General features: G+C 44.3%; 1 protein-coding gene across 2 annotated transcripts; it reads left to right on the top strand.

Moving 5' to 3' along the window:
- The first annotated feature begins 31,995 nt into the window (after positions 1 to 31,995).
- Positions 31,996 to 124,595, top strand: KCNK9 (potassium two pore domain channel subfamily K member 9). Of its 2 annotated transcripts, none has more exons than XM_083622149.1 (4): positions 31,996 to 34,050; positions 113,671 to 117,482; positions 117,626 to 118,274; positions 118,772 to 124,595. In XM_083622149.1, the coding sequence occupies exons 1-2, from the start codon at positions 33,408 to 33,410 to the stop codon at positions 114,507 to 114,509; spliced, it is 1,482 nt and encodes a 493-aa protein (XP_083478275.1). In that variant the 5' UTR covers positions 31,996 to 33,407; the 3' UTR covers positions 114,510 to 117,482; positions 117,626 to 118,274; positions 118,772 to 124,595. The 2 variants fall into 2 exon arrangements, with proteins under 2 accessions (XP_083478275.1, XP_083478276.1); XM_083622150.1 differs by having other exon boundaries at positions 33,405 to 34,050; positions 117,626 to 118,434; positions 119,491 to 124,595.
- Positions 124,596 to 144,179: the final 19,584 nt, after the last annotated feature.

The raw sequence follows: 144,179 nt of genomic DNA, 5'->3' as shown, positions 1-144,179 counted from the left end.
ATTGCAGTAGTCCAAGCGGGAGATAACTAGAGCATGCACCACTCTGGCAAGACAGTCTAGCTGTACAGTTCTCATATCTTAGCTCCAAAAAGATGCCATCACATTCACTCTCTCTTTTGCTAGCTGAGTATACAAAGGCATTTTACATAGTGATCATTTCCAACTGACATCAACATAACAGCAGAGTTATTTTCCAGTCTGTTCTTTGCTGGTCCAGTTCCTGGGGAATAGATCTTCCTTGCTATTCACAGAGCGGAGATTCTTAATAAATTAACATTCGTGCTGACAAATTTAATACGCTTTGGTCAGATGAAGATGGCAGGGAATGACATGGAGCAAAAGCATGAAGGTTCTCTACTTACACACACTCTCTCTCTCTCTCTCTCTCTCTCTCTCTCTCTCTCTCTCTCTCTCAATTTTCTACTTATTCCTAGATGCATCTTAGGCAGAATGAGGGTGGTGAATATGGGACAGGAAGAATTTCAGGTGACAGTTAATTGGAAGGAAGGGTAATTAAGGAAGATAGGTGCACTTGGACACCTAAAAGGTCTTAGATCATTTTAAGTAATTGGGCAAAAAGATGACAAATGGAATGCAGCTTAGATAAATGCAGGATAATGAGCTCTGGGCTTGGACTAGAAAGAAATATGCAAACCAGCCCAGTTTCCACTGCCTGCTGGACAGCAAGGAGATCTGGTAAGTGGAACCTGTGTACAATTGCTTTTGAATGATTGGTGTTGGGCATGGAAAAAATGATGAGGGTTGGAGTTGTGGTTTCCTTCTTCTCTTAGGATGGCTTTGGGTGTCGTAAGAACATACAAAGAGCCTGCTGATCAGACTAGTGGTGCATCTAGTTCAGTAACCTGTTTGCAGAGTGGCCAACCAGGTATCTGTGGGAAACCCTCAAACAGGATTCAAGGCAAGAACAACCTCTCTGTTCTGGTAGCTTCCAACAGCTGGTATTCAGAAACTACTGCCTCCAACCATGGAGGGAAAGAACAGTCATCATGGCTAGTTGTCATTGATAGCCTTTTTCTACATGAAGTGTCACATGCAAGAAGGGAGAGAGAATATCTGAATCTCTGGAACTGCTGCTGAGCACAGCAGATCATCAAATACAGTCATACCTCATGTTATGTCTGCTTCATGTTACGTTCTTTCAGGATACGTCCTGCAGCGGCCAGGAAGTACGGGGAAGGGTTACTTCCGGGTTTCGCTGCTCACGCATGCGCAGACACGCAAAATAATGTCACGCGCATGCGCAGAAGTGGCGAATCGCAACCCGCACGTGCGCAGATGCGCAGATGCGGGTTGCGTTCTTTTCATGTTGTGAATGGGCCTCCGGAATGGATCCCGTTCGCAACCAGAGGTACCACTGTACATCTCTGTTGGGTGCAGAATTAGACAAGTTTCCCAGGCAGAATTTGGATTCCTGGAAAGCTCACATGTCCTGAGCTGTTCAGTCAAGGAAATTTGCCCACTCCCATTTCCTAATGGAGTGTTTCTCTTCCCAATGTAGGAACAGGGCCTAAATTAAGGGCAGTTCTCTGACTTCCCCTATCAGAATGGAATAGCAACCAATCCCTCTGGGAATTGTGGCATTGTGAGGGGAAGAAGGGTTGGGGTCTCCTAGCAACTCTAAGCACCCTTAACAAACTACAGTTCCCAGATCTCGTTGAGGAAAGCCATAACTGTTTAAATTGGTGTTGTAGTGCTTTAAATAATGTCAGCTTCCCTAGCCTGGCAGTGCACTGATTGTAGCTTTGAATATTTGGCCCTAAAACATGATTAAAAGGGAGTATACTTACAGCTCGATTTGGGTTTCAGATGGATGGTGTTTTCCTCCATGGGGGCGGGGGAGGAACATCCCCTCCCCTTTTTAGAATGAAACTTCTGGGACAGAAAATCCCTTGAGGCATCTTGACTAATCATGTTATGAGTGTGTGTTCTCCCTTCGCAGGAGGTGTTCCCTGCCTCCAGTCAAGCTTCTAAGCATAATCTCTATAGCTCTCCTTTATAAACTGCCTTTTATATTTCTGCAGTGTTGTAGCTTGAGTTCCCTCTGAATAAAAGCACCTTTTCATGCCCTCTGTGTAATATGAATCCATCGCAAATGATGTGAGCGAGGAATGAATGTTTTGCTTAGAAAAGAACACTCTGCTCTCCAGGCCGGAGGGGGGGGGGGAGGAGAGAGAACCAACGGTGCTGCTTTCTTGGATGCAGAGTGTTCTCCTGAAATCTAAACATTAAGAGCAGAAGAATAGGTTGCTGGATCAGGCCAATGGCCCATCTAGTTCTCACAATCACAAGCCAGATACCTACTGGAAACCAATGAGCAGAACATAAGTCAAGGAACACACAATAGCCCAACCCCAGTTCACTCTGGGGCCCTGATCCACCTGCCCTGGGTGGATCCTCCATCTTGAGGACCAACCATCTTGGATGTGGTTCCAAATTAAGTAGTGTTTAATTAGGTGGTGGGTTTTTTTTGTTTGTTTACTTTGTTTAACCCCCCTAGTTAATAATACAGCCAGGATGGGGGAGGAGGGAGAAGACATTGTGTATTTTCCCCCTGCCAACCAACAGCAATGGGGTTCAGTGCTGTGGAGTGCTCCATCACAAGCAACTTTGTGGGGTGTGAAGCACAAGAGCTGTCAAGTACAACATCCCTAGAGTGGACATAAAAGGGGATGTCTGGACCAGCCAGTCGGAACTTCCTGCTTCTCCTAAGCTGGGACAGACTTCCTCTGCATGTGACTAGAGGTGGGTGTGGCCTCACCTGTGCAGGTAACAAAAGCATAGGACTAGCCGCCATCTCTCTCTCTCTGACCACATTCGCCGAAGAAGCAACATCTGCTTAGCCTAAGATGCTCTCTTGGCGAGGACAAAGGAACTGTCTCCTTATGGGATAGTTTCCAGGTGTATATTACTTTTCTAACTTAAGTCTGCCTTCTGGGATCCATTTGTGAACAGAATGTAAGTGAGAAAACTCTTTTTATACTTTTATAGAAGACTGTGTTGTGTCTATCTTTTTATGAGGGACTAGATGTGGAATTACCTTTAAAACGTATTACAGAGGCTTTAGTGAGCCTGAGTAAATGCATCCGCTGTACAAGTTTAAAAAGGGAAATGTTACTCTGCTAAATTGTGGAACTTGTTAACACAAGTTGGAAAGGATATAATCAAACAATATACCCTATTCTACATCCCGAACATTCCCACAAACTTCTCTGCAGGGAAGGTGTGCTTGCAAAGGAACCACTTGCACCCTACAGAAGCATATTGGAGGTAGAATACAGCAATCAAGTTTAGTAGCCATTGATAGCCTTTACCTCCAAGGATTTGTCCAGACCTCTTTTAAAGCCAGAGGGATGTGGGTGGCGCTGTGGGTTAAACCACAGAGCCTAGGGCTTGCTGATCAGAAGGTACGCGGTTCGAATCCCCACAACAGGGTGAACTCCCGTTGCTTGGTCCCTGCTCCTTCCAACCTAGCAGTTTGAAAGCATGTCAAAGTGCAAGTAGATAAATAGGTACCACTCCAGCAGGAAGGTAAATGACATTTCCGTGCACTGCTCTGGTTTGCCAGAAGTGGCTTAGTCATGCTGGCCACATGACCTGGAAAAACTGTCTGCAGACAAATGCCGGCTCCCTCGGCCAGTAAAGCAAGATGAGTGTCGCAACCCCAGAGTTGTCCGCGACTGGACCTAATGGTCAGGGGTCCCTTTACCTTTTAAAACCATTCAAGTTGGTGGCCATAACTGCCTCTTGAGGGAGGGAGTTCCACAGTTTAACTGTGTGACGTCCTTTATTTTATCTGTCCTGAACTTTCCAACATTTTGCTTCATCAGAGATCCATGGGTTCTACTTTGATGAGAGAGGTGGAAAATGTTCCTCTATCCACTCTTGGCATGCCATGCATGATTTCCACACTGCTTCTTGCTTCTTACTTGCTTTTCTCTTAGCTAAACAGCCCCAAATACAGTGGTACCTCGGGTTAAGAACTTAATTCGTTCTGGAGGTCTGTTCTTAACCTGAAACTGCTCTTAACCTGAAGCACCACTTTAGCTAATGGGGCCTCCCGCTGTCACTGCACCACTGCTGTTCTCATCCTGAAGCAAAGTTCTTAACCCGAGGTACTATTTCTGGGTTAGCGGAGTCTGTAACCTGAAGCATCTGTAACCTGAGGTACCACTGTATTGCAACCCTTCCTTATTGGGGAGTTGCTCCCCCCCTTAATAATTTGCTTGCCCTTTTCAGGGTACTCATAGAATTGTAGAGTTGGAAGGGACCCTTAGGATAAACTAATCCCACCTCCTGCAATGCAGGAATATGCCGTTGTCCCATATGAGGATCGAACCTGCAACCTTGGCGTTATCAGCACCGTGCTCTAACCAACTGAGCTATCCACGCACTAAACAGTCATTAATCTTTTAATGCAGTTGCAAGTTACTACTACCTGATAGCTCTCCGCACCTAAGCAGGTGTCTGCCTCTTCTCCATTAGTGGTACAGTACTTAATAACAAACTCTCTGTTTAATAAAACACTTTGGGTAAGTGAACCTTATTCCCGCTTCCTTGAGGGTATCTCTTATCGGGGCTCTCATAATTCTTTGTTCCCAATTAGTGCCTATTTAGTTGAGCCTTCTGCCTTCCTGTTTGTTTTAAGAGCTGGGATGATTAGTTTCTATCCTTCTAATCAAGCTGTTAACGAGCTTCTGTGGCTGTTCGTTCCCTGATGGCACGTTGATAGGATTCTCCTTGAAGTCCTGTCCCCTCCCCTACTTCTGAATTCGCTTTCAACACAGAAATTAGCCATTTCCCCCAGGCTTTGATATACTACACACGAAACATAAACCGCTGCTTTGATAATACATAAATGCCAATACTCAATTAAACGATTGCCAAACATTCATTTACTTCTTAAAGCGGTGGCTTTAAAAGGAAGAAAGAAAAGAATACACACTCACACAGCTATCAACTTTTCCCTTTTCTTGCGAGGAATCCTATTCGGAATAAGGGAATTTCTCTTAAAAAAAAGGGAAACGTTGAAGCTATGAGTAACTGCTGTCCTTAACTCATAGTTATCAGAGGCTTAATGATGGAACGTCTACTCACATTCTTATTGGAATGTGTATAGATGCTAGAAGAGGAAATATTGATTAGATATTACCCCTCCTTCCTCACATTTGTGAGTTCAGTAGAGTGCATCCCTTTGCAGCTTAGATAGGCTCGTTTACTTTACTTTTAGTTTAAGTAATCCAGGATGCTTTATGGCAGACTGGATTCTTCTGGTATATCCCCCTTAAAAAACAACAATCATACAAATAGTCTTGTAAAAGTTAAAAAATATCATTTACTCACTCAGAATACTTGTTGAAGAGTAACAGATAGCTTTGTTCAGTCAGGCTTAAAATGGTAATTCAGTTACAAAGACATTGGTCTAGTTTAAAATGGAGTCTGAGACTGAGCATATGTTCTCACATGGCTGGAATGAGGTCAAAGAGCAAAGGGGAAGTGCTTGGTTAGGTGAGGAGATTATATGTATGGATAAGCCCTCCACCGGTCAGGGCACAGAGGGAGTGTCTCTCAGAGCTCCTTCTAGGAAACTTACAGGAAGAACTCTGAGCTTCTATCACACAAGTGCCTATCTAGCAAACATGCATTGTTGGTTTGACTGCATTGTAAAGGTAAAGGTACCCCTGCCTGTACGGGCCAGTCTTGACAGACTCTAGGGTTGTGCGCTCATCTCACTCTATAGGCCGGGAGCCAGCGCTGTCCACAGACACTTCCAGGTCACGTGGCCAGCGTGACAAGCTGCATCTGGCGAGCCAGTGCAGCGCACGGAACGCCGTTTACCTTCCCGCTGGTAAGCGGTCTCTATTTATCTACTTGCACCCGGGGGTGCTTTCGAACTGCTAGGTTGGCAGGCGCTGGGACTGAATGACGGGAGCGCGCCCCGCCGCGGGGATTCGAACCACCGACCAAGCGATCGGCAAGTCCTAGGCGCTGAGGCTTTTACCCACAGCGCCACCCGCGTCCCTGACTGCATTGTAAATAGCCCACAATTCTAGCATGAAGTGTTGCATTTGTTTATTTAAAATATGTGCACTTTGCCATTTGTCCAGAAGAAGGGCAGCTTCACAAGAAACTGCAACCGCAAAATGTAAAGCTTCAAGAAAAAATGCAAGCAATCCAGAGACCAGACCAGGTGTGGGGTCAAGATGCAGCTGAAGAACAACTCCCATTAGCTCTGGCCTTTGGCTGTGCTTGTTCAGGCTGAGGGCAGTTGTAGCTCAGCAACATCCGGGGAGTCAAAGGTTCCCCACACATGGGCTAGGCATAATAATTAAAACAGGTGTTACGCCACAATTTTGTGGGAATGTTCAGGGATGCAGGGGAGGATATATTGTCTGATTATATCCTTTTCCAACTTGTGTTAACAAGTTCCACAATTTAGCAGAGTAACATTCCCCTTTTTAAACTTGCAGTGGATGCGTTTGTTCAGGCTCGCTAAAGCCTCTATAATAACTGTTCTGGCATTTTCCCCTCATTCCCTCATAAAAGATAAGACAGGACACAGTCTTCTCTAAAAAAGTTTTACTCACACATTCTGTTCACAATCGGATCCCAGAAAGCAGACTTAGCTTAGAAAAATAACATATACTTGGAAACTATTCCATCAGAAGACAGCCCCTTTGTCCTCTCTTGGCTGGAACCCAAGAGGGCATCTTTGGCTAAGCAGATGTTGCTTCTTTGATGAATGTAGTCAGAGAGAGAGAGATGGCTGCCCTGCCCTGTGCTTTTGTCGTTACCTGCACAGGTGAGGCCACACCCACCTCTAGTCACATGAAGAGGAAGTCTGTCCCAGCCCAGAAGGAAACAGGAAGTTTACCTGCTGGCTGGACAAACATTCCTCCCCATGTGTAAACATGTTCACTCTAGGAATGTTCTACTTGACTGCTCTTGTGTTTCACATCCCACAAATTTTCTCCTGTGTGGGTTTCTGAGGTTCTTTTATTTCATTCCAAAAGTATTCTCCTCAGTGGTCTGCCCTCTGCAGCCTTCCTGGCTGCCCATTCTCCCTGAAGGCTCCATGATGGCCTTGCCTGGACTTTCTTCTTAGCTCAGGGAGGCTGCCAGTGGCACACCTGGCAGAATGTTCATCATTCTTAAAATGTGAAACTTAATTATTATTATTGGCTATTCTTGCAATAAAAAAGGCACTCTGTGGAGAATTAAAGAAGACAAGTCCCTGCCCAAAGGCTCCCAATCAAATTAGGCACTTATTGAAGCAGGAGAAACACAAAACATCTGATTAACTCTTTTGCTGAAACCAGTGGAACTTAATATCGCCTAATTTTGGTTGGATCATGCCTACATAAAAACAAGGATACAACGATAAAACCCAACCAAGTCCAATGCTCCACTGATTTCAGCAGGAGAGCTTTCAACAGGGGCTAAACTCTTCTCTGAGACTTAAAACTGCTGAACTGTACAGCTTGGTTATGCCTGATTTTTTTTTAAAGAATGCAATAAATAAGGATCTGTACTGATATGAATGAGAAGAAGGTATTCTATACTGAATTATCCCATTCATAGACCTACAATTCTGTCTAGAGGAGGCATAACATGTGATGCCCTCCAGATGTCACTGGACTACAACACGCATTTGGCAGTCATCACATTGGCTACCCCGGTCTGTGGTTTTCCAAGGTGTCAAGTTGATACCTTTATCATCATCTGTTACACATGACTGAAGATGCTGGGATGGAACTTGGTACCTTAAGCATGGAAAGAGAGACTCCTTGCGGGGTCCTTGCTGCAGGATCACATTCACCTGGTGCTATACCAGCTGCACTGGCTCTCGGTGGAGTACACGATCAGGTTTAAGGCGCTGGTTTTAACCTTTAAAGCCCTATACGGCCTAGGACCCTCGTACCTACGTGACCGCCTCTCCTGGTATGTCCCATGGAGGACCTTACGGTCTTCAAACAAAAACACCTTGGAGGTCCCGGGCCACAGGGAGGTTAGGCTGGCCTCAACCAGAGCCAGGACCTTTTCGGCTATGGCTCCAATCTGGTGGAACGCTCTGTCACAGGAGACTAGGGTCCTGCGGGAGTTGACATCTTTCCGCAGGGCCTGCAAGACAGAGCTGTTCCACCAAACCTTTGGCCAGGGCACAACCTGGCCCCCTCCTTTGGCAATCCTCACAGAACTCTAGCCCAATGGTTGCCATTAATCTGATTTGAACTGATTTTATAATGAAATGATTTTAGAATGTTGTATCATTTTACTGTTGTTAGCCGCTCTGAGCCCGGCTTTGGCTGGGGAGGGTGGGATATAAATAAAATATTATTATTATTATTATTGGGAAGTGCTATAGCTCACTGGTTGGAGCACGTGCTTTGCATGCAGAAGGTCCTAGTAGGTTCGGTTTCTGACATCTTCAGGCAGGACTGGGAGATAACTCTGAGAGCTGCTGCCAGTCAGTGTAGACCAGGCATGTCCTGTTGGATAAACGCCCCCGGGAAGGGTGCCACCTTCCCAAGACACCGAGGCTTCTCTCCGGTGGTCACTCTCTGGCTGGATATTGCCCTCAGTCCAGAGAGACCGGTAATAAGCGCCCCTCCATCCTGAGAGGAGCACACTCGTCTTCTGGTATCCCATCACAGAAGAAAGAGACAGTCAGTAGTCTACACACTACTTTATTTACAGACTGTACCCGGAGCTCTCATCCGACATGTCTGCTCTCCTGAGCAGCAAGTACAGAAGTACGTCTCGACACTGACTTCACTTAGAAGTGAAAGTAACTCTCCAGTTACATGAGAACAAGCAGAGACTTCCTGTCTCACGCTCACAGACATCACATGATGTCAACAACCATTGTGCTGCTCCTCGCAGCTGGTGAGAAATAAAAATCCCAACATGTCCAACTCCCAAGAGACTGCGATCTACTCCCAGTATAAAAAAACCTGGCAGTGATCTACCCATTGTCACTGGAGGGGTGGGTGGGTGCAAGGGGTGGATTGCCCACAGTTGTTGAGCTTCATGTAGGGTGGGAGGACTGATTTCCTGAGCTTCTTTGGGGGAAACGACATTAATTGCTCACAATAAAATACGCCACGAACAAGTGCACTTTTCCACAATTGTCAGCAACAGACAACAAAGAAACGCCCATTTCACACAATGGAGTGACATAGTGAGGGAAGTGGGGGGCGGATACCTTCATTATACATTTTTTTTAAATCCAGCCTTTGATAAGGAGCCCGCGATCGACCACAATCAAGCGTGATCACCAGGGGATCTACTATTGGGCATCGCTGGTGTAGACAATACTGACTTGATGGACCAATGGTTTGACTTGGTAGAAGCCAACTTCCCATGTGCTTTCCCATTGAACTATTGTCATTCTCTATTAAGCGTGACTAATGTATGCCGAAGAATTGATGCTTTTGAATTATGGTGCTGGAGGAGACTCTTGAGAGCCCCATGGACTGCAAGAAGATCAAACCTATCAATTCTGAAGGAAATCAGCCCTGAGTGCTCACTGGAAGGACAAATCCTGAAGCTGAGGCTCCAAGACTTTGGCCACCTCATGAGAAGAGAAGACTCCCTAGAAAAGACTCCGATGTTGGGAAAGATGGAGGGCACAAGGAGAAGGGGACGACATAGGATGATATGGTTGGATAGCGTTCTCGAAGCTACCAGCATGAGTTTGACCAAACTGCGGGAGGCAGTGGAAGACAGGAGTGCCTGGCATGCTCATGTTCATGGGGTCACGAAGAGTCAGACACGACTAAACGACTAAACAACAACAACAACAAATTATGTCCATCTCATGTTTAGGAAGGTGTTTATTCAATATTAAGGACTCCTTTACTAACTAACATCCATTCATGGGACTGGTGTACGTGAGGGACACTGTAGGCAGCTGACCCATGACCTTTGTTCAATTATATAACAAATACTCGTTGGACACAAATAATTTGTAATGATTCATAGATTCGACCTTTATGATGGAAGGAAGATAAATGAGTCTTCTGAGTTTATGCACACTGAGGGGGGAAAAACATAACCCTCGAAGAAATGTTAATCAGACTCATTGTAAAATGGATGCTAGCACACTCTGGTTGAGCTGGAGAAAGTATACCTGAGTGAGAAACAGACAAGTAATCAAATATAAGGAATAAAAACAGCCTGGATTATATATTGCATATTACAGCTTTCTAGTAATTTTATATTCATAAACTTGGTAATCCTGGCAACAGACCTGTAAGCTGTGGTGGCAGAGACTGGTAGAATCCAGAGGGAAAAGCTATCAAGCCTTGGATGCTTCTCTTGGGAAAAGAATGGAAGAAGCAGAAATGGAAGGTAATTTTTAAAAATTAGAATGAAAAATCACGGCAAATATAAGAGGAAATCGGATTGGAAGATATGGAACTGGATGTGAATTAATGAATATACAATAAGTAAATAACTATGGAATAGTATTTTAATATGTGGCCACAGTGGAGAGGGGATGCAGGTGGCGCTGTGGGTTAAACCACAGAGGCCTAGGACTTGCCGATCAGAAGGTTGGTGGTTCGAATCCCCGTGACGGGGTGAGCTCCCGTTGCTTGGTCCCTGCTCCTGCCAACCTAGCAGTTCGAAAGCACGTCAAAGTGCAAGTAGATAAATAGGTACCACTCCGGCGGGAAGGTAAACGGTGTTTCCGTGCGCTGCTCTGGTTGGCCAGAAGCGGCTTAGTCATGCTGGCCACATGACCCGGAAGCTGTACACCAGCTCCCTCGGCCAATAAAGCGAGATGAGCGCCGCAACCCCAGAGTCGGTCACAACTGGACCTAATGGTCAGGGGTCCCTTTACATTTACAGTGGAGAGAGACATGTGTGAACAAAGATAAATAATTAAAGAATCCCTTTTAGACTTTTTCTGTGGAATGGAAAATGAATGAATAGGAGAAATTTGGGTCAGAATATCAGGAAAATATTCCTTAGCAGAAGGAAAAACATCTTGATGTCACCCTAATAGTAAATACTTTGAATAATCTTTTTGTAACTGACAAATGGAAAATCAGAAGTCCCTTTTCTTTCTCTTTTCTTTCTTTCTTTTCCTTCTATTATTTTTATTTTCCTTATTCTCCCCTCTCTCGTTTCTCTTTTCTTTTCTTTTTGTGTGTGTCCCCTACTCTGGGCTACTACTGCGATTATACATACAGTTGCAATTAAAATTATTCTCTCTCTCACACACACACATACCCCAATTGCAAATCAGGTTGATTATCAAAATTTATAGACTTTTGGCTGTTTGCAATGAGCAAATCAACCAAAAGCAATTGAAATAGCTCAACACGACAGATGCTTCAAGTGGTTCCCTCTAATTCAGCTGAAATTGCAACTTATACTGGATGGTTTATGAAGGACCCTGTATGAGAGGCAGGACAGGGAAGATATCCCAGGGTGGGAGTCTGGGAGAAGAAAGGGAAGCTCTCATGTAAGAACTGGGAGGGTCAACCAGTTTCTTGTGTGGTGTAGTGGTTAAGAGCGGTAGTCTCGTAATCTGGGGAACCGGGTTCGCGTCTCCGCTCCTCCACATGCAGCTGCTGGGTGACCTTGGGCTAGTCACACTTCTCTGAAGTCTCTCAGCCCCACTCACCTCACAGAGTGTTTGTTGTGGGGGAGGAAGGGAAAGGAGAGTGTTAGCCGCTTTGAGACTCCTTAAAGGGAGTGAAAGGCGGGATATCAAATCCAAACTCTTCTTCTTCTTTTCTTCTTTTCTGTTTGTGTTTTCATTTAGATTAGTTTGTTTTTTATAGCATTGCATTATGAAAAAGTCTTAATAAAATTTTAGGTGGGGGGCAGAGAAGCAACAGCAGCAGAAATAGAGGGCTATATTTCTTAACTCCTCTTTCCTGGGCGTATTAGGAGGAAGGCATAGGATGCAAATCTAATAAGCGATGTTCTCATTAAGTAAGTGATAAAAAGTTAATTCCAAGTACAAGTAGCTAGGATCACTGCATAATCTGGATTGAACCAGACTGTGCATCTGATTTTCTCTGAAATACCCAGCCATCAGCACTTACTTGCGAAAACTAGTAAACTTTTAAAAAGCATTGTTCATAACTTACAAAAAATGCATATTTTAATTTCCATTAATTTAACTGGTTGATCATGACAGAGAATCTATTTATAATAGTGTAACCCTACTGAATTCAGAGGAAGGCTCTAGTGTAAGTAGGAAGTGAACTCTTTAAATAAATTTGATTTCAACTAATTAAACGAGGCAGGCTTCTGTAAAATGCTTTATTCTGTCTCTGCCTCAAATCCCAAGAGTAATCATCGGTATAGATATTCGGCAGTAAAGCTGTTGGTTTTTTTTTTTAACCATGGGAAATACAATAAACTGGACTAGATCTTTCTGTTTACTTGTCTGCTCCAGCTGGGCATCCTATTGGCTGGAATCCCTGGCTTGAGAGATCATGAGGTTTCAGGGATTGCCATGGGAACCAGGAATGATCACAAAAAGAGCTGGAATCATCCGATTCAAAGATTATTTGGTATTCAGTGGTTACTATGGAGACTGAAAATGGTATCCAAAACAGGGATGTGCATTTTGTGTATCAATCTGAGTTTAGCATGCACACACAGACATTTTTTTTCTTTTAAAATACTTAAATATTAAAAGTTAAACAAAGGCCCTCAGCGGAATTGCTATTTTATGCTAGTTTTGGGTGGAGAGTTTCACGTATCTGCATTGTTGAAATTCTGATAACCTTCCCAAATATTTCTCCCAAGGGAAAGAAAAACAAACAAACAAACAACAAGCGGAGATACAAAATGTGATGTAATTCTTATTCAAACATACTTTTAGATCAAAAGTTTTCCTTCCTTAAGTGGAAGAAATCTTTGCCAATGAGAGAATTTATTTATTTTTAGTAGAACAGTTCATTTTCACTGGAGAAAGTCTTTCTTTATTGGAGAAAGCTTCTGCCATTGGATGAAGGAAACCCTTGGGCTCAAAGTCACTATTTATTTTTTTACTTGCTTGGATATTCTAAGAAACGATATATATATATATATATATATATATATATATAGAGAGAGAGAGAGAGAGAGAGAGAGAGAGGTTCAGTTTTGAAATCAGTGGGTGAAATCAGTTCATTTTTGAAAGGTTCAGTCTACCATCTTGACGTAATTTTGTCCAATTGTATCAAAACATGGACAAAAACCTGCTCCTTGATGTTAGGAACCAACACACAAAATTTAGTTATAATATCTTTAAAAGTGTCTAAGTACATAGTGAAGAATCAACTTTCCAAAATATAGAGCAGACTAGTGGAGGAATGCCTGGCACTGCCTAGGAATTTTTAGAAACAAAAAATACTGTGTTTTAAATGGATAGTGCAATTTGTGAGCTTGGACCCATCATATAAAAAATTGGTTGCAGTAATGCCAAGGTCATATTTCAGTCCACCACCTTAATTCAAAATGAAAGACTCCCCAGTCCCACTTCTGGAACCTTCATGCCAAGCTTGGTGACGATCTCTTGAGTGGTGGTCAATCCTGTGGCAAAAAATGGGTGAACTCATGCCAACCTCATGTTTCAGCCTGCCATCTTGGTTCAAAATAGTGCCCAGCATCCAAATATTGATAAGGATTGCCCCACACACCCTCACGTCAAGTTTGGCAACAATATCTCAAGGGGCAGCCAAACCTATGCCAAAAACCGTGTGAAGTCAGGCCAAAGTGATGTTTTGGGCTACTATCTTGATACTGTGGGGTGTAACATCACAAAAGCAGTCAAATACAACATTTCCTGTTTGCCCAGAGTGGATATACAGGGGAATGTTGCTCCAGCCAGGAGGACTTATTGTCACACCTGGTCTGGAGCATCCTCCCCTTTGTGTGACAAGGTAGATGGGCATGACCCTGGGAGACCCCATCAAAGGGCTAGTCACACAACCATCTTCCCTTCCCCCCCCCTTGATGTTCCTTCTCTTGTACTAACTTGATGCTTTTTTGCTGTGTGCTGGCTCTCAGCCAGCAGCACACGGGCTCATTCCTCACGAGAGGATGAATCCACACTTTTCTCTGTATCTGCAACTACAAGCTAAAGTCTGCCTTCAGGATCACACTATGGACTGAATGTGAGTCAACCTTATCATCCTCCTGGAACTGCCCAACATTCTTTAAGCAATCTTAAAAGAAGATTAAAGGTAAAGGTAAAGGGACCCCTGACCATTAGGTCCAGTCGTGACCGACTCTGGGGTTGCGGCGCTCATCTCACTTTATTGGCCGAGGGAGCCGGCGTACAGTTTCCGGGTCATGTGGCCAGCATGAATAAGCTGCTTCTGGCAAACCAGAGCAGCGCACGGAAATGCCGTTTACCTTCCCACCTGAGAGGTACCTATTTATCTACTTGTACTTTGACGTGCTTTCGAACTGCTAGCTTGGCAGGAGCTGGGATCAAGCAACGAGAGCTCACCCCGTCGCGGGGATTCGAACCGCCGACCTTCTGATCGGCAAGTCCTAGGCTCTGTGGTTTAGACCACAGTGCCACCTGCGTCCCTTATCATTACTTTAAAAGAAGATTACTGTGTCATTATTGTTTTAGGAGGGAACAAAAGGGGATTTACCAGGAACAAATCCAATCTGGACAAGCCAGACTGGAATGCTTAACTCAAGTGATTCTCACGAATCCAGTCAACTAGATTCCTGCTATGTACATGGGAATGCGCTCAACTACAAGCTCACTAGCGTGGGTGAGGAAGGATAATATTAATCAATATATCCTCTCCTATTGTCCTCAACATTCCCGCATATTCAAAATCTATCGCAGGAAACCTAGTGCCAAATTTGATGGCAGTGGGTCAAGAGGCATCCAAATGCGTAGGGAAGAGCCCATTCTGAACCATTTGCTCAGCATTTGGCTGGAAAAGTTGCTTGGATCCGCTGAATTCAATGGAATTTGTTTGCAGGGAAGTGGTTAGGATTGCAGCCTTAACGTGTCTGGGTTTTTGTCCGGTATTGATTGCTATATAACTAATTCTGTAAGTTCAAAGCAATTTTAATGTATTTTTTTACACCACCTTGTGATGAAAGGTGGTATAGTACTAGTTCTAGTAAATAACAATCTTATCGGCTGCTAAAATGTTTGCAAAGCATTTTTAATGCAACGTGGCTTACTGAAGTGACTCGCCAGCAGGGAGCAAAATCGCCACCCAATACTGCTGGAGGTTATAGAAAGAGTGATTGGTCATATGAATCTGAGAAAGTGGCAAGTACATAAAGGTGGGAATACCTGGAGATGAGGAAAAAGGAGAAGGAAGAGAGAGACATGCTGCAAGGTTTCACATGGGAAGCATATATGAGTTCCCCTTACATGGAAAACCAGGCCCAGTTTCAAGTCAGGTCCTGTCTCCTTCAGCCTAGGCTAAATTCAAACTTGGCTTATGCCCCACCCTTGTTCTTCATGCTACTCCAACTTTCCATAAGCAAAAAAAGAAAACAGAAAAAGAAAACAAAAACAGAAAGAAGCTTTACTTGTGGAAGGAGGAGACGGTAACATTTCCAAGCACAATTCAAAGTGTTGGTGCCGACCTTTAAAGCCCTAAATGGCCTCGGTCCAGTATATCTGAAGGAGCGTCTCCACCCCCATCATTCTACCTGGACACTGAGGTCTAGTGCCGAGGGCCTTCTGGCAGTTCCCTCACTGTGAGAAGCCAAGTTACAGGGAACCAGGCAGAGGGCCATCTTGGTGGTGGCGCCTGCCCTGTGGAACGCCCTCCCACCAGATGTCAAAGAGAAAAACAACTACCAAACTTTTAAAAGACACCTGAAGGCAGCCCTGTTTAGGGAAGCTTTTAATGTTTGATGCATTACTGTATTTTAATATTTTGTTGGAAGCTGCCCAGAGTGGCTGGGGAAGCCCAGTCAGATGGGCGGGGTATAAATAATAAATTGTTGTTGTTGTTGTTGTTGTTGTAACAGTCAGTGGCCAGGACTCACTACCAGACAATCAACCACCACAAGAAAATGCTGCTGCTGTGGATCATGGGGCTTGTAGTTTTCAAACTTTAAGCAGTATGATCTCTACCAAGAGGCAACACTCTGAGCATCATTTCTAGCCTACAGCGTCTACTATGTGGTAGTGATCCTTACAAGGAACATAGGAAGTTGCCTTATACTGAGTCAGGCTATTGGTCTAATCGGCTCAGTATTGTCTACACTGACTGAAAGTGGCTCTCCAAAGTATCTGACAGGGATTTCTCCAGCCCAACAGGATGATACAAGTGATTGGACTTGGGTATGCAAGGCAGATGTTCTCCTGATGAGCCAGGGCCCTCCCCCAAAGCCTTCCGCCTTCCCCAAAAGGCACTTCCCCTCTTTGGCTTGCAGGAGACGAGACACACCTGAAAATGTTGACAATGCTTCGCCTATTCAGAATCTTTGAGGGCCCCTTTTCAAAACACAAGCACCCATGAGTTATTTCAAGTGTTCAGAAATCACAATCTTTGGATGACTAGAGCATCCTCTCACCATGTTCTGCTATGCCACTGAATCGATCGAAATCCCTACAGATCATCCCGTTTATAATTACGTTCTACTTTAAGTGAATGTTAGTGTTAATATTGCAGATATGGAATAATCCCCGGCAGATGTTGCTAATCTTACTGATTCTCCGAATTCGTAACATTCAGCAGGGAGAGGAGCAGGAAGAGGCAGCCAGCAAGAAAAAATAAACCATGGAAGGAAATGCCCGTGTAGCTGGCCGAGGTGCTGAAATGTATTTAGTGTTCCACACTGTCGATATTTACTGATCCATTGGCGACACTGTGACATTTGCAGTTTTAAAAGGGAACATGAGTCTAAGACAAAGACAGCAAGTGTTATTTATTTGTCTGCTGAGTCAGCCAGAGGTTGATTTTGTTGCTGTTTTATCATGTTTCTGGCAAGCAAAATAACTTCAGGGTAGATTGCAAAAGCTACATTAAAGGAACACACACAAACTCAAGTTCCACAGAGGAGGCCATCTGATCGGCTAATAGGGCAAGTTGCTATCAATCTTCCAGATTTAGCTGCTATATTTTTAAAATGTGATTGAGTGTTTTCCATATACAGTCATGGGATAAGTGGGGCGACATGCAGTTCTTTCTGTTCTTCTGACAGACTTACTCTCCTGCCGATGACTCAGACTTGAGGTCTTCCACTTGACCTGGACCTCATGAACACATCAGCAAACAGTCCTCTTTTTGCAAAGATGGAAGGCCATATTCTGCCATCACATCCCCCATGTTTTAAATATATATATATATATTACTGCCATTTTAAACTAACAGAATGATCAGTTTATAACAATGTCACCCTTTACAATAGCAAAAGAAATGAAATAAAAATGTCTAGGGCACTACTAGTGCTGCTGGGATGACAGAGGAGGGAATAGTTGAGGTGGGGGCAGAACCTCATACCAAAAAGAGAGAGAGAAGCTGGGAGAGGGCGCTTTCAATCCAATCACTTTTGTTAACAAACTGAATAAAAGGATACTGAATTGCTGTAACTTTATCAGTTTTGATTCCTTCCACATGCCCTCCCCATCTCTTAGGTCAGCTTTTCCTCCAAGGCTAGCTGCCAAACTCTACTGCACCAGGATTTAAAGGAGAGATGTTTTGCTTCTCTCCAGTTCCTGGCAATTTCCAGTCGTGTTTCTAAAAGGTCCCATGTTTTGTAAATTAAAATTATCAATATCCCTCTGCCAAGGAGGAACTGAAGATTAGACAACTTCATGGATAAGACCAGGGGTCAGCAACCTTTTTCAGCCTTGGGCCGGTCCACCATCCCTCAGACCATGTGGTGGGCCAGACTATATTTTGAAAAATAAATAAATGAATGAATTCCTATGCCCCACAAATAACCCAGAGATGCATTTTAAATAAAAGCACACATTCTACTCATGTAAAAACATGGTGATTCCCAGACCGTCTGCGGGCCGGATTGAGAAGGTGATCGGGCCGGATCCGGCCCCTGGGCCTTAGGTTGCTGAAGTGAAGGACATGAGGCAGGAGTTGGTAATGCAGGTGAGCTGTGCATAAGCAAGCTGCCAGCTAGCTCTGCTGAGGCTCTTTTTATTAGCACAATATGCAAAACCAGTCAGATACATTTTGGACTCTGACCTTTACATCTTCCAATCACGAGATCATGGGGTGGTGCAAAGTTATTTTGGCACCTGTTTCCACCGTGTCATTTCCCCCTTGAACGATGTATAGCGAAGGAGACAAAGGTCACAGACAGGGCACGGCAGACCACTAAGAGAGCAAAGGTTAGACAGAGGGCATGATGTTCAGACAGCTGTGGCTTGTCTGTGGGTGGAAATGTGCTCCACACCCAGCAGGTGGAAGTGTGCGCCACACCCGGCAATCATTCCTTCAGTTGCCTACCCCTGGATAAGACTATCAGTTGCTACTAGCCATGATTGCTATGATTTGTATCCACAGTTGGAGAAAGCAGTGCTGGGAATGCCAGTTGATGGAAACCACAGGAGATAAGAATGCTCTTATGCTCAGATGCCAGTTTATGGCTGGCCATGGTGGGAGAGGGATGCTGAACTAGATGCGCCAATGGACTGATCTAGCAGGTGGTTCTTATGCTCTTAACACATCACTTGTGAGTATTCGGGGGCAAGAAATTCTATGCAATGCGGCATAGCTTTATTTTATTTTTGCATTACATCAAACATTTCATCAATACAAAACTCAATTTCGGTGTCAAGCTGAATGGCTTTTGAAAAATGGACACATGAAACTTTTCTGAAGGATAGCCACTCCTTGTTTCTGGGGGGGGGGGGTAGATCTGGAAGGGAGAGATATTGAATTATGGAGCTGGGGACTCAAAGTCTTTATTTGATTCTATGGGAAATGGATGCATTATATATGCATTGCACAGGTACTGGGGATTTTATGTTGTGTTAGGTTTGTCCATTATTTTCTTTCATCAACACTCAATAAAAACAGGCACTGAACCAGTGTAGCATAGCATGAGTATGAGATGGAAGTTCTCATTTAAAATCACACCTTTAATACGCTATTATAATATGTGAGAAATAATACTTAACAAGCTTGTTGTGAGATTAGAGAATAAATATGTGCAAAGCACTTTATGCAGTTCGGGGGAAGCATCATATATATATTAAGCCTTAAAGCCAGTGTAGGTAGATATTGCCGTGTTGGACTTAAAGGCTCCCACACACTTCCGCTTTCCCAACCGCTTTCCTGTGGGGAAAATCTGCTATTTACTGCAGAATCAGAGCAAATGCCAATTGGACTTTCCATGGATTGATGTCTGCTTCAATTCAGAAGAACAAGTTTTCCTGGGGAAAGAGGTGGGGCAAATGGACAACTGCTTTCTAGGCATGGGGCAAGTCAAGTGTGGACAAGTCCTTAGACTGGGAAGAACTGGATTCAAATCTCCACTTGGCCATGAAGGCTAGGGGTGGGGAACTCCACTGAGGAGCAAAAAGTAATAATAAATAAAATTAAATCCACGGTACATTTTGGAAAGTGGTTTGTCTATCTGCTTGCCTGCCAGCGTACCTGCCTATCTGCCTGTCTGTTGCACAAAGCATAGTATCCGTAGCATCTTGTACACCTCCTTCTGGCAACTCCTGCAGCCAAACCTGTGCCCAGTGCATTGCTCTGCTTTCCTTTGGACCATATGATGGAGGTAGAGAGGGGAGGTCTTGTCACCTGGGCAGCCCAGGACCTCCATACACACTGTCCATGTTAGGACCCAGGGGAGGTCACTTTGTTGCTGCAAATGCAGCAGTTTGGCTTCACCCCTGGAGGCACGTTCCATTAAGCATCCTTGGGCAATTGATACTGTTCCACCGACTTCTCTTTTTCATGGAAAATCCTCCCTTTCTTCATCTGAGCAGCCAGCCGGCTACAAAGGAAAGTACTTAATGCTGCAACCTCCTACTTGTCCCTGAAAATATAACCTAGTTGTTTTTAAAGGCTTTCTTTTTGTATCCAACAATAGGAGACCATGCTCCTCAGATTCACTCAAGCACCTGTCCTTTTTATAACATCCTGTGTGTTTACAAGCTGTCTCCAGCATTAGAAAATTGACTGTTCTATGGCCAAGCTGTTCCTAGAATGGTGTGTTTATTAAATCATATTGAAGTCTGAGTCTCCTCCCCACCACACTGCAGCGCCAATTGCGGAATCAGCTTTATAGACAGTGGAGCTGCAGCAGGCATAGGCAACCTCAGCCCTCCAGATGTTTTGGGGCTACAGTTCCCTTCATCCCTGACCACAGGTCCTGTTAGCTAGGGATCATGGGAGTTGTAGTCCCAAAACATCTGGAGGGCTGAGGTTGCCTATGCCTGGTCTGCAGTCTAGCCAAGATAATAATTATACTCTTCAATTACTGCAGCAATATATTATTATTATTATTATTATTATTATTATTATTATTATTAATACCACCCTTCAACCATAGATCACAGGGCGGTTCACAACATAAAATTGCAAAAGAAGAACACAAAATACATAACATAAAAACCCCAAACATCTTTTGCACCTTGATCCCAAATCAGGGGGGATGCTTAGTGGTGGAGCATCTGCCTGGCTTGCTGAACATTTAATCCAAGGTTAAATCCCCAGCATTTTCAGATACGGCTTGGAGAGATCACCCTGTCTGAAACCCTGGAGAACCACAGTCAACCGGTGTAGTGAAAACTGTGCTAGGTGGACGAACGGCAGCTTCCACTGATTTTATGGGGACAGTTTCCAAGTTAGCAGAGAACTCTGGACTTATGAGAAAATTAAACACGCCTTGGACAGCAGTCACATAAAATTAAATTATGCAGTAATGCTAATGCTATAACACTGCTGCTGCTGCTGCTATTAATAATAACAGAGATGATTAGGCCATTGTAGTCCATGCTCTACTAACTTGCAGACTGGATTATTCCAATGCTCTCTACGTGGAGCTGCCCTTGAATGCTACTCAGAAACTTCACTTGGTCCCAATTACGACAGGGGTTCTATTTGCACATCATACAATCAGTTTTAAAAGAGTTGCACTCATTGCCAGTTTGTTACCAGGTCCAATTCAAAGTGCTCACAATTCCAGGCTCCAAATGACTCAGGGTCCAAATAGCTGAAAGACCACCACCTTCACTTCTGGGTGCTGAGATTGGCAGAGCCAACTACCCTTTGCCCCCAGAGGCTCATGGTGTTGCAGGAAAACCAGCCATATCACACGAGTGAACAAAGAAACACATGAGACGGAGGCGAAAAAGAAGTCCAAAGTTTATTTCTGCACAGAAGTTTGATCCCGTGGGATTGCTCCACAAAGACTGGACCCAGAACATTAGATCACACATGTTTTCATATATGATTGCATACGTTCCAATACATTTCAAATCCTTACATCCAATCAGAATGTTTAGTTCCCCTCTTCCCATTTCCTTATAAGGCACTTAAATGTAGACAATGCTACCACCGTGTGATTGGTCTGATTTTACTGCAGTGCCGAGCATGCGTACTGCTTCCTTAGGTGTGTGCTTCCTTATGATTGGTTAGAGTTTGCTGTAATGCTTAGCATGCTCAGAATGCCCAAACCTTATTTGGTGTGATTCCCTGTGATTCATTTCATCAGTGGGTGGGTGGCCTGGGAGAGGGCCTTCTCTGTGGTGGCCCCTGTGCTGTTGGACTCTCTCCCCACAGAGATGCGTCTGGAACTTTCATTATTCCAAAGAATGCTGATGATGCCCCTCTTTACCCTCTTTACCTCTTTACCCTCTTTACCTCCCACTCACCTCACAGAGTGTTTGTTGTGGGGGAGGAAGGGAAAGGAGAATGTTAGCCACTTTGAGACTCCTTCAGGTAGTGATAAAGCGGGATATCAAATCCAAACTCCTCCTCCTCCTCCTCCTCCTCCTCCTCCTCTTCTTCTTCGGATGAAGGACAGGAAACAAACAAATAAAATGATCTGAAACAAAAGGGTCTGAGTTCTCCTTTACAACCGTAGTGGTGTTTCAAGACAGGGTTATTGACAATCTTACTTTGTGTGTTTATATTTATTTATATGTGTGTGTTTGTGTGGTTCTTTCACAAAACAACAAGTGCTGACACCTGCAGTTCCTTTCACAAGAGGGCAGTTCAGGAAAGCTGAGTGAGGACCTCTATGGCTCAAATCTTTTCCCTTTGGCAGATTTACTGGGTTTCCCAAGGAAGGCCACTGTTTTCTCAGGCTAAACTCCACCTACCACTACAGTGATAGTAATACTGGGCTACTATATAGGGCTGTGGCAAAAACTGCTGAGAGAGTGCAAAATACAGCTTTCTAAGTTGCAAGGTCTACATTGCTTTCCTACTCTTGCTTCATCATCCTCAGATATTATTGTTATTATTACAATGGTGCTTTATAAGGAATGAGAAGGCACAGGTCCCTGCCCCAATGGGCATACAATTGAGACACCAGAGAAATAACAGAGGAAGGGAAAGGAGAAGTGGCAGCAGTAAACAGGGGAAGAATATGGAATTATTTTTGTTACATGCAGTTAAACTTAGTTAGAGAAAGGTATCAGGTCTATGGGTGGTGAAATCTGAACGGGGAGGAATAATTAACTACATGGTGTTCTTTAGCACCTAAATTTATTTCTCTCTCTTTTCCAAATGGGCTCAATGTACTGTGTTAAAGTACCCGCCCAACAACAGAATGCACACATTTCTACTTCCCACCTTAACACAGAAGTCTTAATTTTTATTTGGCCAGTTGGATTTTCTGGTAAATGTGGAGAGAGCAGTCATGCGAAGTTTGCACATGCTGTATTATTACACACACAGGATGTAGAACTGTGTGCCTCTGGAACAGCTCCCCGCCTCCTTACACACTTTTCAATTTCTCAGTCAAGTCTTTCAACCTCTTACATGCTGCCTCTCATGGAGACCTTTGGCTCAAATGCAGAGGAGTGATGTCACTCTTGCCTGCCACAATCCGGTTCTGCAGTATTTATTTTTTTTAATGAAGAAGGAATTTAAAAATAGAACAGGAGAGACAATTCAAGCTAGACCAGATGCTCAATTTGCTGCCACCTAGAGTGTTTTAACAGTAGCATGTTATATCGAGAAAAAGCATGAGAAAGGGGCTTCCGAAGTGGTTTGGAGACCCTGCAGCTTTGATCAGGAAGAAACGGTTCTTCAGTTTTGGTCTTGTGTCTGTGTGCTTTTGCAAAAAGCTTGGGGAATATCAGCTGCTACCTCTTTATTTGAATCTCTGAGCTTATTAACGCTTTGTGACAGCAAAGTCAAATTGTGCTTGTTGTGCTTGTTTATTTATTTATTTCATGAAATTTGTATATCACTTGATTGTGTAAAAAAACCAAAAAGCCCCCGATGTGGTTTACAAAAAGAACCCCCCCCAATACAATTATGAGTAAAGACAATCAAGCATTCAGAAAACTGAAGCCACCAATAAACTAAAAACACATCAGCAGTCAACAGTAAATGTTTGTTTTTATTTGAATCTACTGTAGATCAAACACAGGAATTTCTATTATACCCACCACATAAAAAATAGCATTACTTTTCCATTGACGGGTTCCTCTGGTCTTTATTTGGTGGGAATCAGAGCGGATTAAAGAGCTCTGTCACCCTAGCACTAAAAAAATCCATTTTGGGGGGAAAAGCAGCAGAACTTTGTGGTTAGGAAATAGATGAGGAAATGCTCTGTAAAGTGTGGGATGAACAAATTATTAATGGGGAGAGGTATAGGCACTCCACAAGCAAATCAGGATGAATAATAGAATCATAGAATTGTAGAGTTGAAAAGGACCCCAAGAGAAATCTATTCCAATATCCTGCAATACAGGAATGCAGGAATACTCAATGTCATAACAATGCCCCACAAACAGATCAGATTTAATACTCAATAAAGACTGGGCATAGTTTAACTTCTGTTCTAATTTGTGCAAGCAGATTAGAACCAATGCTGAATAAACATGTCCTTTGGAGGCACTTGAAGTTAGTTCACACACTCACAGTCAAGTCATCAATTGTTGCATAAACTGAGTGATGCGCAAGCATGTGTGAATTAGCCTGCAGAATGCAGGTATTCCTTCCCCACTCCTTTAACACAGATTTTTTAAAAAATATTTATTTGCCCAGTAGAATACAACTGGTGTGATTAATTTGTTGGTGAACACGGAGAGAGCAGTCATGCAAAATTTGCATGGAATGTGTTATGCACACAAATCAGTGCAGTGTAATGGTTAGAGCGTTGGAGACTAGGGTTCAAATCTGCACACAATTCATGAAGCTCTCTGGGCGACCAGGGACCAGCCACTACCTCTCAGCCTAACCAAGCTCACGGGATTTTTGTGGAGATCCAATTTGGGGGTGGGGTACCACGTACACCATCTTGATCTCCTTGGAGGAGAGGTAGGATATGGATGTAATGATGAAGATGGTGATGATGATGATAATCAGGCACCTATTAAGAAAGCTCCCCTCCTAGTGGACTTTCCATACGCTTATAATTTAAGTTTCTGTGTCTGTTTCCTGCTTTATACATACAGACATAATAGGAGCTTTTGAGAAGTTTGCAAGCAAGGCATGAGAGCAACAGCTCTTTCTGATTATTTTCCAACTGGCAATTGATGTTACAAAAGATGCAGGAAGATCCTCAGCATTTTAAGACCCAAAGGTTGCCTGAGATCATTAGGCACGATGCTAGCTGCTGGTGCAATTAATGTGCATTTCTGGTGCACAAATCCAGGTGGAAAGGACTTAAAATGGACCCCTGACCATTAGGTCCAGTTGTGGCTGACTCTGGGGTTGCGGCGCTCATCTCGCTTTATTGGCCAAGGGAGCCGGCGTACAGCTTCTGGGTCATGTGGCCAGCATGACTAAGCCGCTTCTGGCCAACCAGAGCAGCACATGGAAACGCTGTTTACCTTAATGCCAGAGTGGTACCTATTTATCTACTTGCACTTTGATGTGCTTTCGAACTGCTAGGTTGGCAGGAGCTGGGACCGAACAATAGGACCTCACCCTGTGGTGGGAATTCAAACCGCTGACCTTCTGATCGGCAAGTCCTAGGCTCTGTGGTTTAACCCACAGCGCCACCCGCATCCCATCAGGAAATGACTTATGGGGTCTTTATTTCTCCCACCACTCACAATGCAGTAATGACCAATAGCATTTTCTCCACTGGTTCATTGTTTGTTTAAACCAGCTCTTCCTCTTACTCCAGGGAGCCAAAGGGCAATGCATCCTGTATAATGATAGGAGGTTAGCAGAGCAGAGAAATGTGTTTGTCTCTGAACTTTGCATTCCCTTTGGAAAGGAGGAAAGTGGGTCTGGGAGGCTTCCAGAGCAGGGGTAGAGAACTTCAGGGGCTGTTGCCCAATGGGTTCCTCCAAGCCTCTCTATCTGGTGCTTGTGACTCATCTCAGGTCACACATCCTCCTCAACCACATCCTTCAGCATCCCTGCTCTGCACCCTTGCTGTTTCTGCCTGGCAAGAATGTGTCCTTGAACTCTTGTTTGCTGGATGGAGGATATAAGGTAGATATACAAAAACTTCCTGGCAATAAGAGCTGTTTGACGGTGGAACAGTCTCCCTTGGAAGGCTGTGGGTTCTCCATCCTTGGAGCTTTTTAAGCAGAGGTTGGATGGCCATCTGCCATGGATGCTTTAGCTGAGATTCCTGCAGGGGGTTGGACTGGATGACCCTCAGGATCACTTCCAACTCTACAGATCTATGATTCTATATAGACTACCCATACGGATGTAACATTTGCATTTGTTGTTCTGCCCTCTTTTAACTCTGTCTCTGCCCACCTGTGGCCCCTGGAAGCTTGCAGAGGAGGGGATGTGGCCCTTGGCTTGACTTCTTAGGGCCTCTGGGGTGGACCTCTAATCCAAAATGACAGAGAACAGAGCAGATAGGAGGATTGCTACTGGTATACTGACCTGCCCGTGCCAAGAACTCTAGAGGCTCACGCCATCTGTCTTAGGCTTCACCAGTTACACTGATCAACTGATCGATGCATTTTGCTCCAGAGAAAGCTGCGCGGAGAGCTTTGTAATCCGAAAGAGCAAAGAAAGGGGGAGAGATGTCAGATTTCTGAGTGTTTCTCCCTGCAAAGGAGGAGACTATCTTTCCCCTTTTCCTTTTGGAAGTGAACATACTGTGCCGGTATCATATTATTGCGTGATGATGATCCTCCTTCCTCTTAGGGATGATCTGCAGGACGTGTCTCCTCCTGGCATTCAGCACCCACTCCCAGCAGAAAAGAAAAGGAAATCTGGTGTTGGGGGAAGGTAATATTTCAGGGGGACATTTTCATGCGAGGCTGCTGCCAGCAGGTTGAGTTCCTGGCCTGAGTTCTATTTTTAGCTCTGCTCCTTCGTTGCTATTGATCCCAGTCACCCTTTGTTAATTAGATACACACACAACACACACAGCATTTGCAACTCATTTATCAATTCTCTTCAGCACCTCCATCCCTGGAGATGTAATTTGGAGCCCTCCTCAAGACAGGCTATTGATCTGCACTGCAACTCTGCTCTGTGTTGCAATCTATTTATAGAAAGGCTCTTTGAACCCCCCCTTGACTGCCCCCCTGCACTCTCTGCTTTTCTATGGGGGAATCAGAAGTGGCCGACATAAATCAGATTTTGATGGAAGGACAGAGATGCTTGAGGCATAGATGGGTGGAGCATGGAGCCTCACTCTTAGGGTGAGGCTGAACAAGATCCTGAAGGAAGCTGGGTGTGAGCAACAGTGGTCAGTTAGAGCAGAAGACTTACAGGAATGCAGGAATACCAAATCAGAGCAATGGTCCTTGTAGCACAATATTGTCTGCACCAGCCTTTCCCAACCCATTACCCTTCAGATGTTCTGGACTATGACTCCGACAACCCCTGACCATCAGCAATGCTGGTTTGGGGTGCTGGCTTGGGGTGATGTATTCCAAAGCACAATGTGTAGGACCCCAGTTTCAATCTTGGCACCTCTTGTCTGAGAAAACAATACTAGGCTAGGTTGGACCAGTGGTCTGAGCTGATACAAGCCAGGAGTGGGGAAACTCTGGTTCTAAGATGCTGCTACACTACAACTTCCACCAACTCTGACCATTGACCGTGTTGGCTGGAGCTGATGGGAAACCAGCTACACATGGAAGGCCTGTTATAAGGCAACTTCACAGGTTCATGAGTTGCTCAGGAGGAGTGGGAAACCACTGAGGCCAGTTAGCTCCCAGCAACTCCTGCTCCACACCTTTGTATAGCTTGAAGCAGTGCAGTCTGGGGAAACCATCCAAGAGTCATGTGAAACCTTAGAAACAAGGGGAAGCTGCCTTATACCAAGTCAACCCATCGGTCTATCTAGCTCACTATTCTCTACAATCTCTGACAATGGATATCAAGAGTTTCACAGTGACTTTTCTCAACTGTATCTGGAGATGCAACACATCTGGTCCACCACAAGCTATTGTCCCACTCCACAATACCTTAAAGACTGGTTCAGTTATTGTGGTCTAAGCTTTCATAGGCTAGAGCCTACTTGTTCAGATGCATAAAAATCAGGAGGGGGGAAAATCCACCAGAAAAGAAAAGAAAAGAAAAGAAAAGAAGAGGAGAGAAGAGAAGAGAAGAGAAGAAAAGAGAAGAAAAGAGAAGAAAAGAAAAGAAAAGAAAAGAAAAGAAAAGAAAAGAAAAGAAAAGAAAAGAAAACTGGTCCAGGAATGTCACCCAATTGTGCTGACTTTATAAACTGGCCCTTCCTGGCTGCAATTAAAAGGTTACTGTATAAATTATAAGCCTGGAAACAATAATGACCTCTGAGCTTCTAAAAATGCTTCTGAGCTGAGGACATGGCAGCTCTCTCCCGTGGGATTTGCCTCTCCAGCAGCTTGCTGCAGAAATCTGATGATGAATGGAGGCTCTGTGCTCAGCAAAGCAATCACCTGCTGAATACACCTGTAACTTCCCAATGGCTGTTGCTCCTCTCTCTAACTCTCCCTCAATGATGTCAGCCACACAAAGCTGGAGAAGTTCGCCCATGCACTATTGACACTCTAGAAAGATGCCTCTCCTCTAAGGCCCTGAATGTAGTCTAGATCCCCCTTTCAGTCCATTATCAGTAGCTCTCTGTGAGATTTACCTCTATTTCCCAGGGCAACGTGTCTGCCTTGTTTCCAAACTGCCTTTATTTCTCAAAGAGAGAAATTGTGTAGAGGTACCTCCTCCATTACCCCAGGAAAACGTCTCCTACAATTAAGCAGAAGGGCGGTGGGGGGGGGGGAAAGAGCCCCCTCAGTAGCATTTCGCCTTTGTGCCATTCCACAGCTTCTCAGCAGTGGGGTTACCGAACACAGCTATTAAGTGGTGCAATAATTGCACAGCCACCTTGAAATTTCAGGCTCCGCATACATAAAAAGAGAAAATAGAGAGGCGGGAAACCTGCGCTCCATTATTTGCCAGGGAAAGCTAGGAAAGGAAAGCAAGATCACTGCCAAGCAGAGGAGGCTGGGGCAGGGGAGAGCTGCAAGTTGGAGGGTGCTCTCACCAAAGGGTCCTCCGCCGATCCCCCTCCTATTGGCTTGCATAGAGTGGCTTACATCACAGTGGCAAGTACCGTAATTGCCCTCTGATCAGCACCAAGTGTTCAGTCATCCTTTTAATTCCTTACAATGCCCCAAGAGTGCTGCTTTGTGGAAAGCTAAGAGTGCTGATTTTGCTGCTGGGCCCTGCCAGAGTGTTGCCAAAGGATTATTGCCTGCTGTTGACCCCAGCTCTGAAATGAGCCAGGACTCTAAGACTGTGTTTGCCCAACCTCCTGAGACCGGTTTCACTTCTACAGCAACAAAGGGCTTGTTTTGGAAGTCCAGATGATTCGCCGTCCCTACAGTCCTGCATGGGCCACTGATCTGAGCATGCTCCCTTGCAGACCTGGAGATAATGGGAACCGTAAACCAAAACGTCTGGGTGGCAGGTGTGGATAGCCATGTGGCTATGCCTATTCAAAACCAAGAGCCAATGTGGTTCGAGTCTGCCTGGAGGTCATCTTTTGGACATGGGAGCCCAGCACACCAAGGCTTTCATCCATGAAGGTTGGTTGTATGACTCACTGTTAAGAGGAAATAATTCCACATATGTAGCAACTTTGGTTTATAATTTGTCCCAAGACTGAGACTTGCACTGATGTCAAGCAGTGAGCCTGTGTCCTTGTGTCCTTTGTTCATTTTCACCTCTGAGCTGCAAGTTGCATCATCTGTGATTCAAATGCACTGCAATCTCTGCATTAGCCTATGGTATATGGGCGTGTTATGTGGTTTATTATGTTTCTATGTGGTAAGCCGCTCTGCAGCCTTTTGACAAAGGACAGTGATTTATGGAATAATAATTATAATAAAAATGTGACCTTTGATTGCAAAATGTGGCTCTCATCTGCTTTCTAGCTTGCATCATTTATACCCCACCCATTTGTCTGGGTTTCCCCAGCCACTCTGGGCAGCTCCCAGCAGAACAGTAAAAACACGATAAAACATCAAAAATTAAAAACTTCCCTAAGCAGGGCTGCTTTCAGATGTCTTCTAAAAGTCAGATACGTGTTTATCTTCTTGACATCTGGTGGGAGGGCGTTCCACAGGGAGGGCGCCACTACTGAGAAGGCCCTCTGCCTGGTTCCCTGTAACTTCGCTTCTCGCAGTGAGGGAACCAGCAGAAGACCCTCTGAGGAGTACCTCAGTGTCTGGGCTGAACGATTGGTGGTGGTGGTGGTGGTGGGGCAAACGCTCCTTCAGGCTGTTTAGAACAGGCATCCCCAAACTCAGCTCTCCATATGTTTTGGAACTACAGTTCCCATCATCCTTGACTACTGGTCCTGTTAGCCAGGGATGATGGGAGTTGTAGTCCCAAAACATCTGGAGGGCCGAGTTTGGGGATGCCTGGTTTAGAGCTTTAAAGGTCAGCACCAACACTTTGAATTGTGCAGTGTGGGATGGGCTCAGTGGTGCTTTTAGCAATGTATGAATATGCACTCAAGTTGTTATCTTTTCCTGGGCTCTGGTCCTTTTGCCTTTAACAACCTGGGGACTGTCTCACAGATGGCACAACTGCAGAGTCCTTACTACGTATAGCCTTCACACCCTGCAGCTGCAGTCTATCTCCACGTCCCAATAAGTGTATTTGCACAAGGCATGCACTTGCAGAAGGGTGTTGGCCACATTCAGAAGTTAAGGATTGCTCATTCACTTTATTAAGAGCTGAATACTTTTACTTTTGCTGCATGCAGTGCCTTTTTTGTTTGCTGCCTGCTTATTTTAAAGTATGACTTGCTTTATATTTTGATCACATCTTATTATTAGCATCGGGTTTAGAGAGAGGGAGGGAGAGATAGATAGATGATAGATGATAGATAGATAGATAGATAGATGGATGATAGATAGAGAGTGCTAAGAAGAAGGGATATGAAGCTTGTTAAGCAATCAACCAACCAACCAACCCACATAGGGTTGGGTCTGGACAAAGTCAGTTATACCTAAGTAACTTTGAAAGAAGTGTCATGACTGACAAGTCCCGTTACTTTCAGTGGGGGATAAAACACCCAGTCCTATACACGTCTACTTAGACATACACCCCATGGGGCTGTATCCAGTACTAGCCCTACTCAGAGCTCTTGCAATTCATGAGCATGACTGTTTTCCGCCCATTTATTTCAGTGGGTCTGAGTGAAACGTCATTGGCTACAGCCCATTTTCAATGGGACTTAGTCCCAGGAAAGTGGAACTAGGATCGCAGTCCCATTGAGCTAAAAGGGGCTTACTTCTGAGGAGGCATGGGTATGTCTGCACGATCACAGTGCAACTGGCCAAGTCTGGATCCAAGCCCAGAATGTGTGAAGGTGGCTCAGAATTTTGAAAAGAAAGCAGGTGACATTCTCTCCAACTTGCCCCAATTACTTAGCTTCCAGGCCACGGAAAGTTTCCCTTGCTTAGTTTCTGTCTGCTAAGAGACACAGCAGCAGTCCCAGAATTAAATGGTGGCAACCTTAGCTACATCTTTGTCCAGTGGCTTCATTCCCAAAGACCAGAAGACTGCTACGCCTTGGCAAAGCGAGGGAAGGGAGTCCCCGGTGCCTGGATTTTTGCACATCATCTGTCTCCCCCTCCCTCCAAATCCCCTTCCTCCAGCTCGCAGCTTATTTAAAGAAGAGGAGCAGAATGGGCGGGGCCACATCTGGGGTGGGCGGGGCCAGAGGATGTAGAGAATGAGTGAGTGAGACCGCGGACACCAAGAGAGCAGGTCGGGACACGGCAGCCGACGAGTTCCAGTTTTTTCCAGACAAGGTGGGTGGATGAGAAGAGGGAGAGGGCGGGCGGGCGCTTCTCCGTCTGCGCTCAGAGGCAAGCGCTGGGAAGGGCGCTGAGCAATTGAGGCAGGCGCGCGGTTGAAGGAGGTGGGAGACTCTCCGCCGGCGACAGCTGGCTCGCACAAACCCCACCGCCAACTCTTCTCTGGGGCTGGAAACATCCCAGGAGATGAAGCCCAGCCCAGCCCGGCTTGGCTTTGCGTTGGGCGAGGAAGGAAGATGGTGATGGAGGAGGAAGGCGCGCACGCCACCCCTCCCACTCCCGGTGATGTCAAGCAGTTAGGACGCTGGGGGGCAGCTTTGTCGTGGGGGAGGCAGCCTTAAAGAGGATACGACCCAGAACCGAAGATATACATAAACACAGAGCCTGGTCCCCCTCACCCCAGGCTCCAAGATCCATAATTTCTCCAATACTTTGAGTCTCATTTTCTGGGGAGTGGGGTTGGGATGGAAGAGTGTCAAGACAAGGGGTCCTGCTCCCCTCCCCCTCCCCCTCCGTGCTCCTCCCCCTTCTGAATCCTGATGGCTGTTAACTCTCTCCTTTAAGGCAGGGAGACTGGCAAGACCAAGTGCCTTCTGTAGCGCTCTCATCTTCGGCTTCAGGCAAGCCCATCTTCCCAGTGTCTGCGAAAAGAGCAAAGGAGCGTGGCGCACTGGCGGGTGCGACCAGTCGGTTCCCAGACGATCCCACGCGCGACCGGGAGATTCCTTTGCATCCTTGGGCCACGCCTCTCTCTCACACACACAATCTTCCCCCTCCCCTCCCCCAATTATTCATTCATTCCACTCCTTCCTCCGGCAAACGGCAGCCTTTCAGATAAAGGATCCAGAGGCAGGCGCGCACCTGTCTCCCCAGAAGACCCAGACTGTCTGCCTTTTACTCCAGCGAGGAGGAGGAGGAGGAAGAGGAGGAGAAGGAGAAAAGAGAGCGAGCGCGCCCCTGCCCTGAGTCCGACTATGAGACCCCAAAGCCGCAAGCTGACGTCTGAGACCGTCTCCTTCTTACCCCGGCTGGTCTTCCAGATCTTCTCCTTCAGCATCGTCTATCTGTTCCAGCGACAATCGCCCTGCCCCCAAACGGTGGGCTCTTCTCCTCCCTCTTCCCCTCCAAAAGCAATCTCCCTTCCGAAACAGTAACAGAAAGGGGCTGGCTGCATTAAGAGACCTCCCCCCCGCGACCCCTCCCCAGCCAAATCGCGACTGACCCTAAAGAAAGCTGGACTTCGCGAACTTCGCCGCCGCCTCCTGCCCCGTCTCCCCGCAGCCACGCTGGTGGCTGCAAAGCAAAGGCTGTGTGCGCTCTGTATGATCCTCGTGGCGACTCCTGGAACGATCTGCCTCAAGATTGCTGCTGATCATACTTGAAGGCTTTGCTCGAAGGAAGCAGCAGCCTGCAGAAGTGTGTGTGTGTGCATGTTCGTGTGTGCCTGTGCGCGTGCCTGGTGAAAATTTGCATCATTTGGGGGTGGGGGAGAGCCGCCGTGGCGCTTGCAAGCTGGTCAGTTTCCTTCCCCACTTACCGGAAGTTCTTTCTCCGTTCCAAAGAGGCAGCGCCCCAAAAAGAAGTCTTCTTGGGCCGTGGCTGATGCTGTGCCGGCATCCTACCGGCGCACACCTGGACCGACCACATCTGGAGACGGGACCAGTTGGCCTCTCCCGGGAGGGACAGCTCAGTCGCACATGGATTGGAAGGGGCGTGCCGCCGTCCCGCCGCCCCTCTGATGGGACCCCTCTTCGCGTCCTTAGCCCGCTCCCCCCGGGGCTCGACAAGTGCGGAATAAACCCCAACCCGAGCGGGGAAGGGCGATTGCGGGGAGACAGGTGGCGGGGCGGGCACGATCCGCTCTCCCCGACGGACTCGACTTCCCTCTTGGCTTTCCCTTGCTAAGAGGGCGGGAAGGGAGTTTTTGGGAGTTTGGGAAAACTGTGGGCGGCGGCGTGGAGGGGGGGACCTGCCTCTGGTCTTCGGGCTGAGCCTCCTTTCGACTCCTCGGGTGGGCAAGATCTGGTTTCCTGAAGAGGTGCCCTTGATGGCCCTGCGCGCCGGGACAGCTTGGTTTGGACAGGTCTTGCGCAGAGTTTGCCGGCTGCAAGGTCCGTGGTCGAGACGCTCCAGCAGCCTTCTGTGCCTGTCCGCCTCACAGGAGCCCGATCCGCGAGGCGGAGAGCAGCAGCAGCCAGAACAGCAGCGGCGGCAGCAGCAGCCGGAGCAGCCGCCGCCACCGCGCTTTCAGCACCAAGGACAGCAGCTTCCCCGAGGAAGCCCACCGAGCCCCGCCAGGCGCCGCTTGCAGCTCGCCTCGCTCGGCGGCTGCCTCTGTTGCACCCTGTCGGATCTCCGGGCGGCCAGGGGGGGACATGGTCCCCTCCGTGGGCCCTTCCTGGCGGCCATGAAGAGGCAGAACGTGCGGACCCTCTCCCTGATCATCTGCACGTTCACTTACCTGCTGGTGGGGGCGGCCGTCTTTGATGCCCTGGAGTCCGACCACGAAATGCGCGAGGACGAGCAGCTGAAAGCCGAGGAGACCCGGCTCAAGGGGAAGTACAACATCACCAACGACGACTACCAGCAGCTGGAGGAGATTATCATGCAGTTGGAGCCCCACCGGGCCGGGGTCCAGTGGAAATTCGCAGGGTCTTTCTACTTTGCCATCACAGTTATCACCACCATAGGTAAGTCCCCCGCGCGATGCCGGGATGGGTGCGAGTGGAAGGTTTGAGGGCGCCAAGAGTTGAGAAGCTGTGAGATGCTAAGGAGAGGGACGTCGGAAGGGAAGCTTCCTAAACTTTGGGTGCTGTTCGGTGCTGAACTGCTAACACGGAAAATGAAATATATCTGTGCGTAAAAGCATGAGTAAATGTGATCAGACTGCTCCAAAGGTTGAGGAGTTATGCAAAATGAAAGCGGGTTACCCAGGGAAAGATGTCTACTGCGAGGTGGGTGAACTGATGATTTGGGGAGCTGGGCAACTGTGGGATTTGCAGGGTAAAACAAAAATGGGTTTAGGAAGCTGTGCAGTGGGGATTGGTTCCAAAAGTTGGAGAGCGAATGACCCTCCCTTTCCTACTCTATTAATTTATTTGAATGTTTCAATTCACACTTGTTGGACATTAGGTCTCTCTGCCCCCATCCCCAGATTCCAGATTAAACCTTAGTAGAATTGGGTGGAGTGACTGAGAACTTCTGAAGGCAGAATTTAGCACCACTAGTAGTTCTTCCCAACTCAAGACAGGGAGACAACAAAATGATGTGCAAGTTTTTGCGCAATGATATTTGGAAGGTGATGCCAATAAATTAAGATTTAAAAGTAATTGAAGCTGCAATCCCAGGCACACATAACTGGGAACAAGTTCCAATGAGCTCAGTTGGACATACTTTTGAGAAAACGTATTGGCTTGGCTTGCAAGTCTCTTTTGAAGCTTGTTTTCACTCTAGGGAGAAAAAACAGCCAAGGTTTGTAAACTGGCATTGCCATTTACTCTGAAATAGTTCAATTGCACTACTCGGGAATCTTCACATTAATAGTTTGAGCACTGTAACCCAAGCCTTGGATTGCCATGATTCAGGGAACTAGTGGACCAGATCTTTCCATCTGATCTTTTGCTTTGGGAAGGGAGAGGCCAATTTGCCCCAGAAGTTTTCTTCTACAACAGTAGGAGTAGTAACAGGTCCTTGTCTGTGTGCCTCTCCTCTTGTCTAGTTGCAATCTCCTCCCCCTCATTTTAGAAGGCGGAGTAGACAGTCCAATGTGCAAAATAGTAGGAATCAGAGAACTTGCCCAGTGCTGAACGTAACATGACTTTTTAGACGACTGTTTTGTTGACAAGGCAGAGTTGTTTTTCTAGCAGTGTACCATACTCTTGGGAAAAGTGCAGAATCACCCAAATAAAGTTTTCCTCTCCTAAAATAAAATAAAATATTGCTTGACAGGATGAAAAAAAAAATCAGTGTATAGCCCATTTCATCCCTCAGGCCCTGATGAGGTATCAAGAGATAGGTCCTGGACCCTGGACTTTATTTTGTACTTGCTTTATTGCTTGCCTATTTGTATATTCAGATGCACGTCATGAGAAAATGAAGATGTTCTCTCAACATACACCACTAGCAGGTCACTTGAACACAATAGTTGGTTAATAATGCATGCACTATGTTCTGTTGGACAGGACACGAAGAACAGAACAACGTTATTAATTGAGACAGACACTATCATTACCGCCAGTGTAAACATTAACACACGAAGGAGCTCTCAGTTTTCAGCAGAATGTCCATTCCACCTTCTTATAAGCTGTCAGGTGGGGAAGGTGTGCAGTTCACTGCAGTAAATTGCTTGCTTGAGAGGTAATCTGACACTGGGAGAGATTTTGTAGATTATGCCTTTCTAACTTTGTTTAAAAAGAACATTTCTTTTGGGGGCCAAAACTGAGACTTATTTTGCTGAGTCTCCCCTTCACTTCAATCTCCCCCCCACCCTGTCATAAAGGGTGGAAATCAAAACCTGAATGCTTTGGAACAATCTTTGTGAAGTTGGGGGTTTTTTTTGGGGGGGGGGAATCAGGGAGGGAAACACAGCAGAGTATTAACCTCCACCCCTCTGCTTTAATTCTGATATTTTTCCACTTGCTGAATTTGTTCTGCTTCTCCAAGTGCTTTTATCGTTCTATACAGTAATTTTTTATCAGTTTTCAATCACAGTGCAATAATAGCCTCATTATAACAATACCAATTTATAATACAATTATTAAGACCAATCATTCAAATACCAAATTATATAATTTAGAAAAAGTGGGGCCCCCAACATGCTAGATTTGATGGTTTTCTTCATTTCTGTGTTCCAAAATTCTCCAAGTGCTTTTAGAGAATTAATTTGACCCAGTGTTAAAAATTAGTTCCATCTTTTATAATGTTATAATGTTTTAATGATTGTATTGAACACTGTCATGATAGTTTGTTGAATGGGTTTAGTTTAGTTTAGCTGGACCCAATGACATAACTTCCTTTCATGAGTTTCGGTACATCTGCTGTCTCTTAACTTGTGTATTTATTTAAAATTGTGAGTATATAATTGAAATACCTTGTAATATGTTGCAGAAGGATGAAAAGATTTTTGTTTTAAAGCTCTCAGTATACATGTTTGCCTGCCTGCATATTACTTAAAAATATTGGATATTTAGATCAAAAGCTTTCTTAAAAGAGCACACGGAATAATTGGAAGAAGCCTGGTGGAAAGAGAACTCTGAATTTAACCATGGGCATGACCTATTCAAAGGCAAACACTTTCTTGTCCCATTGATTTCAATGGGAGAGGTAAATGTTAACTTTGACTAGCTTATACCCCAAATGTGACTCACATCTCCATTGCTTAATTTGTGAAACAACAGGTGTCAAGGTTCAAATCAACTTGGAAGCCATGGGCTAAGCCAATGTGTCTGAATGCGCTCTTATTGTGATTACTTAGGATTGAGAAAAAGCACTCTGTTCATGCTCAAAGGCACTCTCCCCTCCATCCAGCCTGTAGGCATAGATTAAAAAAAATAAGCCAGATAGTTTTGAGTGCTCTTCAAGCTGGGGTATATAGGACCATTATCACTGAAAATCCACTAACAGTGCAATTCTATGCATGCCTGCTCAGAAGTAAGGTCCATTCAGTTCAATGGGACTTATTCCCGGGTAAGTATGTAAAGGGTTGCAGTCTCAGTAAGCTGCTGTCCTGCTGAAATCAATGGGACAAGTTGGCCTTGACTTAATTTCAGACCCATTTATTTCAATGAATATCAAGTTCTACCAACCCATGAGGACAAATTAACAATTTCTCACGTGTGGTTAATTTATACCTTTAAAAAGTGCTTCTGTTTTCTTTATTCCACTTCAGTAGTTTTAGGCCTTTAGAGAAAACACTTTTTTTTTAAAAAAAGTTATTTTAGAATAATCTGCAGTGACATCAAGTGTGCCGCTCGGCTGGGTTTTTTTTTTTTAAGTTTCTATTTTTAAACTAACCTTGAAGACGTCGCTTTGCACACACTTTGTTCTCTCTCTGAAACCACCTAAGTACAACTCAGGAAGAAAAAGCACATTTTATGCATTAATGAGAAGGCACCAAGTGCCTCCGTAGGGTACAGCTAGTGGGCTTTTACTAGCAAATGCAATCTGAAATTTCCATATTTTGCATAATGTCAATAAATACAACAGTTGGTTGTGTTTTCTGGATTGGCTTCTTATCAAAGGCAAGAAAATAAGAGTGTCCCAGAGGTGAGCTTACCCAGGTGCAGAATCTGACATCTGGCACTGAGCAAGTTGGTCGAGGTTTAGCAATTATGGTGTGTCTGTTCAAAATATTTCAACACCGCCGCCCCATTGAAAACAGCAAATATTTAAATCAGGCACAGGCAAACTCGACACTCCAGATGTTTTGGGACTACAACTCCCATCATCCCTGACCACTGGTCCTGTTAGCTAGGGATGATGAGAGTTGTAGTCCCAAAACATCTGGAGGGCCGAGTTTGCCTTATGCCTGTTTAAATTGTTCCAAAGTGCTGCCTATGTTCAGAAATCCTTAGTATGCCACCTTTTAGAGTTTCACTGTCATCATTTTTATTTGCAGAAACCCCGTCAGTGTATATGATGCTCTACAGCATAAACCAGTGTCCGTGCCCCTAGGAACATACAGTTTCAAGTCTGACAGGAAATAGAGGCACATAAGAGAGAGGAAGGGGCAAGGATAACAAAGAGTCAATGTGAGCAAACGGTGTTAACGCCTATCAGCTGTGTACACATCTGAATCACATTTACAACCCCCTCCAAAGAATCATGGGAATTGTAGTTCAAGGGTGCTGGGAACTGTAGCTCTATGAACTACAGTTCCCAGGATTATTGGGAGTGACTGTGTGCTTTGAACGCATAGTGTGTACTCAGCCACTGTGACCTCGCTGTAGTTGAGCACTAAAAGCCTTTGCTGTTGTACCTGGGGACCCAGAAGTGAAGTGATGGTTTCGTGAAAGAGAATCTTCGCCAGCTTTCCCAAGACCATCACACACTAAGGATCATCGCTGGTTCTCCGCATGGACCAATAAGCAGGTTGTATTCTCTCTTCCATCCTTGCTGCCAGCCCAGACCTGGGTTTCCTCAGTGAGGCCCCATCTACAGTATACATTTAAAATACTGTTTTAAACAGTCATGGCTCCCTGCTCCAAGAAACCTGGGAACTGTAGTTTTTTTTTAATGGCATGGAGAGCTTTTAAGAGAACCCTATTCCCTTCACAGAGCTCCCTGGGAAGACAGATTGAGAATTAAACCACTCTGGGAAGAGTAGCCCTGCGAAGCGAATAGGGGTCACCTAACGACTCTCAGCGCCCAACTACAGTTCCCAGGGTTCTTTCAAGGAAGCCACAGTTCTTTAAAGAGATATGATACTGTTTTAAATTGATAGTGCAGATGGGACCCAACAGACCACAAATTGTGACACTGTTTCAATGAAGAGGTTAGGAGGGCTAGGACCCTGTAATTTTTTAAGAGATGCAGCATGAACTACTTTGGTTTTTGACTGGAAAAAGGGCTTTCCGTGGCTACTTTAAATCTGTAGTGGTGTGCTGATGTTGTGATTTCTCCCCTTTTTTTCTTTTTAAGGTGCTTTCAATTAATTAATTTATTTTAAAATGTAAACCACTTGGAACTGCTGGAAAAGCGGTACGGAAGGCTTTTAATAAACAAACCTCAATTAAATAATAAATCAATCATTTCCAAGGAGGGATTTGAAGGAAGAGAGAGCGAGAGAGATGTAAGACCGCATAAAGGTGCTTCCAAATCCTTATTATCATGTCCCTCAAAGGTATTTTCGCATTTCACATATTGGCTTTTTCGCTGAGCGTGCCCTCACTCTTTCACTCTGACTAGTGCATGTATGTTTTTAAAGAAGAGTTTAGTTTGCATTTTGAGGGGTACGTCGAAAAGCAAGTGCAATGTTTGAAGAGGCTCCGCACTCGCTCTCATACCAGTTCTTGAGGCAAGGCATTAATACTCCCAATTTACAGAGAACGGAGGGACGTGGGTGGCGCTGTGGTCTAAACCACTGAGCCTTGGGCTTGCCGATCGGAAGGCCGGCGGTTCGAATCTCCGCAATGCAGTGAGCTCCTGTTGCTTGGTCCCATCTCCTGTCAACCTAGCAGTTTGAAAGCATGTTGAAGTGTAAGTAGATAAATAGGTACCTCTCCAGCGGGAAGGTAAACAGCGTTTCTGTGCGCTGCTCTGGTTCACCAGAAGCGGCTTAGTCATGCTGGCCACATGACCCGGAAGCTGTCTGTGGACAAACACCGGCTCCCTCAGCCAGTAAAGCGAGATGAGCACCACAACCCCAGAGTTGTTCGTGACTAGACTTAACTGTCAGGGGTTCTTTACCTTTACCTTTTACAGAGAATGGAACTGAGGTTCAGACTGGCCAACTTGGGAAACTGCTGTAGGTCAGTGGCTGAGTGACTCCTTTGCATGCATTAAGTCTCAGGTTCATCCCCCAGTCTGGGTAGGGCTGCCTGAAACCTTGGAGAATTGCTGCCAGTCCGTGCAGGCATTCCTAAGTTAGATGGACCAATGGACTGACTCAGTATAAGGCAACTGGCTATGTTCATAATTTGCTCTTCCTCTGTCTGCACATGAGTTGCAAAGATAAAAATAAGTGGGCAATGAAAAGGCTAGATGTCCTTTAGCCCCTCTGCCTCCTCTCCCATCCAAATAATCCCCTCCCATTGCTGCTTTGCCACAGGGAAGCAGCACCTGGGAAATTTGGATTCATGAGTTCACGGCTCACATGCAGTTTTTGACTGAGAGTTAATTGCAGGTTCGAGATACATCCTGGTGCAGCTGGGATTTAAGCCACAAGTTCCTGTCTGGCATGCTGTCCGCACTTCGCTCGCTGACCTTGCTTTGTGTCCCTGACTGGTCTTGAGTCCTTTTGGCTGGCTAGAATGTGTCCTCAGACTCTGATATTGCTTGCCTGGATTATGGATTATGGATAGAGGAGAGAGAGAGAGAGAGAGAGGGAGAGAGAGAGGGAGGGAGGAAGGGAGGGAGGAATACAGTGCACTCTACAAATGCAAATTTGCAACCATGATGAACAAGGGTCTGGACACCAAGCCTTATGAGGAACGGTTGAAGGAGCTGGGTATGTTTAGCCTGAAAAGAGGAGAATGAGAGGAGATTTGATAGCCATCTTCAAAAATCTTAAGGGATGTCTTCCTTGGGGGTTTTTAAGCAGCGGCTGGATGGCCATCTGTCATGGATGCTGTAAGTGAGTTTCCTGCATCGCAGGGGGTTGGACTAGATGACCCTTGGGGTCACTTCCAACTCTACATTTCGACAATTTTACATTTGTGGCTCTGCCTCTTTTTCCTCTGGCTTGATCCATGTATGTATGTATGTGAACTGTGGAAAGCTGTCCAGAAGGGAAGCAAGCCATGGGGCTGTAAATGTTTTCTCTGTCCTTATTTTAACTGGAGATGCCATGGGACCTTCTGTATGGAAGCTGCTGCTTCATCACTAAGTTACGACTTCTCATACGATGCTGCAGTCATGTGCCTTGGGCCCCATTCCATCTTCTGTCAACGGATGGTTTTTCCATCGCATTTATATGCCATCTTTTTCCTACAATGAGCTCATGGTGGCATCCAAGGTTCTCCTCCTCCACCACCTCCCCATTTAAACCTCACAGCAACTCTGTGAGGTAGGTTAGGCTGAGAGGCTGCGACCGGTCTGAAGTCACTGGGTGAGCTTCATGGCCAAGTAGGGATTCGAATCCTGGCCTCCCAGGTCCTAGTCCCAAACTCTAACCACTACACCACACCAGCTCTCCAGTTAGGGAGCATTTGGTTAAGAAACCATGCCAGTGAAATGGAAAGGTTGGAAAGATTACTTTTCTTCCTGGAGACCCATTTTGCACCACCAACGTACAAGAAGTAAAGGTGCTAAACTGGTTGAACTGGTCAGTTGATACAGCTGCTCACTTTTAAGGAAACCAAATGCTTTCCTAAATGCTGAGTGGTCATTGCTAATTACTCACAAATGATGACAAGAGAGGCGGTAGAATTGGGAAGCTTCCAAGCTCCATTGCACTAATAAAACTTGGCCAATTTTTGTTAATTCCGTCCAATGAAGCCCAACCTTCCCTTCATTAACCAGTGATAGATTCCCCCCCCCCCTGGGAGGTGAGAGGTCTAGCTAATTTGTCAGCTCCGGTATTAGCAGAGGCTCAAAATATTTATTCCGTTCCTTGGAGGATATTTTCTGACTCCCAATTGCCATACTCTTTGAATTTTTATTTTTTGGTAAGAAAGTTTTCTACAGGCTGCGATACAATCCTGCCTCCTCACACCCAATCACTGTGCAGAAAATATATCACTGTGTTCCACTGGGAGCATTGAAGTGATTCTCATGAAATTTTCATGACTCGGTGGTTCAAAAAAGTTTCTGCAGGGGATTAAAGGAATTTACTTATTACTGTACAGGTTTCTTAGAGAATGATTTCTGAGCATTGAGAACAATTCGATTGTTTATTTCTGTACCTGAGCAAAATGTCTGCTCCTTCTCTATGTCAACCCCATTCACCTTCATCTAGTTTTCAGATTCTATTTTCTGATTCAAAGTTCAACAGTGCATAAGAATGGTGTTGCTCGGCTAGATAAAAATCTTTTAGCCTAGCATGCTGTTTCCAGCAGTGGCAAGTCCAGTGTTTCTGGGTGCTTACAAACATGAGGACCCCCTATGGGCTGTCGGGAGCTCAAAAGTATATCAACTCTGCATATGCCAGCTCCACTGAAATAACTTTGCTGATAGTCCTTGATGTGTGTTGATTGCTCCCTCCCTCTCTCTCTCTCTCTCTCTCTCTCTCTCTCTCTCTCCTTGAGCTAAACTGAGTTCCTTCAGCCTTTTCTCATTCATTGCATCTTTTGAGCTTTTAAATCCTTTTCAGGATTTAGTGACCATGCCAGGACAGGATCACAGTGAACTCAGATTAGTTATCAGCATCGCCCAGTTTCGTCTGTTCTGACTGGCTCTCTAGGTCCTATGGCAGAGACCTTTCCTATCACCTGGTGTCCTAATAACCCAGGGGTGGAGAGTCACAGATCTGGGGGCCAAAAGTGGTCCTCAGGACTCTCCTCAGGCCACACAACCTCCCCAGCCTCCTTTACCCACTTCCTTCACTGGTCCAGCATTGCACACTCCTTGAGTGTGTTTGTCTGGTTGTCATGTGTTCCTTGCTGCCTGGATGGAAGAGCGAGGTGTGTGTGTGTGTGTGTGTGTGTGTGTGTGTGTGTGTTGGAACCTGCCTACTTAGAAACCTAAATGTTGCATAGGTTGCCTTGCTCATTTTTGCCCCTGGGCCTGCCCACCACTTGCATGGGATTGTCCAGAAGGGAATGAAGTCTTTGGGCAGAAAATTGTCCCATGTCCCTGTTTTAACTGGAGATGCCAGGGATTGGATATGAACCCAAAGTGGGTTAGGCTTCCCCATATGGTGTTGCAATTAGGGTTGGCAGAAGCCTTCGCATCTGCCTCACCCCCTGTAGGTGGCAAGTGGAGGTATTGAATCTCAAGGCGGGCAGCCTTTAACACCACCACCACCACCACCACTTGCAAGCTTCAGCCTGGCAGAGCTGGCTGCAATTTACACCATTGGCATTTGGGGAGAGTCTTCCCCTCTCTGCTCCAATTAACCTCTGTCTCCAGGGCTTACCCCTGCTCTCTGACATCACCAGGGCTCACCCCAAGATCTCAGGTTTGGGCCCTGAAATCTCAGGGTTTGGGATCCTCCTGCAGCCCTGATTGCAACAACATTAGACCATGTGAGGCTGTGCAATGCAGGCAATGCTTTCGAACTGCTAGGTTGGCAGGAGCCGGGTCATGTGGCCAGCATGATTAAACTCTTTCTGGCGCAACCGAACACCGTGACAGAAACCAGCATGCACGGAAACACTGTTTACCTTCATACTGCAGTACCTAACTATCCACTTTCAACAGGAGCTTGCCCCATCTCACAGATTCGAACTGCCTACTTTCTGATCAGCAAGCCCAAGAGGCTTAGTATCATGGGAGTAGAGGGAGTTTCGGGGAATGGGAGGGGAAAGGGGCACATTTCCCCCCTGTTCCTTCCACCTTTTCATGCTGTGCTGCACAGCAGTAGTGACCTTCGCCCCCAAACCTGAGCATCTTTAAAACTAGCCATGATGGTTGTGTTCCATGTCCTCTGGTGGAATCAGTATGCCTCTGAATAAGTGCTGTTGGGAATCATAAGAGGGAATAGTGTGGCTGAGCTCAGATCCTGCTCATGAGTTGCTTCATTGCCCACCCATTAAGAGTTTTTCAAAACACATTTTCCCTTTAATTTACAAACTCATATGTACAACTAGGAAGGTAGAAACCACCCTCTTATTTTGTGTGTGTGTGTGTTTTTTCTTCTTCTTCTTCATTTCCCAGCTGATAGACTACTCAACTCGATGAGTTTGCTTTTAGAGGGATTGACTGTATTCTCCCATTCATAACCCTGAAATAACATGAATGGGCACACAAGCGTTGCTCTTACGTCTCACACAGACTTTTCCAGTAAAAAAAAAAGAAAAGAAAGGAAGGAAGAGGAGAAAAATTGAAGACCTGATGCACACTGGGGTTCAAATTGGCTCCAGGGTCTCCCGAGGGCTGCTGATTTAGACAATTTGCTTAATGTTCTTATTTCCATAATGTATTCTGATTGCAACATCTGTGGGCTTATATAGATGCCCACAAGATTTGGCTTCCTCTGTCGGGGAATCAGAAGTATTTTGGGAATATAGTCTAGAGCAATCCATTTATAGCTGCAAGGAAACTGGGTATTCTCTCTCTCTCTCCCTCCCCCTTTCAAAGTGAGCAAGTTCCCACTATGGATAACACTCGATCATTTCTCAGGCTTTTAGAGGTGATAGCCATACTTGATTTAACGCCACGGAACTGTAGTAAACACTGGCTATTTCTGGAGGCTCGTGTGGGGAATGCAAAGAAAAGAAAGCCATCTTTTCTCTCTCATTCCAAAACTAGCAGAAGCAACCAATGGATGACAGAAACATAGGGCTAACCCGGATCTTTCACCAAAGGTTCATGGCCACAGTGTGCCCAGGGACATAGCTCAGTGTATCTGCTTTTTTATGCAGAAGGTCTTGATTTTAATTCCCCGGCATCTCATGATAGGACTGGGAGAAGTCCCAGACTGAAGCCTTGCAGAACTGCTACCAGGCACTGTAGGCCTTACTGATGCTTTCTCTCCCCCACCACCCCACAAGCTTCATTATTGTTATTTTATTTTTTTATTTTAACAAAGTAATTAAATATAAAATGTGCACCCCACCCCCAAGACCATTCCATTATAACTATCCAACCTCTCAAAATTTCAACACCTCTTCCAATGGTTTGACCCCTTTCCGTTTTAACAGTACAAATTCTCTAAATACCTTCCATATCTCCTAAAAATCATTTCTCCTGCACATTCCCCGTCTTACCTTAACAACACAAGTTAATTCATCATTAATAGCTATACCTGCAACCTCTTTGTTCCATCCTTCCATTTTATATTCAGCTTGCACCTTCCACTTCCTCGCTGTAATAACTCGTGCAGCTGTCAATAAATTTGTGAGCAAGTCCTCCATAGCCTGCAAACCTTCCACCCCGTCGTAAATTGATAACAATGCTACCTCTGGACTTTCGGTCAGCTTTAACCCGGTGATTATCTCCTTAAACACCCTTTGCCAAAAAAATTGTACATATTTACACCCCCACCACATGTGAACGTAAGTCCCAGTTTCCTGGCATCTCCTCCAGCATAACACCAAACATTTCTTGTTCATTTGATTTAGTCTTGCTGGTGTTAAATACAGAGTGAGTGGGATCAAATTGGTAGCACAGGAAGAAGATTCTACTGTCTTCCTGCACCATCAGTTTGTTTGGCTTCCTTGCCGAATGCTGAGAAAGTGGATTGCAAGTCAGCTCACATCATCCCTTTGGATGTTACAGACCCTCCAAGTGTCCCTATTTTCCAGGGACATCCCTGATTTAGAGATGCCATCCCAGTCTCTGATTTGATCCCGGAATGTGTCACTTTTCCTTAGGATGTCCCTATTTTCATTGGAGAAATATTGGAGGGTATGATGTTATCAGACCACTTCAATCCCATAATGAGGTGGGTCTTCTACAAAATGCTTTCCATCTTCCACTTTGTCACAGCCACCTAGGAGCATCGCCAAAGGGCAGAGTCAAATGCCTTTCCTCTGCTTTATGTTCATCCAATCAACTGAGAAAACCATATGTTCCTCTTAACAAAGGTTTGCCTTTTTCGCTGTAATATCACCATCGCCATCATCTCAGTAAAGCAAGCAACCCACCCCTGAGAAAGGATAGTGAGCCAATAGCCCTTTGGCCAATTTAATGTTGCATAACCTTCTTATGGCAAACTTCCAGACATGAATAGAAGTTTATGTAATGGTGGGAAAAGAGAGGGTTAGGAAAAGAAAAATGTCAAGATTCTGGGAGGTGCTTCCTTTGCTTAGGAAATGGATTTGAAGGACTCTTTAAAAATATCTTGTTGTATCTCCCAGTATAATCTAGTCCAACCCTCTGCAATGCAGGAATCTCAATGAAAGCATCCATGATGGCATCCAGTGAAAGCTTTCTCTCCCCCGCCAGCTTCACTATTGTTATTTTATTTTAACAAAGTAATAAAACTAAAAATATAAAATGTGCACCCGATGAAAGCATCCAGATGGAAAGCATTTTGTAGAAGAACCACCTCATTATGGGATTGAAGTGATCTGATAACATCATACCCTTCAATATTTCTCCAATGAAAATAGGGACATCCTAAGGGAAAGTGAGACATTCTGGGATCAAATCAGAAACTGGGATGACCACTCAGCCTCTGCTTTAAAACCTCCAAGGAAGGAGAGTCCACAACCCCCTGAACTGAAGTGGCCGTACTGAAGTGAGCGTCATAAGACAAGACAAAGGAAGGGTGAAATAATATATGGAGTGTTGTTTTTTTTAATGTAATAATAGAGTTGGGGTGCTTTCCGGCTCTAAGTTCTATGATTCTAAGTGACTGTGGTCCTCAGACTGAAAAACGTCCCCACCGTTGTGCTACACATCCACTTTATCATACTGCCGTCTCATCCTCGTTTTTTGTTTTTGTAAAAAAATCATTATCACGCTTAACCTTTACAGAAACAGATTTCTATTCAATGACATAAACATGCACTGCTTATTCCAGTATGTGATAAATGGCGACCGCTTACCTATCACCAAAATTGGCACAGGGGGTCTATTTCTTCTTGGGATAAAGACTTTCAGTGCATCCATTTCTGTATTTTTCCTGTAGTTTGTTAAGGCTGCTGAGAAATGTTCCCCACACTAAGCTACCATTCCCAGAGTTCCTTGGGGAGAGGGGTTGATCGTTAAACCACTCTGTGAACTATAGCTCTGTGAAAGAAGTAGGTAATCTCCTAACACCTTTCAGCACCCTTAACAAACTACAGTGGTACCTTGGGTTACAGACGCTTCAGGTTACAGACTCCACTAACCCAGAAATAGTACCTTGGGTTAAGGACTTTGCTTCAGGATGAGAACAGAAATTGTGCGGCGGCAGCGCAGCGGCAGCGGGAGGCCCCATAAGCTAAAGTGGTGCTTCAGGTTAAGAACAGTTTCAGGTTAAGAATGGAACTCCAGAACAAATTAAGTTCTTAACCAGAGGTACCACTGTACACTTCCCAGGAGTCTTTGGGGGAAGCTGTGAATGTTTAAAGTGGTATGATGCATCCTTAAATGCATAGTGCAGATGCGGCCTCAGTTATAGATGATAGTGGTACCAGTCCAAGGTATTTTGCTTCTTCACTGGCACCTACTTTGTGTGTCCCCACCCCAGCCAAGGGGGCTAGCACTGAAACAAATATTGTTGCATCAGTCAGGCACTAATTGCTGCCTTCCTCTGTCCCTCACCATCAACAAGGCCTTCTGAAGTACATCATGTCACCCTCCAACATGTCGCCATGGAAAACTGGGATGTGCTTCTTCCAGGACATGGTCCCACATGTCACGTGATCTGCATGAGATCCTAGCACCCAAAAAGCATGTTTTGGGGTGTTGTGCTCTTGAGAGAACAGCCCCCCAAAACGGGACATCCCAATTTAATTGGGGCAGTTGAGTGGTATGATGATTCATGGTAGGGACGGGTCCCATATGGCAGACACTGTTTTCTGAACTTTACTTTGGTGTTTGATTCAGGGTTCTGCTAGCTAGGGGATGTTTTGCTGCTCTTGGGGGCTGTCTCCTTGCTTCCAGCTGATGTTGGAGTGCACACAGTGCTGTGACCCTTTCTGCAAATGACAGTGTCCCCACATTATCTCTTTCTCACCATGTGTCGTCTTAAGCTTCCGCACTACTGAGCAGTTGCTATGGTTAAAATGAGATAAATCTAGTTCCAGGCAACAAATAGTTGAAACACAGAGCTCTCTCTCTTTCTGCCTCCCTCCTTCTCCCTCTCCTATTCCATTTTTGCAAGGGACACATTTCAGCTTCAACTTCATGCCCAAGAGCTGCATGCAAACAACTGAGAGTAACAATTTGCTTCTAACACTTGGCTTGACCTTGTTCCACATGGTTGGTTCTTGTATTGGGGAAATTAGAGGACTCTCTGCTGAGACAGGCGGAAGAATTCTGTTCCATTGTGCAGACGGGTGCCCCTGGGCTTGTGGGGTGGTGATAGCCAGTTGTTAAGAACATTTTATGGTCACCTACTGGGGCCTCGGGATGCGGGTGGCGCTGTGGTCTAAACCACTGAACCTCTTGGGCTTGCCGATCAGAAGGTCGGCGGTTCAAATCCCCAGCACGGGGTGAGCTCCCATTGCTTGGTCCCTGCTCCTGCCAACCTAGCAGTTCGAAAGCACGTCAAAGTGCAAGTAGATAAATAGGTACCGCTTCAGTGGGAAGGTAAACAGCGTTTCCGTGTGCTGCTCTAGTTTGCCAGAAGCGGCTTAGTCATGCTGGCCACATGACCCGGAAGCTGTACGCCAGCTCCCTTGGCCAGTAAAGCGAGATGAGCCCCGCAACCCCAGAGTTGTCTGTGACTAGACCTAACGGTCAGGGGTCCCTTTACCTTTACTGGGGCCTCAAGGCTGGGTGACCAACACAAACCCAGTATTAATGGATCTGTGGCTCCAGTCCAGAGTCCCCAATATATGGAGATGATGGGTTGATATGGAGCCTATATCCTCCAAGTGTCTAGATTTTCCAGGCACAGTCTCAGAATTACAAAAGCCTTCCCAGTTTCTGATTTGATCCTAGAATATGTCTATTTCCCCCACCAGTGCAGATGCTGCCAAGCTTGGGGAAGAGGATGAGCCAGGACTTATCCTTGAGATGTGGCAGAAGCTGCGTGGAACCACCCAGTTGCCTCTCCATGGCCTCTCCATGGCCAACGCCTCTGGCCTCCTCCCTTGGGCAGCTCGTAGCTACTGCTGGAGACCAGGCAAGGAGGAGGAGAGGTTGCAGCCGCCGTTGCCCAACCCTGTGTGACACACTGGCTCTGAATGGCAGGCAGAGGGCGGAGCCACCCTGGGGCAGGAGAAAGTGGGAGTGGAGCAGAGCACAAAGGAGTCTTGATTAAAAACAAACACTTTGTACATCCACATCTAATCTTGCCCCTTTCTAAAATGTATTTATTGGTGTATAGGCCTTCTGGCAGTTCCCTCGTTGCGAGAAGCAAAGCTACAGGGAACCAGGCAGAGGGCCTTTTCGGTAGTGGCGCCCGCCCTGTGGAACGCCCTCCCACCAGATGTCAAAGAGAAAAACAACTACCAGATTTTTAGAAGACATCTGAAGGCAGCCCTGTTTACGGAAGCTTTTAATGTTTAATAGGTTATTGTATTTTTGTTTTCTGTTGGAAGCCGCCCAGAGTAGCTAGGGAAACCCAGCCAGATGGGAGGGTTATAAATAATAAATTATTATTATTATTATTATTATTATTATTATTATTATTATTAGTGTTTTTCTTTTTGCAAATCTACTAAAAATAAAATATAATAAAATCAGGGTGGTGGAGGGTGTCTCTCATTGGTGCTGTGGCGATAGCACTTGCCCTTCTTCTGATAGGAAATGCTCTGTTGGAGGGGGGATAAAAATGTGGGGGAGGGGGAGTGAGAAATGTCTGTATTTTCATTTGAGGAATGTTGGAGGGTATGGGAGTCTGATGTGAAGCAGGCTAGGCTTCTGTTATGATGATGATAAGATAAAAACTTTATTCGCATTAGCCAATGGCCATGGCAACAATAAAACATTACAGTATAGGCAGAAAGGGAAATTTGATATAAGAGCACAATTTAAAGTCCTGAATCAGCAGTCAGTTAGGGGCCCTTATTCTGATTGCTCCTGCAACCATTGTTGTTATCTGCTCATTTTGATCTGATAGAAGAAAGGACATTGTGGCAGTGGCTGAGCGCCCTGGGATGGTTAGTACGAGTGGGGTGAGGATCTCGTTCCTCAGATCTTTGTAGAGAGTGCAAGACAGGAGGACGTGTGCCACTGTTTCGGTTCTACCGTCTCCACAGGGGCAAAGACGTTTCTCAGGTGGGATCTTTTGGAATCGACCCTCAAGTACCGCAGATAGCAAAACATCCAGTCTTGCAAGTGTAAAAGCACATCTGTATTCTGGGATAATAAGTTTGTGCAGCTATGGGGCCAGAGAATCAAAATGGAAAGGTGGGAAATGAACATACTAAGGGAAGAATTTCCTTATAGTGGCCAGGTTGCTCTGGTGCTCGATATCTCGATAGCTTCTATTATCAGGCTTGTCGAGAGACTGCCAAACACAAGGGCTGGTGTTGTAGATCTCCATTTTCATCTGCATTCCTGGAGCTCTGAGGGGTTCTACAAACAGTAGTAGGCACTGCTTTGTATACACAGATCAAAAGCTTCGGAGCCCCAGAAAAGGGTTCTCAAACTTTTGTCAGTGCTAAAAGGTACTCCAGTATTTTGGGGGACTGATAAAGAAAGGGTTGGAGGTAGTTTCTTATTCAGAAAGCATTTTTGTTGTTGTTGTTTAGTCGTTTAGTCGTGTTCGACTCTTCGTGACCCCATAGACCAGAGCACGCCAGGCACTCCTGTCTTCCACTGCCTCCCGCAGTTTGGACAGACTCATGCTGGTAGCTTCAAGAACACTGTCCAACCATCTCGTCCTCTGTCATCCCCTTCTCCTTGTGGCCTCCATCTTTCCCAACATCAGGGTCTTTTCCAGGGAGTCTTCTCTTCTCATGAGGTGGCCAAAGTCTTGGAGCCTCAGCTTCAGGATCTGTCCTTCCAGTGAGCACTCAGGGCTGATATCCTTCAGAATGGATACGTTTGATCTTCTTGCAGTCCATGGGACTCTCAAGAGTCTCCTCCAGCACCATAATTCAAAAGCATCAATTATTCGGCGATCAGCCTTCTTTATGGTCCAGCTCTCACTTCCATACATCACTACTGGGAAAACCATGGCTTTAACAGAAAGCATTGCTCTACCTCTAAACCAGCTTGTGACATCAGCACAAAACCAGCCTTCTAATTGGCCATGTCACATCACTATGTGATCCCTGATTAGATAAGATCATGCTAGGAGTGTGCTAGATAGAAAGAAAATAAATGGTGCAAAGCAGCAGTGGGACTGCAGCAGGAGGCCATGAAGGAACTAGCGTAGGCTTATTCAAAGCTGGTATTTTTAGGTGGGGTGTGTGGCTGAATGCCAGGGTCTTCCTGCCTCCTGTTGGTTAAACAGTGGGGCTGAGTGGGAATCTGTTGGCCTCCAAGATAGCAGAAGCAGTTGTTGGCTGGTTGTGCATGGCTATTTATTAGTGGATATCTGGCAATGGATACCTGGTCTCAGTTGGACTGCCACTGTACAGGTCTACACTATAGGCTGCCAGTGTGCAACTGGAGATCTGCATGACATCTTTTAATTGCTCAAAGTTAAGTGGGAAATGCCGGGTGAGGCTCATCCTGCCTGACTATGGTCTTCCTCACCTGGTTCAAGGCACAAAAAAACCACCCTGCTGGATCAAGCCAATGGGAATCGAGTCCAGCATCCTGTTCTCACAGTGGCCAACTGGATGCCTATAGGAGGCCACAAAGCATGACCTCAGCATAATAGCATTCTGTCCACTTGTGATTCCTAGCTACTGGTGTATGCTGCCTTCGACAGTCAAAGTGGAACATTGCTATTGTGTTTAGTAACCACTGATAGAAGCATCCTCTATGAATTTTTCTCACCCTCCTTTATGTAGGGATGTGCATAGATGCTAGGAGATAATACGTTTATTAGATGTTATCCTTCCTTCCACAAGTTTGTGAGTTCAGCAGAGTGCCACCCCCTTGCAGCTTAAAAGGGAAGCTTAGAAAGGCTAGTTTAAGCCTTTTCCTTTTAGTTTAAGTAATCTAGAATGCTTCAAGGAGGAAAGGATTCTACTGGTATTTCCCCTCTTTTCTCCTTTTAAACAACAACCACACAAACAGTCTGGTAAAAGTTAAAAATAACATTTACAGTGGACCCTCTGGATATGAATTAAATTTGTTCCAGGGGTCTGTCCGCAACCTGAAAAGTCTGTGGGCAGAGGCGCCGGTTCTGTACACACACAGGGCATGACTGAGTGCTCCTGCACACGCGTGAAGCATGCAGAGCGCTTCTGCGCATGTGCGTGTGGCAAAACCCAGAAGTATACACTTCCGGGTTTGCTGTGTTCGTAACCCGAAAGTTACGTATCCAGAGCGGTACGTAACTAGATGGTCCACTGAACTCACTCAGAGCTTCTGCTGCAGAATATCAAATACAGTAGCTTTAGTTGAGGCGAGCTTAAAATGGTAATTCAGTTACATAGACCTACTTAAGTCTAATTTAAAATGGTGCCTGAGCAATGGAGCTCAGACATGCAGATTGTTCTTACATTTCTGGCTCGGGGATGAGATGAAAAAGTAAGAGTGAAGAGAGAGCAAAGAGGAAGTGCCCAGCCAGGTGGGGAAATTATATACAATCTCCCCATCAGGAGTTCTCTCTAGAAAATTTACAGGAAAACTCTATGAGCTTCAGCTCCTACCATCTAGCAAACATGCATTGTTAGTTTGATTGCATTATAAATATCTCACACTTTAAAGCTATCCATGTTGGTGGCCATTATTGTTAGGATTCCTGCTTTCTGCAGCAGAGGAGGGTGAGGCTAGAGGAGTCCTGGCTGCCATTTCTCACTGTACTGGAGAATTCAAAGGCTCTGTTGGGGTTGCTACCTGCTGCTTTCCCTGCAGCCAAACAGGAAAATGTTCCACAGGTGAAGCTTTTCCAGATAACTGGCAGGAAAAAGCTTCAGCTGGTGTGCCAGACTGCTGTTAATAAGAAAGGTGGCTATCAGGTTGCAACCTGATAACCCTCTTAGCTAGTTTCTCATTGTGATGCCAGGATGCCTGGGAGCTCTACAGCTTTCCATGCAAGCCCAGGCCTCTGAGTAATTCAGGGTTGCAATGAACCTGGCTTCTAGCCCTGCGTCTTTCCTATCCTGACACCTGGGTGATCTGTGCTGGAGAGATCTTGCCAGTAGCACTCAGAATGAGGAATGGTTTGTTCTTAAGGCAGGCCACAAGTGAGAGTCGAAAGGCTCGCTGAAAGAGCAATTCCAGCAACTGCAGCTCCTGCAACAGCAGGGTATTCCTTTTATTTGTATGAAACCAAAACATATGTCTGTGTCTGTAGGGCAAAAAGAGGCAAATGAACTGCATTGGCAGCAGCTGAACAAAAACCAAATAGCTTTTAAAAACAACCACCACCGAACCAGCTTGATTTCTAATCAGATATGCTTTAGTTCATCTTCTCTGCAAATGGATGCAAACCTCCCCAAGGCCTAGTTCGTGATCTAGAAACTCATTCTTGAAGGCTGCAGCATGCACTAGGGACTTGCATGTATCAATGGCCCATTACACATCAATATAAACAACATGGGCCACCTCTTTTGCAAGGCCTTTCCAGACTAAAGTCTTTTTGAACCTGGCTACTATGATCCTTTTTACAGTAGATGATTGAGCTTGAACCTGATACCTCCCCTGTGCAAAGCAGATGTTTTACCACTGAATTCTGGCTCCTCCTTCTGCTGTTCCATGGTGCTTCAGATTCTAGCCATATATTTCTTGCCCCAGACAAAACTTCAGTAAGCTGAGGGGCTGATATATTGCCCAGTTTGTTATGATTCTTGTAGGTTTGTTTTATTATTAGGTGAGCCAACACAGGCTCAGAACTCGAGTGAGTCCACTTTATAATTCTGATTCGCTGGAATAAATCCAAGACCACCAGCAAATCTATTTATGTTAGCAGTACTTTGGCACTGATTAAGTGGCTCTGTGCATGCGGCCTTGCAAGTGTCAGCGTGTGCCCTGCACCAGGAAGCAGTAGTCTGCAAAATAAATTATTGCAGACTTGAAAAGCAATTGGGGAAACCCTGAATGTAATGTTAGCCAATTTGGAGAAGGGAGTCTATGCATTACTACGGAAGGATTAAAAATAAATAAATGGATAGGCTGGGCTTCCAGGAAGGAGGAGAGGCATGCCAATCATCGAGACATGTAATGAAGAGATGGGGAGCTGAGTTCAGGAGCAGATTATATTGCAGCTGTTCCGGAAGTCCCAGTGCAGTTGTGATAAGCAGGATGACAATGCTGGATGACCACCAGAATCAAGGCTGAGCTGAGATCAGGAGCCTAAGAACCTGGTAGTAGGAACCTGGATGTATGGATGATAGGCTGAGGAATGCAGAGCAGGACCTTGAACTGCAGACCAATTAGAAGCAATCTCAGGCAATGCCTGCAAGCGCTTGCCAGCTGATTCCCTATTTCACAGTCCCAATCACTTTTTTATGAACCAAACGGATTATTTTTCCAGTGCAAATTGAGACACAAGGCTCTCCAGTGCTTCTCCCTTCTCAGCTGATGTGAACAGCTTTGACAGAGTTATTATACAATACAGCTGAGGGTCGGCTCCTGCAAGGGAGAGTGGGAAAGGGAAGGATTTTCCAAACTGTCTGTTGAAGTTCACATTGGAGGAGAGGGGATTAAAGAGCCCTTTGCCCGGCTTGCAGAGGCCTCATGATTTGATGACATACATCCTACTTGGTTGGAGATGTTGTGCCTTCAGCCATTACAGCTGCCAAGGACAGATAGGTGCATAAAACCTTTCATGGAGTGGACAGAAAGGTTTATCTTCTTCTCTATTATACTGAAACTCAGGGCCACCCAAAGAAGCTGAAATTCAGGACAAACAAAATCAAGTACTTTTTCATGCAGTGCTTAGTTAAACTATGGCATTTGCAAGAATGAGTGATGACCATCAACTTGAATGCCTTTAAAAGAAGATTAGAAATTTTCATTGGCTACTAGCCATTATGACTATTTTCTTTCCCCCGTTGGAGTCGGTATATTTCTGAATACTGTTTGCTGAGAATCACAGGTGGGCAGAGTGCTGTTGTGCTCATGTCCTATTCATGAAAAAAGCACACCAAGAACTCAGGCCAATGTAAGTTTCAATAGTGGGAGTGGTCCCTACTCTCAAATCAATAGTCGACAGTCACAAAAACTAATCCATTCAAAAGTATGTTTTCTGACAAGGATTACAAACTCAAATAGAGATTACAAATTCTAACAGAGATTATAAACTCAAACTCATAAAGATATGTATAACACAATAATTCGTTAAAGAATTAGAAATAAGAGTTTATGAGATAAGTTCATGTTAGTCCATAGTCAGATTCAACGTGAAGAGTTTCAATCATTGAGCAGAAGTCAGAAGTCAATTATGGATCAGAGACCAGGACAGGGCCCTCTTTTGATGTATTCACCTTCATCAGCTAGTTTTTAAAGGGTTGTGTAAGTTTGAAGACTTTCGGATAAATATATCCTGTTATTTTCTACATTTCTCAGGGATAACAACTACGTGTGGGTAGATCAACGTGTATCTTGAGCTTTTCTGTGCATTTCCCACATGCGTTTCCCAACCAACTGATCCAGCAGGGCTTTCTGTATGTTCTGTGTCCAAATTTTATTTGTGTTTGCTGAGTCAGCTTACCAAAAGTTTCATAGAAGTCATTATTAGTTCTGGCTCCTTTTGATGGCATAGTTGGGTTGTCTAGGAGAAACTAATCCTGATGAGGAATGGTTGAGGGAGCTGGGTATGTTGAGCCTGGAGAAGAGAAGGCTGAGAGGTGGCATGATAGCTATATTCAAAGATCTGAAGGACTTGTTTTCTCCTGTTCCAGAGGGAAGGACTCACAGTCAAGATGGCTCCTGGGCTCTTTAGCAGCTTCAGCCTTTGTAGTTGGAGTCAGTCATGGACCCGCCCTCCCAGGCCAAGTGGAAAAGGCCTGCAAGGCAAGGAGCAGGTCCCCCAAGACTCACAGCTAAGATGGTCTTACAAGAAAGGAGATTCTGATTAAATATTAGAAATGGCGTTCTGATGGTAAGAACTATTTGACAGTGGAATGGACTAGCTCAGAAGGTGGTGGACTCTCCTTCACTGGAGATTTTTAAACAGATGACCATCTGACAGGGTTTCTTTAGTTGTGATTCCCACATTGCTGAGGGTTGACCTGCATGACCAGTGGGGTCCCTTCCAACTCTACAATTCTATGGACACAGTGCTGATTTTGGGGTGTTTCTGTGCCAGTTCTTGGAGTGGGTTCGGTTCCCAGGGTTGGCAGAAAGGGATAAAACACAGTAACGCACATACATCCACTCAAGTCAAGATCCAAAGGGAATATGTAATAGGCACAAAAATCAGAATGAGAGGGGTTGAATCCCACTGCAGGAGCTCCTAGACTTGGGCTTTCAATTCATCCAGATGTCTGATACATGCTGTACTTCAAAGGTAGCACAGCTTCTCTGCAGGACACCTAAGCTCTACTCAACGATGGTGGCGATTTCTTCCCTAACTTACCCTGTGGTTATTGGCATATGCCCTGAAGCATGGGATTTGATTATCCTTCTCATTATCTTAGCTACAAATGTTATTAGTAGCCATAAAATTGCTCATTAAAGCAAGAGGGATTACTTGCCTGTGCCACCAAGGGAGATAATAGATAATTTACTAAACAGGTTCAGCTGAAATCCTGTCTGGTTTCCCCACCCTCCTGCTCCTCTTCCTTTTTTTGAAAGAGAGGGAGTCAGAGAAAGAGAACCACCCTCGTTGCAGCATCTTGTACTCTCCAAATGAGCTCCAGGGACATCTATATCCTTGATGTACTTCTGATAATTGTAGGGCTATACACTTAAGGCCGGTTAATCTCTCTCCCCCTCCCCTGTTTCCCCAAAGTGATTTCTGTGCCTAGTGATACATGCATTTTGCTTCACAGGATCATAAATACACTTAACATTATTTTTAGATATGCTTTTCAGAGTGCACAGAGCACACTTCACAGACATGTCTGGTTGTAAAGTCTCCTACAGCAAGCCTGGAGGTAGATCAGTATTGTGTGCCCCCCGCCCCCATTTTACAAATGGGAGCAGGAGCTGGTATGTGTGTGTGTGTGTGTGTGTGTGTGTGTGTGTGTGTGCATACCCTCCAACATTTCTCCTATGTAAATAGGAATGTCCCATTCCATAATGGTAATTTAGGGAATACCCCACACATCTTACTGGGTTGCCCCAGCCACTCTGGGAAGCTTCCAACAGATATGAAACCATAATAAACATTTTTAAAAGCTTCCCTATACAGAATTACCTTCCGATGGCTCGGGGGTCGGATAACTCCATACCCTCCAATATTTCTCCAATGAAAACAGGAACATCCTAAGAAAAATTGGGACACTCCAGGATCAGATCAGAAACTGAGATGGCTTCTCTAAATCAGGGATGTCCCTGGAAAATGGGGACACATGGTGCCCTTCAGATGTTGCTGGACTACAACTCCCATAATCTCTGACCATTGCCCATAGTAGCTAGGGCTTATGGGAGTTGTAGTTTAGCAATTTCTGGGGGATGCTACATTGACTATCCCTGACCTAGGGCAATACAGTATCATAAAAAGGCAACATAACTACTCTGCCGTCTCCCATCCAAGTAGGCTTTTCTCTATACCAGTTCAGTGTCTCACACTAATTAGTATTAAGCAACTTTAGGATCTGGTTGGCCGCTGTGAGAACAGGACTAGATGGGCCATTGATCCAGGAGACTCTTCTGATGGATACTCAAAAATGTTGCAACCCAAACTCTCACTCTGGGCAACCTATAAAGGATGGGGTTTGGGGTTTGTAGGAAGCAGGCAGGAATAGGCTGACAGCTGCCTCCTGTCATTGTGCTTCTGTCTTGCTTAATTAAAAATAATGCAAGTGTCAATGACAAGGCTTTAATAAAAGCTCATCCCACACACCTTTATAAGTGTCTGAGCGGAGAGTTGGTGGTTTTCTGAAAAATCGTGTCTCAGACTCAGGTGCAAATATAACCACTAGTTATTTGAAAACCCCGTCCAAGAAACCCAGGTGATAAAAATAACACAATAGGGTGATACTGCTTTCCAAAACAAGGATTCACAATTGCATTTCATGCTTTGTAGTTGCCAAGGAATTCTAACTTGTGCAGGTTTGAATGGTGGTGGTGAGGAGGTAGTGGCTTTATGTATAATCAGGGCGATGGGAAGAGTGTACAGATAACCCCATCACTTTTTTTTTAAGTGTTGGGAAAATTGGGTCAATTAGCTTTTGGTGAACAAAAACAGCCGTTTAAGCGGATCCATAAATGGGGCTCAATTTGTTTACCCCTAGGTGGTCTGAACATCATGCTCAGAATTTGCTGCTGTTGACCTGCCCTTGCATGAACATTTCCCACTGGTGCTATCAGCAAAGTCATTTGGCAGCTTGTAGCGCTGGTTTTAGCTTCCTCCATCTAGCTTGTAAGAGTGCTGTTATTCCCTTGCTAGTGGCAGCTCCTTCTCAGTATTCAGCACCACGGAGAGCTCAGGGTTGATAATGGGTAGTAAGAAATGTGTGAAGAAATTATCAACAGAAGAGCAGACACTCTCATAGGGGATTGATTGAGACCACAAATTCAGAGTAGTTAGCCATTTTGGGTTGCTCCTTCAGGGTCATCATGAGAATGAGAGAGTCCCCTGTCCTTTCGATTTGTTGTTCTTGGGGCATTATTGTTTTTTAAGGGAGATTTTTTTTAAAAAAATTGATTGACTGGGAAGTGATGAGTGGAACTATGCTGGGGACTTCACCTGATTCACCACGGGGCGAGAGTCTTGTTGGTGGGAAAGTGTTTAATCTCCTTAGGTGGGAGATGGAGAGCGGGTTTTCTATTGCCCCAGGTGAGAGATGAGGAGGAAATGACCTCCCCTTCCAATGCTGTTCTTGGATTTTTCTTATTCAGAGTACTCCTTTTTCAGTACACAATGATTAGTTAATTGAATGTTGAGTGTTTTGTTGAAGCAGGAATTAAATGGATGGAGTGACGTGGCCGAGTGATGTGATAGTTGAATGATAGTGTTAAGTAGAGGTTGTGTAATCTGATTGGCTTTGTGTATTGTGAATGTGTATTTCAGGGCTGGGAAACCTGTGTTGTCAAACAACAGCTACCATCATTTCCAGCCAGCAAGCCAATAGTCATGGAGAATGGGAGTTGTAATCTAGCAAACATATGGAAAGCCAAAAATTACTCGCTCCTGGTGTACGTGAATGATTTTACCGATTGTATTATTATGCTATGTGCTTTTGTGCGATATTTATGACATTTTCCAGATGACACTATCATTATGTTGCGTTTCGATGTTGTATTTTGCATTTTGATGTTTCGTATATGATCTGATTTTGCGGTTCTTATTTATTTTACTCGTGCACATTGTTTTGTGACATTTATTGGTTGCTTTATCATGTTGCTTTACTAAACTGTGGAATTATTAGTATGGTTTGGTTTTGAATGTTGATTTTGTATTTTATAGTTTTGTATTGATTATTTTATGCTGGCATGTGTAAACTGCTGAGAAATTTATGATGGAATATTTAGCAGCGTGCAACTTACTTAACTAGGCAACTGAATAGTAAATATATCTTGAAGGGGGAGGTGAATCACCATTATCAGCCGAAGTTCCTAACCCTTCTGTACTTCGTGGCAAGGCAATGGAAATTCTGCATAAATGTGATAAATTGCAGAATATCCTGTTTCTCAGTACTTGGGAACTAACACTGAGATTAAAACAAAACTGCAGAGGGGTGGGTAATACATGTGAGAAAAAATATTTTAAGTGTACTGAACTTTGTTTTGCAGAATTTTCAGACAACACCCGTGGATTTGGATGCCATTCCTGATATTTGAAACACTTGCAGGTTGCATTTGATGTCAAAAAATCATGCCAATTGAATATTGGGAGATCCTGAATATAGCAGTGTAAAGTTTTCTTCCGCTCCTCAGCCATTCTTCCTAGTGTTGACCAGCGAGTCAGTAGTTTGCTGTGAGTGCTGGCCAGATCTAAAGTGGTCTTTAAAGCCTCTTTGGCTAACCATTAAACTGATCCGACCTTATGCGAATTGAAACAGAAGCACTGTAATGTTTATTTTTTTTAAAAAAGAGAGAAAAGTAGAAAATGGTGGGGAAGAAGAGTGAAAGATACAAAATTTATATAATTAATATAAATTTATATTGGTTCAGTACTAGTTTAACTGGCATGGCTCCTTGCTCCCTTGCCCCAAACCTAGGAATGGTAATTTGATTCAGACAAGAAGGATTTTCTGCTAGAAATTGCTACTCCCCCCCCCAAAGAACTACCATCTGCAATAAGCTAGTAAGTCTGCAGTGCAGATATGCCCAGAGGAAGAAAAAGTGGGTGAGCGAAAAGCAGTGAGACAAGAGAAGTGGGATCTCTCTCTCTCTCTCTCTCCTCTCTCTCTCTCTCTCTCTCTCTCTCTCTCTCTCTCTCTCTGTGTGTGTGTGTGTGAGAGAGAGAGAGACACCTGTGGGTTGTATTCAGTGTAGCACTAAGATTAATGGTCTATCAGCACAAGAATTTCTCTTTGTGCAATGACATGTTCTCCACCTCTCCGAACTTCCAAGAGTGCATTTGAGATCATATTGGGGGGAGGAGAAAAGGAAAACCCCATTGTGCTTGTGCTAATCCTTGCACTAGGACGAATATTTTGTTGAACACCCCCCTATGATGCAGGTTGGATTTAAAAGCATGTCTTGGATCTGAAAACTTCAAAGACCTCTGAACTGGCAGAATAGTCCTGAAATAGCGAGAGAGGTGCGCATACCTGTCTTTGAGCCGCATTGTACAGTACACGTGTGTCTATATTGGTTATTAGAAGGCTGGTTCAGATGTTGATAGGCCTGGGGCAAGCTGAGGAGCAGGCAGGAGGTCAGATAGAGGAGGCAGTCAGGCAGAAATGAACAGAAGCTGTGTATCTTCCCCTGGAGACCAGCTGCTCAGATTGCAAAGCAGCGGAGCTTAGAGATGGAAGTGAAAGGTGGCTGGGAAAGTAGCTCAGTGGCAGAACATCTGCTTTGCATGCAGAAGGCCACAGGTTCAACCCCCAGCATCTCCAAGTAGGGCTGGTAGAAACTCCTGCCTTAAGCCCTGGAGACCCACTGCCAATCAGTGTAAGGAATACTGAATTAGATGGACCAGTGGTCTGACTCAAAGGTGGGTGGCTTCTTAGGTTCCTAAAGCCTAAGAAAGCCAATTTTCCATTACAGAGAAAGCTCTCTGCATTTACAAGTGCATGCTCTGTATACTTCTTGCATTAAACAAGAGATAAAGCACAGGGAAGGGTGATGTATAGCTACTTCTGGCTGCATTGTGAGCAAGATCCTCTGCAGTCATCATGCATACAGAAACGTTCTGCGAATGGGCCTTGGACTGCTGTTTTCTTTCTTTCCTTGTTGGGTTGAAATAACGACAGACAGGTAGCGAGTGTCATCTGGGAGGCATCTCCCGAGCAAGTCTTGAGGAGCCTCTTTTATTGAATATTACAGCATTGCCACATATGTGCTTATTGCTGATTGGTTAACACAAGTACAAAGCAAAAGGTTGCATATAGGCATTAATCACCGATAGATTAAAGGCTGGGAAAGGGAGCACAGAACTATACAGGCATGAAAACCTCCTTATTAAACTTTTACTAGTGATTGATATAGCATTCATCCATAGATGTGGTCAACTATGCATTAAGAACAGGTCAGGTACGAACTCAATGTGAACTGAACATTCTAGGAATGTTTCAGCTTAGAACGGTTTGCGCAGCATCATATGCAGAAGCGAAGCTTTCCTTCATTTCCTCTTTCATTACCATGAGTCTGTAGCTTGGAATTAGATACTTCCCACCCGGAATGAACAGCCTCACTTCCATTCCAGGTACAGCTGGGAACATCTCCCAACTGAAACCCCAGTCAATGTAGACGAGACTGAGACAGATGGACCAGTGGTCTCCCTCAGTAGACAGCAGCTTCTTGTGTTCTTATAGAATCATTGGATTGTAGAGTGGGAAGGGACCCATGGGTCATCTAGTCCAACCCCCTGCAATGCAGGGATTTTGACTGTGGTTAGTTCACTCCCACCTAGGAGGATTCTATCATCATCATCAAACCTTTTGTTGGCATCACATCCAAACATCCAAAACAAATCAATACAGAATTACCACTTCCCCAGTGGCACAAAATGTTTGCTAAAAGAAAGGAGGCAGAGCCGTCTATCGTCACATCTCTAGGTCTCCAGGGAGATCAGGCGTCTGCAGTGTATTTCTACGACAAAAAACCAAATAGAGATATTGGTGAGCTCCTGATCATTCCCCATTAATAGAAAATGTATGACCTCCAACTCTAGTTTCCATTTGGGGATGCAGAGTTGATCTATAAATTGCTGATGGAGATCAGCATATAGTTTACAGTCAAGAACAGTATGTGTGAGGGTTTCCACCAGGTGGTCTTAACATGGGCGAGTTCTTTCTCCTCCCACCCTGCCTGAGAACCTTCCCCAAAGGAGGTTTGATGGATTTGAATCAAACCTGGCCAGCGAAAATGCCTTTCTTTCTTGAGGGTTAAGCAGAAATTGAAGGTAATTAGGTAATTGTGGTTAGTTTCATGTGGCCCAAGAAAATTGAAAATAAAGAGGGGGACATGTTTTCTCTGCTGCTACTGTTAGTTCCTGACGCTCAATATGGAGGGTTCTAGAGTGTGCAGTGTCTGCAGTTATCATCTCCACGCAGCTAGCTGTCTCCTAGCAGCTCAGACTAAAAGTGACCCACACTGGGCTCCAAAGTTTGTCTGGCAGTGCCACAGTGCCTTACAATTGACATAAGATGGAGCATCACACACACAGTCAGTGGTTTCCTGATACTGTTGTCCTAAGAAAAGTGAGCTATTGGCTCTGGAAAGCTTTGCAAGTCTGTTCTGTGGTGTTCCTTCTCAGTAATGTTCTCTCCAAAAAAAATATTTATCCGTTCTTCTGGCCTCCACAATTCTGGCTTCCTTCCTTCCTTCATTTCAGTGATTCATTACCCCTGAATCCTCTTGCTTTTGGATGTCTGGAAGTACAATCACAGATATACATTTCCTTTGGATTCGCCTTGCATGCACAAGAGAATTTGGAGGAGTTTCCCCACCCACGCTCTGCTAGGTATAGATCTGGTTGCCAAAAAGGACAGCAAGTAAAAGAACAGTCAGTTCTTCCTCAAGTGTATAATCTAATAAACCAAGAGGATGGAGCAAATTATAGATTAAAATATCTAGCTCTGTTAAGATATCCCCCCTCACTTTACTCATTAAAATGAACAGTTAATGTCAGCCAGGAATAAAGTCGATATCTGGTGTATTTATAGTCACGTACACTAAAAACAGCCCCGGGGTGCCTGATTTTTCATGGAACCTGCATACAGTGATTTGGCCTTTCTCATACAGGCACATAATGATCCTGCTCTTTAAAACCATGTGACAAGTTTGGCCATTTCTCCATTCCACCCAGTTTTTCTTAGTAGGAGACTTTAAAAGAGGATCACACAATTTCACGTGCTTTGTGTTTTGGGGAGGGGCAACAGTCAGGCTGGCAACAGTTGAACAACAAGTATTATTTACATATGCATAAATGAATGCAATGTGTTTCTCTCCCTTGAGCCCAAGAGAGGGTTTAGTAGCCCTTTTTCCCGCCTCCAAAACTCCTTTGCAGCAGAGGAACACTTTTGACTTTTGTGCAATTGGCTTCATTGTTTGGTGAAAGTGAGCATGAAAATTTCAACATGGAAACTGAACATGAAAATTAACCAATTGACTTTAGTGTCTACTACTTCACACAAAAGCACATGTGCAATTGCAGGCAGTTTTGATCAGTCCTCAACACTGTGTATGTGTGTCCATGCTTGCAAGGAGAAATGCAACTTGTTCACGGTCTGATCATGGATAGAGGAACATAGCAAGCTGCTTTATACAGATTCAGACCACTGGTCCACCTAGCTCATCATTGTCCACACTGACTAGTAGCAGATCTCCAGAGTTTCATACCTGCCTTTCTTGGAGATGCCAAGGACTGAAACCAGGATCTTTTGCATGCTAAGCAGTTGCTCTGTTATTGAACCATAGCCCTTCCCAATACACCTCATGGGGCTGTGATGTAGTGGTCAGGGTGTCTGACTAGGACCTGGGAGAACAGGGTTGAAAATTCCCACTCATCTGTGGAGCTCACTGGGTGATGTTGGGCCAATTACTCACTCTTGGCTTAAGCCACCTCACAGAACTGTTGTGGACATTAAACGAGGAGGGGAAGAACTAAGTAGGCATGCCACCTTGAGCTCCTTGGAGAAAATGGTGGGATATAAATGCAATGAATAAATAAATAAATGTAGGTGAATTACTACAACGTATATTTGCAATTCCAGAAGGCGGAGGGGACCTGGGCTTGCTTATGTGTAACTTTTATCCGCAGCTCCTTTAGGTGCTGTTTTTGGAATACTAGAGGGGTCTATGAAATGGGAGAATCAAGGGGTTGGAGACTGTAGATTGCATCAAGCACTACCTCCCTTCTCCAATGAATTTAGCACAAACAGTTGACTCACATTTATATTTCCCCAAGTGAGGGCCTTCCTAGTGCTGGCTGTGCCAAATATTAGGTGTAAACTGTCTCATCAAACGGATCAAAGTGCTTTCTCTTTGCAGGTTAATTAATTATGAAAAAAAAATAACAATCCATGAATTTTCCTGTTAAGGCTGAGCTACTTTATCTTGAATTTCTAAGGGAATAAATATTTCCTTTTGCAAACTGTTCTAAAATAAAAGAAGGGGAGTTATTTATAGTTCACGACCTCTCTTCTGGTGAAGCATCAAAGACTGTGTGCTTGTGTATGAACTACAATTATCCCAGGGGGATGAACAATGATTATAGGGCTCCCCCTAGAGGCTTCAAGGAGTGCAGTCGTAGCTAAAGTAACCTGCAGGAACACCTGATTACAAAGAGGAGTATCTAACCAGGTGTGCGGCACGGTCCTGTTCAATTCAGTTGGTGAATCTGGGCTCGCACCCTCATCTGTATACTTTGGCTTTTTTTGCCATGAACAATGAATGAATGTGGTTCCAGGTACTCAGGCAAGCAGCCAGGATGCTATTTTTAAGAATTTGCAAGAGACTAAGTCACTCTGGGGGGACGGGTGGTGCTGTGGGTTAAACCACAGAGCCTAGGACTTGCCGATCAGAAGGTCGGTGGTTCAAATCCCCATGATGGGGTGAGCTCCTGTTGCTTGGTCCCTGCTCCTGCCAACCTAGTAGTTCGAAAGCACGTCAAAGTGCAAGTAGATAAATAGGTACCGCTCCGGTGGGAAGGTAAACGGCGTATCCGTGCGCTGCTCTGGTTCGCCAGAAGCGGCTTAGCTATGCTGGCCACATGACCTGGAAGCTGTACGCCGGCTCCCTTGGCCAATAAAGCGAGATGAGCACCGCAACCCCAGAGTCATCTGCGACTGGACCTAATGGTCAGGGGTCCCTTTACCTTTAAGTCACTCTGGCCAACTTGCATGTGGGAAAAGGACCAGGTAGAACTCTCATTATCTCCTTAAAGATTTTCAAGACGGTCTGTTTTCACATCCAGCTGACAGTCATCTATAGCAATTAAGTGTGAACAAATCGTGTGATGCAAATCATTGCATGAACTGACGGTTAAGGAATGTGTAAACTGACTACTCTGAAAAATATTATGTAACAGGAGTGGATTTGATAGTTCAATCAGTGCTCTGATAGGCCATTCACTCATGCAAGGAATCTAAGCCTTCCTGTAGGGACAGGGAACCTGTCACCTTCCAGATATTCTGCTCTAACTCCCATCATTGCTGACCATCAGCCATGCTGATTGGGACTAATGGGAGCAGGATTCAAGATTATATGGAGAACCATAGGCTGCCATTGTTGCCTAGTGTATTGTTGTTGTTTTTAAAAGTTGTCACTAGATGGTTTAAGTCCCATCTAGTCCATCATTGTCTCCCAAATACGCCTCCAAGATGCTCACAAACAAGGCAAAGGCAATAATGCTGGTAGCTATCTATCTAGCTTTCCCTTCTTGATTTGTCTCCAGAATCTGTTAATGAAATACGTAGTGCCTTTAAAGATGGAGTTTTAGCTGTTGGAGGAAATTGGATCTGATAACCTTCAAAACCCTCTTTGAAATTTGTCTATACAGAGTCATGAAGGCTTTGGCTATCGATGGCTACTAGTCATTATGCTCCGGTGGTCAGAAGCAGTACCAGTTGCTGAAAAACACAAGTGGTGAGGGCTTCCTATAGGCTTCTGGCTGACTACTGTGATAACAGAACGTTGGACCAGATGGGACTTGGACCTCCTCCAGCAGGACCTGTCTTATGTTCGTAAAAACCACCACCACCTGTAATAGTGGTGAATCTCCCAAGTTCATGTAATATTGGGTTAGATTCAGTCATGCTTAGAGCAGACCCATGGAGACCAAAGAGACTTAGTCATGACTAAGTCCCATTGATTTCAAACGATCTTCTCTAAACCTGACGTAGGGATCAATCCTAAGTTCCAGCTGAGGAGCAGCAGAGTTGCAACTGCTCATCCAAGCTCATTCAACTGCTCATCCAAGCCACAGTGGAAGTAGAGGGTGGAGCCAGGGTGTCTTATATATTTTGCTGAGCCAGCTCCAGGGTGGGGCAGCAGAGAGGCTCAGATCAGGCCAGCTGGTGGATCAGCTTAGGATCTAGTTATTGTCTGCCAAAGTAGATTATATTAACTAAGAAAGAAAGAAAGAGGAATGATGCCTTGCCTTTAGGCTAAAGAAAGACAAACCACACTGTGGAAGGGAAAGGCAGACAAAGGAGATGTTATATTTTGGGAGCATGCAATGACTTTGTGTGTGGTCTGAATAACGAGGCAAATCAGGATGATTCAGGCCATGATCTCACATTCCTGAGTCAGATCAGACCATTAACAAGGTGCCTTGAGGCTGACCAGGAACCCCCTAAGCTTCTGAGTCATTCTGTGGCTGTGATTTCCCCCCAGAAGTTAAATGTACAACCTACCCATCCCATTTCCTGAGAAATAAAACCACACTGACTGGGAAAATTTCTAGAGTTCAGTAAGGAAGGTGGATGAGAGGGTAGGGCGTCTTTGGTTTTGATGGGCAGGTCAAGATTTTCATAGAATCAAAGATTTGAAGTGTTGGAAATCACCCCATGGGGTCCTTCTAGTCCATCTACCTCCAGTGCAGGAATCATAACTAAAGAATCCCTGACAGATGTCCATCCAACCTCTGTTTAGAAACCTCCTTCTGAGGGAGTCCATCCCACTGTTGAGAGTTCTTACCACCAGAAAGTTATTCCTAATGTTTAGTTAGAATCTTGAAACCATTGGTTTCCTGAACTACAAGTTTCATCAATCCTGACTCCACTGAGTTTTGACTCAGGCTGTGTGTGGTTGAGTTAGACTATTGATTGGCCTGCTTCTTTCCCAATCTTCAATTTTTCTAACTACAAATCACAGCTCTCTTCTCCATTGAGGGATTTCTGGAGGGGTGGTGGTGAATAAGAACTGCAACTTTTCCAGGCCTTTTTTTCCCCTCCAAAGAAGAAGGTAAAATCACCCAGCAGAATACCCTTCGGATCTGTTTGTCTGAACATTGGTGGGTTTCTTACCAAGGGACACTTCTCTCAAGTTACAAGTTCTCAAACTGATTTCCTTCAGCAACAAAAAAGAAGAGAGGGAACATGATTTCTATTTCCCCACTCCAAAATGTTTAAGTCTGTGCTTGTGGAAGAGCTGCTTTACCCATCTCCCTGAATTTTGGCTGGTTTCATCCCTACAGGGCAGGTGAGCAATACCTGCAACTTACATGTAATTGTAGCAGCAAATAAAAGGTTAGAGACTAACCCCCCACAAAACCTACATGAAAACCCATGGATGGATTTGCCTGGATTTTGGCAGGTTTAGTCCACTCGGAGGGCCCATAAATTTTATCTGTTTCAATGAAAATGGGGGGGGGAGGGATATTTGTAGATTCACCATTATAGTTAATGGGGGTGGAACATAGCTTCAGATTTTAAAGATCAGATTTGGACCTGAATAACGAAGCAAACTGAATGATACTGAATGCACTGGAAACAGATCAGGAGGCTTACAAATATTACAGATTTGGAAGAGACTCGGGAAAGGGCCACCAAATGAGGATGGAATGACTTTCGTATAACGAAAGCTTGCAGCGTTTGGGACTTTTTAGATTAGAGAAAAGGTGAGGGAAAGGGAACATGATGGAAGTTTTTAATATATATATATATGCACGGCTTGGAGAAAGTAGATAGAACTTATGAATCTCCAATGAAGCTGAATGTTGGAAGACTTAGGACAGCTAAAAGAAGGCCCTTTTTCTTTTTCTTTCTTTTCTTTTACTTTTGCATTTGTACTTTTATTTTTTTAATTAATTTTTTATTAAGTACAAATTAGAAAGCATACATATTTACAACAAAAGAAAATACAAAAGAAAAAGAAAATACATATAACCAAGGAAAAAAAATTAGAGAATACTTTGTCTCTTTTCATATTTACAGTTATTTATACCTCAATAAAGGAGTGAAATGAAAGATAAGATATCAGAAAAAAGAAAAAAAGAACAAAGAAAAATAAATAAGTAAAAGAAAAGGATCATAGGTGAAAATTTTAAAAAGTAGATCAGTATTCACTATACATAGCCATTTCCCATCTATATATTCAATTGTATAATTCTATCTTGTCCTTATCTACTTTAAAAAGTGGGGTTTTTTTTTTAAAAAAAAGACTTCCACCGTTTGCCTCACGCGTTTTTAATAATCCGTTCGTCAGATCCTCTGTTCTTCATATTTTCTCTTTGGATTTCCTTAATGTCTCACTTTGTATTTTTTATATTATGCACAAGATTATTCTAAATACAACCATTTGTACTTTTAGTGTTACATGGCGCCACTGTTTCTCTCTCTTTCTTTTTTGATTTTTTTTTTGATACAGCAAGAAAAGAAAAAAGAGAAAACACAAATACCAAATTACACACAGGAATAACAATAGATACTAAATTTTCTTAACAAACAATAAGACATAAATTGGCCTTAACACTAAAGACCCAACCTCCCCTCTATTCCATATTTCGATTTCATATAACTTATTGCCAGTACACACTTTTATCATTATTAAACTTTTTCTTAATAGATCTTAATTCTTATATCTGCCTTGCAACTATTACTGAAGTTCCTTGAATGCCCTTTTTCACATAGCACAGGGTCAAACTATGGAACTTGCTTCTCTGAGAGGCACTCGTTGCCACCGACTTGAATGGCTTTAAAAAGCAACTAGACAAATTCATGGAGGAGAGGGCTGTCAATGGCTACTAGCCATGATGACTATGTTCTACCTCTACAGTTGGAGGCAGCAGAGCTTCTGAATGCTGGTTGATGGAAACCACAGGAGGGGAGAGGACTCTTGTTCTTGAGGCCTCCTCATGGACTTCCCCATGGGGCATCTGGTTGGCCATTGTGAGAACAGGACGCTGGAATAGATGGGGCATCGGCATGATCCAGCAGGCTATCCTTATCTTCTTACTATGTGCAGTTACAAGGGGAATCTTATGTAGAGTTGCCATATTTCAAGCAGCGAAATTTTTGCAAAACCACATAAAAACGTGACTTTTTTTGAGCTGTTTTTATGGAAAATGGATGTAAACGACACTGCCAACATGCGTTGCCATACACCTGGATTTTCCCAGACTTCTCCCCCCCCCAATAATATTTATTGAATTTCATACAAGCACATTACATACTATAAAATCAATAAAACAAAAATAAGAAAAATAAAAAAATAAAATAAAACAAATATAACAAATAATATCCAAAGATACAACCACAAGCACATATACAATAAAAAATTAATTAATTAGTTAAACTTCCAACTTCATAAACATTTTACTTGACTTCCTTTAATCTCTTCCATCTGAATTTCCTTGTAACTGAATGTAGCAGCTTTCCAATATCATTATTTAAAAAACAATATTCCGGTTACAATCAAATCTCTTAACTTTTCTTATCGTTCTATTTCTCATTTATTTATTTAATCCAGACTTCTTGCCGATTTTCGCCCAGACACTGCAACCAACTACAACAAAGATTTTCAACCTTTTTAAGTTGGCAACTCTCTTGACCAACTACATTCTTTCTGTGGTAACCCTGAGGGGCTCAGGAGCCCAGTTATGTCACCCCTTGCTGGCAACCTCTCCCCGCTTTTCGAAGACCCTCCCTTGTGGAGTCTTCCCTCAGCCTCCTCTCCTCTCCCTTCTCCTTGGGAGTCCTCTGGGCAGCCACTACTTCTGCCGTTGGTCTCTGAACTGCCCCCCCTGCCCCAAAGAGAAGGGCCTCCCTTGCACTGCCCTACAGGGGCCTGGGACTTGTCTGTCCATTTCCAACAGCAAGAGCTGGTGGACTGGCTGGCTGGGCTCCATTGCCCGCTTGCTTGCTTACTCCAAGGCTGCCTCAGCTCCTGGCAACCAGCACCTCCTGGCCACCCCCAGAGGCACCATTCGCCCTCCAGAGCTTGTAGCCAGGGCCACTGCAACAAGCAGTTGTGCAAGCCTTTAGGAGGCAGAGATATGAGAGGGCATCAGAGGACGGAAGGAAGGAAGGAAGGAAGGAAGGACAGAGGACAGTGTTGTCCATGGCACCCCTGACTATCATTCAAGTCACCCCAGGGTGCCATGGCACACTGGTTGAAAACCGCTGAACTACAGTATTCTGGATATGCCCCGGAAATTCCAGATGTATGGAAACCCCATTATAGTTGCATGTAGGTATTTATATCCCGTTTGGGCTAGGTTGATCTTTCCTTGCTATCTGTTTGCTTGGACAGTGTTTTGTGGCTCTCTGCCCCACTTATGCTGATGAAGGGGGTCAGGATGTCATTTCCCCCTTCTTTCTGCAGTCTTAGAACACCCAGAAAATAAAGCAGATCATTAGGTTCAGACTGGCCAGAGGAAAATGTCTGTTGATTTTCTACATTCTTCAATGCACATTAATATTTAAGGCCAAACAAAGAAACGGAAACCCCCCGCTGAGTTGCCATTACTTTTGTTTTTATGGTTAAAATCCAGTTAAGTTAATCTTGTTTGTTGCATATAGCCCACACAAATTCTTAAAGCTCTTTTTCTATGCAACTTTGCAGCTTTCATGATGTCAGCATTTTAATGAGAATTAAGCTTTGTTGCAGTGTATGGAGATTATAGCCATTCATTCATTCATGAGAAGACCTTGCAAAATTAACCTCTCTAATATGCATTTTCAGCTTTTAGGAGGAACATTTTAATACTGAAATGAAACAGACAAGACAGTTTATTATTGTTTATTTTTTAATTTTGCACAAATTAGGTCAGATTCAGCAACAAAAATGCCGATCAGAATTTCCTTCTACTCCTGTTATGCAAATACATGAAATCGTGATGATTCCCGTATTGTAGGTTTTTTAAATATTTTTTTTTAGTAAGCATATCAATTCCCCACTCCCCACATCAGAGATGAATGAAATTATCTCATGTCATGGATCCCCTCATTTGAAGTATTCATGTGTTCATCAACAGACTCCTTCCCTTCCCTTTATGCCTTGATTTGACTATTCAGAGAATGTCACTGCAGAGTCTTAATCATAATGGAGATCATTCTACCGCATGCCTGACAAGTTGAGAGTTTGGCGAGAAAAGATTACACAAATATCAATGACTGGTGTGGCATAAACATCAGGATTCCTCCTCCCATCTGAAGAGGGCCAAGATCTAGCAAAGTGTGATTAAAAGATAAAGGGGAATATATATATGGATTTAATAATGCATATTTATATGATAGCTCTTTCCTTACAGCCTGTATTCCATTTATTTAACAGATGGTCAAACACACACAGTTGCTTTAGACTTGATTTGTGGCCTGATCTAATGAGCTGCTGTGCTGGCAAAAAGTAGGCATGGTTGGGGGAATTTGATATTTGCAAATCCTTATTCATGTTGACCAGATCTGCATCTCCTAGACCTAGACTAATGTGAAGGCTGGAATTTAGCTGTTCACAGAGTTTCACGTTTCCCCAACAGTCTGACAGTTCTCAGTTCAGACTGAAGGATCCCGTGGTCTCTGAAAGAACACTGGGGGAGCTATAAAAGCACTGAACATAAAGGTAAAGGGACCCCTGACCATTAGGTCCAGTCGTGACTGACTCTAGGGTTGCTGCGCTCATCTCGCTTTATTGGCTGAGGGAGCCGGTGTACAGCTTCCGGGTCATGTGGCCAGCAGGACTAAGCCGCTTCTGGCGAACCAGAGCAGTGCACGGAAACGCCGTTTACCTTCCCGCTGGAGCAGTACCTATTTATCTACTTGCACTTTGACATGCTTTCGAACTGCTAGGTTGGCAGGAGCAGGGACTGAGCAACGGAAGCTCACCCCGTTGCAGGGATTCAAACCGCCGACCTTCTGATCGGCAAGTCCTAGGCTCTGTGGTTTAACCCACAGCGCCACCCGCGTCCCAGCACTGAACATAAGAACACAAAAATAGCCTGCTGGATCAGGTCAGTTGCCTATGTAGTCAAGCATCCTGTTCTCACAGTGATCAACCAGGTTCTTGTGGGAAACCAGGGAGCAGAACACTCCCCACCTGTGGTTTACAGTAACTGGCATTTGGAAGCATCACTGGCTCAAACTGAGAGTCAGTGTGGTGTAGTGGTTAAGAGCGATAGACTCGCAATCTGGGGAACCGGGTTCGCGTCTCCGCTCCTCCACATGCAGCTGCTGGGTGACCTTGGGCTAGTCATACTTCTCTGAAGTCTCTCAGCCCCACTCACCTCACAGAGTGTTTGTTGTGGGGGAGGAAGGGAAAGGAGAATGTTGGCCGCTTTGAGTCTCCCTCGGGTAGTGATAAAGCGGGATATCAAATCCAAACTCTTCTTCTTCTTCTTCAAACTGTGAAGGTAGATCATAGTCATCTTGGCTAGCAGTTGTCAATAATCCTCTCCTCTATGAATTTGTCTATTCCCCTCTTAAAACCATCCAACTTGGTGGCCACCACTGCCTCCTGGGGGAGTGATTTCCATAGTTTCATTATGTGCCGCATGAAGAAGTATTTTATTTCATAGAATTGTAGAGTTGTAAGGGACCCTGGAAAAGACCCTGATGCTGGGAAAGATTGAGGGCACAAGGAGAAGGGGAAGACAGAGAATGAGATGGTTGGACAGTGTTCTTGAAGCTACCAACATGAGTTTAACCAAACTGCGGGAGGCAGTGGAAGGCAGGAGTGCCTGGCGTGCTCTGGTCCATGGGGTCACGAAGAGTCAGACATGACTAAACGACTAAACAACAACAAGGGACCCCCAGGGTCATCTAACCCAACCCCTTGCAATGCAGGAATCTCAACTAAACCACCCATGACCTCTGCTTGAAAACCTCCAAGGAAGGAGAGTGCATTACCTTCTGAGGGAGTCCATTCTTACCAGCAGAATGTTCTTCCTGATGTTTAGTTAGAATCTCTGTTCTTGTAACCTGAATCCATTGGTTTAGGTCTACCCTCTGGAGCAGCAAAAAACAGGCTTGCTCCATGTTCCTTGTGACAGCCCTTGAGATATTTGAAGATGATGATCGTATCTCATCTCAGTCTCCTCTTTTCTGGGCTAAACATTCCCAACTCCCTCAACCGTTCCTTATAAGGCTTGGCTTCCAGACCATTGATCATCTTGGTTTCCCTCCTCTGCACATGTTCCAACTTGTCAATATCCTTCTTAAATTGTGGTGCCCAGAATTGGACACAGTGTTCCAGGTGTGGTCTGACCAAGGCAGAATAGAGTGGTACTACTCCCCTTGATCACGGCACTAAACGTCTGTTGATGCAGCCTAGAATAGCATTAGCATTTTTTGCTGCTGCATCCCACGGTTGACTCATAGAGTTGGAAGGGACCCCATGAGCCATCTAGGTCAACCCCCTGCAAGACAGGAATATGCACCCAAACAAGGATCAAACCCATAGCTGTGGCGTTATCAGCACCAACTGAGCTGTTAAGCTTGTGGTCTACTAAGACCCCTAGATCCTTTTCACATATACCACTGGCAAGTCAGGTGTCCCCCATCTCTAATTTGAACAGTTGGCTCTTCCTGCCTACATTTGTCTGTATTGAAATGCATTTTGTCAATTTGGGCTGAATTCACCCATCTGTTCAGGTCATTTTGAATACCCTTCTGTCTGGCTACTGTTAGAAGCAGATTGATAGTCCAAGATGAGTGTTAGTCTGATTCAGGAACCTAGTTATGATGCACCAAAACTCTCCAAATTCTTTCTCTTTGCCATAGAACCTTCCTCATCTCAGCTTCCCCAGATACGCCTGTAATCTTGCAAGGTACATTCAGTTCATATTTGTGCTGCATTTTTGGGAGTGCAAAGTTGGATGCCAATTGCTAACACAAGTGATGAATGAAAAACTCCAGCTGCAAAATCCATGTTTTTCTGTTAGAAGAATTGGCTAGTGGCAAATGATCTAATGTTCAAAAGCAGACCCATCCAAAGGTTTTGCTTAGCTTGGTCTTCTCAGAGGCCACATTGTTGTAACGGATTGCTCAACAAAAGCATTGAACGTACATCACCAAAGCCTCTGTTAACATGATGAACTTAGGTAGCACACAGAGTATGTTTTAATACTTTTTAGCTCTTACAACACAAACCAATTACTGTGTGAAGGCTCTGCTCTCAGCTCCAGCTCATCCTCCCATTTCATTTAATTTCTGCCAACAATTTCACTTAAAGCACAGTTCTTGGCTGTGCAATGGGAAAAAAAGAGATATAGTCAAGCCTGAAAAATTGCAGAGAAAGAGTACAAAATTGATCGGGGGGGGGGGGACTGAGTTTCACACAAAACTCAGCTAAAAAGATTAGGAGTCCTGGTTGAAAAAGAGGAATATGATTGTCATATATGAAATTACAATTGGTTCAGAAAGTGGGAGCCTGGAATTTATACATTTGTTATTTCCCACAGTCCCCAACTCCGACACTTAATATCTCAGAATGAAATGGAAGCCAAAGTTGCATCCTTCCTCCATTTTATAATTCTAAGTGTGGTGGAGAAGGCAGCAGTTATTCAGGGGTGTGAGAATACACTCTGCGCATGATCATTATGATTTCTAGACTCGATAGCTCTGACATTGTAGCTTGATTTCCTGGAGGATAAGCCCGCCAATGGCAACTAGCCAAGATGGCTATGCCCTAGCTCCATGGGCAGAGTCAGATGCTGGGATTCATAAGTAGGGAGACTGCTGTGGAAGTCAGGTCTTGGTTTGTGGGCATGCCAGAGGCATTTGGTTGGGCACCACTAGGTTAGGATGCTTGACTAGAGACTTGGCCTGATCCTGTTGTGAACCACTCTGAGACTTGCAGTTGTAGGGCAGTTGTAGGGCAGAGATTCTGGAACCAAGTCCTTACAGTTGCCATTGAGCCATGTGAGACTGGTGTCCTTAAGGAAATTGCTAGAGGAGATATGTAGTAGTGGCAAAGACGGAAATGAAAAAAAGAAGGTATGAGAGGAGAAGAATGATATTAGAGTAATGGCCTTAACCTAGCATGTCTTTGTATCTACAGGGAGATGTGGGAGAGAATACAATAGCCTGACTTAAGGGATATGGAACATCCTTATATTTTATAGATGCATGTATATGATTGAAATTTCAATTTACTCTACAAGATGAGTACATATATGTAATGTATTGTAAGACTATTAATAAAGCTTGTTACATTGCAAAAAAGAAGAAGATATTTTATATATGCCACTGCATGTTTACGATATTTATTTTTGTGCTTTTATACCGTAAACTCCCCTGTGATCCTTGGATGAAAAGCAATATATAGATTTTATTTTATTATTACATTTCTATACCACCTTTGTTTTCCAAAGCCCTGTTCAGGGAAGTTTTTAATGTGTGATATTTTAGTGTATTTTGGTTTCTGTGGAAGCCGCCCAGAGTGGCTGGGGAAACCCAGCCAGATGGGCGGGGTACAAATAAATAATAATAATAATAATAATAATAATAATAATAATAATAATAATCATCCAAGGATCTCATCATCATCACCACTAGAATTAGAATTTATTAATTTGCTTTCAAAACCACCATCTCAAGGTGAGATAATTACCGGTATAGTGGTACCTCTGGTTACGTACTTAATTTGTTCCAGAGGTCCGTTCTTAACCTGAAACTGTTCTTAGCCTGAAGCACCCCTTTAGCTAATGGGGTCTCCCACTGCTGCTGCTGCACCACCACCACACGATTTCTGTTCTCATCCTGAAGCAAAGTTCTTAACCTGAGGTACTATTTCTGGGTTAGTGGAGTCTGTAACCTGAAGCGTATGTAACCTGAAGTGTACTGTACAAACAGTTAAAAACCTATGGATAACAGATACATTTAAAATAATACTAAACCCCTGACAATCCAGTGTTAAAACTTTGCCTGGATGGTGCTATTTTAGACTGCAAGTGGAAATCTGTTTGTTTGAATGTACTGACATGGAAATACATATGTAGCCCTGTGCATGTACACACCTTGCCATAGAAAAGAAACAAACCAGGGAAAAGACCCAGGCGAACTTATATGTACTGTTTTTCCATGTGTGGGACATGGAATTTTAACATTGATCCCCCCTCTGCAATCTGACGTAGTACAGTCCAGGAGAAACTGTTCCATCTGATTCTTGTGGCTGTAGAAACTGGCCATCTGTCAGGTCATTTCCTGGAACTGCCGTGCAGTCATTTAAGCTGAGGCTCCTGAAATTTGCTTCTTGGTCAAATTCAATGTCAAAAGCTCCTGCCATATGTCTGCAGATATTTCACTTCCACTGCCCCTCTTAATGTCTCTTGGAGTTCTGCTTTGACAAGGTCTAGGAACAACTTTTCGGGTAATGGATCTGTTCATTAATACTCTGTGGTGTTGCACGGGCATTAGAAAGCCATTGGGCATTTTTCTTCATTTGTGTTTTGCAAAGAGCTGGCTTTTTTTTTTTTGCAAGAGCTGAGAAAAATGTTTCCATTAAATCATAATGGAACAGAGATGCTCCTAGGCAAAGTGTTAAGAATGGGAAAGCATCGTTCAGACTTGATTTGCCTGGAATTATTGAGCAGGACAGAACTAACTAACAGCCTGCTTATCAGAGTCCGTTTGGGCTTCGTGTAGACATCTGCTTGGCCACTGTGAGGACAGGATGCTGGAGTAGGTGGCCTTTGGGTCTTATTGGGGAGTCGTCTCTTCTTGTGAGCTCAGCTGATGTAGTTAGGGCTGTGCCAGTTCTCACTGTGGCCCATTCTCTTCTATGGGTGAAAGTAAGCAGTATCAACATTGGGGTGTAGTTTGGAGGGGACCTGACTGTCACTGCAGACACCATGTGCTCACCATTGATGAGAACCACACAGGGATGTGATGTATTTCTGCACTGCAAGGGGTTGGACTAGTTAGAGTCCTGGGGTCCCTTCCAACTCAATGATTCTATGATTCTATGTTTTGAACCAGGCACTTTGTGTTTCGTTTTTGAGGGTAGGATCTCGCCTTCGCAGAACTATGCGCTCCAGTTTCGGTGCCCTCTTTAAGCATCGAAAGGAGCAGGAGTAAGCAACACAAACCCCCATGATCGCCTGACTGTGGATTAGTCAGGAATGGGAGATTAGGAGTCTGGACATTGTCCTCCACCCGTTCAAAACAGCAGTACCTTTTACCTTCTTTGCAGCTCAAGCTGCAACCAGTAGAGCATGGGTAGGCAAACTAAGGCCCGGGGGCCAAATCGCCTTCTAAATCTGGACTGCAGACAGTCTGGGAATCAGCGTGTTTTTACATGAGTAGAATGTGTCCTTTTATTTAAAATGCATCTCTGGGTTATTTGTGGGGCATAGGAATCCATTCATTTTCTTCTTCTTCAAAATATAGTCCCGCCCTCCACAAGGTCTGAGGGACAGTGGGCTGGCCCCCTGCTGAAAAAGTTTGCTGATCCCTGCAGTAGAGGGTAGCCCATTTAGGCATGGCACCACCAATTTCAGTCTGCTCTTAGTACCCACTACCTTTTGTCTAACTTGCATCCAGTCCAGCAGGTGGCAGTGCTTGTTTCCAGCTCAGCTTTCTCTTCCTACTAAATCTCAGTGTCGTCCTCGTTTAACTCAGCAAGTAGGAGGATGGGTTCAAAGCTAGGCTCTGGCGCCACCTACTGTTGACCTCCGTGCATTCCACCCTACCAGACCCAATGGCTACCAGCCACAACTGGCCACAGCCGTTGATTTCCTCAATTTTGGAGTGAAGAGCACAGACTTCAGGGTTACCCATGGTCCCAGCCTACCTCTGACGATGGTGGGGATAGCATTCTTCAATAGATACATCAGCCATGGGCCAACTTTGGTCCGTGATGCCTTGACTAATGTGAATTTGCCACGAGTCAATTCCACAGACATATAATATTGCAGCTTAGTTTACATTTAGCTAACATCTCTGTACTTCTACAATTCCCACTCCAGTTTTAGTCTCTTGTTCTTCTTCTTTTTAATAAATGTAGGTTAGCCTGCGCTCCCTGTTAGAGTGCCTTTCTGCCAATACCTCTAGAAGACCTTTGACCATGTTATTGTCAGAACTGCTTAGGAAACAGAGGTCCAAACTTGTTTGAGTATTTGAGCATATACAGATAATCTCATGTTCTATTATTTAGCTGTACTTTCTCTTGCTCACTGTGAATAACAAAGGTGGGGAAATGTTTGTGATTCATTTAGTGGCTTATAATGAACATTCAAGGCTGCTACTCGGAGGTCAGAGAGAAATTTACAGAAGTATGCAAGGTAACAAGTTTTCTCCTGAAAACTGAGCAGGTTTATCTGGATGGTTTGAATGAAAATCTCTCTGTTCCCCTCTGATTCATTTTACAGATGTTTCTTCCTCCTTTGAATTTTTTTTTGGGGGGGGGGAGGACCAAGTGATGCTGGCCACATGACCTGGAAGCTGTACGCCGGCTCCCTCGGCCAATAAAGCGAGATGAGCGCCACAACCCCAGAGTCGGCCACGACTGGACCTAACGGTCAGGGGTCCCTTTACCTTTACTTTATCACAAAACCACAGACACAGTGAAATAATATTTATTATATAGGTAGAATTTCACGAGTTTTAGACTGGAGCTAAGCTCTCACAAACACAGAATCTAGGACATTGTATATGAGACCCGTTAGGACCATTTGACATGGTATGAGAAAGATACATTCTCATTTCTTTGCAGTGAACATTGTAACCTAGAGAGGGGAGATGCATGCTTGGAAAGGGGTGGTGAAGACACAAGGAGAAACCTGGGTTGTTTGCAGTTCCTAGGCACTGGTTTACTGTGTGAGTTTTGAGAAGCACTTCCCCCTCTGCACATACGGATTTCACTATGGAGACATGCAGCCATGCAGAGAAAACTGTCTTTCAAAAGGTAACTTTCTAGTCAAAGGATTGAAAGACCAGGGATGTTCACATGTTACATTGAATGAGTGTACAATCTGTCCACATGTGTACACATGCTCTGGTTTCTCTTCAGATCGTATAAATCTTTTGCCTTTTACACATGTATACACAAATAGCTGAGCTGCCCGCTTGTACAGTTATTCACAGGTAATGTTCAACAAGTGTAGAATTTGGGTGCATGTGCGCACAATGACCGAGTTGTATGAACAAATAAGTGCACATTCTTTCACGCAATCACTTGTACATGTGTAGAAACAACTTGTACCTGGGTTCAGTGTATTATGTGAACAAGTCTACTATCTCTTGGGGTGGAGGACCCACCCTGTATCTGTAAGCAATGTGGATTGGGTAGAACACATGGTAAGTCCTCATGCTAGCACGTCAACTGCCCAAATGTAGTTTGGAGAGACACGTAAGTTATAGCTATGGTGTAGAGACACCAATCAATGGAACCAGGTTTTGTTTTTGTTTTTTAATGAAGCCAATCATACGGTGTTTATTATATGCCGGATTTGGTCTCTCAAGTGAGAATGCTGATCCTCGCTCACTATTTTATTTGACTACTCAAATATATTCTGAATATTCGCTATCTTGTTCTTGACATCCTGTGGCAGCTGCTTGCCTGAATGGAAGATTGAGAGGGGTATGTGAGTGTAAAATCCAGCCTTCCGTGTACAGTATTTTTTGCTCCTTAAGACACACTTTTTTCCTCCTAAAAAGTAAGGGGAAATGTCTGTGCGTCTTAGGGAGTGAATGTGTAGTCGATCGCTGGATCCCTTTCCAGCCCTGCCCCCTTGCCCAGGCCTCCATTGTTAAATGTTCTGCAGAGGAGGCTATTTGTTTCCCCAGCGACATGTGACTGGCTGGTAAGATTATCTGTCTGGAAACTGTAAAAATGGCTCCCTTTCCTTTCCTAAAGAAGCTGCAGAACTGTGAGTTGAACCCCATAAAAACAGTATTTTTTTTCCCTTTGCAAAGTAAGCTCAACAACTTAGAGCTGATTCTCAAAAAAGGGGCTTTTCCCCTTTGCAAAAGAACCTGCACAACTTTGAGCTGATTCTCAAAAAAACAAGGCTTTTCTGCTTTGCAAAAGAACCTACACAACTGTGAGCTGATCCCCCCCCAAAAGGGGCTTTCCCCCTTTCCTCCTCTAAAAACTATGTGCTTCTTATGGTCAGGTGCATCTTATGGAGCGAAAAATACGGCAACTTACACTTGACGCTAAGTCCAGGTTTGCCTCTGGTCCCTTCCACCCCTGGAACATGGTCCCTAGGAGGTTTCGAAGACAGGAATATGAACCTTGAGCTGCAAATGTTCCCCACTCTTGACTTAAAAGTTTGGTTTTAGTGAATTAGGTTGTTTTGGTTTTAAATGCAAATGAAACATAGAATCACAGAATCAGAGAGTTGGAAAGGACCTTGAGGGTCATCTACAGTAGTGAAACCCCCTGGAATGAAGGAATATCCAGCTGTCCCATATGGGGATTGAACCTGTGACCTTGGTGTTATCAGCACCCCATTCTAACCAGCTGAGATATGTTTATCACCCAGTCATACAACCTTGCTTTCTGTTCCTACCTATGTCAGATAGAAATGTTTTATGTCCAGGAGTTCAGTGTATGGAACAAGGTGATCTACTGCTTTCAGGCTGGTTTGAAAGGTTTGATAACGTTCTTTCAGGGAACCTGCTGGAGAGGTTCACAAACCTCACAGGGTGAGAGGTGAAACACAGTTATAGATTATTTTTTAAATTGTGCTTAAGAGGCAAGGAACAAATAATAGAAGGAACAGTTCAGTTCCCAGAATGTGAGGAGGTTAATAGAAAAACACCCACAGGGATCAGGATAGTAAAGGCGAGGGAGGAACAAGTGGAACTCTGGAAGGGTTGAAGAAATCTCAGGAAATGCCAGCACAATGGCACAGTGATGGATTTCAGGGCAGGTAGTGTGAAGTCTAGATGAAACAACTTAAGCAAATCACACATACAAAAGGGTTCTGAATGAGCTCTTAGTCCTCTGGCCTCTAAACTCCTGGCTGGCACCTCCTTGAAAATATCTTTTCAGCGCACACTTGAGAGGCGAAGAGGTGGAGACATTGCTCTTTGAAGGTGATAGAGAAGGCGAGATAAAATATGATCGTTGCCAAGGTACTCAGATTGCATTGAGGTTTGAACATCCTTGAGGGTGGATGACATCGGGAAATAAAAATGAAAGGATACCAGTGACTATTGTTCATGTCCTGAAGAGGGAGAAATGAAGTTGACTTGGTGAGATGTTATAGAACGGACGAGTTTGTGACCAAGTTCATAAGTTTACTTCAGTGGGGTGGGGGGCGGGGAGACATGTGATTCTGCCCACCAACTGATATCTTCTTTGGGTGCCCTTCTCTGGGTGCTCCCTACCTTCAAATATTGGGCAGGTGATTACAAGCAAAGTGATGGCACCCAGGCTGTGGAACCCTCTCCCTAGACACACGAATACTTTCTTCTTCATCTTGAAGTTCAATGCCATCACTTGTGAGTTCAATCAAGACAGAGGATTTTTATCATGCTACATGAGTTTATTAGCTAACCAGTGCCAGGATATCTGTGCTCTTGCAAATGATTTCCTGCCCCATTACACGTGTTAATACAATCATTGCATCAATCATCACTGCAGAAACTTCAAGGTGCGCTCCAATAAATCAATCCCTGACTTTAGTTTCTCCATCTCATAGCCGTTCAACGCCCATCTTGCAATTTCTTCCTTTGTATACCTGCCAGACAGGATTTCACTTCATGCCTCTGACGAAGCTGGTCTGAATCCCAAAAGCCACAATAAATTTGTTAGTCTTTAAGGTGCCACAAGACTCTTTGATTCTTAAAATATCTGAGACACTTTTGAATTGTTTTAATTCAAGCTTTAATTGCCTTTAGATGCCTTGACTGTAATGAGCTGGTTTTGGTTCTTTCCATCTGCTGCTTTTATGAGTTTTTTTATTATTATAAAAAACACTCTTCTTAATTTTGTATTTTATTTGGTTTTAACTTTATTGCAAGACATTTTCAGGCTGTTAGGTGATGAGGCAGAGTGGAAATATTATATATACAGATACAGAGATCTTGCAGAGTGGAAAGAAACCATGGGGAAGCATATCATTCCCCTGCTGCTGTCGTTAATGTATGTTTCAGGCCTAGATGGAAATGGGATAAATGTATTTCTGGCAATGAATGGAGAATAAATAAAGCCACCATGTTATTTTGCTTCAGTGCCAGTTGTTTGTGAAAGCCAAAGAGTGGGGGGCATTTTTTCTTTCACTCTGAGGGCCATATTCCTGTCTGGAGAACCTTCTGAGGGCCACAGGCCAATGGTGGGTGTGGCTAGAGGCAAATGGGTGGAGCAAGAAATGCAAATTTCCCATTTGGGCAGTAGGCTAGTTTCTACTCTCACACACCCCTTTGTGTCCTCTATCCAGGCAAACAAGATATCTTTTTAGAGTTGAATGAGGGATTCCAGACAGGAAAAAAATGCTCAGCAGATGACACAGGACCAGTGAAGTATATGGCTTGAGGAACAAGGTGCAGCCTGAGGAGATTTCTGAGGGCCAAACAGAAAGTCCTGAAGGGCTGCATTCAGCCTCTAGGCTTGAGGTTCCCCACCCCTGGTATAAGGAAACAAAAGTCAATCAAAGGAACGGCAGGAAAGATCTCTTTGTGTCTAGAAAAGCTTCCCTGATATAATCTCGCTGCCTATACAAGCTGTCACTGAGATGGGCATGGGATAAGCAATGGTTCAGTGCATCCGCCTTCCATCTTCTGCAATGTCTGAAGAGGAACCTGCGCATGGGACTTGCCAAAGATTCAGAAGAGCACACGGCTTGCACAAGCTGTCTTCCCGTCAGTGCCTTGAAAGACCCCAAAGCAGGAGCCAGGAGAAGGCCGTCCCTCACCTTGTCATGTCACATAAATGTCTCTCATGCAGATAAGTAGCCTCAACTCCTCAGCATTGCCTGGCCGGCCTTACAAGAGTGCAGGCATTTCATTCCTTGGGAGGTTTCCGAAGCACAATTCTGCTGAAGGATGGAGGGTGTTAACCCTTCATTGGCTGTTTTTGAGCAAAGATCTCCTGCCAAGTGACTTATAGGGATAGAAAGGAAGACATGCAGGAAGTGTACTGTGACTTGATGATGGGCCCAATCCTTGATCGAAAAGCATTTTGTTTAGAATGCCCTGCTCACCAGCTTGGATCAAGGAATGCTTGTCACAAACAGAACATACACTATCAATAGCTCAGTGAGAAGTGAGACCGATCACACTTTCTACTTTTCTGGAAAGTGATTGCAGAGATGCAAGGATGGTTGAGGAGCAACTGAAGTGAGGTAGTGTCCTATTTAATGTCAGTGTGCTAAGCAGAGAAGGAAATGCTCTGCTGTATACAATTTTCGGGACACGGGTGGCACTGTGGTCTAAACCACAGAGCCTATGGCTTGCTGATCAGAAGGTTGGCGGTTTGAATCCCTGCAACATGGTGAGCTCCTGTTGCTCGGTCCCAGCATCTGCCAACCTAGCAGTTCGAAATCATGTCAAAGTACAAGTACATAAATAGATACCGCTCCGGAGGGAAGGTAAACGGCATTTCCATGCGCTGATCTGGTTTGCCAGAAGCGGCTTAGTCATGCTGGCCACATGACCCGGAAGCTGTTCGCCGGCTCCCTCGGCCAATAAAGTGAGATGAGCGCCGCAACCCCAGAGTCGGTCACGACTGGACCTAATGGTCAGGGGTCCCTTTACCTTTACTATACAATTTTCAGGCACGTTTGGCATGGGCCCATAAAAAGGGACTTGGCTTACAAGTCCTCCACATTATACTAATTAATTACATTTATATCCCACTTTCTTCCAACGAGCTCAAGGTGGTGTATATGGTTCTCCCTCATTTCATCCTCACAATCATTAAACACAATAACTAGACATTGAGAGACAGTGACTGGCCCAAAGTCACCCAGTGAGCTTCAAATCTACGTGGGGATTTGAATCCTGGTCTGCCTGGTCCTAGTCCAACACTTGTAGCCACAATGCCATATAAATATGTCCTCCTCTTTATTCCTAAATTGCAGGGGGTTGGACTAGATGACCCTCAGGGTTACTTCCAATTTTATAATTCTTTGCTTCTTCCATGCTGGGACTAAAATCAATTTTATAATGTCTTCTATACTTATACTAGATTAGCATCTGCGATCTGTCCCTTCTTCATGGTACCTTTCCAAATTTCCTTGAGTTTTAGCAATCAAGAATCTGAATGGCTATCTCTAGATGCTGGCTTTCTCAGCCAACGTCTCCATTTCCAGACAGAACTTGTATCCTTATTTCCAAAAGAATTCAGCAACAGCCCTTTTCAGTCTCACCTCAGCCCTTTCAGCTAGAGCACTGCGGAGAACAAAGAGCAGGGTATTTTAACTCAATTTTTGACCTTCTGACCGACTGAGGAGCCTTCAGTTTAATTGTTGCTAGGGTCTCCTTTCCCATGCCTCAAGATGTTATTAGGAATGGAGTCAAAGGTTACCTGAGGTAATAGGGGTGGGGGAGAAATGTCCCTGAAAATGAACAGCTGGTGCTGGCTAAGCAATGCACGGGGAGAGGGCAGTGATGGTGTATTTAATCTCAGCAATGAGATTCTACTCTATTCTGTAAGTCACGCTGAAGTAATGCAATGAAGCAACTTGAGCTTGTAGGCACTCCATGGTCTGCTCTACATACATCACAGCTCCCCGTCACCATTCTCTTTTCAAGAATTTCCTGCAGATCTGGCAGATTCATATCTGAACTCTAATCCATGGGTAGGCAAACGAAGGCTCGGGGGTTGGATGCAGCCCAATCGCCTTCTCAATCCGGCCCACGGACGGTCCAGGAATTAGCATGTTTTCACATGAGCAGAATGTGTCCTTTTATTTAAAATGCATCTCTGGGTTATTTGTGGGGCCTGCCTGGTGTTTTTACATGAGTAGAATGTGTCCTTTTATTTAAAATGCATCTCTGGGTTATTTGTGGGGCCTGCCCATAGCTGTCAATGTTTCCCTTTTTTAAAGGGAAATTCCCTTATTCCGAATTGGATTCCTCGCAAGAAAAGGGGAAAGTTGACAGCTATGGGCCTGCCTGGTGTTTTTACATGAGTAGAATGTGTCCTTTTATTTAAAATGCATCTCTGGGTTATTTGTGGGGCATAGGAATTCATTCAATTTTTTTCTTCAAAATATAGTCTGGCCCACCACATGGTCTGAGGGACAGTGGACTGGCCCCCTGCTGAAAAAGTTTGCTGACCACCCAGAGTGCCCCGCACCCGCTGCACCCACCTTGCTCTGCCTCTGCTTGTGGCATGATGTGGGACCAGTGTGGGATGTGGCCTAGGGAGAATTCTGGCGGCAAGAGCTTCTCCATCCCTACCAGATACCATACAAGCATCTGTCGTCCAGCAGAATGGAAGTGCTAGTGGGCTTATGGAGAGCAGCAAGAGGATATTGCCCTCCCCCCAGTAATCTGAGTGCCCACTTTGCCCAATGGTAGGGCCAACCCTAGTAAAAAATTCCATTCTACTGGCAATTTCTGCGCTTGTCTGAGTGAGGCCGGCGGGGAGCGAGACATTGAAGAAAGGCATGGGCGATCTACAGTACAATCCTGGTTATAGTTCTCCAATGTTTTGGTTCACTTCCGAGGATGGGAGGAGCAGAGCCATCATCGAGCTGGCAAGAGATTAACTGTTCGCAGGGCCTGGGAACAGATGCAACAAGTATCTCCCTGAGAGGATGGTTCACTCAACCGGTAAGCCCCAAAGCACAACTTGCTATGTTAATGAAGCCCAGTGCTGATCAAGCAGATTGGGAGCGATTTGGAGCGATTTGTAGGTATGTGGGACAGTAAATGGGAAATGCTGTTTTAATGGGAACTGGCGTCGAATGATACAGCGGGGACAGCCAAGTGCGGTAAAATGCAGACATTTTCCTAAGCAGCTGTGCAGCCAGCCAGCTTAGGGGATTTATTGGCTATTTGTGGCAGATTATACGATGAGAGGAGCATTCTGGCTTGGTGAGGATATCAGACATTAGTATTCTATCACAAAACGGGTTGTAATTCTCCATGCTCCGTCACGTCCTTCCCTGCTCGCACAACGCTACCCTTTCCCTTGTTCAGCCTAAAGCTTTGACATGTCATGTCCTTATCTCATCATCTATTTAATAGAATGCGGGGAAAATTCACAGAACTTCAATTCCCCCCTCTTTTATTTAGATTCACATCACAAAACAATATTGGCCTTCATAGGTCAGGGAGAAATTCATCCTATGGTGCTTCATAATGATGGCTAGTTGTCAGATAAGATGGATTATGATTGTGTACAGAGTAGCTTCCACATAGCATTTCTGACAGAGGTTAGGATTGGCGCTGCACTGAATATTCACTAGTTTCAATTGGGGGGGCGGGAATAGCAATTATGGTAGGCAATGCTATTTTTCTAGAGAAAGAGGTGCCAGAACTCACCATGTTCTCTTAGCATTCTCTTAGCAATGGCGCCCACCTGAGAGGTGCCGGAACTGAGTTCCAGTGAGCTCTGACTGGAACAAAGCTCTGATGAAGAGAAGAGCTTGGATTTGATATCCCACTTTATCACTACCCAAAGGAGTCTCAAAGCGGCTAACATTCTCCCTTCCCTTCCTCCCCCACAACAAACACTCTGTGAGGTGAGTGAGGCTGAGAGACTTCACAGAAGTGTGACTAGCTCAAGGTCACCCAGCAGCTGCATGTGGAGGAGCGGGGAATCAAACCCGGTTCACCAGACTACGAGTCCACCACTCTTAACCACTACCACTACACTGGTAGGGTAGATTCTCCTTGCCCCTGAAAGCTGTTTACATGTGCCTGCCTGCCCATCTTTATCTATGTAGTCTCTTGCTGCCTCTAGCTGGGGTTCCCAGGGTGTTGTTCTACCAACTTTGGTTGGTTGCCCAGCTGCAGCGCTGTCCAGATGAGGATAACCTGGCTTTAGTTATCTATGACTTGGAGAAGGCTATCAATGGCCACTAGCCATGATGCCTACGCCCTGTCTTCACTGTAAGTGGCAGTAATGCTTCTGAATATCAGTTGCTGGGAACCACAAGAGGGGAGAGTGGCTCTCGTGCTTGGCTGCTGCTTGTGGGTTTCCCACAGGCATCTGTGAGAACAGGATGCTGGACTAGATGGGCCATTGGCCTGATCCAGCAGGCTCTTAAGTTCAGTGTTGAAGGAAAATTAACTCTTGGGCCAGTCAACATCTGTATATGGAGAAGTGTCATTCTTCTTCCCACAAGCAGCAAAATGTACTTCGTCTGCCCTGTTAAGAGAGAGAGCAGTTCTGAGCATCTTTCCTTTCTCTAAAAACAATTCTTGCTTTGATTTTTTTTTTACTACAAACACATTTGGACTAAGGGTGACTGACTTTTCTTACACAGCTGCTGCTGTTATTCCCTCCCTTTCTGTTTCACCCTCCTTTTTGCAGGTGTTTTGATCCCTCTCGTTTCCGAGCGGGGATTGCAGCCCTTGGTTGTAAAGGAACAACAGAATGAAGTCTGGGAATTTTACCAGGAAATGGTAATTGAGCTTTAACAGCTATGTTTAGGATACAAAAGAGCCTGTTGTTTCTCTTCCTTTCCTTAATTATCACAGTTTATTGACAAGGCAATAATCCTGATTGCTCTGTGACGTTTGTCAGGCATGATGGGTTTGGGCTCTGAGCCCGAGCCATTGACTTCTAGTTAGTGGAGGAGATACTTGCTGCCAGTAATATTCATGGTCTTTCCCTCAGTAACATTACTCCTACTCTTGAATGTCAATACTACATCTCATGTTTAACCCGTAGCCGCTGCTGTTTTGACTTAGCTCCTATTGACATTTAACTGCTCAGTTTCAGACTCAGGCTGGTGGGTGTAAGAGACACCATAGCAGACACCAATTATGTTAGCCTGCTATTATTTAATCTTGATTGGTGCTTAGTTTTGCTTCTGAGTCGAGATCAAAGTACCGGCTTCATTGGGACCTACAAGCCCTGGAAAGTTTGGGACTAGGATATTTGAAAGGCTGTCTGCTTTCATAAGCTTCTCTCTGCCTATTCAGATCTTTGAGGAGAAACCCAGTTCCAAACCACTTTCCCCTGCCATCAGCAGTGTCGTTCATGGGAAGGGACCTTCTCTCTCGCTGCTCCCAGACTGTGGATGAACTCCTTCCCTTGGGAGACTCAGCTTGTCTCGTCTTCACTGACATAAGAACATAGTCTAACATCCTGTTTTGCTTGCTGGGTTTCTCTATGGAAAACCAGCAAGCAGGTTTCAAGCACAAAGCACTGCCCTGCCCTGTGGTTTCCAGCAACTGGTATTCAGAGCATCATTGACTCCAACTGTGGAGACAGAGCACAGCTATCAGGCATGCTTCTTCCTTCCTTCCAGCTGCTCTGCCAGCTTTTATTATTGAACTTGCATATTGCCTCAACAGGAAAACAGCAGCAGCTTCCAGCCAGCCTAGATCCAGCTCCCTTTCACAGAGTGCAATTTTGGAATAAGATTTTGCTCCTCTTCAGTTAAGGGGATCTTAGTTCTGGGCAGGGCAATAGAAGGGAAAGGAGGTCTCCTTCTGATGGGGCTCAGTAGGTTCTGTTGCTGTGAACCAGGAGGAGACAGAGAATGAGCAAAGTCTTGGGCAACCCCAGTGGGCATAAAAACACAAGAGCCCTGTTGGATTGGTTCCAGCTAGCCAACCACTCTGTTTCCCATACACTCCAACATGTTGCAGCAGGAAACTAGAATGCCTGTTTTTCAGGGTGTGCACTTGCATGAGTCACGTGAACCACACAAGAGCGTGGTGCCCTAAAACACGTGCCTTTCAGGTTGTGATCTTGCATGTTATGGGGTGTTGCCCTCCCAAACAGGATGACCCAATTTAATCAGGGCAGTTGCAGGATGTGTGTTTCCCACCGTGATGTTCTGTGTCGTATCTGCAACATACAGCTTTGCTATGATAATCTAGCTTTCCCCAGACTGGTTTCCAGTGTTACGCTAACATGAGGCACAGATACCTCACACTTCCTGTTGTTTGGCATCTCTGCAGTGGCTGAGGCAGAGCTTTCCTATATTCCAATGCTGGACAGCCCAAGGTATATTTCTGCTGTGTTTCCTTTCCAATTGTGTCACATACAAAACTCAAACTTGTGAGCATAGCTTGAACAAGGCAAATAGACAGATATGGTGATGTAGCACTGTAAATATACAAGGCAGGAGAACATTATATTAGAGTTTCTCCCCGCCCCCCTGTTTTCTTTGTCCCAACAAGCTTACAGCCTGAGTCACATGTATACAGTACTCGAACGATACTGCGGTTTTCCTGCGGAGGGGAGGGTATCAGTAGCAGAAGCAAGGCTCATCTATCAATGTTATGCCTTGTCAACGGAGAACTACACACCAAGTAGTAAAGTTTCCATAGCTACAAAGCTTTACAGCTGTTCCTTTCTAAAAGAAATGGTGTCTGATCACATTCACGAGTTGTCTTTATTTTCCCCTCTTTCCGTCAACTGATTTTGTGTTCTCTTTTCTCACCACCTCCTACCAATCGAAGCAACAATAGTTTCTTCAGTTTGGTCAGATTTACACTTCTCAGTTATAACGGAGAATAAAACAGTTCCACTATGAAGAGGATTTAATGCATTTGGGCTCCAGGCTGGGTCAAAATGACCCAAGATACATTCTAACTAACTAGGGACGGGACTCTGGCTCATTAAGAAGAAGTCATATTGATGGTTGGCCTGTGGAAGCAATTCCCAGTCTCTCTCCCTTCTTTTTTAAGAGGGCAATGGAAAACGCAGAAGCAATCCCAATGACAGACAGTAAAGTTTGTATGATGGATGGATCAGTCAGTCATCTGAGTCAGGCATGGCTCACTACTCTTACAGCCCAGACTAGGCAGCTGCTCTTAAATGTCATCAGATGCTATTTTTAATCCACAAAGTTAGGGTACCAGTCCAGTTCATATCAGATCAGGGAGAAGACACTGTAGAATTCTCAACAAGGTTTAGAGACCTGCTCCTGAATATACCCAAGATTAAATGGCACAGAGCAGTGTATTTATTTTAGAGGTATGAGTTAGAATCATAGAATCATAGAGTTGGAAGAGACCACAAGGGCCATCGAGTCCAGCCCCCTGCCAAGCAGGAAACACCATCAGAGCACTCCTGACATATGGTTGTCAAGCCTCTGCTTAAAGACCTCCAAAGAAGGAGACTCCACCACACTCCTGGGCAGCAAATTCCACTGTCGAACAGCTCTTACTGTCAGGAAGTTCTTCCTAATGTTTAGGTGGAATCTTCTTTCTTGTAGTTTGGATCCATTGCTCCGTGTCCGCTTCTCTGGAGCAGCAGAAAACAACCTTTCTCCCTCCTCTATGTGACATCCTTTTATATATTTGAACATGGCTATCATATCACCCCTTAACCTCCTCTTCTCCAGGCTAAACATGCCCAGCTCCCTTAGCCGTTCCTCATAAGGCATCCAATATTATCCAATATTAGTTCTACCCAGAATGGACACATTGAAATTCATGAACATGACTAACTAACGTTCATTAATTTCAATGGATCTACTTTGAGTAAAACCTAGTTGGCTGCAATCCTATAGGTTGACCTTAGTTTCAGTGCATACAATGTATGGCATACATAGTACGTCAAAAGATATGTTCAAGCAGGTCATCATATTGCATTCCAAGTTTCTCAGCCATATTTAGGGAGGTGATGTTACAAACTTCTTAGGAAATGTGTGCTATCTTCTAATGATGGCTTCTCAACAGTCAATTCCTTTTAAAGAAAGTATTCTCCAGATTGATACAAGATTTATTATGGATGCCTTTTCCTAACCTGTAAATGACACACTGAAATGTTTTCTGCTATATAGTGTTTTTCTTAAATGAAAGGTTACCAGTTTCTCACAGTAGTTTAAAGTTGTTGCGGCTGCTACTGCATTTTACATGAACAATAAGATTGAGTCTGTCTCTATGTGGCAACATTTATTCATCACACACACACACACACACACACACACGTGTGTTTGTGTGTGTGTATGTGTGTGTGGAAACAGTTGATCCTGGCAAGTATTAACCACTCTCAGTTCCAACCTGATAATTGCCACCTGCCCAAATTTTAACTTGTCTGAATTAATTTTAAGATGTATTTTAATTAATTGATGTCTGTTTTTATGCATATTATGTTGTTTTTATGATGTTAGCTGCTCTGAGCCCAGCCTCGGCTGGGGAGGGTGAGATACAAATAAAATATTATTATAATATTACTATTAAAAAACGAGGGGTTGGTGCCTGTAAGAATGCAGATCTGATTTTATAACGGTTTGGCATATATTCCAATTATAGTTGATATTAAAAGGCCTGTGCTGTTCTGACGTACAGGTCTGTGTCAAACCTAAAGCCAGTTGTTTCTGTCTGTCAAAGAAAGGGGGGAAGTTTATAGCTCATTCAGTAGAGCATGAGACTCTTAATCTCAGGGTCGTGAATTTGAGCCGTATTGTTGGGCAGAAGATTCTTCCCATTCTCCTGCCTTAGCTTCTGCCTCTGATTCTGGACTTCTGTCTGCCACAGACTCTCCTAGCTCACTAAGCCCTGTTACCTCTTCTGCTTCTGACACCTCTTCTTCCAGTCTGCTCCCTCTTCTTCCTCTGACCACTTATCATTGTCCCACCACCATTCCCCGGGCTCTGAGCCTTCTTCCCTTGGTTCCTTCCACCATTCTTCAGCATCCAACCAGTCCATGACAGTGAATCACATTTCAATGGACAGTAGATATAAATAATATAGACGACCAGTGTATCTTACACTTCGCAGAAGGAATACAATAATAGGAAATGAACTTTAAAAAGAAGGAAAAAATGGGGTGTATAAAAAATATTTTAATGCCATCCAACTTGGTGGTTATTACTACCAATATCCAAGCTCTGGTGTTTTGTGTGTGTGTGTGTGTGTGTGTGTGTGTGTGAGAGAGAGAGAGAGAGAGAGAGAGAGAGAGAGAGAGAGAGGGAGAGACTGTCTTCATCCCCATTACTCACCCCTCTCCAAAAAAGCAACCTTATACTGAGAAAAGAGGAAGGGTTCACTGGGGAGAACTCAGTCACAGGAGAGACTTTGATGGTCTCCCCTTAATGTACTTGTGACAGAAGAGAAAGTTACAATATGCACAACAGGTTATACAAACAGCAGTAAGTCATGCAAAATTCAACAGCATATCCAGTTTTCTTCTGTTGAAAGCCGTTAAAATATATATTAGGTGGGATCCTTGGCCAATAGTCAAATTAAAAGATGCTGCAGATCATTAGGGGAAAAACAATAACGGATCTGACTAATGATCTTCAAGACCTCATTTGCTGACCAGTTAATTAAGCAGGCTGCATGGATGACAGTACTGTTAAATAATACTGTTCAATTACTGGGAAGCAAATTATTATGAGGCATGGAAAGCCCCCTTTGCCTGCTGTTTGAGGAGGGGAACTGTAGAAGACTTCTTAGAGATTCGACAGTGAATACATCATAGGAACGTATGAAGCTACCGTATAGCAAATCAGACCACGGGTCTATCTAGTTCAGTAGTGCTGGCCTCTTCCTCATCACCAACACCTTAACTGGTTCAACCCCTCAGCATATCCATGTTGGGTGGGGAAAGGTCCCTGTCTAAAACCCTGGACAGCTGCTATCAGTCATTGTAGGCGATTCTGACCTAGATGGAACAATGACCTGGCTCCGTATAAAACAGCTTCCTTTGTTCCTTGCATGCAAGGTCTGAATCCTCATGGAAGACAGGTAGCAATCGATCACATTCAAAACTAATACTCAGATAAAAGACTTCAACATCAAATAAGACACTTTTGCCACTATGTCCAGTTTGGCACTATCTCAGGGATGGGAAGAAAGATTTATGTGCTGATGTGTGCTTTGTGCTGACTTCTGAATGAGAGAGCGGCAGTCAGATGTGCGTACAGTTCAGTAGACCTCCTTGTCTGAGAACAGCTGAGGTCAACAAAACCTCATTTAGCAAAGCAGGTAGTGGATGCATTTGGCTTAAATTTCCACTCTCTTAGATTGTGGGTATATCTAAAGAAAAGAAAAAGAGGGCTGTCAGGATGTGGTTTCATCTGGGCACTAAAAGCTGTATCAAACAAAATGTCTTCCCAAAATGTCCAAAAATATATGAGACGGGGTGAAATTCAAATTTGTTTGCATTTTTATGAGCAACTACCCACTTCTCACGTCTCAAGCCAATAAAAGAACCACAATATGATGATCTTCCAATATTCACGTCTCCAAATTTTGCAATGCGTTTCTCCAACCATCCAGTGTGTGCAAAAAATGCATTCAATATGGAAAGTGTGTGTAAATGTGCATATATATTTGTGAAAATAACACATCAAAATTGCATCCTGTTAGGAGAGATTCATGGGATGTGGGTGGAGTTGTGGTCTAAACAACTGAGCCTCTTGGGCTTGCCAATCAGAAGGTCAGTGGTTTGAAGCCCTGTGACGGAGTGAGCTCCTGTTGCTCTGTCCCAGCTCCTGCCAACCTACCAGTTCAAAAGCATGCCAGTGCAAGTAGATAAATAGGTACCACCGTGGCGGGAAGGCAAACAGTGTTTCTGTGCGCTGCTCTGGTTTCGGTGTTCCATTGCGCCAGAAGCAGCTTAGTCATGCTGGTCACATGACCTGGAAAAACTGTCTGCGGACAAATGCCAGCTCCCTTGGCCTATAAAGCGAGATGAGCGCCACAACCCCAGAGTTGTCTGCGACTGTCAGGGGGTCCTTTACCTTTACCTTTTTGGGAGAGATTCACACTGAAAGGCTGACAAAATTTTCACAATGATTTGTTTTAAGATTGGTAAAATTAGAAACCGGTGAAGAGGGAAAGTCACGAAAAAAATAAAAAACTTCCGCATTCGGCCCTGTGTTTTTCAAGGCAATGATACCTAAGGGAGATGAGATGTTAAAGAACATCCCATATTATAAGAATCCATTCCCATGGGAAAAGAGAAGCTAGGGAGATTACTTTGTTTCTCTCTCTTCAAAAAAGAGATGTTATAAAGGTTTCTGCCATTGATTAATGAAGTTCAAAGATTCCTTACTTGAACATCCCCCTGGACTACCATGGAATAGCTTTTACCCCAAGAGATGCTTTCATCCCAAGAGGTCTGTCAATGGTTTTCAGAAGGGGTGCTTAGCAGTGGCTCTCATAATCTAGTATTTTGTTTCTAGGTCATCCAACATTGCCTTTTTACACCATTAAGTCCAGCACATATTAAGGCAAGGTATTAGAATTTCCCAGCATCCGAGTTTGGGTGGTGTTCCTCACATATGGTCCTTACACTAAAGTGGCACTGTTGTGCCTTTGTGGAGGTTTGGAGGTCTCCTCTGAGTAAGAGCTGGAAGCAAATTTTGCTGGAATTGAAATTCTGAAAAGAAAGTGAAGGTTCTTGCTCAGGTAAGGAATGTCAAGAGAAGCAAACAGTTTTGGATAAAACTCATGAATTTTATATTGGAGCTCTGCCTGTTCTGAGGTTGCTACTGAATTTCTCACCAAGTGGTGAATTTTGAGATCTTGGCTTGGGTGAAAGATCAGTGGAATTGCAAGAGATCAAATGGAGGTACACAGTGGAATCCTATAGAGGTCTTCTTAGAAGTAATTATTATTATTATTTATACGTACAGGTCTCAGGGTGGTAAGTCACACTGAGTTCAGTGAAGCTTATTCTTAGGTCAGTGGGAATAATAATAATAATAATAATAATAATAATAATAATATTTTATTTGTATCCTGCCTTCCCCAGCTGAGGCCGGGCTCAGAGCGGCTAACATTGTAACATTCCCATGGATTCCTAACACTCTGGACCCTGCACACAGCAGTGTCACAACCTTAGTGTAGGCTGGTGTTCCCAGTGGGTCAACTTGGATAGGAAAAGTCAGGACGTTGATGGTGGAACGGTCTCATGCTGGTGTGAGCATAATCTAACTGGGTTCTAAACGAGGGGAAGTAATTTCCAAAGCCACTCTTCCCAAGCTTTGCTACCATTACCAAGTACTTGTATATGTGACACTGCCAGGTTTTTAGTTTTCAATTTGGGCTTTCTCAGTTTCTCTCCCCCACCCACTCTTAAATCCAGCTCTCACATTTGTGCAACAATTTCAAAATTCCTTAGCATTTGTTTTAGAAAGGTATATTTTTATTGGCATTTTCAATAAACAGAACAATCATTTTACTACAGCAGATTTATTATATTAAGCATATTTCGGTACGCAGTTTTGACTAATATTGACTAATATTGACTAATATTTCAATCCCTTTCCCCTAATAATTTTTTTTTGTTAGCTTCACTAATGTATGCATCTTTATGTACTCTTACCCCTGATTTATGCATCTTTGTACACTTTGGCTTGAGAACCGCATTGCAAAATTCAGAGAAGTGTGTATTTCAAATGACAGCTGTCTTTTGGTTCATGTATAGGTTTGAGAAGTGCAAATTAGGTAGTTTCTCACTAAAATGCAAAGAATATAAAATTTCTCCCCCATCTTTGGACTGTGCTGTGTGCTGCATGATTAGGCAGACAGTGGACCTGATCCCTAGATGCATATGCACTGATTGTCTTCTAAGAGCTCCCCTTTCATTGGACTGCTAACTTTACTCAACGCATCACAGTGCCTGGCAAGTGACTTGGCACATGGTGTAAGCGTCAGACAGCCATTTGCCTTGTGCACAGTATTTTAGCCAGTCTACCTCCCAGCTTGTCTCTTTATTGTCTTGACCTCAGGTCATAACATACAAACGAGAAATGCACAAGCATAACATTTTGTACATTGTCAAAGCAGTATGCTGACATAAATGGTCAGATACCTCAGGCAAAAGAAAATCAATTATCCTTAAAACTGTCAGCTGTCTGGTTTTCCAGTTGAAGGTTTCCAAATCTTTCTGCTACTAAAGCAAAGATCTTGCTGGACTACAAGATCTCATCATCTCTGACCACTGGCTGTATTGGCTCAGGCTAACAAGAGTCCCAACATCTGGAGGATCATGGGTTCCCCATCCCCTTAACTCGGGGGAGGGGCATAAGTCAGTGGGAGAACATCTGTCTTGCATGCAGAAGGTCCTAGATTCTGTCCCTGGCATCTCCAGGTATGGTTGGGAGAAACTCCTGCCTGAAACTCTGGAGTCCTTGACAGTCACTATTGTTGTTGCTGTTGTTGTTTAGTCATGTCCGACTTCATGACCCCATGGACCACAGCACGCCAGGCACTCCTGTCTTCCACTGCCTCCCGCAGTATGGTCAAACTCATGCTGGTAGCTTCGAGAACACTATCCAGCCATCTCGTCCTCTGTCGTCCCCTTCTCCTTGTGGCCTCCATCTTTCGCAACATCAGGGTCTTTTCCAGGGAGTCTTCTCTTCTCATGAGGTGGCCAAAGTATTGGAGCCTCAGCTTCAGGATCTGTCCTTCCAGTGAGCACTCAGGGCTGATTTCCTTCAGAATGGAGAGGTTTGATCTTCTTGCAGTCCACGGGACTCTCAAGAGTCTCCTTCAGCACCACAATTCAAAAGCATCAATTCTTCAGCGATCAGCCTTCTTTATGGTCCAGCTCTCACTTCCATACATCGCTACTGGGAAAACCATAGCTTGAACTATACGGACCTTTGTTGGCAAGGTGATGTCTCTGCTTTTTAAGATGCTGTCTAGGTTTGTCATTGCTTTTCTCCCAAGAAGCAGGAGTGTTTTAATTTCGTGGCTGCTGTCACCATCTGCAGTGATCATGGAGCCCAAGAAAGTAAAATCTCTCATTGCCTCCATTTCTTCCCCTTCTATACTAAACTAAATGGACCAATGGTCTGACTTAATGTAAGGCACTTTCCTATGTTCCTAAGGCTAAGAAACTCTCAGCTTTTGCAAATACATATCTGAACATTTGTTGCATTGAACATGAGAGAAAGCACAGGGAAGAATGTGGTATATATATATATATATATATATATATATATATATATATAACTTTGGCTTCATTATCATGCACAAGGTCCTCTGAAGTGGTCATGCTGCATATAGAAAGCTTCTTTGGATTGGCAGTAAATGGCCGTTTTCTTTCTTTTTTACCCAATATGATGATGCTGCGGCTTGGAATTTGACAATTCCTACCCAAAAAGAACATCCTCAGTTCAGAACTCCCTGAGCCCATGTTGTTCTGAAGTTCAGGCCAAGTACACCTGACATCTCCATGCAACTAGTTCTCTCCTTCCCAAAATGTATGCATGTTAAGGCAGGGCAGTCTGGAGGTGGAGAGGGGAGGTCTCACTTAACAATTTTGGATGTTTTCATGGAGCATCTATTAATGCTGGGGATCATAGGAAATGTAGTTTCCCATGGCTCCCAGATCCATCCTTGTTAATATTTTACAGATTTGGGGTGGCACCCAACTAAGTCTTACTCAGAATAGGCTCCCTGAAATCCATGGACTTAAGTTTGTCACATGGAAGTCCACCAGCTTCAGGAGGTCTCCTCTGAGTACGACTTAGATACAACCCTTGGTTAATAAGCTTATGTGCTTTGTTTTAAAGTTTTACAACCTGCCTCCAGCCCTCTAGAGAGGGTAGGAAAGCAATCCAAATAATAAAAATGGAAGCACTGTGAAGTGTCAATTTTCCCCGAGGATGAGAAAATTTAAGCTGCTGGGCAGAGGCATCTGAATTCCCTACCTGCTTGGTAAGTGCAACCCTCGGCTTTCTGATTCCAACAGGAAGACAAATGGGAGCTTTTGTAGCCAACACATCCATTTCCTAATGGACTGAAAGCCTATGGTATTTAAGGGGCTTCCTTTTGGCACAATCTCTAAGTCTGAGGGATACGTTCTCATGGCAGAGGCTTGAGTCTTATTAGTGGACGTGCAGCGCTGAAGGCAGCTAATGATGGTTTGGGGCTAATGGTGCATGAATGCAGTAATTTCAGTTGGTCATTATCACCCCTAGAAAAGACATGGGTCGTGACCGTAATTGCTTAAATAACAGGAAGAAAATGTATTTGAGATGGGCTCAGAGGCACAGGTGCTCAGGAATGCTACCTCTCCCTTGTTCTCTGGGAGATTGCATTGTAATGGAGTGTAGTTTGCATCAATGGTGTGTGAAGACTCCATGTATTTGGGCCAGCGGTAGGATTTTGAATTGTTCATTGCACATTATGACTTCGAAGGTCAAGCACTTTAATAGTTGGCGGTTAATTCATTTCTGCTCTCACATATACTTTAGCACTATCATTTACAACCATGATCCTTTTTATAATACTTTTCAATATGTACTTTAAGGAATGTCATAGAAAAACGGCTTTAAAATCGACAGTAACAGTGCTTGGAAACTTCATTATAAAAAGGAACAAATTCCAGTTCAAGTTCGCCGCCTCTAAAAAGGAACTAATTCCATCCCAGTTCAGGTTACAATTCCATTCAAAATTCATTCAAGTAGTCCTTGGCACTTTTTTTTAGCCACTAGAATTTTACAAGCTGCTCTCCTCAAGAATAAAATATATTTAAGAAGACCAAGAAAGCATCAGAACATAACACAGTGTAATGTGAACAGTTGTTTTATTAATTTACCCCAAATAATGAAGTGGCCACAATCAAACACAGAGTTAAGTGTGATGAAACATATACGAATTGCACATCACCCAAATGTTCCACTGCAAAAGGAACTTAATTCAGTTTGAGGTATAATTCAGAGATTTTTGAATTAATTCAATGAATTAGTTAATCTGAATTATTTACTTCTGAGCACTGGACAGTGCCCATTGAGTCCATTAGCACCACTGGTTGCAGGTACACCATCTGCTGCACTGAATGAGAGACAGGTGGGACCTGGAGCAAAATGGTACAATGTGGCATGCCTCTGTTCAGGTCTAAAAGGTAAAGGGACCCCTGACCATTAGGTCCAGTCGTGGCCGGCTCTGGGGTTGCGGCGCTCACCTCACTTTATTGGCCGAGGGAGCCGGCGTACAGCTTCTGGGTCATATGGCCAGCATGACTAAGTTGGTTCTGGAGAACCAGAGCAGTGCACGGAAACACCATTTACCTTCCTGCCGGAGCGGTACCTATTTATCTACTTGCACTTTAATGTCCTTTCGAACTGCTAGGTTGGCAGGAGCAGGGACCAAGCAACGGGAGCTCACCCCATCGTGGGGATTCGAACCGCCGACCTTCTGATCGGCAAGTCCTAGGCTCAGTGGTTTAACCCACAGCACTACCCGCGTCCCCTGTTCAGGTCTACAGGCACTCAATACTATTTCTCTTCCTCACTTCAGTTTTCCTTTTCCTCACCCCAGCAGCCACGTAGTATTCCATGCCTTCTGAGTATGCTCAGTCTTCATTCGGCTGTTTTCTGTTTCTTTTTTCCTGTATTTGTACCCTTGGTTTTCTCCCTATATTCATTTTTTTTTTGCACTTACGTAAATTGAGAATTGACAGAGCTATTTGCATCTATGAAACCAAGCCTTATGAGGAGTGGTTGAAGGAGCTGGGTATATTAAGCCTGGAAAAGAGGAGACTGAGAGGAGATGTTATTGCCTTCTTCAAATATCTCAAGGGCAGTCACATGGAAGATGGAGCAAGCTTGTTTTCTCCTGCTCTGGAGGGTAGGACTTGAAACAATGGTTTCAAATTACGAGAAAGGAGATTCCAACTAAAGATCAGGAAGAACATTCTGGTGGTAAGAGCTGTTCAACAGTGAAACAGTCTCCCTTGGGAGGTAGAGGACTCTCCCTCCTCTCTCACCAGCAGATGAAGGCTGTTCTAATCACAGAAGCAGACAGACATTACCCCTAGTGTTCAGACTGGTCCTAGACGATTGGCAACCATGGGCTGGATGCAGACTATATTTGGGTACTATTGAAATTAATGCAACAAGTTAGTGTTAATTTCCATTGATTACAGGGAACTAAGTGCAACAGAATTATTCTGGGTTTTTTTAAAAAAGAAGTTTATTAGCTTTACAGTTTTATATTCCACACATTTGTCATGTAAAAGAAAAATAATAAAAGAATCAAAACATCCCCCCCACCCTTCCGGTTCATTAAATATTTGCTATTTCTGCTTAACTGTTATCTTTTGATGAAATGCTCTTATATTCTCATCATTTATTTTTTATACCACGTTTTCTTTCCAGTTATGTCTTATCCTTAATTAGTTTCCAAACTGTTGTTTCTTAATATTTACATTTGTTTTCTTAATTGTAAGTGTTTACTCGAATCCTGCAACAGTATTATTCTGGACCCAACTGCATATTCCTTCCCTGACTGTAATGATTCTGGGTTCAGAGGCAGACTAGAAGAATGAGGAATGGCTTGAAGTAATTTTTTTTTAGAGCTTGTGCAAGAGCCTCTGGGCATTTGGAACTGCCTGAGCCATGTGAGTTTAGGCCGAGTCCTAAAATTACCAACTTCTTAATACTTAAGGGTTTAAAATTTAGAGATATTCCCTGTCTTTGCTCTGATTGGAAGGCTCAGAAAATGTTTTCTTCCCCCTCCCTTCAACTACAGAATGGTTGGTAACTGGAAGCATGGTGTGGCTTGTCGGAAATCACTGCCATTTCTTTGTGTACCCTGATAAGCAGCTTCATCAAACAACTGCAAAAACCCTCCAAGGAAATTGAGTTTTGGAGGCAAATATAGCATGGTACAAACTGCACTAAGCCTGGAAAGGGAGCTTTTGATTTCGAAGCATGAAAGGAGAAAACATAATAATAAGCCACAAGAAGCAGAGAAAATTGCTGGCACACTTGGTGAACTGTGTTCTGAAGAGATGCAGCCTCCACAGAACCATGCCCCAGGGCTCTTGCTTTCTTGGCTTTGTTTTCACGGTCCCTTTCAGATTATGCCAGCCTCCCTCAACCTGGTTTCCTCCAGATGTTCCTGGACTACAATGACCATCAGCCCCAATCAGTGTGACCAATGGTAAGGAAAGATGGGAACTGTAGACATAACCACATCTGGAGGGCTTCAGGTTGGAGATGGCTGGGATGTGGTGTGGTCATTTGCAATGACTTGTGGTGGTGGGGTTGTGCCATTCAGTGTGTGGATGACACAGACACACTCAGAACCATCTTTAACCAGTTACGAGAACAAATATTTTGGTCTCCACTGAAATATTGCAGGCTTTCTTTTGCAGGCTGGTGAAGAAGGGACTGAAACCAACTGGCCAGGTTATTGCTTTCAAATCAAAGTGGTGGCTGGAATGCCCATAGCTCAAACAGAGCCACCTCATTCTAGTTTTGTCTCCATACTCCTCTCTGCTAAGTTCTACAAGGGCAGCACTGATACTGGGGAAGAGGAAGTGGACAGGTAGCATTGTCACCCTCTGGGCACTGTAATTTGTTTAGGGCTGTTGCAAATTGTAACTCTGTGTGGGGTGAATTACAGTGCCCAGATTTCTTTGAGGAAAGTGATGCGCTTCAAATGCACTTTATAGTGTTTACATCAGGGGCCAGCAAACTTACCGCACCTCTGGCCAGTGTCTCCAGCGCCAATTGATAATAATAATAATAATAATAATAATAATAATAATAATAATAATAATAATATCTTTATTGTCATTGCCCCCTCTCAGGTCTCAGGGACAACGAAATTACTTGACTGCTCCATAAAAACACTAATTAAAACAATACAGTATAGTACAGCAAGGAAGATTAGATGACTTTCAAAGTCCAGGCTTCCCATTCAGGGCCGAGATCGCTCTGGAGAAGAAGCTGTTCTTAAGATGGCTCGTTCTTGTCTTCATCGTCCTGTATCTCCGTCCCGACGGCAGGAGCTCGAAGAGACAGTGACCAGGATGCGATGGATCTTTTACTATGTCCAGTGCCTTCCTATGGCACCTTGTGGCATAAATCTGCTCTAAGGTGGAAAGTGGGCAGCCAACAATGCTCTCTGCTGCCTTAACAACTCTGCACAACCCCATCCTGTCCTGGGTAGTACAGCTTCCGTACCACACACATAAGCCATAAGTGAGCACGCTCTCAATGGCACAGTGATAGAAGGCAAGCAGCAGTTTCTGCGGAAGATGGTTTTTCCTTAGAATTCTCAAAAAGTACAGTCTCTGCTGCGCCTTCTTCACAAGCCCCCTTGTGTTGACACTCCAGGACAGATCCTCTTGTAATTCAATGCCCAAAAATCTGAACGTTGTTACCCTCTCCACACAGACCCCATCAATCAAAAGTGGCTGGATATTGCTCTTCTGTCTCCTGAAGTCCACCACAAGCTCCTTTGTCTTCCTTGTATTTATGAACAAGTTGTTAGCTCTGCACCACTCTGTCAGCCACTCCACCTCATCTCTATAGTCCGGCGGGTCTATAGTCCATCTCAATTGTGCGGCGGGCCGGAGGGCGGGGCAGTGCGTGCCCATACGCGTGTGCACACTCTATTTCCAGCACACTTCCGGGTTGGAGGAGCACCGGAAATAGCTTGTGTGCATGTGCACGTGCCTCCTCCGACCTGGAAGTGGGCAGCCGCACACCGCAGTGCTGGTAAGAGCGGGCGGCAGCAGCAGGGGTTGTCGCGGGCCGGATAAACGAGTCCCTCGGGCCTTATCCGACCTGACTTGTCCAGCGGATAGTGAGAAGCCAGGGATGGAGGAGTGAAAGTGGTGTTTCCTTTCTGGAGATGGTCAATGTACTCCTCCCGGCTTCATTGATCACAATGTGGTAAGGCTGGCCTTGGGGGTGGGTTTTCCTCAGGAATCCACGCAAAGTTATTGAAAGTGCTGGATCTTTCACACAGGCTCATACTTTGGGCCTCCAGTGCACAGGAAACAAAAATGATGGATCGCCCTGATTATGCATAGTCAGAACGTTTAAGATGGGATGCCTAGCTCCACCGCCTCTTGTAAATTTACCGTGGGATGCATATGTCAGAATCTGGCATCGAGGAAGGTTGCTCTTTGTAAACAACAGAGAAATGGGCTTATTTTGTAGAAAACTGCAGCTGCCTATTGATGAGACAAATTGCTGTAAAAATGGCTAACTGGGATGGGTGGATCAATTTCCACAATTTAAACAAGACAGATTTACTTCCTTGGCCGCAGTGGCATGGCTTGCTGCTTTCAGCATCCTCATCTTAGCCTCTTCCTGAGCAGGATTTCACAGATGCCTGTTCAGACCCTCAGTTGGTGATTGAAAAAAATCCAAAAAGGCAGGAAAGGATTCGGAGGAGCCACAGTTGCTCAAGGGTGAAGACAGCAGGGTGTGTGAGGAAAGACTGAAGATATTATTATTGTTTAGCCTAGAAGTGGGAGGGGGACACAACTGAACTGACACAGTTTTGCTCTTTTTAAGTTATTCGCTCCCCCCAATGAAAACCCAGAAAAGGAATTTCTTCCCTTGAAATTTCATTGAAAATAGAGTTGCTCCTCTTGCAGGAGATATGCAAAGCTCCTATGAAGTGTAGTGGGGGGAAAGGATGAAAATTCCGCAGGATGGGGATTGCCAGAATGTGGGATCTCCTTAAATTACTGTGTCGGCAAAGGCTAATGTTATTCTTTGCTACATTACGACAAAGAGCTGTTGGTTGGTTGTACCACTTCAGTTTGCAAATGGGGGGATTGCTTGGTTGAATACTTCCCCATGAAAATGTGGGGCTCCGGGCATACTGAGTTCTGGATCAGTGCAGCGTTTAGAGCTGGGACGGAATGCTTTCTTTCCATCGGAAGGTGGGGGAAATGGAGTGGGAGATTTCATAAGATTTAGCTGGCCACAATGATGGGGATTCCTTTCTCCGTTCCACTCCCTGTCTCCAACTTGTTTGACCACAACTTGTAGCGGATGAAGTCCTTGCAGAAATGTAGGAAACTGCTTTATACTGATTACAGGTAGGTAGCCGTGTTAGTCTGCTGTAGTCGAAACAAAATAAAAAAAATTCCTTCCAGCAGCACCTCAGAGACCAACTAAGTTTGTTATTGGTATGAGCTTTCGTGTGCATGCACACTTCTTCAGATACATATACAGATGATGTTGTTGTTTAGTCGTTTAGTCGTGTCCGACCCTTCATGACCACTGTTGCTCAAGAGTGAGGACAGCAGGGTGTGTGAGGAAAGACTGAAGAAATTATTATTGTTTAGCCTAGAAGTGGGAGGGGGACACAGCTGAACTGACACAGTTTTGCTCTTTTTAAGTTATTCACCCACCCCAAAATGAAAACCCAGAAAAGGGATTTCTTCCCTTGAAATTTCATTGAAAATAGAGTAGACCAGAGCACGCCAGGCACTTCTGTCTTCCACTGCCTACCGCAGTTTAGTCAAACTCATGCTGGTAGCTTCGAGAACACTATCCAACCATCTCGTCCTCTGTCGTCCCCTTCTCCTTGTGCCCTCCATCTTTCCCAACATCAGGGTCTTTTCCAGGGAGTCTTCTCTTCTCATGAGGTGGCCAAAGTATTGGAGTCTCAGCTTCAGGATCTGTCCTTCCAGTGAGCACTCAGGGCTGATTTCCTTCAGAATGGATAGGTTTGATCTTCTTGCAGTCCATGGGACTCTCAAGAGTCTCCTCCAGCACCATAATTCAAAAGCATCCATTCTTCAGCGATCAGCCTTCTTTATGGTCCAGCTCTCACTTCCATACATCACTACTGGGAAAACCATAGCTTTAACTATATGGACCTTTGTTGGAAAGGTGATGTCTCTGCTTTTTAAGATGCTGTCTAGGTTTGTCATTTACATTTACAGATATAGATACATACATATATATATATACGGGTCTGGTGACTTCTGTTTCAGTGTATCTGAAGAAGTGTGCATGCACATGAAAGCTCATACCAATAACAAACTTAGTTGGTCTCTAAGGTGCTACTGGAAGGAATTTTTTTATATTGCTTTATACTGAGTTAGACCATTGGTCCATCTACATTAGTATTGTCTACACGGACTGGCAACAGCTGTATGGGGTTTCAGGCAGGAAGTCTTTTTAAAGGGACCTGGGACCTTTTGCTTGCAAGGCAGATGCTTTACCACTCAAATCCGCGGTTCTTCCTCATATGATGGCTGGCAGATGTCATTTCTACCCCCACCCTTGCCACCACTAGTATTGATTCCCACAGCCTAAGATTTTGTAGGATTTTGCCATCAACCTTTCCGTCTTCACCTGTTTGACCCAGGGCACTTTCCAAGCTGAGCCCTAGACCACGGAGCAGCTGTTCACACAAACCACCCTATGCAGAAATATTGCTGGCACAGCAGAATGGACTGCAGCTAAGTGGCAGAATATCTGTTTTTAATGCGGCAGGTCCCAGACTGAATCCCTGGAATCTCCAGATACGACTTGCAAAGACTCTGCCTGAAACCTAGGGAGAGCTGCTCCCAGCCAGTGTCAGCTGTTCTGCACTAGATGGACCAATGGTCTCACAGCTTTAAGGCAGCTTTCTATCTTTTTTATGGATGCAAGTGCTGGACTAGGAGGCTTCTGCCTGAGGCAGGAGATAACGACTCTCTGACAGTGCTGGAAAAGGGTTTTTAATACCAAGAATGGAGAGACTCCGCAATGATGTAGGGGGTGTATAGCGAAGGGTAATGGGATGCAATTGAGCAGAGAAATTCAACGTAGGCTGTATGTAAGGAAAACTTCCTAATGGCAGGCTCTGCAAAGCTCTTTACAGATTTCCCCAGGGATTGCTGTGAGGAACCCTTCCACTCCAGGCATTTCAGTTCATACATAACATCAGGCTTTCAAACTGTGCTCCAGGGAATCTTGGGGATCCTTGAGGGCTCCTCAGGGGCTTCTCAAGGTGAACATCAGCAAGGGGCAGAAGCTTTGTCGACCATGATCGATGTCCGCCTGCCATGCCAACAGTACACTAGATTCAGGATGTGCAGGGGTAGGTAGATCTATCCAATCAGTTTCTCTTCATTTCTCATTTTCCCATATTTCTACATCCATTTGCGAATTAAAGGTCCCAATGAAAATGCACCAGTATTTTAGGATAACAGAAACATTATTGCATGCAACATTGCAACATTGACTATTACACAGGTTTGCAAGCAATTTCTCCCAATACAGTGCATTTTTAAAAATCATTTTCACTGATGCATTGATGCATGCTCAAAGCCTGCAAATTACTTGGCTGGAGAACGGCACCGCAAAGTTCATTCAAGTATGGATTTCGAAGGATAGTAGTGTTTCAATCTTCAGTCAACAATCCTTACATGGCCAAAACAGCACAAATGGTGCATGAGAGAAGCATCAGAGGTCTTCAGGGATCTTAAAGGATTGCAGATGCACAAAACAGCTTTGGGGGAAAACACAAAGGGGACCCTTTCAACCAGCCAAAAAACCCAGCCCATTGAGAACTGGGTATGCTCAGGGGAGAGGAAAGGCAAAATGGAATGGGAAAAAAGCATGGATCGCAGGCTGGAAACCTGAACAGGAACACTCCACACTGCAGCATTTTGTTGCTGGTCTCATTTCTGCAAACTGAATGTGCACTCTAAATGGTGGCCCCAAATCCTTTGCAATACGTAGGGGAATTTTGTGGCTCCAAAGAGGTTTCTTAGTAAAATGTTAGGAATCACAAAACAGAGAAACCAGTAGGAGAACACTTCAATCTCCCAGGACATTCTATACAAGATCTCAAAGTAGCTGTCATATTGCAAAAGAATTTCAGAAATAGACTGGAAAGAGAAGTTGCTGAATTGCAACTGATTACCAAACTTAAAACCATGGAGAGACCTGGTCTGAATAGAGACATTGGATTCTTATCTCATTGTACACGATAAAGCTATTTTTAGCCATCTCAACCCTTGCTTTTTCCTGTAAGACCAATTGCAGTCGTTAACAGTCGTCAACAGGTTTACCACACTTATCAGCCAATCACCCATTCCCACCACCCTTCTGAATAATACCCCTCCCCACCCGCTCACTATATATAAGGGTCTGGTGACTTCTGTTTCAGTGTATCTGAAGAAGTGTGCATGCACACGAAAGCTCACACCAATAACAAACTTAGGTGCTGCTGGATGGAATTTTTTTACTTAGTAAAATGCTTGATGTGAAAGCTGGATTAGTTTGGCATCCGTCTTGTCTTGAGAGTCAACAGAGGAGCGTGCCTTTGGGTGTGTTGTCAAAACAGTTGGAAGGTTTTTACTTCACCCCCAAAAGCTGTGGCTGTAGAGGTATGGGGGAGACATGTTTTGTCGCAGCTGGAGCTATATAGTAAAACTGCAAGGATGTCATCATGCTGCACTTTGTGTGGCCACCAGCAGGCAGCCACAAGAACTGCAGCATGGTGATGGAACAGCCTGTCCTGTCTGTTCCTCTTCAGGTTTCCTGGGCTCAGATTTGGGTGATCTGTAGGTGGAGGGATGTGTGCACAATTGGGACAATCTATAAGAGGAAGGGGGACGCGGGTGGCGCTGTGGTCTAAACCACTGAGCCTAGGGCTTGCCGATCAGAAGGTTGGCGGTTCGAATCCTGGGGTGAGCTCCTGTTGTTCGGTCCCAGCTCCTGCCCACCTAGCAGTTCGAAAGCACATCAAAGTGCAAGTAGATAAATAGGTACTGCTCCGTCGGGAAGGTAAATGGCATTTCCGTGCGCTGCTCTGGTTTTGCCAGAAGCGGCTTAGTCATGCTGGCCACATGACCTGGAAAAACTGTCTGCGGACAAATGCCGGCTTCCTCAGCCAGTAAAGCGAGATGTGCGCCGCAACCCCAGAGTCATTTGCGACTGGACTTCGCTGTCATAAGAGGAAGGGGTTTCTGTAAGCTGCAAGGGGAGGGGTTGGAGAGTGAAGTGAGCAGTGTGTGTGTGTGTGTGTGTGTAATCCAAGGAGGCATGATTGGTTTAAACTCGAGAAGAGTTATTTCCTTCGGTCATCTCTGCTTGCCAGTTTGCCTTTTCAGTCTGCAGTCTTCTTCAAGCCATTATATGTCTTGTGATATAATACTCTGGACAGTTTCTGAGGAGGGTTGGCAGAGGCAAATGGGGACAGAGGGGTGCCGCGAGGACACACAGATTCCATCCCCTCAGCATGTGCAATAAGACATAAGGCTGGATGTGATGTGATAACTGTGTAGCAGAGCCTGCCGAGTTCTGAACCCTTTCCCCTCTAAAACATAAGCCCAGATTCAGCAAATTCAGCAGGGAGGATGCAGGCAAGCGGACAAGTTCACCAGATGACTGAAAGCTGGCTGAAACTCTTCAGACTGCAGGTGGTGCTGGTGGAAGTATGAGATCTGATGCACATTCAATTGTGCATTATTTCCTGTGCTTGCTCTCTGATGGTCTTGCGTGTGCAATATATCTTGGCGAGCATTCAAATATTTAATCTCCCTCCCACTGCAGTCTGATGTGGAATCACCTGCAGATTTATCCTTTTGAGATTGCTTGATTTCCTTCAGTTCAAGCGGCAGAGCATCTGCTCTGAGTGCAGAAGGTCCCAGGTTCAATCCCCAGCAGTTGAGATCCCCACATTGCAGGGGGTTGGACTAGATGACCCTCAGGGGTCCTTCCAGCTCTACAATTCTGCGATCTTCAAGGAGGACTGGAAATGTGTCCTGTCTGAAACCCTGCCAGTCAGCGTAGATGATACTGATCTAGATAGAATAACTTAATATAAAGCAGACACTTACCTTCTTCCTAAGCACACTTCTTTGACATGGGCTACAATCCTGCACAAACAATGGGGGTGAGACTCATTTAATTCAATAAGACTTACTTCTGAGTAGATATGCCCCAAACCGCACTATTGCGGCCCAGTCCTAGGCATGTTAACTTGGAAAGCCACTGCACTCAGTGCAGCTTACTCCAAGGGAACAGTGCAAAAGATTGCTGTTCTAATTCTTCTCCACTGCAGTCATACCTTGGGTTACAGCCGCTTGAGGTTGTGTTTTTTTGGGTTGCGGACCACCAAAACCCGGAAGTACCGGAACACCGAATCGCAGACGCGCAGACATGGGTTGCGAACGCTGCGGGTTGCGAACCTTTAAAGCCCTACACGGCCTAGGACCCTCGTACCTACAGGACTGCCTCTCCTGGTATGTCCCACAGAGGAACTTATGATCTTCAAACGAAAACATCTTGGAGGTCCCAGGCCACAGAGAGGTTAGGCTGGCCTCAACCAGAGCCAGGGCTTTTTCAGCTGTGGCTCCGATCTGGTGAAATGCTCTGCCACAAGAGACTAGGGCCCTGCGGGACTTGACATCTTTCCGCAGTGCCTGCAAGATGGAGCTGTTCCACCAGGCCTTTGGCCAGGGCACAGCCTCACTCCCTCCTTTGGCAATCTTCACAGAACTCTAGCCCAATGGTTGCCATCAATTTGATTTGAATTAATTTTATGATGAAATGATTTTAGAATGTTGTATTATTTTATTGTTGTTAGCCGCCCTGAGCCCAGCTTCAGCTGGGGAGGGCGGGATATAAATAAAAATCTATTATTATTATTATTATTATTATTATTATTATTATTATTATTATGTGCATCCCACACAGATCATGTTCGCAACCCGAGTGTCCACTGTATTTTCTTAATCGTAGCATTTGTATTAAAGCTTTTTTTGGAACAAGCTGGGATGGCCATAGCTCTCTCAAGTATTTGGAGTGCAGATGCATGTCCTGGATTGAGAATTGGGACCTTATGATGTCAGGGTGAATCATACTATGGAAGGAAAGTCATGTCCCTTATACCGTTTCCCTCCTATGTGATTGCAAGGAGAAGCCAGCACTCACCTCTCCACTGGGACAGGAATTTGCTGACTCTGTGACCATCTCCCCCTTCTCTTTCTTGGGTGACCCTTTCAACTCTGCCTCTTCACTGCCATCTGCTTGATTTGCTGACAGGCATTTAGCTAAGTCGACTTGATTTACTTGCAGACAAACCTGTGCCGGGGGTAACTTTTCAAGCTGAAGCAGCCATCCTTCTTCTGAGTCATGCTGTGCCGTGCTGCAGCCTGGCCTTCCACCCTTCAGAATTAAAAAAAGGGAAGACAGGCGCCTGACCTGATAGAGCTGATGAGAGAAGAAGAGGCCTGTGGCTCGTGCTGTTAATCTCTGGGAGGCGACTGTAGTCTCGGCTAGGGCAGGAGCATGATTCCTTTTACACTTATTTTAAACTTTATTCACATATGCTGGTGTGGTCCAGTGCATAGCAATAAGGCTAGAGGCAGCCAGGCAACATTTTTTGCTGCAGGAAATCGATCTGCTCTTTTTGGCTTTCAGCTGCTCCTTTTGCAGTTGCATATGCTCAAAATTAGCTTATTTATTGTTACATTCACAGGTATCGTATGTTTCTGTGGATGCATATTGCTGCATGACACCCCAATCTCTGAGTAGTGTGAGATTCCAGGGGTTCATGTTTCCTTTTGCAAATGAGGCACAGCAGAGACTATGGTCTCTTTGCAATAATGTTTATGTGCACATATATACAACCTGAGCCTGTGATTGAGGGGTTAACAGCATTAAGGATCTTGTTTCTCCCATAGGTGCAGCCTTGGATTCAAGCAGAAATCAATCATACCCCGACCTTCTTCCTAGCTTGCTGCCTTTACAAACCTGCAACCTTTCCGCCCTTTAGATCACATCACAGCCAACTCTAAACATCTGCCTGAAACTCTGGCTTTGTCTTCTAACTAACTTCAAAATGAGGAGAGGTGTCACCCATTTGCCATCTGGCACAGAGCCCCCTCTCCTTAGCTTTCTTAATGGGTCATCACCGTTCCTTTGTTTTCTTAATGGCTCACCTCTCATGAGGAAGCTTACATGGTTTATATTTTAACACTCCAATCCTTGATTAAATTCTAACACTTACTAGGTCCAGGAATTTAGGGGAGTCTGGCACCCCCAAACTCATAACAACATTTTGGTCATAGTAACACTGTACCACGGCATTTGTGGTCTTGAGGCTCCACCAACTATTGTGGCAGTGAAGAAAGCCCCCACTTAATGAGCGGAAAATGCCATGAAGATTTTACCAAGTTGTCTATAATGTTGTATAACAGATTTGAGCTTTCTTTGGATGCAGTTGCTGCAGTTCTGGAACACTCCTCCAGGTAGATCTTGTGGGGCCCTTCTTTCAAAATTTGCCTCACATTTTTGTTCTGTTGCAGTCTTTTTCAGTGTTCATTTTGTTGATTGACCTTTGTTGTTTTTACTGATGTTAACTGTACACTGCTTCGGGTGCAGATGAGTAGAAAGGTGGTCTGTAAACAAAATGAAATAAACATAAATGATGGTAGATATTCAGCAGTAACAGATCCCCTACTTGCAAAGTCAGTTTTAGAAAAGATTTGATGGCAACCTTCATTATTTCCCCTCATGGAAAGAGAAGTTAATGGGGAGTGGAGTCATTTTCTGGGTGTGTATATAATATGCCGAACTCTAATTTAGAGAACTGGATGCACTGTTTGCAGTATTTACTAATGGGTTTGCTTAGGCCTAATCTGTCAATTTTGGTTTCTTCCAGTTTCTCATTTTCCCAGCCTTACTTTTATTTTTCCACCTACATTACTGCGTGGATTTTTTTAAGTCGTGAAAATTCACCAGCATTTTAGTGTGAATTTTCTCCAATATACACATTTTTTTATTTTAAAAAATGCAGCTTTGCCTAATACAATAATTGTTGCAAACCATTTGCCCTAATACAATGCATAAACTGCAAATCAATGCAGAAATAAGATTAACTGAAGACTGGGAAAAGGAGAAACAGAAAGAGACCCAAACTGACATGTTCATTCCTACCTCCGACCATGACAGTATTAGCTGCTACTGAAAGGGTTTGTCTGCTACCATGACTGAAGATGATGGGGTAACCTGAGTCAAGTGCAGCTTAGACGCTTCAGATACACAGTTTACATACAATTGCCTTTAAGTGTCTAGTACAACTGAGCTAAGGAAAATTCAGCATGCTGAAAGGATTACTGGAGTTATTCCTAAGATCTACATCACTTTTTGCCACCATTTCCCTGGAGGAAAAGCAGTTTGTGTGTTACCTCAGTCATGACCATACCCTCCCCCTCCTAATACGTCTGTTTTAAGTTTCAGATGCAATTATTCCTCTGTCGTTATCTGCCATCTCAGGCTGCAGCCAGCATAAGAAATGTCTGAGTCATAAGGGTTTGGCATAGTTCACCCCCCTTCCACCCCCAGCTTTATGCTGTTGTCAAAAGGAGAGATTGCCCCACGAAGGAAGGTGAATTTCCATTACCATGGCATGACGATGAAGAATGCTTGTGAAGCTTCTTCCATTCCGGTTTTGAATAGCAGTGTGGGTCCCATATTGCCTGAAAAAGTGAATTCAAAGGGAAGCGAAATCAGCAGCACACAATTTGCATTCAGATCCTGCAAATGGAGGAGGAGGAGATCTTGGCATGGATTTATTGCTGCGGCTGCTGTTGCTACCACTAGTTAACAGATCACTTTTCACTACTATTGCTGTGATATAGCAATATCATATTGCTATGATACAGCAATATCAGGCAGGTGGTTCTTGCCTGTTTGAAGGAGGCAGTGATAAGACCACTTCTCAAGAAACCATCCATAGATTCTGAGAACCTAAGTAATTACTGGTCAGCTGCCAGCCTCCCTTTTGGGGGTAAGGTACTTGAGTGGGTGGCCATTGACCAAATCCAGATCTTGGAGGAGACTGATCTTCTAGATCCATTTCAATCGGGGTTTCAGCCTGGCTTTGGCACAGAAACGGTCATGGTCGCCTTATATGATGACCTCTGTCAGAAGAGAGACAGGGGCAATGTGTCCCTGTTAATCCTCCTTGACCTCTCAGTGGCTTTCAATACCATCAACAATGGTATACTTCTGGAGCAGCTGTCCCATTTGTGGGTGAGCAGAGCTGTTTTGCAGTGATTCCAGTTCTACTTGGATGGTTGTCTTCAGTGGGTGATGCTTGGGGAGTGTTTTTGGGCACCATGAGTCTTTCAGTGATGACACACAGCTCTATTTCTCCTTTACTGAAGACATGTGTAGGGCATTTGGAATGGTACAGAGGAAGATTTAGGGCAGGACAACTTGTACCACCATGCTGGGTGTTGAGCCTAGCAGGGGAAAGCAGGGCATTGCAACTATGACGTAGTGAATTGAACCGAACAGAAGGTGAGAAGTAGAGTATGTGAGCTGATTTTTGGGCTTGCGCAGGGTGCTACTGAAATGTGAAAGACCAAAGTCCATCTGTGATGGGTAGCTCCACCTAGGAGCAGCCACCCCTCCTTCCCTCCCTCCCTGGTCACTCACCTGTTTTTGTCTTTTGCTTCTCCAGGTTATGGGCATGCTGCCCCAGGAACAAATGCTGGAAAGGCTTTCTGCATGTGCTACGCTGCCCTGGGCATCCCGTTGACCCTGGTCATGTTCCAGAGCCTTGGCGAACGCATGAACACCTTTGTCAAGTACCTTTTGCAGCGGATGAAAAGGTGCTGCAGGATGAGGAGCACTGATGTCTCCATGGAGAACATGGTGGCCGTCGGATTCTTTTCGTGCATAGGGACCCTCTGCATAGGAGCAGCGGCCTTCTCCCACTGCGAGGAGTGGAGCTTTTTCCAGGCCTTCTACTACTGCTTTATAACATTGACTACAATAGGGTTTGGAGACTACGTGGCCCTTCAGACGAAAGGAGCCCTCCAGAGGAAGCCGCTCTACGTGGCCTTTAGCTTTATGTACATCCTAGTAGGGTTGACAGTCATTGGGGCATTCCTCAATCTGGTTGTTCTCAGGTTGTTCATGAACATCGAGGAAGAGAGGCGGGAGGCTGAGGAACGTGCCTCCCAGGCAGGGAACCGTAACAGCATGATCATCCACATCCAAGAAGATTCCCAGCATGGGCGGCCGAGGTACAAAGCCGAGGTGACGGACCTCCAGTCGGATTGCTCCTGCATGTGCTACAGGTCCCACGAATACACCAGCCGGGTTGTGTCCCACCAAAACTCCTTCAGCTCCAAGTTGAACCTCCAGTACTTTCACTCTATCTCCTACAAGATAGAGGAGATCTCGCCAAGCACATTAAAAAACAGCCTTTTCCCATCTCCTGTAAGCTCCATCTCTCCTGGCTTGAACAGCTTCACAGACAGCCACAGGCTGATGAGACGGCGGAAGTCCATCTGAAGTCCTTTGTCCTTGGGGTTTTTGATCTTTTATTCCTAAGATTGGTATTTTTTTTTAAAGGAATTCCTCGTGTAAGTCAGAGCGAGGCTAAGATTAATCAAGGAAATCAAACAAAGGAACAGACATCCTTCCTCTGAGACACAGCTCTGGAGCAAAGTATGCCTTACATTTACGTCCCCGCCCCTCGGTAGTCTGAAGATTCGAGGTGATGGGAAGTGGGTATCCAAATTCCAAAGTTGCACATATTAGCTGGGAGCTTTCAATGTGCCCTGGGGCACTTTTTGACCTAATGAACTCTTTTCCTTCACAAGCAGGTCACTCTGTGTGTGTGTGAGTGAGTGAGAGAGCACGAGTGTGCCTGTGTGTGGCGTGTCTGGGTTAGGGTATAGGTGCACACGCACAATTCCACTACCAGTGCCATGTGACTAACAAAGTATATATCAAAGCATCAGGTATTGGTTTTGTTTTCTTTCGATTCTTCCTTTGAAGAACTTGTATTCTGGCCTGCTTTTTGGCTTCCAAAACATGGCAGGGGCTGCGGGAACGGGAAAAAGCTGCTATTCTCTTTTGTTCCGTTTGCTGAGTCAAGCATGCACCATAAACGGTCAATATACCAAGTGTATCATGGTGATTTTAATTTTTTTTTTAAATGCTAGATTTTATTAGATGTTTTGTTTCCAGGAAGGTTTAAGGCAGGAAAGAAGGATTGCTTTTGCTTGCCAGATCAAATCCTTCCAAAAAAACCCCCCCAAACATATATTTTTTAAAAAATCTACAGCATGCATTTTGTAGAACTGGTATGCATTAAGACAATACAAGAGGAAAACAAAACCCTTGAAAAGATAGGATTAATACTCTAAAGCAAATAATATGGTTTTAAAATGAGTTTCTTTTAATTCTTTGTTATTGTTCCAACTATATGCCACAACACAGAGGGTTTTTCTTTTCTGAGGGGGGAATCGTTGGAACTGAAGAGTATCTATTTTATTATTTCTTATTTATACAGTTTTGTATAAAATTAAAGTTTATGTTATCATGTGCTTGTGTGTGTGTGTGTGTGTGAGTGAGAGAGCCTGAATGTGTGTACGTGTGCAGCATCAGATGCATGCATAGGAATTATATTTTTGGGAATGCTTGGACAAGGATGGTATACAGAGGTGGGTGTATTCCCCCCTTTTTCTTATATAAAAAAACAGGGCATTCCTTGTTTTAAATTATTATTATAATAAAAGATCGTCTCTAAATGCTTTTGATTTGTAAATAACGGAAAGCCTTGGTTGGCCTCAGGAAGGATTCAAGAGAGAGTGTCTCATGCTTTGACCTTCTGGGAACGTTTAAACCCTGACAATCTTTTGCTGAGCGAATGTGTTCAATTGAGGCAACTGCGGGTGTCAATACTTGCTCTGCTTTGACCCTTTGAATGATTGCACTGGAATTGAGTTGCTTTAGCGACTTGAGAGCAGCTCTTCGAACCATTTTGTTCAAGGAATACAAGATCTAGGAAGCACTGGCTTAATGGTGAGGCGTACTTGCAGTCCAGAAATTCCAAAACAGTTGAAAACAGCTAGGGTTATCCAGAGAAATGGGCTCATTTAGAATGGAAAAGCTTATTTGAGCGCTAAGTACCCCATGACATGAAGAAGCTTGCCTGTTGCTGTCTCTGCAAGAGTCCCTGTTCTGGCTTGGCTTCCTTCCAGCCAATCAGCCTCATTTTTGTGAGATGGGAATTCTGCTGTATGTCTGCACTGGGTCTGCGAAGGGATCATTCAGTTGCTCCCAACGCAACTGTGCTTTTCATCTGCCCAATGGCCATTCTGTGTTTTGTGCCTGTGTTTGAACCATTATGTAACAATCCAGTTTATCCTATCGCATTACATATCAGCACCAGAGCAAGGGAGGGAGGGATTTAGTTTGCTCAGGGCATGGTTAAAATGTTTTTGACAGAGCAAGCTGCAAAGCAGCGATGAGACATGCCCTAACGAAGCAAGGCAAGCAGAAGGCTAATATGATGCTGTGATTTTCTGAGGGTTGCAATGGCCTCAGCAAAAGGCTTTCACAAGGCTTCAGGCTCTGGAGTTTTCTATATTGGTTCATCTTTCTCACTTGGTAAATATAGAGATCTGAAGGCCTAGTATTCATCCCTTCCATTTCTTGTACCCTCTGGCGCAGTGTAAGGGGAAATTGTAAAATTGCAGAACGAGGGGTGAAGTGAAATAAACAATACACTTATGATGACATGTTTATTTTTGAGAATGGGGAAACTATCTCCATTGTACAATATCAGGGCCGAGGAACTGTTGGCCACAGGGACCTTGACATGTAGCCTGCAGACAGCTAGAGTTCAATTATGCTTTAAAAAAACAGCCTCCATTGGTGTCAGCGGAAGCTGATTTTTAAGCCTATTTGCCAGGCAGGAGGGAATTTTGTTTGATGGGAAGGGAGACACAGCTGAGGAGGTTAGAGGTAACCTGTGTTCTGTTGTCACTCCCCAACCACACCCCCAAATTACTTCACCACCACACCTCTTACAAAACAGCTTGGTGGCTGAGGACCTGTAAGCACATGCAAGAGTTGTTATTGTGGTTATTTTCTAGGCAGGAAAAGTGCTTTATTCTGGTGAACTTACTTCCGAATTTAAAGCAATTGCTTGCACATTCTCTTTTTTGAAAAAAACAATAATTTTTTCTTGAGTTTTTAAGTTGGTCATTCATATAGATATTCCATTCGTTCTTCAACATGTATTTTCTTATACACAAATATAAACCAAAAATATAATAATTATTCTTCGCGTGTGACTTCCCTCCACCTCATTTCGACTCCTTACTTCTTCCTTATCTTTTAACTGTGTTGTTTTTCCTTGAAAGAGTTATTATTATTGAGGCTAAACATTATTAATTTATTTATATATGACTTAATTGCCAAAGTGGCTTGTAAGTGGTTTTACAAATATAAAACCACTTACAGAATATAAACGCACAGAATGGAGTTACAGATAGGTAGCCGTGTTGGTCTGCCATAGTCAAAACAAAAAAAATATTTTTCCTTCCAGTAGCACCTTAAGGACCAACTAAGTTAGTTCTTGGTATGAGCTTTCGTGTGCATGCACACTTCTTCAGATGCACAGAATGGAGACAAGCAATAAAACAATGCCCCTTCAAAACATTAAATTACACATCCCACAATTAAAATGTGCAATAAACAAGCCCTTTGAAACAGCACAAGAGTTAAAACAGCAATTAAGATGGGGGGTTTAGGTCAGGAGATCAGGGGGATGTGACAACAAGTGTGTTTGCAAGAGCCCGCGGAATGCCAGTGCTGATAGGACCTCTTGCATTTCAGCAGGGTGAGCATTCCACAACACTGAGGCCACCAGCACTACCAAGTGTTGCTTATCTGAGGTGAAAATAGCTTTCTTTCCTGCAGGCTCTGCCCTCTGACACACCAGCTTCTTTTCAGTTGTAGCTTAATGCCAACCAGTAGCACCAAAAAGGATGCATGAAGTGCAATATTGGCCAGAACGAAGTCATTAACTATAATAATAGTAAACATAATACTGCTACAGCCGTACCTCGGGTTAAATATGCTTCAGGTTGAGCATTTTTGGGTTGCGCTCCACGACGATACGGAAGTAACGGAACACGTTACTTCTGGGTTTCGCCGCTCGCGCACGCGCAGACGCTCAAAATGACATCACTCGCAGACATGGGTTGCGTTCACTTCAGGATGCAAACGGGGCTCCGGAATGGATCCCGTTCACATCCAGAGGTGTGGCGATCACACAGGGTCCCCGGACGTTTGACGGTCTATTGATCCCTGTGCCACCACTGTGATTGCTTCCCCGCTGCCACCAACCCATTTCCCTCGGGTACACACAGAGTCCAGACAGTTGTTAACATTAAACCAAATAAACAAGTTTATTTTATAAGCATTAATAAGTTTATGGTTTCAGATACATTTTCTTGTCAGTTTCTTAATCTTAGTTTCTTTACCGGCCTATACCTTCCTAATAACTTCTAATTGATTATCCCAGCTGTCTATCTGACTCCTCTTAACAGATTCTCTCACTCTCTCACATCAAACTATCCCAACCCACAGACTTATCCTCTCTCCTTCTTCTCTAACACCCGACTGAGTCCTCAACAACACTAACTCTGACTCTAACTCCTCCCCTTGGGTTCCCACTGGCCAATCACTTCGCACTCATTTAACCCTTTCCTTATGACCCAGCATGATGTCACCTAGGAGGGCAAATGCCACAAGAGGTACCACTGTATTTTTAATTTGATTGAATGAAATATATTTTATTATATTTATTTCACAAGATTTATAAAACAGCTTAATTTTTTTTTAAAAAACCCCATCTAACTATTTTATGTAAAATAATATAAAACATTCATAAGAAAATATGAATTCTGTGGTAGACATGTGAAAAATCCCTGCTTGGGTGATGATGTAGCTCTGGCCATGGCGATGACTCAATTGACCCGCCCCTGCCCTGCCGCTGTGATATCTCTTGTGAATCACCAGTTTTTCTAGGAATGTTTTGTGCTCTTCTAGAAAGAGAGCAAGAGCCACAGGTGCCTATAAGAGGGAACTGGCCTTGCACCTGGCCCAGGTTTCTTGGTTACCTTCTACCAGAATCCCAGGAGTGCAGAAAACAGCTGATGTTACTTATTTATATTATGTTATTTATAAAATTTCTATACCGCCCTTCATCTGAGAATCACTGGGTAGTATACAATATAAAAATACAAAAATTCATAGCATAATAACAAGCATGAACAATACCCATCCACAGTTGAAAGGGCCATAGATTGTTTAATCAACCAATGGCTTGGTTGAAGAGGAATGTTTTCACTTGGTGCCTAAAGATATGTAATGAATGCATCAGGCAAGTCTCGCTGGGGAGAGCATTCCACAAATGAGGAGCCACCACAGAAGATACCCATTCTTGTGTTGCCATCCTCCGTACCTCTCACAGAGGGGGCACATGAAGAAGGACCAGAGATTATGATTTCAGGGTCCAAGTCAACTGATGTGGGGAGAGGCGGTCCTTGAGGAATTGTGATCCTGAGCTACCTAAGGCTTTATAGGTCAAAACCAGCACTTTGAATTGGGCTCGGAAACTAATTGGCAGCCAGTGCAGTTGGGTCAGGGTCGCTGTATCATGGTCAAACTGTCTTGCCCTGGTGAGCAACCTAGCCACTGAATTCTGTACCAGCTGAAGTTTCCGAACTGTCTTCAGAGGCAGCCCCATGTATGACACATTGCAGTAATCCAACCTAGAGGATACCAGTGTTTGAGTGCATAGGCTCAAGGAGCCATTTCCCTTGTGCGCAGGTTTACACATGCATGTAGTTAGCTTGCCTTCAGTCTTCTTGCATGTGTTGGCAATAATGGATGGTATTCATCAAGAACGTGTCCTCCCTAGGAATCTGTGTGGAGGTTTGGGGGAACTCCTAGAAGAGCTGTAAGGGGTGCACAGGGGGAAAAGGTTCATTAGGCAGGAGTAAATCCTTGCACTGATGCAGCATGCTAGCTGGATGCCAACTTTGACCACCAAGTTTCACTGCGACCATGGCTATATTTCAATCTCATGTCTTAGTGAAACTTGGTTGTTCTAGTCCGATTCTCCTTTTCACTCATTCCTGGGTGGGCACAACATCCAAGATATTTTGCTGCAGGAAGTAAAGGATAATACAGTGTCCATTCTATATACAGTGGTACCTCAGTTTTTGAACGCAATCCATTCTGGAAGACCGTATGACTTCCGAAACGTTTGAAAACTGAAGCATTTACTTCTGAAAAACTCAATACGGAAGCTGCGTGGCACGTTTGACTTCAAAAAAGTGTTTGAAAATCGAAGCAGTTACTTCCAGGTTTTTGGTGTTCGAAAACTGAAACATTTGACTTCTGAGATGTTCGAAAACTGAGGTACCATTGTATAGAAGCTGTGGAAAAGGATGATGTCTTCCACCACTCTTGGAGAAATCAGACTATTTTAAGGGGTGCACACAATTGTGTACTTCAACCGAAGGGGACAGCTGAGCAGGGGGAAGGATGGTGTTGCACCTCATAAGCCCTCATGATCTTCTGCCTGAAGTAACTGCCTCATTATGTCTAATGGTAGGGTGGGATCAGAAATCACAAGGCTGCCCTTTCAAGAATGCTGAATCGCACATCATGACCTAGCTAACTATATATTTGGTAGCTGGAAACATGTGAGATGAGACTGGTTAAGCTTAAAAGAAAGATCAATGAAAGGAACAAGAGATTTAAAAAAGGAAACATTTTCCAACTATTAAAAGCATGGAGGCCAGCGGAAGAATTATGAAGGAAATAGACCAGATCTGAGGTTTATGGCATAATTTTACTTTGTGTAATGTTCTTGCTAATATCCAGGGTCTAATTAAGATATTCATTTAAAGCCTTTTACTAGGGAAATGCAAATAGAAAGGGTCGCTGGAATCTGTCCATTGCACTAATGTTATGGACTTTTTAATGTAGATTTTAATGAGGTTCTGTTGCTGACTGGGATATTACAAAAATTTAAATCCAAGTGTTGCTAATTTCAACAATGTGGAGCACAATGTCATTTCAAGATTTGAAAAGGAAAAGAAACACAGAAGAGGAACTGCCCGTTTTAACAGCATCCTTTTAAAATATCAACATTCTTACTGGAAAATGAGAGGATATAGCGCTCTAGGAGCAGGGTAACAGAGGACAGCAACAGAGATGAGCCGTAGAAAAATTGAATGAAGTTTGAATTCACTATGGAAATCTTTTCTCACTTAGTTTGATTTTTCACAACTAAATTAAAGTCCCCTTCCTCCGAATAGAAGCTGCAAATAATTAAAGTGCAGATAATTAAGACGGATGTGGAATATCACTGCAAGATGGTAGCAGGGACACAAAACCTGATTGTGAATGCAAATGCATGAAATTTGATCAGAAATATTGCTTTGAATGAGCCAATAAGTATTTCATCTCGACTCATTATTCCAATCAGGTATTCTGGTTTACAGCATAACCCAATGAAATATGAAACCATCAGATTACAGAGGATCCATTTGCATTTAAAAACAAACCATATTCCCAGTCCTTGTGGATGTAGTGAAAACTCAGAAATAGCTTTGGGGCTGAATTTGCAAATGGTCTAACAGTGTACTAAAAATAAACAAATGCATGGTGGATCGAAAAAGCCCATTTAGTCCAGCATCCTGTTCTCACAGTGGCTAACCAGATGTCCATGGGATATTCGCAAGCAGGACATGTGCACATAGGTTAGGGAGGAAGTGATAGAGCACATTCTTGGAATGTGGCAGACCCCATATTCAAAACCCTCCCCTGAGTTGCTAGAGCACTGTTGCCTCTCTGAGGAGACAATACCAAAGATGGATAAGCAGCCCGATCTGCTACAAGTCAGGTTCTGATAATGGTGCTAATCAAAGCGTTATTTTACTGACCCTGTATTGGTTGCATTGGACCAACACCATTGTTTGTTTGTTAATTGGCTTGCCATGGTTTGTTACAGCTGGGTGCAGCTGCTCCGGTATGCAAAGAGCATTCATCCAGTCATTTCAATAGAGAGAGTTGATCACTGAATCATTGAATTGTAGAGTTGGAAGGGGAGACGTATTCCTTTGTCTGAATGGATTGGCTGAATCCATGGAAATGAGTGAGGAAGACCAGAAGTGCAGCAGCTCCGCATGAAAACCTGAAGGATTGGCAGAATGAGGTGGATATGTGCGGCACGTAATTGCAACTGTTCATTTTCAGTGGTGTTACCTAGACTTCAGGTCAGGGATGGGGAACCTGTGGCCCTCCAGAAGTTGCTGGATTCCAACGACCATCAGCCGCAACCAGCATGGAGAGTAGTCAGGGATTATGGGAGTTGTGACCCAACCATAGCTGGAGGGTCACAGGTCCCCATTCATGCTTTCCAACCAGAATTGGATTGGTTTATTATATTTATATCTGACCTCTTTTTCCAAAGAGTTCAAAGACAGCATATAAATCCATGCCTTTTCATCTTTACAACAACTCACTTAGGAAGTTTAGACTGAGAGCAAGCAAGCGACTGTGTCAAGACCACTCTGTGAGTTTTATAGCTCAGTGGGTTTCTGAATTTAGGTCATTGATGGCCTAATCCAGTACTCTAATCCAGGGTGTAGTCAATGTTGAGATGTTGAGGACTATAGCTGCCATCATCCATGGCCATTGACCATGCTGGCTGGAGCTAATGGGAGTTGTAATCCATCTGGAGGTATTACAGTGGTGACCCTTGCTTTAACCAGCAGGACACACGGGCTCTCAATAATAATTGGAAACATATTTTATGAGCCTACGTCCAGATCCAAGCCTCCCTCCCTCCCACTCCTCTCCCTCCCTTTTATGGTTGTGATGAATGGATATTGTAATTAACAAAGATCTCACCCCTAGCGCATTTCATTTTTATTTAATTGTCTTGTCAACCTTTCCCCACCTTGCCTACTGATCATGTATGGCATGGTGCTATATGTCAACACCCACAACAGCTTTGCCCCCCACCCCCAAGAAAGGAGAAGACTCCAAACCAAGATTAATAGGTGCAGTCTTTTGGGTAATTAATATTCATCGCGGCAAGCCATGTTGTCTGGGCTCCGTTTGAAAAAGCAGAACCCATCCTGCAGAGTGACGGGATTTATCATTTGCTGGTTCTTTCTGTGAGCAGATTGAGTCGCGGCTCCAGTAATTGAAAATGTGCTCTGAAATGCATCTTTTCCTCCCCTAACTTCTGGTTATACTAGTTTGGTGGCTTTGATAAATACCCTGTTCAGTGTGCAGAAGAGCTTGTGGAAGGGTGTCTACCAGGATCACAGTATCCCAGAAGGGTAGAAGGCAGATTCCTTGTTAAAGAACTGATGTCGCTTGTTTCATGCTTGGCTATTTTTCACCCCTGTTTGTTATCCCCTCTGCACTTTCGAACTGATGCCTTAGCTTGCCCTTTCAGAGGCACATTCAATCAGATGGAACCATTACTGTGTAGCTCTTCTCCCTCTCATTGCACATTAATGAAGAGCATGATGTTGTGGGAAAGAACCCTGGGGAAAGAAAATAGCGCCACTAATTACTGCTGGCAATAGGAATGTGCGGATTGATTTAAAGACAAGAGAGGGAGAGGGGGGACTAAAGTGGAAAGACAATTTGCTCAAAAGGTTGCATGTCCCAGGTTCCTTGTCTCTAAATCAGAGGCTAAAAAGAGGCCCAAGTCAGGATTTGTCCAGCTTTCTCCTCCATTCTTAGAAGCAGTTTCTCTCTGAATACCAGTTTCTGGAATCACAAGTGGGGAGAGTGCAGTTGTTGCACCAAATACCTCTTTGCAGGCTCTGGCTCTCCACTGGGGAATCTGGTTGGCCACTGTGAGAGTAGGATCCTGGACCTGTGGCTTGATCCAGCAGGGACCTTATGCTTCATTTCTTTCAGTTTTTAAATATTATTTTCTGGAGTCTAATCCAGAATGAGGATTGGTTTGTGAGAAAGGGTTTGCATTTCCCCACCCTGTCTCCAGCTCCCCCACGGCTTCAGCACACCCTCCAAGTGTCCCTATTTTCCAGGGACAGTCCCGGATTTACAGAAACTCTTCCAGTTTCTGATTTGATCCTGGAATGTTCCATTGTTGTTGTTTAGTCATTTAGTCGTGTCTGACTCTTCATGACCCCATGGACCAGAGCACGCCAGGCACTCCTGTCTTCCACTGCCTCCCGCAGTTTGGTCAAACTCATGCTGGTAGCTTCGAGAACACTATCCAACCATCTCGTCCTCTGTTGTCCCCTTCTCCTTGTGCCCTCCATCTTTCCCAACATCAGGGTCTTTTCCAGGGAGTCTTCTCTTCTCATGAGGTGGCCAAAGTATTGGAGCCTCAGCTTCACGATCTGTCCTTCCTGTGAGCACTCATTAGGGTGTCCCTATTTTCATCAGAGACATGTTGGTAGGACATTCCTATTTTCATTAGAGGGTATGGAGCTATTCGGCCTCCAAGCTAAGGAGATAAATAACTATACAACTGCTAGAAGACATCTGAAGGCAGCCCTGTATAAGGAAATTTTTTTTTAAAAGTTTAATATTTTATTACGTTTTTATATATGTTGGAAGCCACCCAGAGTGGCTGGAGCAACCCAGTCAGATGGGTGTGGGGTATAAATAATAAAAGTATTGTTGTGGTTGAATAGGATGTCCCTATTTTCATCGGACAAATGTTGGAGGGTATGCTTCAGCTTTCCCTATTAGTCTAAGCTTAAATCTGATATAAACATGATGTCCCTAGCATGGGTGTTTCCCAGCAACTGTCATTCAGAAACATACCTCCACTAGTCACCGGGTATTAGGTGAGCAGTTTCCCAACTTTCTGCCTTCAGGGAATTCTTGTGCATGCCGAAGAGGCCTTTGCAGGAGGTCTCAGTTTAGCTTCAGGTTAATATCTACCACCCCCATCCACATCCAAAAGAGAGAGCATATTGATGGACAAGCTATCTTTTAAGGAAGCTTGTCTATCATGTATGATCTTCTCACTGAAGAGTAGTAACAGGCAGAAGAAGCTTGTCATTCCTTGGAACACAATTTAAACATACTTAGGGTACCACTTGCCTCTGCATGGCGAGTCCTTTTATCATAGATAATTCCAGTTCATAAACTGGATTACAGATCGTCAGTTCGAGATATTATGGGGAAAATGGGTCCTTGTGATTGCCGTTCCCAGCAAGTCAAAAAGCATGGAGAGACTGTCTCTTTAAGGTGCAATTTCTTCTTTCAGCTTACTGTTGTATCTACGAGAAGCAGGGATAAAAAGTGTTCAAATTGTGTCCCAGTGGCTTTTATACAGAAGTTCTTGGATTTCTTCCAAAGCAAACGCACGAAAGGTGTTCAACCGGGTTGATAGCCTGCAATTATTGTGTGTGTGTGTGAGTGTGCGCGCATGGGTGTGCGTTGATGCTGTCTCTCCTGACACTTCGGTTGCATTTTTGTACTTTTTGCACGATGTACGCAGGACAGGGGTGAGGCACCTGGAGCCCTTCTGATGTTGCTGGACTATGACTTGACTCCCACCATCCCTGACCATTGGTCATGCTGGTTAGGGCTGAAGGGTGTTAGGAGCTCCACAGCATCTCAGGTTCCCCATTCCTGGAGTGGAAAGAAGACAAAGCAGCATTTTCCAGTGGCATTATCAAAAAGAAAATCTCCTTAATCTGAGTGGTATATTTTCTGTGCAGAGCATAGAAGAGAAATGGCAGGGGAAAGAGGGACAAGAATTAAAGTCCATGGACTAGAGACAGACAGTGTGGTGCCCTTCAGATGTTGCTGGACTACAATTCCCATAATTCCTGACCATTGGCCACACTCACCAGGGCTGATGGGAGTCATAAGCCAATAACATCTGAAGGTCACCAGGTTGACTACCTCCACCATGGACTATGCTGAAAATCTGTCCCAAGGAACAAATTATGGATGAGTAGCCATGGCAGAGCTGAGTGGGTGCCATGGAAATGACATCCCTTTGGATCATTCTTCCCCTTACTGCAGCAGCACCCAGGAAGGTACATTTATTGCATGGGTCAAAGCCATCACCTGATGATCAACAACAATGACAAGGAGCAAGAGTTGGGCAAACCACAGTATGATGGCCCTGATCTGTGTGGTGGTGGATCTTCCTAGATGATATCTTGGGGAGGGGAGATCTTACCTTAAGGGTGCCATTCACAATGCAATTCCTCTGGAGATTAACAGCTTCTAGCCAGCTTCTAGCCCGCACAGCAGAAGTGGCAAAGAAAATAATCCCATGGTACCTAAAAGACTATCATATTCATTGTGACAGGAGCTATTCACATAGCATTTGTTTATTATGTTAGTGTGATTATACTGTAAGGTGCTTTTGCCTACAAATACAGGATATAAGTGCTTAAATTAGCATTGCGCACTAAAGGCAAGAGTTGAAGCAGGCTCTAGAGTGGCCAGTCTCAAGGTGAGGTTGCTGTTCCTGCTCAAGCAAGGTTTTTCCTGCACAGGTAAAACATCTGAAGAAATTTAAGGAATAATAATAATAATGAAATTGCTAAGGAATGGTATCCCTGGTTGGCCATTGACTTTTCCCTGAAATAATATTTCCAGGCAAATCTGAAGGTTCTTGATTCATATGGAACATTCAAAGAAGGGGAGAAAACCTCACACCCCACATTTCAGAGGACTAGTAAAATTCTTGGGGAGGATTCCACATACCCCTCTATCCCATGGAAGCTCAATGCACAATGAAATGATTTGTCTTTAAGGTACCATAGTGCTCTTGGTTGAGTTTTTGCTCCAAAAGGAAAAGACCCATATGGAGAAAGAAGTCCAGTGCTTTGCATTTCAAAACAGAATGTCAAGAGGAAGAAGAGCAGGTCAGAAGCAACAAGTTGAATCGTGTTAGTATGTGAATTAAATTAAATGACAGTTGTGTCTCAATTTCATTTTTTTTACTGGCCTTCTCCATGTTGGGAGAGGTAGACCTCACACATGGCCTTCAAATGCCGTACTTGATTCAGCAGAGTGGCTTAACAGTTGGATGAGCAGAAAAAAAAATGATGTATTGCAGCTTACCTAAAGAATGAAAACTGTACCACACCAATGTTTACAAGTCCAAGTAGACAGCGAACCCCTGTAAAATATATGTAATTTATGCAAGGGATTGCATCTTTCTTTTTGTAATGAATGCACTAAGCAACCCTGTATATATTTTACAATGTCTTTACAAAACAAGAGAAAAAAATACAGAGAGAGAATCATTTACTGTAGTGTTGTAAAATAAATGCACTTTTTCTAATTTTTTCATTAAAAATCCTATGGCACGTTTTCAAATGCATATGGCTTCTTTTATATAACACGGAGATGGGGAACCTTTTGCAGCCTAGAAGCTGATTCCTTCATGGAAATCATGTCAGTGGTGGTTGGGGCTAGAGGGAAAGCGGCCAGAGCAATGGACATGATACATATCTGTGTATAGGTGGCTACATTCAAGCCACGCAAAGTCCAGAGGTTTCTGCACCCACTTGCACCTTTCCTTCCTCCTTACAGGAAAGAAAGAGACACTGTCATCATTCAAGGACATGTTCCAGCCAGACAAAAGCACCTGAGGGTGCAGAACAAGCGTAGAGGGTTTGTGGCCTGGGTAGAGCTCCAAAGTCTGGAAAGCAAAACCTGGGAGGCCACATTTGGACATTCAGTTTGGGGTTATTTGGCATGCCCTACAACCAAAATGTGCTCAAGTCCCTTCATAAGATCCGTTCTATTTTTGCATTCAGTCGAGGTAGTCGATGTGATGCCCTGTAGATGTTTTGGACAGTCATTCCCATCAGCTCCAGCCAGCATGGTGGGGATGACGGGTTCTGTAGTCCACAACATCTTCAGGGCACCACATTGGCCACCCTTGGCATACAGGTACAGGGCACCATCCAATAGGTGCCTTACGGGTACCCAAACCATCACAGCCTCTTGCTCTGTATGAGAATGGAACATTTTAAACTGTTGGAAGGCCTGCAGTGATTAATTAGGCAGGTAAGAGAAACACTCAGATTCCATAGTCCCAGAATGAGAATAAGCCCTTCTGAGCTAAGCAAAGCCCCAAGAGTTCTACCAGCCCATCTATTCCTTTTCCTAGCGCATCACTGGTGGGAGCTTGTCATGCTCACCCACATGTGCCTGCGTCCCACTGGGATTCATCCATTTTGCCTGCCACAGTTTGCCTGCGGCGCTGGAGCCTCCTAGGGAGCATTATACTTTGCCTCTTGTAAGCACAGATAGACATTAATCATTCAAGATTGCCAAGTGACAGATGACGGAGCACACAGCACATTTTCTGGGATTTTGTTCTCGCAGAAGCCAGCGATAAGTGCTTGCCATGGTGGTAAGGACATGTTGATTATTAGTGCTGCTGTCTGATTACATGATTACAAGAGAAACAATGATACGCAGCACATTTTGCAAAGGCACCCAGATACATCAAAAGCTCGTTTATTGAGAAACAGGCAGTGAAGTTGTGTGGTGCTTCTGGCTTTGGGGCAGATGGAGACATAGAGGACCGAGAGAAAGTTAGTTGCATTTGGGACCCTTTGTCCCAAGTTAGTCATCTATGGATTTCAAGTTCAACTAACTCTGGGTATTATTTAACTAACCTGTCCTGTCAGTGCAACAGGTGTTTCCCTCCTTCTTCCCCCTGTGGTCTCCCCAAATCTGCTCTGAAGGGTTGGGTGAACACCCTAGAACAAATTTAAGGGGTTCATGGAATGGAGAGCGGGCGAATATTCCATTGCCCAAGCAGAAATCTTTGCACTGACAGAACATTCATTTTTTTCTGTGTGGGATTCCATCCTCGGTCTGCACCCAACCCACAGAGTAGTAAACCAAGAAGAGGCCATCAATCTCAATTCCTTGACCTTGTGCAATACTGATGGCATCTAAGGACCAGAATACCAATTCAATCATAGGGCTGCTTTCCTAGGGGGGACTTGGAGGTCCTCACTCACTCCTGAGCATTGAAATGAGGTCGTCCACAATATCAATGGTTTTTTTGGGGATCAGAATGGCAATGCAATCATGAAGTTGCAGAGCTAGAAAGCCCTTCAAGATGATACAGGCTGAACTGTTGATTGGAGGCTGGAGCTGCGTTCATTTCATTCTTGAGGTCAATGGGAGAAGATTGAGTGGATGAGACCAACGGTGGGTCCAACCATCAAAAAGGCAGCTTCTGCGTGTCTTGTAGAGGGAAGCAAGGGGCAGATGGGGCTTGTCAACCTGGGAAGGTAGCTTGGCTAGGAGAAGGAAAATTCTGATCCTAAACCTCCACTGTCTTTAGGGATATCTTTGGAAGAAGGAAAAGTTAAGGGGCAAACCCTACACAAATCCAGAGTGGGGCCCCTAAGGCAGTTGGATGGCACCTTGTACACCTCCTTTGGGCAACTTCTTTAGCCAAGCTGGTGCCAAACATATTGCTTTCCTTTCCTTTGGACCACCTCATCAAGTCTGAGAGGGAGATCTTAACTGGGCAGCCCAGAATACCCAGACACACTGCCCAGGCTCATGCCCAGGGAAGGTCACTTCAGCGCTGCTAATGCAGCAGTTTGACTTCACCCATGGAGACACACTCCATTGTCTCTCAAGACAGACAGATGTCAACAGCAATATGCTATCCATAGAGCTCCTAGATGACTCAAGCACATAAGCCATGCTACACACTAAAAGGAAAGGAGAAAGAAAATAAAAGCGTCACCAGCAACTGACCCTTGGTAACGATCCCCTTTCCTCCTCCAGTCACCAACTTGCTTTTGCCAAACCCCCTTAGCAGCGGGAGGGTTTCTTAAGGAGTGGTCTTACCATTGCCTCCTTAAAGCAGACAGGGACCACCCATCTCAAAAAAGTCACCAATCACTTCCCAGCTGGCTCTCCCCTCCCTGCCCGTTTTCCTCAGCCATGAGGCTCAAGGGTCAAGTACACAGGTGGTTGTCCAGACCAAACCAAATGTTCTCCCACATCCTCAAGCCTTAATAACTGAAACTCATCTAGCACAAGAAGACTAGACAGTGTTCTGGACACCTCTTGAGATTCAGCTGCTTACATTTCTATGAGTACATATAAAAACCTCATATGGTTGGAGGATGTGCATGCATTGCACATTGACTTGAGAGGCACTGTGGTATAGTGGTTACAGTGCAAAAATTCAGGTCCAAACCCTGCAGGCTTGATGTGAGGATAAAAAGGGTAGAGGAGAACAATATGTGTGAGCTTTAAGCTCACGGGAGGAGGAAAGCAGGGGTAGAAATGCAACTATGAATGATAAATTGATGCCACAATTCCAAATGCAGCTAAACCTTTTGGTAAAGTAGGATGGAGGCAGTAAATAATCTTGTGGAACAAGTCGATGGGTGAGAGTTTCTTAGTGCTTCTATGAATGCACCCCTCCCAAACCAAAAATAAGAAAAAACAACTTTGATTTCCAGATTACCACTGTTTCCATGGCAATGTCCCAGTGTTGTACCAAGAATAGATGCCGGAGAAAGAAATATTAACTAGTTTCTTTGGAGCAATGAAGATGTTACGACAAGATCTACATAACAAAGCTAAAGAAAGCATATTGGGGTGAAGGGAGGGAGAAAGATGCCCTTCCCCAGTGGCTCGGCACAAATTATTCACAGCATAAGAGGTTTAGGAAGAACAAGGTCTCTTGCATATTTAGACAATCCCTCCATTATTTCTGCTGTAAGCAGATCAGACACAGGAGGTTCTCTGCTGTCAACACAAAGAGAGGGATCAGATTAACATAAGAAGCTGCCTTATACTGAGTGAGATTTGATGTCTCGTGAATCTACGCATGGCTATAAGCCATGACACCTAAGCGAAACTAGGACCCACGTACCCATGGGACCGCCTCTCCTGGTATGCCCAACAGAGGACCTTAAGGTCCACAAATGACAATATTTTGGAGGTCCCAAGTTACAAGGTGGTTAGATTGGTCTCAGCTAGGCCAGGGCCTTTTCAGTACTGGCCCCGACTTGGTGGAACGCTCTGTCACAAGAGACTAGGGCCCTGTGGGACTTGACATCTTTCCGCAGGGCCTGCAAGACAGAGCTGTTCCGCCTGGCCTTTGGTTTGCACTCAGTCTGACCCTTATGCTTCCCTCCCCTTACGGTTTTGATCTATGGGCTACTTTTAAAATGAGGCTGCATTTTAAATTGCATTTTAACCTGTATTTTAAATTGGTTCACCCCCATTATGTTTTTACTGTAATTTTTACTGTTGTTAGCCGCCCTGAGCTCGGCTCTGGCCGGGGAGGGTGGGGTATAAATAAAAATTATTATTATTATTATTATTATTATTATTATTATTATTATTATTAAATCATATCCCACCCTCCTACCAAAGGAGTCCAGGGTGGCAGCAACATCTGGCCTAAAGACTAAACTTAGAAACCCCATTTCTGTTTTTTTTAATAAATATTTATTCGAGTTTTCAATTTTATACAGACAAAAAAGAAAAAGAAAAAAAATATTAAAAACAAATCAATTTCAATATCAATTTTCAATAACATGTTTCTTTGACTTACTCATACCTCCCCTTCTTGTTTTCTAGTTCAAATTGATTATCCAGCAAATCCTAATCTCTTAACATTCCTTTTAACTAACACCTTATTTTCCAGTCAACTTTTTAAATTTTATAACTTAAACAATATTTATCCCAGTTCTTTTTATCATAACAGCTAGAGACCACTTAAATTCAATCCAGCATCTTTCAAAGTTCATTAATTTTGCAATATTTCTGTAAATAATCCTTAAATTTCTTCCAATCTTCTTCTGCCGACTCTTCTCCCTGGTCGCGGATTCTGCCGGTCATTTCTGCCAGTCCCATACAGTCAATCAACTTCATCTGCCATTCTTCCAGAGTGGGTAGATCTTGCAGAAACCCCATTTCTGTTGGCTGTCTGATCCACACTCCACTGCTCTCAAAACCTCCCTTGCCTGTCCCTGTATTATTATTGGATGTTGTTCAACTAAGGTTTACTCAGAGTAGGCCCATTGAAATTAATTAGCACAGCAAAGTTACTTTCAGTAATTTCAACGGGTCTAGTCTTTCACTGAATACCACCAACTATTGTTGTGATTTCTGCTTATTAGTTGCTTGTTACAAAAGGAGTCTCAGCCACTGGTCTTCAACTGGTGGGTTGGGTCTTCTTAGTAGGCTGTGGCCTGATCCAAGGTGGGTCACCACAGGAGCACTACCACCATGTAGATATATGGTAAGCGGTTAAGAAATGGGTCTCGAAATGCTTGTTTGGGCTAAAAATGGGTCCTGAGTCTGGAAAGGTTCAAGATACTTTGTCTAAGCCAGGAGTAGGCAACCCAAGGCCCGGGGGCTGGATGCGGCCAAATCGCCTTCTCAATCTGGCCTGCGAATGGTCCAGGAATCAGCGTGTTTTTACATGAGTAGAATGTGTCCTTTTATTTAGAATGCATCTCTGGGTTATTTGTGGGGCATAGGAATTCATTCATTATTTCCCCCCAAAATATAGTCCGGCCCACCACAAGGTCTGAGGGACGGTGGACCGGCCCATAGCTGGAAAAGGTTGTTGACCCCTGGTCTAAGCAATGCTTTTAAGAGCATACATCACAGCACAAAATCAGAAAAAAGAGCAATATATGACAGCAAAAGTCATGTAAAAATCCTTAGAACAGGCCCTACAAAATAGCACTTATATATATGCACATATGTACATACAAGTAAACAGCAAAATCATTCCAGTCTGTCAAATGCCCAGGAAAAGAGGTAAGTTTTTACTTTGTGCTGAGAGGATGTTAGTTAAGGTGCCAGGTGGAACTTGCTGGGAATAGGATTCTACAAATGGAAAACCCCTAAAGGAAAGGTCACCTCCCTCTGTGACACCCTCAGAACCTCCCCTTTCAGTCTACTTCCTACTTGGTTCCATTTCCATTAGCTACCCTCTCTTCTGCATGGCCTCCATCATCAGTTCCTCTCACCCATTATCACAGAGTTTTCCATGGTCCTTCCGTTCCTTGAGGTTTATTCAGCATCCTTTCTATCATGAGCCCTTTTGCTGTCACTTCTCTTATCTCCTCTGCCCCTTTCTCTCAAGTTTCCTTCCTGCTTCTTTACCAGTGGCCTATTCTCTACCATTCACGAGACCCTTCCTTCTCTTTCCTACATTCTTGGACCACTTTCCAATCATCAGCCTGCCCCGCAAAGCGGTGGGGTCAGTATCAAATTTAATTCCCAGTTTTCTTTCTCCCACAGAAAGAGGACATAAGGACATAAGGAGGAGGTCTTCTGGATCATACAGAAGACCTGTCAAGTCCACCAGCCATCGAGTGCCCATGGGGAGCCCACAAGTTGGAGATGACTGCAGTAGCAGTGTTAACTCCCAATTTTTGAACAGTTCCGCCTCCCCTTGAGAAGATGGAACCATAGAATTGTAGCACTGGAAGTGACCACAAGGGTCATCTAGTCCAACCCCCTGACAATGAAGGAATCTCAGCTAAAGCATCCATGACAGATGGGCTTAAAAACCTCCAAGGAGAGAGAGTCCACCACCTCCCAAGGGAGATTGTCCCACTGTTGAACAGCTCTGACCGCCAGAATGTTCTTTCTGATGTTTAGTCGGAATCTCCTTTCTCACAATTTTAAGCCATTGGTTCAAGTCCTACCCTCCAGAGCAGGAGAAAACAAGCTTGCTCCATCTTAGATGTAATGGCCCTTGAGATATTTGAAGATGGCTATCATATCTTCTCTCAGGCTCCTCTTTTCCAAGCTAAACATATCCAGCACCTTCAACCATTCCTCATAAGGCGCTTTCCTGAACATCCCATGCCATCACAGTGGTTCAGACAATTGATTTCAGAGGCTACATTGCTCCAGGCTTGATGCAAATGCACCTAGAAAGTGCACGCTATACAGCTTTCCCACCTTGCATAACATCATGTTGTAAAGTGAGCATCAGTTTAGCCATTCTTCCTTCCTCTGATGGCTACATTCCACTTTTTCTCTGTTCAGGTGGCCTGGAATTACTCTGCATTTGAGAGATCCAAAGAGAGAGCACTTTCGATTTCTTTGCGAGGACCAAAAGGGCACTTCTTTCCCATAGTCCCTGCAGGAATTAACCTCAGTCGACAGAGTCAGTCCAGTGAGATAAAAGAGAGGCTGAGTGAATTGTTCTAAAAAAAGCAAAGCACTGGGAGGTGCCTTGTTTCTGAGGTTCACCATAGGTACATTCTTTTGGCATGTAGGGAATTGAGCAGGAGTCTGCAGGGATAAAAAGAGAAAATAGGAGTTAAAATTGGAGTGTTGAGGGCTGGGGTGGAAGGGAGAGATTTTGTCCCTTTCCTTGCGCTGCAGGCTTTCAAAAAATCAATACTCATAACATTAACCCGCACGAAAGTGAAAGAAAAGCAGAAGCACACATTAAAAACACAGTGGTGCTATGTGCTGGAAAGTACACAAAATGACTGGGAGATTTCTCCGGAGCATAACTGAGCACAGCTTGCTGCAAGAAAATAAGGAGCGCCCTAGCCCATCTCATCCAGCACCCTATTCTTGTTGGTGGCAATGGAAAAATGTAAGTATTAAAAGACAACCCCCTGGATGCCAATATCCAGGTTTGGGACAAGTAGTCTTTGGTGAGAGCAACCCAGAAGAGATTTAAAATCACAAAACATGCAGCAAAGTAAAACGTGAAAATATGGGTTGTTAGCCTTTGAAAATATGCCCTTGTGAGTTCCAAAACTTCCCTCTTCCCTTAGCATAGAAAAAGACCACACATTTGGTAAGTTAAAAATGCTTTACTTACAAACCCTCCAAAAGGCAGATTCGTGTGCTTTTCTATACAGCACTCAGGAAAAGTTGCACTGGCAGTAAAACTTGGCTTAGTTCCAAAGTGGTGAAAGTTCCTAAATTATTATTACAGGAACTCAAGAGTGGCTTGTTCAAGCCATGCGGTCTGAGCTTGGAGCAACCAGCTCATACCTCTTCACACAATGAACTTCTCTGATAGACTGAAGGTGAACAAGTGCCTTGATTACCTTCCTCCCAAGGTGAAGGGGAGTGAGCTAACTCTGACAGCTTACCCTATGACATTAACTCCTTCACGCATTGATTAGACTTAAGCATGTTGGTTATATGAGGCCAGCCAGACAGTGGCATAGCGTGGGGGGTGCAGGGGGGGCTGGCCGCACCGGGCGCAACATCTGGGGGTTAGGGTTAGGGGACGCAAATCCACGGGTTAGGGGGCGCAAATCCATGGGTTAGGGGGCACAAATTACTTGCCTTGCCCCGGGTGCTGACAACCCACACTACCCCACTGCAGCCAGATGCTCGTGGGAGACTCACAGGAAGAACCTGAACACAACAGTACTCTTCCTTCCCGTGGTTTCCAGCAGCAGCAGAAGAAGAAGAGTTTGGATTTGATATCCCGCCTTTCACTCCCCTTCAGGAGTCTCAAAGCGGCTAACAATCTCCTTTCCCTTCCTCCCCCACAACAAACACTCTGTGAGGTGAGTGGGGCTGAGAGACTTCAAAGAAGTGTGACTGGCCCAAGGTCACCCAGCAGCTGTATGTGGAGGAGCGGAGACGCGAACCCGGTTCCCCAGATTACGTGACTACCGCTCTTAACCACTACACCACACTGGCAAGTGATATTCACTGTTCAGAGACAATATTGCCTCTGGCCATGGAGGCAGAGCATACCCATCATGGCTAGCAGCAATCAATAGCCTCAATGTCAACGAGTGTGTCGAACCCTCTTTGATAGTCATCCAATTTGGCAGTCATCATTACTTCCTGTGGAGTGAATTCCATAGTTTAGCTACACACTGGGTGAAGACGCGTTTTCTTTTACCTGTCCCAAATCTTGGAACATTCAGCTTCATTGTAAGTCCTCACGTTCTAGTATTATGTGAAAGGGAGAAAAATGGCTTCCTGTGTGCTTTCTCCACATGGCATACATGGCACACCACTATCATGTCCCTCTTATTTGCCTCTTCTCAAAAATGAAATGCCACAGATGCTGTATCCTTTAGTTAGTCTATACTTTGATGACTTGGGTTGCCTTTTTCTGAATCTTTTCCAGCTGTACAGTATCCTTTGCATGATTGATTTGTCAAGTGGTAGTCATGAGGAGGGGTAATGAGCTATGTAGCCTTCCTGCCTCCTCCAAGTCTTATTTAACCACTGCTTTGGGATTTGAGATAACACTAGGGGCTGCCCACCCATTTTCAAGGATGTTTGCAGCCATATGGACCAGACCCCCGCTTTTTAAAATGGGTAATATATGTTGAGACGCTGGTGGCATTGTGGGTTAATCCACAGAGCCTAGGACTTGCCGATCAGAAGGTCAGCGGTTCGAATCCCCGTGGCGGGGTGAGCTCCCATTGCTTGGTCCCTGCTCCTGCCAACCTAGCAGTTCGAAAGCACGTCAAAGTGCAAGTAGATAAATAGGTACCGCTCTGGTGGAAAGGTAAATGGCGTTTCTGTGCGCTGCTGGCCACATGACCCGGAAACTGTAAGCTGGCTCCCTTGGCCAGCAAAGTGAGATGAGGGCCGCAACCCCAGAGTCGTCCATGACTGGACCTAATGGTCAGGGGTCCCTTTACCTTTAACTTTAATATATGTTGAATGATAGATCTTATCCCTAAGAACTAGTCTGGCACCTTTTAAGGCCATCAAAGGCACCTTTCATTGCTTTCTCCTGAGATAAACAAAATCCCTAAGTTAATTGTGCATCATGTGATAATTCTTTCCTGATTCTACTGCCAATCAATTTCATTTGAGTGACTCTAAGCTTATGCATTATGATGAAGGGAAAAATATTTGCATACCTATTTCCCCAAATATTGCTTCTCTAGTCGTTTCAGCCTCCTTTAACCAACCTTCACAAATCATTAGGATATTGCTCATGTTCTTTCCTTTGTTCTAAAATATCCTGATGCTCAAAGCAAAAATGTGGGTAAAAATAACTCTTGCTCAAAAATAACATCAATTCTTCAGTTAAAAAACACACACACACAAGCAAGGAAAAAAATAACATCCCAGCAACCCAATTGTCAGTGGCAAATATTATTTCTTATAACTGTAGATAACCTTTCAGAACTCCTGGGTAGGACAGAAAAGATTAAAACATAACTCATAGGAAATAATAATAATAAGAGTAATAATAAAACATCTGTGAAAAGGTTGCATCAAAGAAAATTGAATTTAAGGGCAGATTTTGCCCTATAAATCTGTAGTAAAAATAGCCAAGGTTGGCTGAGAGTGGTGTGAAAAATGAATTCAGTTGAAGCAGCGAAGGCTGTGATTGCTCAGAGAATAGCTTCATATAACGGACTTGGATAATCATTGAAGAATTATTTTTTACCACCCACCAGTATTGCATAAAAGGTAACCACTTACCTGGTGAAAGAAAATCTACTGGTGTCCAGGGCAGACCGATGAGAGAACTTTCAAAGTGTTATAAATGTCTTCCTTTTCCAACATTTTCTTTTGCATGAGTTGCAAAAACTTTTGATTATTCAATTACTTTGATCTCTCTCTCTCTCTCTCTCGACTTCATTTACCCTTGGTGGTGCCATTGCATAGACAAATCTGATTAGTAGCATCTTTCTTTTCATTCCATTCAGAGTGCCATTAATCCCTGATGGGCTGGGGTCATCAATGTGACTGTCCGTTGCCCTCACCCTCAACAAAGGACATTTATTTATGATTTTTTCATGATTATTATTTTATTTTTTAAACAAAACTTGTATACCCACCTGAGAGCCAGTGTGGTGTACTGGTTAAGAGTGGTACTCTCGTAATCTGGGAAACCGGGTTCGCGTCTCCACTCCTCCACCTGCAGCTGCTGGGTGACCTTGGGCTAGTTACACTTCTCTGAAGTCTCTCAGCCTCACTCACCTCACAGAGTGTTTGTTGTGGGGGAGGAAGGGAAAGGAGAATGTTAGCCGCTTTGAGACTCCTTAAAGGGAGTGAAAGGCGGGATATCAAATCCAAACTCTTCTTCTTCTTCTTCATCAAATAGTTATGGGTTAGATTAGCATTGCTGGCTAGGACAATGGTTCACACACAAGACAAGAAGGCTGTTTGGTTTGAATTAGAACAAGCATTTTGTTGGAGCAACTTGAATGCTGTCCTATGATTGGATCAAGCGGTTAGGGACATGGTGCTTGGATAAAACGTTATTCAACACACATTACTAAAACTGTGGGGAGAGCAGAGTAATACATTAAATCCATGCTGATTTCAAGAAATCCCAAATTTAATTTACTTTGTTGTCTTGGGGACATTTCCAAATGCGAAAGACCTAAAACCCCAGTTTGTACATAAAGCCAAGTAAAACCATGGCTTTATGGAGAGAGGCTCCTAGGGAGAAGATTTTGGCCATTTCACCCCTTTTCTGGTCCAGCTGCTGCTGCTGCTGAAGAAGAGTTTGGATTTGATATCCCGCCTTTCACTCCCTTTAAGGAGTCTCAAAGCGGCTAACATTCTCCTTTCCCTTCCTCCCCCACAACAAACACTCTGTGAGGTGAGTGGGGCTGAGAGACTTCAAAGAAGTGTGACTGGCCCAAGGTCACCCAGCAGTTGCATGTGGAGGAGCAGAGACTCGAACCCGGTTCCCCAGATTACGAGACTACCGCTCTTAACCACTACACCACACTGGCTATGCTTCATGGTTTGCCTTAGCCTGGCATATGAACCCAGGCTCATGGCTTCTTTCACTCCAGATAAACCATGAGAAACAAACCACAAGTCCATGGTTAGAGTGATGCACTAAGTCAAACCATGGTTTCGTCCATAGCCACACTGCAGCAGCAGGACCAGAGGAGAAGTAAAGTGGTCACAATCTCCTCTCTGGGAGCAGCACCCTTCCATGGTCACACTCAGCCATGGTTTGGCTTAGTGTTACACGTGAACCAAGTCTGCGACTACAAATGGATGGATGTTCTTATAAATGGGATTTTCATCAGAGGAGAGGGAACTGGGATGAGACTGCAAGGCTGCGTTCCATCTTGGTTTCCATGTTTTCTGGGAAGACATTTTGTCTGATGAAAATCAGCCCCCCCCCCAATTTTTTGTTTTTGTTTTAAAGAAGACTGATCATCTTGCAAGGTTTTGGTGCTTAATAATTTGACAGAGAGGTGCTGCCTCTCTGCTATGAGCATTCATAATGTATTTTGGATATTAAAAAAAAGACTCTTTAAAATATTTATGGGAAAAGAATTTAGAAATGTCAGAAGACCTGGATGAAGATTTATTATTTGATTAATCCTCACTTCTCTGGTGTCTTCCTGAGAAAAGCAAAATGTTATGAGTTGTTCTGTTTCTAGAATCTAACTCCTGGCAGGCTGAAGAAAAATGTTCAAGTGTAATAGATCTAAATCCTGGAAGTCCTCTAGAGATCAGGCAGAAATTTTGCCCCCCCCCCCAATACTTGTAGTATGAGTATCTTCATATTAGATTCTAAATTGGTTCTAAATTGGGTGCCATTTGTCAAGTAACTGACGTTAATCTGAAGCTTGATCCATTTGGAGATGAACTATCAAACATAAGGATGCTTGAAGATTTCATCATCTGAGAAATTCTGGTATGAAATGAGGCAACTTGCAACTCCCACACTAATGTGTAGATGGGGACTTTTCTATCCTCTGGCTTCTACAGCTCCCCAATGTTTTGAAACGGTAGCTCTGCTAATGTGTTACTCTCATGTAAGGCAAGTGTGTGGTGACTGGGAAGCAGAACCTCTTCTGTAGCCCCATCTCCATATCACATCTCCTTCCCAGAGCAACCACATGTTGTGTGAAATTGTCTGTGAAGAAAACCCAACCTGTGAGCTCTTGTTCACATGTCAACACACAAGTGCCCTACACTTGAGTAACACATGAACAGAAAATATGTTTTAGAATAGTATTTAATTATGAATTTAAATATGAATTAGTGTGGAATGGGACAGGGCAGGCTTGTGCAGGAACACATGCAAAAGTGACACAATAGAAATAGACTTGATGCTTATAACAAAAAACTGGAAAGGGGAAAAAATTCCATCAGTAAGAGAATGGCAAATCAAACTCTGTGAATACATAGATTTGGCAAGGTTAACAGCAGTCTTGAGGACAACCAGAGCAAAAACTAATGAAAGAATGGGACTGTGTATATGAAAAAACATTGTTCTGGAATAAACATATCGGTATGTAATGAATGAAGTTTGCAATGTTGAAGAAAGGAAGAATTAGATATGAAAGGGTTAAAGTTAGAATTAATGTACGTATGTATATATAACATGACAATCAAGATGAGGTGAAAATTGGAAGTCGCTAAAGGGTATGCAGGAATCAAAATGTATGTATGTTTTGTTATGATTTGTGGTTATTGCTGTTGTTTTTTCTTTTTCTTTTTCTTTTTCTTTTGTCTTTTTTTCTTTTTCTTTTTCCTTCAAGATTTTTGATCATTGTTTGACTTTATATTTTATGTTGTAACTTTGCAATGAATTTTTTTAAAAAAAAGAAGAAGAAGAAGAAAGAAATTCACTTGAATGCCACTTCCACAAAATATATTTAAAGCACTATTATGCCACTCTAACAGTCAAACTTATTGCAAAGTATCATGGGAAGTGTAGAGAGTTATGGGCACTGAGACTTGTTAGTAGGCTCCATTCCTCTCACAAAGCTGCAATTTCCAGGGTCAATCCCTAACAATCAATCCCTAACAACTCTCAGCACCCATAACTAATCACACTTCTCGGGATTCTTTGCAGGAAGCCATGACTCTTAAAGTGGCATTACAGGTCTTAAATGTTTGGTACGGATGTGGCCATTGACTCATCCATCCCTAATCAATGTGCTTGAATTAGAATGCAGTGTTTTCCCAACACCAGAAATCAGCAGCTATTCCAACAACCAAGGAGTGGCTTACCTATTGGTATTGGGGGACTTCAACATCCATGCTGATGCCACTCCCTCCTCACAGGCTCTGGACCTGGTGTCTTCCATGGTGACACTAGGGCTCTCCCAGTTTGTTTCGGGCCCCACATATCAAGCAGGCCACACGCTGGATTTGATCTTTGGCGTCGGTATAGATGTGATCATGTTTCCTTCGATGAAGGTGCCATGGTCTGATCACTACGCTCTGAAAGCCAGGATTGACGTTCCACCCCCCACCCTGCTTAGGTGGCGAGCTGATTTGGGCTCGCCCGCAGAGGCTGATGGACCCTGATAGATTCCGTCAAGCCTTGCGGGACCTTTCTCCCCCTGGCGACTCATTGACTGAGCTTGCTGAGGGCTGGAATACCCAGCTCCTGGCAGCCATCAATGAGATTGCACCTAAGCGCCCTCTGCGACCCCACAGAAACCGGGCTCCCTGGTTTACCGAGGAGCTCCGGAAAATGAAGTGGGACCTCAGACGGCTAGAGCGAGTATGGCGGGGTGCCCGTGACGGAGCTTCAAGAACATCTTATAGGGTTTTTATGAAAACCTACGAGATGGCAGTGAAGGCCGCTAAGAAGTCCTACTTCTCGGCCTCCATTGCATCCGCTAGCTCTCGCCCAGCACAATTATTTAGTATAATTCGGTCTTTAACGTCCCTCGAAGGACAGCCAAATTTAAATAACAATTTGACACACAGCTGTGAGGCATTTGCGAGCTTTTTTGCGGAGAAGGTCCTGTTGCTCCGCCATGACCTCCCTGCCAATTTGGATACAATAAAGGAACTGGAAGCCCCTCGACTGTCCTCGGGTCCAGTATTGGACCACTTTGACCGGATATCCCCAGCCGATGTGGGCAGACTCCTCTGAGCTTGGAAGCCCACCACTTGTCCTCTCGACCCCTGCCCGTCCTGGCTGATTAGAGCGTGTCCAGACGAGGTGCGGGCCCCCCTGGGGGATATCATCAATTTGTCCCTTGGCACTGGGACATTCCCAGGGGAACTGAAGGAGGCAGTGGTGCGCCTGCTTTTAAAGAAAACATCATTAGATCCCTTAGATCTATCCAATTACCGCCTGGTTTCGAATCTTCCATTCCTGGGTAAGGTGATTGAGAGAGCGGTTGCGGAACAGCTTGGTAGGTTTCTGGATGAAACATTGGCTCTGGATCCATTCCAGTCCAGCTTCCGTGCTGGTCATGGGACCGAGACGGCTCTGGTCACCCTAACAGATGATCTCCGCGGGCAGCTGGATCGAGGCGGGTCGGGGCTGCTGATTCTTTTAGACCTTTCAGCAGCCTTCGACATGGTCGATCACGAACTCCTGGACCACTGCCTTGCCGACGTGGGGATCCAGGGCACAGTCCTTCAATGGCTGCACGCGTTTCTCTCTGGTCGGGGACAGAGGGTGGCGCTTGGGGGGGGGGGAATTGTCATCCCGCCACTCCTTGGTGTGTGGAGTGCCCCAGGGTGCGATACTCTCCCCAATGCTTTTTAACATCTTTATGCGCCCCCTCGCCCAGCTTGTCCGGAGTTTTGGGCTGGGCTGCCATCAGTATGCTGATGACACCCAACTCTATCTGTTGATGGATGGCCATCCTGACTCGGCCCCAGACACACTGAGCTTGGAAGCTGTGGCTGGATGGTTACGTGGGAGCCGGTTGAAGTTAAATCCTTCGAAGACAGAGGTCCTCTGGCTGGGACGGGACGATATGAGATTGAGGGGGCAACTCCCATCTCTTGCGGGGGTGCAATTAGTGCCAGCACCGTCTGTTAAGAGTTTGGGTGTAATCTTCGATACCTCCCTCTCCATGGAGGCACAGATTGCAGCTATAACAAAGGCGGCATTTTTTCATCTCCGCCAAGCCAAGCAGTTGGCTCCTTACCTCTCTCGCCCTGACCTAGCCACTGTGATCCACGTGACGGTCACCTCCAGACTGGATTATTGTAACTCACTCTACGTGGGGCTGCCCTTGAGACTGACCCAGAAACTCCAGCGGGTGCAGAATGCCACAGCGAGACTCCTTACGGGGTCTTCGCTGCGAGATCACATTCATCCGGTGCTATACCAGCTGCACTGGCTCCTGGTGGAGTACAGGATCAGGTTTAAGGTGCTGGTTTTAACCTTCAAAGCCCTATACGGCCTAGGACCCTCGTACCTACGGGACCGCCTCTCCTGGTATGCCCCACAGAGGAACTTACGGTCTTCAAATAAAAACATCTTGAAGGTCCCAGGCCACAGAGAGGTTAGGCTGGCCTCAACTAGAGCCAGAGCTTTTTCGGCTGCGGCTCCAACCTGGTGGAACGCTCTGTCGCAAGAGACAAGGGCCCTGCAGGACTTGACATCTTTCCGCAGGGCCTGCAAGACAGAGCTGTTCCACCAGGCCTTTGGTCAGGGCGCAGCCTGACTCCCTCCTCTGGCAATCTTTACAAAACTTTAGTTTATGGTTGCCATCAATTTTTATTTTAATTAATTTTTATAATGTTTTTATAATGTTGCACTGTTTTAGTGTTGTTAGCCGCCCTGAGCCCAGCTTCGGCTGGGGAGGGCGGGATATAAATAAAATTTATTATTATTATTATTATTATTATTATTATTATTATTATTATTATTATCAAGTTCTTTGACATGTGTTGAAAGGAGCAAGTTGATGCAAATATGCACTGAAGAAACTAACCTAAGTTCAAGATTAACTGGAAGGAAAATGGGTTGCATTTTACACCAGAATGGACATGGGTATGTATATAAGGCTCAAAAGAAACTTTTTCTTCTTTTTTGGGGGGGAGGGGGTAATGCCAATCTTTTGAAAAATCCTTTCTTTTAAAAACGAATATTTGCACAAAGTGTTTTTCAGAAAACTTCCTCACACCTTACCTCCCCCGCTTTTTTTGCTGCAGAATTGAAACTGGAGAATATTTTATTCAGCACAGACATGCATATGCCTCAATAGACGAATTATGACACCACCAACTGCATGACACCCAACTGCACAGCAGGCTTTTCTGCTTTTTGTTGGGGGGTGTAAACTATTTCTCTTTGCAGGATTGTGGGGTTTGTGTTTCTTCTCTTGCAAAGAGAGTTGCGTAATGCCTTTCCACCAACAAAACAACAAATCTGTCGCCTCTGTTAATTAGGCTGTGAGTTTGTTCTCCATTTTGTTCAGATGCCACCTCACACCTCACATCTGCCTAAGAGGC

Source organism: Podarcis filfolensis (genome assembly GCF_964270895.1).
Source record: "Podarcis filfolensis genome assembly, chromosome: 7".
Taxonomy (NCBI): Eukaryota; Metazoa; Chordata; class Lepidosauria; order Squamata; family Lacertidae; genus Podarcis; species Podarcis filfolensis.
Note: the sequence above shows the minus strand (reverse complement) of the source record. Positions and strands in the feature narration are given on the sequence as shown.

What these genes read in the sequence shown, in the direction of transcription:
- KCNK9 (XM_083622149.1), top strand. Translation starts at nt 33,408, where the DNA reads ATGGCCCTGCGCGCCGGGACAGCTTGGTTTGGACAGGTCTTGCGCAGA. An exon ending in CACAGTTATCACCACCATAG is followed by an intron (nt 34,051 to 113,670) that starts GTAAGTCCCCCG and finishes TTGCTTCTCCAG; the next exon opens with GTTATGGGCATGCTGCCCCA.